Source organism: Lycium barbarum, chromosome 8 (genome assembly GCF_019175385.1).
Source record: "Lycium barbarum isolate Lr01 chromosome 8, ASM1917538v2, whole genome shotgun sequence".
Classification (NCBI taxonomy): Eukaryota; Viridiplantae; Streptophyta; class Magnoliopsida; order Solanales; family Solanaceae; genus Lycium; species Lycium barbarum.
Genome location: NC_083344.1, coordinates 133,376,202 through 133,520,380, shown reverse-complemented (window position 1 = coordinate 133,520,380; position 144,179 = coordinate 133,376,202). Strand labels below are relative to the sequence as shown.

The 144,179-nt window shown below is 39.9% G+C and overlaps 6 protein-coding genes and 1 pseudogene across 11 annotated transcripts; 3 read left to right on the top strand and 4 right to left on the bottom strand.

Moving 5' to 3' along the window:
* Positions 1-21,677: 21,677 nt before the first annotated feature.
* On the bottom strand, positions 21,678-27,863 carry LOC132605536 (eugenol synthase 1-like; annotated as a pseudogene).
* Positions 27,864-28,988: 1,125 nt separating this feature from the next.
* Positions 28,989-30,633, bottom strand: LOC132607621 (uncharacterized). Of its 2 annotated transcripts, none has more exons than XM_060321713.1 (5): positions 30,423-30,633; positions 30,271-30,342; positions 30,039-30,153; positions 29,403-29,538; positions 28,989-29,305 (listed from the first exon to the last, which is right to left on the bottom strand). In XM_060321713.1, the coding sequence occupies exons 1-4, from the start codon at positions 30,472-30,474 to the stop codon at positions 29,433-29,435; spliced, it is 345 nt and encodes a 114-aa protein (XP_060177696.1). In that variant the 5' UTR covers positions 30,475-30,633; the 3' UTR covers positions 28,989-29,305; positions 29,403-29,432. The 2 variants fall into 2 exon arrangements, with proteins under 2 accessions (XP_060177696.1, XP_060177695.1); XM_060321712.1 differs by having other exon boundaries at positions 30,039-30,154; positions 30,233-30,342; positions 30,423-30,631.
* A 668-nt stretch (positions 30,634-31,301) lies between these two features.
* Positions 31,302-32,865, top strand: LOC132607620 (uncharacterized). The gene is made up of 2 exons (XM_060321711.1): positions 31,302-31,844; positions 32,333-32,865. The coding sequence occupies exons 1-2, from the start codon at positions 31,797-31,799 to the stop codon at positions 32,729-32,731; spliced, it is 447 nt and encodes a 148-aa protein (XP_060177694.1). The 5' UTR covers positions 31,302-31,796; the 3' UTR covers positions 32,732-32,865.
* On the bottom strand, positions 32,795-34,194 carry LOC132608386 (uncharacterized protein PB18E9.04c-like). The gene is made up of 2 exons (XM_060322411.1): positions 32,925-34,194; positions 32,795-32,838 (listed from the first exon to the last, which is right to left on the bottom strand). The coding sequence occupies exons 1-2, from the start codon at positions 34,192-34,194 to the stop codon at positions 32,795-32,797; spliced, it is 1,314 nt and encodes a 437-aa protein (XP_060178394.1).
* A 53,797-nt stretch (positions 34,195-87,991) lies between these two features.
* LOC132607619 (FH protein interacting protein FIP2-like) lies at positions 87,992-103,747 on the top strand. The gene is made up of 12 exons (XM_060321710.1): positions 87,992-88,172; positions 88,253-88,961; positions 89,815-89,924; positions 90,518-90,652; positions 91,281-91,442; positions 94,384-94,467; positions 96,891-96,937; positions 97,167-97,240; positions 99,506-99,564; positions 99,762-99,821; positions 101,104-101,184; positions 103,447-103,747. The coding sequence occupies exons 2-12, from the start codon at positions 88,922-88,924 to the stop codon at positions 103,498-103,500; spliced, it is 906 nt and encodes a 301-aa protein (XP_060177693.1). The 5' UTR covers positions 87,992-88,172; positions 88,253-88,921; the 3' UTR covers positions 103,501-103,747.
* A 6,694-nt stretch (positions 103,748-110,441) lies between these two features.
* On the bottom strand, positions 110,442-126,674 carry LOC132607618 (replication factor C subunit 3). Of its 4 annotated transcripts, none has more exons than XM_060321707.1 (12): positions 126,623-126,674; positions 126,352-126,449; positions 126,166-126,276; positions 126,022-126,054; positions 125,421-125,589; positions 122,863-123,044; positions 120,997-121,133; positions 120,769-120,867; positions 116,245-116,314; positions 116,084-116,158; positions 115,171-115,216; positions 110,442-110,693 (listed from the first exon to the last, which is right to left on the bottom strand). In XM_060321707.1, the coding sequence occupies exons 2-12, from the start codon at positions 126,433-126,435 to the stop codon at positions 110,635-110,637; spliced, it is 1,065 nt and encodes a 354-aa protein (XP_060177690.1). In that variant the 5' UTR covers positions 126,436-126,449; positions 126,623-126,674; the 3' UTR covers positions 110,442-110,634. The 4 variants fall into 4 exon arrangements, with proteins under 4 accessions (XP_060177690.1, XP_060177691.1, XP_060177689.1 ...); XM_060321708.1 differs by lacking the exon at positions 126,623-126,674 and adding an exon at positions 126,541-126,600; XM_060321706.1 differs by lacking the exon at positions 126,623-126,674 and having other exon boundaries at positions 126,352-126,532.
* A 10,486-nt stretch (positions 126,675-137,160) lies between these two features.
* LOC132607617 (5-methyltetrahydropteroyltriglutamate--homocysteine methyltransferase) lies at positions 137,161-141,900 on the top strand. Of its 2 annotated transcripts, none has more exons than XM_060321703.1 (11): positions 137,161-137,316; positions 137,736-138,089; positions 138,193-138,280; positions 139,080-139,207; positions 139,288-139,679; positions 139,775-139,938; positions 140,043-140,123; positions 140,216-140,382; positions 140,456-140,561; positions 140,680-140,930; positions 141,042-141,900. In XM_060321703.1, exons 2-11 carry the CDS (start codon positions 137,740-137,742, stop codon positions 141,610-141,612), a joined length of 2,298 nt encoding a protein of 765 aa, XP_060177686.1. In that variant the 5' UTR covers positions 137,161-137,316; positions 137,736-137,739; the 3' UTR covers positions 141,613-141,900. The 2 variants fall into 2 exon arrangements, with proteins under 2 accessions (XP_060177686.1, XP_060177687.1); XM_060321704.1 differs by having other exon boundaries at positions 137,308-137,446.
* The last annotated feature ends 2,279 nt before the right edge of the window (positions 141,901-144,179 follow it).

Genomic DNA, 144,179 nt, shown 5'->3' with positions numbered 1-144,179 from the left:
AAGTTGACAAACGAGTTCTGTTGTAGATTATTATATAAGAGTGGCGAGCGGAAACCCAAAGAGGCTGATAACCGAGTATTTATAAGTAACGGCGATTACCATCGGGAATCTGTAAATTTAGGATGGAAAGTAGTCATACACAGAGATGAAAGGTGAATATTGAGAATTAAAAAGGCCAAAATAGTAATTGTGTAGTCGGAAGAGTAGTAGACCCTTTCTAATTCGGAGGGAGATGCGTTATGAGAACGTTTTGGAATCTGTCAAGACTTCAACTTGATTTAGATTATGTTGTGAAGGTCATGCGATGAGGTGGATACGATTATACCAGTATTAATGCACCGGATTTCATCAGAGTTTCAAGGTTAAGCGTGCTGGGGTGAGAGAAATACTAGGATGGGTGACCCCCTGGGAAGTGTACAAAAGTCTTATAAATTTAGACATAAGACATGAATAAGAAGCTAAAATAGACTAAGGGAAATTAGAGTGTGCGGAGTAGTTGGAAACCTTAAGAGTTCACGTAAAACGAGGCAGACTAGACCGGTGAAGAGAAAGAAAGTGCATTACAGCTTTAGAATTAGGATGAGTTTAAGTAGCGATTGGAAATACCTTGCAAGCGAGGCGTTAGAAAATGTACATATGTATGCATATAATATCCCATCTATGGCTATATCAGCCGGTATGTGTATCTCGTTAACCGGCGTTGCGGTATCTTAAAGGCATTAATCGAACAGGGTAATAAAGTGCAAGTGACAAAAGAACGCTACCAGGTAAGCTGATTTGCTTTCACTACCGGATAGGTTTGGAGAGTTCTAATGCAATGACATTTGGAAAAGAAAGAAAGTGAAAATACGGAAGGTAAGGAGATCAAAGTGTTGAGAAAGTAAAAAAAAGGTAAGAAACATGAGTGAGCGAAGCCTCCGAGAGAGACGACGGGCAAAACGTAAGACTAGTTGGGTAAATATTCAAAGATAGGCATGCGAAAGGGGTAAAGTGTGGTAGTATGGAACAAAAGAGGAATGGTGGGGTTCGAGAACCGAATTCGATAAGTGGGGCTAAAAGGATAGTGACCACGACAAGGAATGTGAAGTAAGATAAAGAATGATTAAGCCTTACAACGATGCTAAGAGATTTTCAGCCCTCGAAAGGTATATAAACGGATAAGTGTGTGGTCAAATTAACACGGTTTCCTTGGACATGGAGAAGCTTTCCAAAAAGATGACTTAAGAATAGGACGGATTTGCGCGTTTAAAGGAATATTTCACGAACTTCAGAGCCGATACCACAAATAACAAGAGAAGAAAGGTACTCGAGGAGGAAGAAACCCAAGGAAGGGTAAGGGATGAAAGTAGGGAAGGTATACTAATGGGTTGGTCGAAGGAAGAGGAGAGCATTTAGAAAGCAAAGTAACTGAAAAACTTTAACCATGGGAGTAAGAAGGATATTTTAAAGAGTTGGCAGCAGGTAACTGATTACTTGTCGAGGAAAGAACAAGGATGATGAGTCGACACAATTGATTAGAAAATTAATGGCATGAAATAAGAATTCATGGGAAGACCGAGAGATTTAATCATAGAGGAAACGAAATGAAATATCAGGAATGTGCATGGAAGACCACTCGACCGTAGCATCATAAAGATAGATAGGGGTTCGATAAATGAGGATGGAGAGAGTGTACATTGTAAGAATTTCGTGCTAAGAGCAAGAAGTAGTAGGACACTCGGAAAACTCGAATGCATAGCTGCAACACAAACACGTAGTTAAGAAGAATTATGAGTAAGTTAGCTAAATAGCCGAAAGGACAAGTAGTGGATGGAAAGGTACGAAAGTATTGACAAAATGATGATATAGACATAAATGGACGAAAAACTCAGGGTAAGAAGTTTTAGAGATGTCATAAGCAAAGTCGGGAATAGCAAAACAAGGAGTAAAGTATAATCGGAGACTTCATAAAGGACGTGATGTACCGGCTATGTTTGACCTGAAATTCCACCTGTCCGCAACAAATCGGCTGGGGACATATACGCATTCCTTACGAGGACACGAAGTAGCCTCTTTTTCCATTTATTTGGTCTAAACACCGAGGAATTTTTTTTAGACCCGTCGTGTGTATTAGCTCATACAATTTCGAGATCTGATGTGCCGGCTCTGTTTGCCTTAAAATTCCACCCGTCCGCACCAAACGGGCTGGCGACATATACGCATTGCTTGCGCGGACACGAACTAGCCTTTTTTTTCATTTATTTGGTCTAAAGACCAAGGACTTTCTTTTTCAGACCCGTCGTGTGTATGAGCTCATACATTTTCGAGATCTGATGTGCCGCTCTGTTTGACCTGAAATTACACCGGTCCGCACCAAACGGGTTGGGGACGTATGCGCATTCCTTACACGGACACGAAGTAGCCTCTTTTTCCATTTATTTGGTCTAAACACTCAGGACCTTTTTGAGACCCGTCATGTGTATGAGCTCATACATTTTCGAGATCTGATGCGCTGGCTCTGTTTGACCTGAAATTCCACCGGTCCGCACCAAACAGGCTGGGGTCATAAACGCATTGCTTGCGCTGACACGAAGAAGCCACTTTTTCCATTTATTTGGTCTAAACCTCGACGACCTTCTTTTTGAGACCCGTCGTGTGTATGAGCTCATACATTTTTGAGATCTGTTGCGCTGGCTCTATTTTACCTAAAATTCCACCGGTCTTCACCAAATAGGCTCGGAACATATACGCATTGCTTGCGCGGACACGAAGTAGCCTCTTTTTTCATTTATTTGGTCAAAACACCGAGGAACTTTTTTTTTAGACCGTTCGTGTGTATTAGCTCATACATTTTCGAGATTTGATGGGTGATGTGGCGTGATTTTACACCAAAATCGATGCTTTTTAACTATAAGTTTTACTTGTTTTTAAGCAATTCTATGTCATTTTACGTAGTTTTTGTCATGTTTCAGGTAATATGAGGTCCCTAGAGCCTAAGTGTGGAAAACAAGCAAAAAAGTTGTAAAACTGGAAATAACTGGAAGTTCTGGAAAATACCGTGAAAAAATACTCTGCGCGATCGCGCAGAGTACCCACGCGATCGCGATCGCGCCCACGCGGGAATTTCACTCCACGCGTTCGCGCTGGAATGTAACGCGACCGCGCCTACGCGCATTATTAATTCCACGCTGTCGCGCATGCTCGATACGCGATCGCGATGAAGGGAGCAGGGGAGCTGACGTCGTCCACGCGATTGCGCAGACACATGGCGCGATCGCGTTGAAGGATTTTCAGCTTTTTCGACCAGAACTCGGATCTTCCATTCCAGTTCATATAAATAGAAAACTAGGGCAAAATATTAGATATCTTTGGCAGCTCCCACAAGTTGGAGGCTAGGGTTCCTACAAAAATGTTCTCTTCTTTTTAATCCTTGTTGATGGAAATCTCTTGGTGACAATTAAGATTGAAACTATTGTTGTGCTTATTTATTCATTTGCATTGTTCTTAATCAAGTAAGTTTTTGCTATTTTAATTATTCTTGTTCTTGAATGTTTTCAATGGATTAGCTAACCTTTGAACTCGCCCATTTACTTTGTTTGAAACTCGGAAGAGGAAGAACGGAGTTGGGTTAGAATAATTAACATGAATTTGGGGCGTTAACCCTCATCTAATGGAAATTGACCTAGGAATAGGCAATACCACTTGTAGCCATATTCGGGTGTTCTTAATGCTCCTAATTGCTTGAGGGATCTTCAATTGGGTAGTCTAGTTAATCTTCGGAAGAAGTTAATTTAGAGTCATTATCCAAGGCTAAATAACATAAACTTGCTATTATTTACAATTCGTGAAATAGATTGGATCGTTACTTGAGAAGTAGTTTCCTTCCTTCTATTCTTGTTGCCATTGATCAATTTACTTGCTTTCTAGATTAGAATTTATATTTCCATATTTTATCAAAACCTTATAAAAAACCACCATTGATGCGTTCGGGCATAGCTATTGTTAGTGATAATTCCTAATCTGCTTAAATCGCCTACATATTGTTCTCTGTGGGATTCGACCCCAACCTTGTTGGGTTACTATATTTGACAACGTCCGCGTTATACCATTAATAGGTGTAATTTGAGCGTATCAAATTTTGGCGCCGTTGCCGGGGAACAATTGGTGTATTTTGGCTAATCTAGGAAATAAGCTAACTTGCTTTGATCCGAACCTGTGAATATTTGTGTAGTTGTTATCTGTTTTTTTATTTTTCTTTAAAAAAAAAAACTGATCAGATTTTGCCAAATTGCACAGTTCTGCAAAATTGTCCAGTTTTGCAAAACTGTCCAGTTTTTGATTTTGCAAAACTGTCCAGTTTTTGTAAAAAAAAAAAAAATGGCATCTTGGAATGAAAATGGGTTTGATGGTTGTAATCCATATTTTGATGACCCATGTCCATATTGCGGAGGACCCCACTTTTGGCAAGATTGTGAATATGCTCCCGAGAGAGAGATGTGTGCACCGTCTCATTCCTATGATGAGAGTGTTTGTAACATATGTGGTGGTCAAGGTGGACATTGGGGTGATTGTCCCAATTATTTTGTTTCCCCTCCCCCAAGTTGTTCTAACGAAAATGCTAGCTGTGATTTTGAGTTTGACAGGGACAACAACATGACAAATGAAGGACAAAGTGCCGGACATGAAGGCATTATGGCAATGCTCCAAACATACTTAGATCGAGAAGCTAAAATGGAGGAAGAGCGAAAGCACCTCCAACAATCCATTTTAAAAAATGGAGAAGCCATAAAAAGAATGAATGAGTCATTTGAGGATGCCAGTTTCTCAATTGTCATGGAAATGTCGACTTCTCAAAATGAAATGGTTGAAGAAGAGATTTCAAGTTTACAAGATGAACCCGAAAATTCTTGTGAGCACGACGAGAGTTGTGAAATTGAAGAAATGGTTCAACTTGAACAAAATGAGCTAAGTCATAAAGAAGAAATCTCCAATTCTCGAAAAGAGGAAATTGAGGAAATGTTGAATGGCATTATGGCAAGAAATGAAAAATATGGGAAGTAGTTCAACATGGAGATGATGAAAGTATCCAAAACATGGATTTCACCATGCTAGGATTTTTACAAGCTTTGGACGATTCTCACCATGAAGAAAAACTTGACAAAGAGGAAATTTTGAGCCAAGATTGGCTAATGAATCAAGCTCAACAACTTGAAGCCTATGGAAATCACCGTGAAGGCTTTTCACGGATGATGGAAGAATATCTAAAAATGCATGTTGAGCAAAGTCAAGAAATGGAGTCACTTGAAATTGCTATCCATAAATTGGAGGCCGAATTGAATGCAAAGATTGAGGAATGTAACACTCAATATCAAAAGGCCATGGATAGTAGTTTTAAGTTGGTTTCCAATGAAGAAGTGGTCACTATTGATTTTCAAGAGCTAATGATAAATTACCAACCAAAAAATCCAAAAATAGTGAATGATGCCAAGATTGAAGAAATGATACTAGAGTTGCATAGAAAAGTTCATGAAATGATTTCTGAAGACTCTAGTTCATTTTTTGGTGAAGATGCCAACACTCATGCAAATTTGGAATTTGAGCGCGCTGGACCACATTCTAACCATTTTTCAACATTGTGCTTGGTTGATGCTATGGAAGTTGAACTAACCGAGCCAATAGAGAATTTTGGATATGAAGAAGAAAGCGTTTTTATTTTAAAGTTTGCTATGCCAAGAAGACAAAATGGCATTCCTCACTCAAAGGCCAAAAAGTGCAAAATGAGACATCCGAGAGTTGGCCTCTTTGTTTTTCTGCCACCGCCCTATGAGCGTAATCATAATCTTGATTCAAAGTTGGGGCGCAAATTCATATGCTCCAAATGGCGAGAAAAGCGGTAAAGTTGGTATCCGTCGTACCGCGACGTTAACTTAAGCGCTTGGTGGGAGGCAACCCATCGTTTTTAAAATTTTTAATCATTTTTGAAATTTGATTTTTTAGAATTGTTTAGTTTATGATTTGTGACTAATCTGCAAAATTTCACAATTTTTGGAATTGTTTTGAATAGGTTGAGTTTTCAGAACAGCCACAAATCAGTAGCTGCTGGTTTCTGCTTATTTTCTGAATCTGGAAAAACAGGGCCGAATTTATCCCTTCGCGATCGCGCCGAGAACCCACGCGATCGCGTTAAAATAAAAAAAAAAGAAAAAAAAAGAGTAATTTACTCTGCGCGAACGCGCCACATCGCCACGCGATCGCGCAGAGGCGCGTTTTAAGTTAATAAACAGACCTGGGGGTTAAAATCCCCCATTTTCCTCCCATATTCCTCCCATTTCCCTAATTCTCTCTCAAACACAATTTTAATTTTTTTGGAAAAATTCTTCAACTTGCAACCACAAGGTATGTGATTCCTTCATTGTCTTGTTCATAGGGTTGTTTTTATCATCATTCCATGTTAGAAATTGTGAAAGAATTTTTTTTTCTTTTACTTGTTTAAGCCTGAATATATGATGAAATTATTGAATTTGTTGTTATATAAATTGTTGTTTGTTGTTGAGTGATGTGAGTTGAGAGTTGGGTGCTGATATAAGAAAAACAAATGGGGCAAAATAAATGCTTAGAATCAATGAATTGAAGCCCCAAAAATGATGCCCATAACCTGTTTGTGAAAATGCTTGGGAGAATCTGAAACGATTCAGCGCGATCGCGCCGATAATAGCCGCGAACGCGCTGAATAATGGACCAAGATTAGCGCGATCGCATACTGTTGAACCGCGATCGCGGTTAAGGAAGTCATAAAAATGACGCGATCGCGCCAGTTCCCTGCGCGATCGCGCTGACGGAATACAGCAAAATGGTGCGATCGCGACTCCTTGTCACGCGATCGCGCTGAAGAAAAAATCCCAGTTCACAAACAGAATGCTCGCACAGAGCTGTTCAAAACTTGGGTGCCCAATGTCCTTAACCCAACTCCTCATTATACATCATTGTAGGTGTTCATATGCATTGTGTTTGTTTTGTAGGTACTTAAACTCAAAAAAAAATGGCTTCATCATCCAGTGCTGCCCAAGTACCCTTGATTGAATATTATGACACCACCACCTTCCAGTCAGCAAAATGTTCGAAGCTATATGATAGACTGCTGGGAAAGAGCTTCATTGAAGAGAGGTGCTTTGTAACAGAAAATTTGGAAGAAAAAATTCCCGAGTTCTATGGAAGGTTGGTAACAAGCGGCTGGATACGCTTTGCAGATGAACCAATCAGGGCAAATCATACCCTGGTGCGGGAATTCTACGCAAATGCTGCAGAGGCAGACATTACACATAGGGCAATTGTCAAAGTCAGAGGTGTGGATGTCCTGTGCAATGCCTCAAGAATAAATGCCTATTACAATCTGCAGGATGGTGACAACAGCGAGATGGCACAGATGTACGAAAACCTGCGGCAACAATGGTTTGTGACCCACCTTCACGGTGGGGAACAACCAAAGTGGCTAAACACAATGCAGAAAAGGATTGACTCTGCAGAGTTCACTGCTGAAGCCAAAACTTGGCTTGATATTGTTACATCCAGGGTGCTGCCTTCAAAACATGATTCAGAGGTGCCACTTGAGAGGGCTAAAGTAATTTGTGCTGTGATGGAAGGATTGCCTGTTGACGTGGGGAGGCTCATTATGCAGGAAATCCGGGAGATGGTGCTTGAACGGACTAAGAGCTTATTCTTCCTATCATTGATCACTTATTTGTCCTCCACTAATGGAGTGCCCACAAGACCAGGCGACAAAGAAAAAGGGCCTGGTGGACCGATTTATCCGTTGAAAAAGAGAGGGCCTGGTAATGTACAGAAGAAAAGGAAGATTGATATAGCAACATCATCATTTGAGCAGTTCACATCTACTGCATCAGATTCTATTGGTGGGGCATCTGCCCCTCCCATGGCTATACCAATCTTGCCACCACTGCAAGAAGCCGCCAGGCCTTTCTAATATATCTCCACCCAGGTCCATGGGGTGGACAATCGGATTCAGCAGCTAGTGGCTAGTCTCCCTGCGGGCCCACATGGAGAAGGCACATCTACAGCTCCCTCTGTTCCTATTGGTCCGACATTAGCAGGTGTGGTGGAGGACATGAAGCATATCAAAGAAATGTAGGGAAAAATAGAGAGGAGGCAGAAAAAGGCAAGGGAGCATGCCAAGAAGCAAAGCAAATTCCTGAACAAAATGATGAGCATTCTGAGGAGTGTATGCGGCGCACAGCATGAAGAGGAGGAAAATGAGGACGATTTTATCCTTCCAGAGCCCAGCAGCTCCAGTTCAGAGGGTGAGCAGAGATGACCATAGCACGCAGTGCTAGGAGGTATGAAAAAAAATTATGTTGATGTACTGCAGTGAGGACACTGTAAGTTTTTTTAGTTAGGGGTAGGAACCTCCTCGACTTTTCTTTGCCAGAGTTCTTTTCCTGAGGGGGGTTTTTATTTTGTTGAAACTGGCATGTTTAGGATGTTACTTAGGTTGAATAGAGTAATTTTGTTTTATTTGGTACTACTTGGCAACTAATGGCATGTATTGTGTTTTGTTGAAATTTTTGGACCCCTCGAAATTTTGAAAAATGCATACTTAGAACAGTTATTGTCTGACATGATTGATTCTTTATATGACATTGTGATTATTGGGGTGTTGTGTGTGATGAATTACTACTTAGGAGGTCACAAGTGTAAAAATTATTGTCCTTATGCCGATGTGTGTGTGAAGTGTTAGTTTAATTCTGTTTATGCATGTATAATCTAGAACTTGCCCGGTTGGTCTTGTTTGAAATGCGAAAGTTAGTTTGGTTGTGGAATGATCTTAGGCTTTCTTTGTGTAAATAAGTCACTATGCCTAAATAAGCCTCTCCAAAAGCTGAAAATACCCCTAGTTTCCCCTTTTGAGCCTTTTTGACCTTTTTCTTGGCTAGCCAATTATGAAACCTTACCCTTTGTGAAATTAATCCATCTTCACACCCGTTCCCTTCTTGATGCTATTAATTAGATGAGGCAAAATGCCTAAGTTGGGGGTGAATTAAATGTGGAGTATATGTTCAAAACATAAGTTGGGGGTGGTGGAGTTTGCTAGTGAAGATTCGATGTGGTAGCTGCGTATATATATATACATAAAAAAAAAATCAGAAAATTGTAACGCAAAAATAATTGTAAGTTGGTTAGAAGTAAAACCACATCGAGGTCGAAAACTGAAAGAAAATAAAGGGGTGGAAAGAAAAGAGGCGAATTAAGGTGACAAGATGTTGTAGTGTTCAAGGAGGGTGAGTCACTAATATCCAAAAAGTATCTGACCCGTCCCTAAACCTACATTACAAGCCGAAACAAGTCCTAATGAGATCACAACCGAACGATCCTAGGATGAGAACATAGAAACTAAGGGCAAGCCTATGGTATTTGCATGTGTAAATATGAATTGTCTTTGTGAGTGTGAGTGTTTTTCTCTTCTCTTTCGTCTTCGTCCCATTCTTGTCGTATATATGTGTGTTGGGACATTCTTTGGTCTATGTGAGGGCATAAGGATGAAAATTGAACAAAATAAAGTGACAGCGTAAAGTAGCGTTTGTGTGCACCATAATATGTTCGATAATATGATGTCATTCATTGAAGCTTCATGGTTAGTCGTAGTGTTCTTGAGTTGTGTATGTTGCTTTAAAACAGAAATTGGGGTGGTTCTTGGAAGAAAAACATGCATGCCGGCAGTTCAAAGTCAAAATCAATGTAGACATTGTTATTCTATAATATCTAGGTGTTGCTTGAGGACAAGCAAATACTTTAAGTTGGGGGTGTTGATGTTGTTACATCCGACGTTTTTGCTTATTCGAAAATTCAAGATAAATTGACTTGTGATGAATAAGGCCACAATTGGACCTTACTTGGTATGAATGTGTAGGCTATGAATATGATGGTGTGAAATTACGAAAGGAGGCCAAGGGCAAAATTGGAATTTTGGAAATTTGCCTTATGGATTACAATATGTAGCCAACAATTTGGACTCAAAAAATGATGATAAAATGAGGCCCAATAAGGGAGCCCAACCGGCCATGTCATGAAAAATGGCCCAAGTCCATAAGTTAATTAAGTAATATTATATAATGATCCATATCCAAAGAACATTCAAGAAAAACACAAAGCAAGAACAAAGAAAAAGAAAGAGGGGAGTTCGGGTAAGAGAGGAGAAAAAGAAAGAAAAGAAAGAAACATTTTGGAGCCTAATCCTTGGTTTAAAAATCAATTTCTTGTGGGAATATTACTAAGTGCAAAGTCCTCTACAACTTGGTACAATTAGTTTGGCAAGAGGACGACTTTGTAGCAAGTGGAAAACTTGAAGAAAAGGTAAGGATTTTACCATTTTCATGCCATGAAATATATGTATATATGTTGTGGTGTGTGGAAATGAATGAAAAGTATGAAAATTTTGTGTGTTGGAAGTGCTTGTGTTTGGGCCGTGAGTATGCTTATATTACATGTCTTTGATGATTTGAATTCATGTTGTAATTTAGTTGTAGTATGGTGGAAATTGTATTAGAAATGAAAGTGGAATGAATTAATGGAAGTTGGAGAATATTGTATGTGGCCGTGTGGTATTGTATTGGTGGTGGAATATGAATTTACTCTTGTTAGTGTGTTAAGTGTGTTATGGTGAAGTGAATGGAAAGATAACAATCTTTATTGTCATGGAAAAGTGGTTATTAAGTTGTTGTAGGAAAATATGCAACTTTGTTATGGTTTATGTAAAAATGGAAATGAAAGTATCAAGAGGCAAATTATGATTAATGTTGATGAATTTGGAAGATGGAAATGTATAATGAAATTGTATGTTGAAGGTTAAGAGAATTGGATAAGTAGTGGCTTTGATGGAAAGTTTGTATGTTTTGCATATCTTATATATATCTTGTGAAAATGGTATGATATGCCTCCGACGTATGTTGTAACGACTTTGATGGGTGATGAATATCAAAATAACAAGTTTGGTTTGGAAACGTAAGATTATATTATCTGAGTACAAGAATATATATATGACATTTGGGGATTGTATGGAGTAAATCAGTTAACACGATTACTCGATGATAGCCCTCATAACCATAAGTTAAGGTGGGGCCCACATGTCAAAATTTTGTAAGGGACATATGAAAAGTGATATGAGTAGTACATGGAAAGTTGAGCAAATCTGAAGAAGGACCCTTAAGCCAAATATGGGCATAAGCCCTCCAACAGGATGATTTAAAGATACGTTTTCGGATGACCTGACTTGGAGGGGCCAAAACGCTATTATAAGTTGGGAATTTGGAAAAACACAAAGAATGAAAGTTGTAGATAATTGAAATATATTTCCAACCGTAGGTCATGGGCCCTCGCACAATATCGGAATCAAAATATATGTCCATTTTAAGAACAGGACTCTAAGCTGCCAAATGGCCCCGCGGGCCGCACTTGAGAAAGTCGGTGAAACCGACCTAGGAGGGGTATAAATACCCCCTCAACCCCGTTTTTTCAGCCAAACAAAATTCAAAGGAGTCCTAGAAATTTGTCCACACCTCCCCCAAACATTATAGTCCGATAAATCAAGAATTTAACAAGATTACATCAAACTAGCCCCCGAAAGGTGATTGTTCTTGCTTCTTCTTAAGTTTGGCGTTGGAGAAAGTTGATGTGGCTGAGTTTATTCAAGTGTAAGGTATGTTATTCATCCTATCTCTTATGTTGAATTTATTTGAAGGTCTAGCAAGCCTTAAAAGTGGAAATAATTATGGAGGAAAGGTCATAAAGTGTTGTGTTGTAGTTGTTGTGTTTATGGGGTGTTTTGTGTCACGACCCAACCCCGTAGGCCGCAACTTGTGCCCAATTTGGGCACTCTTACGTACCCTTATCCCAAATTCGCATAATAACAGAATAAGCAGCTGTAATAATTAAATGACATCGCTAAATAGCGTATAGGAGTGGATATAACGCACGATGGCCGATAAGGCCGTCACAAAATATATAAACAACCCCAACGTATGCAAAACACACAGAACATATACACAACCCACATCACATGTCTACAGACCTCTACAGAACGAAAACATAATCATAAGACGGGGCAGGGCCCCGTCGCACCCCTGAATGAACATATACATATGTAACAAAAAAGTCGGCACCAAAATATGGCTCCGGACAAAGGAGCACTTCAAGCAGCTGAGCAGATAACCTAGGCGGGCGGGTCAGCAAAACGTGCGTCTGTACCTGCGTGGCATGAAACGCAGCCCCCGAAGAACAGGGGGTCAGTACGGAAAATGTACTGAGTATGTAAAGCAGAGACTGTAATAAATAAAATTAAAGACAGAACAGAATGTACGGAGAATGAACAAGATACATAGGAAATCAAAAATTTCATATCAAAAGTCATAAGTAATGCATGCGGAAAACATATGCCAAAGCCGGCCCCGCTATGGGACTCGGTGAACAGAACATGGGCGCCCCCGTCTCCGGCGCCATAACACATCATACTTCAGAGTAGGGAATATCTCCGAAACACATCATAACATACCAAACGGCCATACCACATCACATCATCAGATATCAAAATATATGTACATGGCACATCATACTCCGGACCCATGTACGTGTCATACATGCCCCCTCACATCGAGGCACGGCGAACAATGCAATGGAATACGCTTGATAACATATCCTGGCCCGGGCTCAGTGAAGGAAGCATTGAGGCATCCACGAGTGGAGTAGTGAGAAACTAAATGCAATACAAAATATCATACGTTCCCAGAGACTCAATAAGACATATCAGATGACCAATCGAAATAGTGAAATCGGACATAATCATAATAAGTATATTTGGGATGTCATGATGGAGTACGGAGAAATAATATTTCCACGATCGTTTTCATGTTCCAAATTAGTTTATAGGACTTAAGGGATTATTTAAAATAATTTTTATTTAGTAGTTAAAACATTTCTTTGAAAGCCGCTCGAAAACAAGTCATAGATACGAAAGAGGTAAAATCGGGAATAGTGGGCCCACCTCAGTCAGTTGAGGTGGCGGATGTAAATTACGTATGCTAAACTTTATAATATCATTTACGAGGGTTTTAAGATAATCGGGTTTCATCTGCAAATGTTTTGGAGGTTTAGATCACTTTTCTAGTCGTTTGGAACCTAACCAATTCAATTTTACTGAAAGAAAAGGGGAAGATTTCGGACGTGGATTCCGAAGGGTAGAGTTGTCCCCGAGGTCCAAATTCAAGCCTAGTGTATCTAGGACATGCCAAGGAAAGAATAGGGATAGCTTCACATACCTTTCTTGCCCTTTACGCTTGTCAAAACTCCAATCCCGTTTCGTCAAATATCTGCAAATGGTCACTTTTACCAGTTACTATTCATGAGACTTAAAATTTCATCCTTGGTTTACTACTTGTCTACCGAAATTTCGGCAGCACCTCCCCTATAAATGTGACACCCCGAGAATTTAACTCGGCTCAAATATCAACAACCACAACCACAACAACATCAACAATTGGCTAGAATCACATACTAACATGAATAGTCATCTTTATGCATAAGCGATGACTTGCAACAAACTTCACATTTTTAACCCAACATGGATGTTTTCCTACTTATTTACTCATCCAGATCACCCCAACACCATTTAGAGGCATTACATATGGTTTTCCATCTTATTCGCAAAATATACAAATTTTTTTCATCGAAACCATAATTCACCCAACACTTCTAGTTTTTGACCTACTTATTCATAACACATTTCCACCTTCCAAGTTCATCAACCAAAATCCTAATTTGCACCTTAACATCTTCATTATCACAATAACATAAAATCATTCCAAAATGGCATAACCTTCTACATTTCATTTCAACACCAACCTAAACCATTTTGCCTTCATTAACATTATAAGGATCACAATAACACAACTAACTTATTAAACAAAACAACTCCATCACCATTTCCCTTACATATAAGCCACGACCAACATGCAACTTTCAACTTTATTCAACTCTCATTCAACTTTCATTTCCAGTACAAACTCACATTAACCACAACTATAATACAACTTAAAATTCAACATACCTACACTACATATATTCGGCTACTTGCACACATGCACTTCCGCCATGCAAACTTCCATATTTCTATACATTCTACTCATTTACATATACTACAACACAAACAAACCTTCATAACATAAATAGAAGGGATGAATTCTTACCTTCCTCTTCAAGCTTCTTCACTCCACCAAATTATCCAAACGACGAAACCAATGGGCGATCTTCCGAAATAATTATACCAAGTTGTAGAGGGACCTTGAATTAGTAGGAATATAACAAGAAAACAATTTTTGGAGCAAGATTTTGAGGGGTGAATTTCCTATGGCCAAACCCGAAATGGCCCCTTTGAGTGTTCTTGGTTTTCTTTTGTTTTTCTCTCTTTCTCTTGTCTTGAAAATTCTAGAAAATTAACAAGCCTTGCCCCTTTTTATTAACTAGTTGGTCACATGATTAATCACATGACCAACTTGTTAAATTTGGGCCAAACAAGGCCATGGCCGGCCACCCTTCATGGGTTGGGCTTGGCCTTCTAATAATTTTGTTTTTGGCCCAATGACTTATGGATCAAATTTTGTAATCCCCGAAACTAATTTTCAAAATTCCAATTTTGCCCTTGGCCTTCCTCAACACTTCCACATCAATATTCTTCATGAACAACGCACACATATCTTACTTCAAATCATCATGTGACCTTATTCCTTACAAATCATAACTATTTTGAATTTTCCGAACATGCGAAAGTACGGGCCATAACATTTTGAACATGTTGTGGCCGTGTGGCTGGGCTGATTTATATGTGTAAAGATGGTATCTAATGTTTTTAGTGTGTTGATGAGATTATACTCCTCGATTGGGACGAAAGGAAGTGCATATTGTTGTTTTATGTTGAAAAACATCGTGTGGGATGTTTATGGAATATATTGGTATGAATAATAGTGTTGTGATGTTGGTATTGTTGTTTTTGTTGATTGGTTGCTGAATTGTAATTTTGGTCTAGGCATATAAACAGGGGAGATGCTGCCCGTTTTTCGACAGAATATAGAATAGTTTGATTTGAAACCGAGAACAAGTGTGCAATAAAGCGTCTAACGTTAGTATAACTCCTCTTAAATGTAGACTTGCGAGCTCGGACGAATAAGCGTAGCTAATAGGAGGTCGAACAGGTATGTTAAGGCTCGTCCCTTTCTTTCAAAGGCATGATTCCTATGTTATGATTTCATAAATGTTTCCATATCTTCCTTGTTTTCAAAAGTTAAAAGGCTATGATTCCAATGCATGATTTCCTTCCTGATAACCCGTAAATGTTTTTCAAAACGTCTGTATTTTTCCAAAACGAAGGTTTATGATTTTGTAAGCTTTATGACTACAACGAGGGACATATTTTTGTAATGACAACGATGATGTCAAGATGAGAATATGTCTATGATGATTATAATGAGAACGATTTCATGTTTGAAAGTCTCTAGCTGTGGATTCAATACGAATATGAGAATATTGAGCTATTTCTTGATCCTCCATTTTATTCCTTGATAATGACACTATTTGCCAAAGACTTCAAAGTATATGAATTGACGCCTTATGAGATTTATGACCTTATTCTATGTTTCCTCTTGATGTTATTCTTCATTGATAGTTTGACCTTATAATAATTGTTCCTTCAAGGTGAGACATGACGATCGTGATTATTCCATAATGTAATCGGAGGTTACCGACCTTACGTCACTCCGATAGAGTTATAACTTTCTTTGGGCTGTCCTGCATGCTGCTTATGTTATATATATGTATATGTAAATGGGGAATATGGGAAAAAGGGAGGAGCGTTATATACGCGTAACCACCTGATCAGTTGGTATCAAAGCCGGTGGTGGGGTAAACCCAGTGGTGGGGAAAACCCAGTGGTGGGGCAAACCTCAGCAAGGACGCTGAGTTCCCAAAGGGGAGGGGGGTGAGTGTAAGGCTTGGCTTAGGCGAATCCCACATTGGTTTAGGCGAATCCCACATCGGTTAATATCATCCCGGACGCGGGATGTATGGGGTTGAATGGAGCGGAGCCGACGCCTCGGCAATATGATATATTCTATTTTCTATATACATGAAAAAGAAATGTTTTTCAAAGAAACTATTACTATGGATATATGTATATATATGTATATATGTGGATCGGGCTGCACGTTCCGCAGCACTAAGCATGCATGGTACCGCTAAAAGGGCATTCATATGTACAGGTTACTCTTTTATCTTACGATATGTTGTATATTTCCATTCTGTTATTATTCATACTTTACATCCCTTACTATGTTATTATTCATGCCTTACATACTCAGTACATTGCTCGTACTGACGTCCCTTCTTGTGGACGCTGCGTTTCATGCCGCCCAGGTGTATACAGATGAGTAGAGGATATTGTTAGAAGATGTTCCAGCTGGATTGACGAACTTCATTTCCTTCCGGAGTGTTGCCGAGTCAGAGTATCTATGTTATGGTATATTGATTTATGTTAGAGACTTTGCAGACAGAGTCACGTATATAGCATGTTAGCCTTACAAGCGGCTCTGCAAGCCGATGTATCATTATGCATTATGTTACAAATTTCATATGATTACAGATTTTACTTGAGTTGAGAAAGACGAAAGGAATGTTTTGAAAAGATTTCATTATGTAGTTCATTTTGTTATTTAAGAGCCCAGTGAGACTATGAGTATACTGAGAACCAGTGGGTTCACTCGGCTCTAAGTAAAGGGGTTGGGTGCCCATCATGCCCCATCAGGACTGGGGTGTGACACTCTATTTGCTTTAAAATTCCACCCGTCCGCACCATACGAGCTGGGGACATATACGCATTTCTTGCGCGGACACGAACTAGCCTTTTTTCATTTATTTGGTCTAAAGACCGAGGACCTTATTTTTGAGACCCGTCGTGTGTATGAGCTCATACATTTTCGAGATCTGATGTGCCGGCTCTGTTTGACCTGAAATTACACCGGTCCGCACCAAGCGGGATGGGGACGTATGCGCACTCCTTACACAGACACAAAGTAGTCTCTTTTTCCATTTATTTGGTCTAAACACTCAGGACCTTCTTTTTGAGACCCGTCGTGTGTATGAGCTCATACATTTTCGAGATCTGACGCGCCAGCTCTATTTGACCTGAAATTCAACCGGTCTGTACCAAACGGGCTGGGGTCATATACGCATTGCTTATGCGGACACGAAGTAGCCTCTTTTTTCATTTATTTGGTCTAAACACCGAGGACCTTCTTTTTGAGACCCGTCGTGTGTATGAGCTCATACATTTTCGAGATCTGATGCGCTGGTTCTGTTTGACCTGAAATTCCACCGGTCCGCACCAAACGGGCCAGGGTCATATACGCATTGCTTACACGGACACGAAGTAGCCTCTTTTTCCATTTATTTGGTCTAAAGACCGAGAACCTCCTTTTTGAGACCCGTCGTGTGTATGAGCTCATACATTTTAGAGATCTGATGTGCCTGCTCTATTTGACCTGAAATTACACCGGTCCGCACCAAACGGGCTGGGGACGTATGCGCATTCCTTACACGGACACGAAGTAGCCTCTTTTTCCATTTATTTGGTCTAAAGGCCGAGGACCTTTTTTTTTAGACCCGTCGTGTGTATGAGCTCATACATTTTCGAGATCTGATGCGCCGGCTCTATTTTACCTGAAATTACACTGGTCCGCACCAAACCGGCTGGGGACATATACGCATTCCTTACACGGACACGAAGTAGCCTATTTTTCCATTTATTTGGTCTAAAGACCGAGAACCTCCTTTTTGAGACCCGTCGTGTGTATTAGCCCATACATTTTCGCGATCTAATGCGCTGGCTCTGTTTGCCTTGAAATTCCACCGGTCCGTACCAAACGGTCTGGGGACATATATGCATTGGTTGTGCGGACACAAAGAAGCCTCTTTTTTCATTTATTTGGTCTAAAGACCGAGGGCCTTCTTTTTTAGACCCGTCGTGTGTATGAGCTCATACATTTTCGAGATCTGATGTGCCGGCTCTGTTTGACCTTAAATTCCACCGGTTCGCACCAAACGGGCTGGGGACATATACGCATTCCTTACACGGACACGAAGTAGCTTTTTTTCCATTTATTTGATCTAAACACTGAGGAATTTTTTTTTAGACTCGTCGTGTGTATTAGCTCATACATTTTCGAGATCTGATGCACCGACTCTGTTTGCTTTGAAATTCCACCCGTCCGCACCAAACGGTCTGGGGACATATACGCATTGCTTACACGGACACGAAGTAGCCTCTTTTTCTATTTATTTGGTCTAAACACCGAGGAATTTGTTTTAGAGCCGTCGTGTGTATTAGCTCATACATTTTCGAGATCTGATGCGCCGGCTCTGTTTTATCTGAAATTACACCGGTCCGCACCAAATCGCTGGGGACATATACGCATTCCTTACGAGGACACGAAGTAGCCTCTTTTTCCATTTATCTGGTCTAAACACCGAGGAATTTTTTTTAGAGTCGTCGTGTGTATTAGCTCATACATTTTCGAGATCTGATGCGCCGACTCTGTTTGCCTTGAAATTCCACCGATCCGCACCAAACGGTCTGGGGACATATACGCATTGCTTGCGCGGACACGAAGTAGCCTCTTTTTTCATTTATTTGGTCTAAAGACCGAGGACCTTCTTTTTGAGACCCGTCGTGTGTATGAGCTCATATATTTTCGAGATCGGATGTATCGGCTCTGTTGACCTAAAATTCCAACGGTCCGCACCAAACGGGCTGGGGACATATACGCATTCCCTACACGGACACGAAGTAGCCTCTTTTTCTATTTATTTGGTCTAAAGACCGAGGACCTTCTTTTTTAGACCCGTCGTGTGTATGAGCTCATACATTTTCGAGATCTGATGTGCCGGCTCTGTCTGACCTGAAATTCCACCGGTCCGCACCTAAAGATTGTGAAGACATTATTCTTAACGTGTGCATGGGAATAGGAAGTGTGGAGACTCCATTTCCGGTTGCAGAAGTTGAGTTATTACTAAGTTAGACCAACTCAAGACATGATTATGCATTTATGCTTGCTCTATGTGTAGGTTTTCAATTGGCACTATGATTTGTACAGAAAATATTTTATCTGCATAAAAGGTACATAGAAAAAGTTTCCTTTATTTCAAGTACAGATGAAATAAAAAAAAATAAAAAATTGCTGTTTCTTTGGCCCACCACTTTATTCTTTGCCTTTTTCTAATGCAAGTTACAATAATGATAAAAGAGACTGAAAACTTTAAATTGAGTAAAAAGCAAGGGTACTTATAAAGAAAAAGCAGCGTGAAGGAAATATGTCCCAGGAGGAACTATTTATGACTTGAGCACAAGTTTTTGGCAGGCGACCTTGTAGTTATATAAAGGTGGCAACCGGTTCCAACCGGAACCGGTTAAGGAACCGGCCGGTTCCGGTTTAACCGGTTTCGGTTTACCGGTTTTAAACCTCAAACCGGAACCGGTCCGGTTTGAAGTGGTTAAAATCTATTTTTTTTTGTTTTTTGTATTATATATATATATATTATAGTATTTATTTGTATATTGTAGCTATATTTTCATATGTTATACAACTTTATAATTAAAATTTAAATATTACTGACTAACAGCCTAACAGCAAGTCAGCAATACAGAATAGTGTTTTTCGTATACATATATATGTATAACTTACATATACTTATATATATGTATAACTTAATATATATATATACTAAATATATGTATAACTTAATATATATACTTATATATATGTACTATATACTCTATATACTTATATATATGTATAACTTAATATATATACTACACATACTTATATATATGTACTATATACTAAATATACTTATATATATATATATATATATATATATATATATATATATATATATATACATATCTACTATATATATTATATATACTTAATATATATGTATGTATAACTTATTCTATATACTATATATATGTCTAACTTAATATATATATACATATCTACTATATATATACTATATATACTTAATATATATACTATATATATTTATATACCTATATATACTTAATATATATACTATATATACTATATATACTTATATATGTGTATAACTTAATATATATACTATATATACTTATATATGTGTATAACTTAATATATATACTATATATACTTATATATATGTACTATATACTATATATACTTATATATATGTACTATATACTATATATACTTACTTATATACTTTAGTTTTTTTTTTTTTTTAATTTTTTACCGGTTAAACCGGTTTAACCGGTCCGGTTCCGGTTTAACCGGTTCCGGTTTCCAAAATATTGGAACCGGACCGGTAAACCATTAAACGGTTAACCGGTTCCGGTTTCGGTTCCGGTTTAACCGGTCCGGTTACCGGTTAAAACCGGTAAGGCCAAACCGGTTGCCACCTCTAGTTATATTCTTCGTACTCCTATTTAATAATTTTCTTAGTTGAGAATTTCATATAATCTTCTGGTCTTAGCTTATTAGATGGTTTCCCTTCTCGAATTGTTATGGTGGACTTTCTTTGTTTTTAATTCCACTTAAAATATTCAAGAAAATCGTTTTTGCTCAACTCTACTCTACCTGTCCTTATAGGGACAACGAACACATTGATAATAGTAACCTAACTACTTATTCGCCAATAAATAACTAATTAATGTTTATCAATAAACTAAGCTGTATAAAGAAAGCTAAGGTGTCTTCAAACCGGTAACTAGGCCCCTGCAAAATTAACGACATTTTTAATTCTATTTGATCTTTCTGCTCAGACTAAGGCCTTTACTTTATACAAAAACTCATTAGTTGAATTATAGGATTGACTAGATGAACACTAATAATAGCTTAGACCAAATCACTCTGGACATTGGGAACAAATATTTTGTTCCTAATGTCCAAATATGGACTGATTTCAAATATGGACTGGTTTAAAATAGGAAATAGTAATCGAGCTTGAATATAATTGACCATATCACAATCAAATTGCTCTTATTAATGTTAGCTCTGAGTCCGTTCTCACACTTGTGAGTTATAATGTCATACATCAAGCCCTGGAATCTAAAGGGGTCTATATATAGATCAATAAAAAGAATCACTGATAGCTGTAAGGTTTTTGGTTATTCTGCGTTTATTCCAAAAATAGGATTAGTATGCAAACAAGGGGAAAATAAATTTCAAATATTATAAGGTAATCCGACGTTACTTTTTTCTTTTTTTGGTTTCCACCCGGTGTCCGGCACCCTCATTGAGACCTGACTTAATCCGGATTCGCGCCGGAAAGTCCTAAATTGAGGGTAAAGCGCTCCCCTAACAACTGTGACTCCAAATTCAGGAATTTCACCCGAGATCTTTGGTTAAGTATGACTCTCCATAAACATGGTCTGTAAGACAAATGATTGTATTGGTAAAAAATATAATTAGGGAATAAGCAATCAACATACGTAGCTTACATTGCAGACTAAGAGGTAGCATCATTATGAGACGCTAATTAGCGAATGCAACATTGATTGGAACTGGGCATTCTGCCACCACAAAGAACAAAGAAATAGAGACATCTCAGGATTACCAAATGAAAGTACAATATTGATTAAGGATTCATAAAGGGATAAATAAGTTTTAACTGACGTTGGATGTGTTTCAGAATTTAATTTGTTCCACTGGAATGTAAATATTCTTGAGAGTTTTACCAATCTTCTTCTCCCACAAAGCAACATGCTCATTGAATGAATAGGTGTTCTTAGGGGGTTTGATGTAGAGGGTCTTGTTCATCCTTCTCGGGTAATCAACAGCTTTATTGTGTAGGTTCCAATGTCATGTTCTTCATTGAACACAGCTGCACGCAAAAGGAAAGCAGGATAAGTATAAATTTTAAACTTTTGGCAATGAACTTGTTCTGTTTTTTCAATGATGAAGACAAAAATCTGCATACCTTTAGTATTTCCATCACCAACAATGACGACTGTATCTCTCGGGGGAGCAGTGGCTCCTGGCTGGGCCAATGTTGGGAGATAATAACCAGAAAAGCAGTTTGCGGAGACATAGGTATAAGGTATTCCTTCAGCCTCAATAGCTCTCCTTATCTGGGCTTTTACAGCCAATGTAGACTTTGCTGGCTCAACAGTCAACACCATTAGTCTTATCCACTTCAGTCCCAAACTCTGAAGGCAAGAATCTCTTGAGATTTTAAGATAACAACATGAGAAAAATGCTACAAGTATATCATGCCTTCCTTATATGATATGTCAATAATTCACCATGTGCCATAAAAGTTCTTATTCAATGTTAAAAAGCTAAATCAAGGAGATAAGGACACCTGCTAACTAAAGTTAAGATTGGTCTCTTTCCTAATCCTAGGGCTTCGGCCATTTTCCAGCCAGGATTTGAACATATTTCCTAGTATTTAATGTATTAATATAGATCAAAATGTCCTGTTGGCCATGATAGACTATGTAATAAGTCTACGTAAATATTGTAAATATTTTCTTCCTTATGTATAGTAATTAGGTCCTATAATTTAGCCTAGTATTATGCTGCTAATGAGATACCTACTTTATATATAATGACTTTCATACATCAATACAGATCACAGATTGATTTCCTACATGGTATCAGACTAGGTTTCTCCTAAAAACCCTAGCATCCAAAACCCTAGCCGTCCACCTCCCTCTCTCCTAACCCTAGCCGTAGCCCCCCCCCCCCCCCTTTCTCCTCCCTCTTCTCTCTTCAATGGCTGACAACAAAAATTTGCATTCTGCTTTAACCGTCACGAATGTGAAATCTTTAATCCCAATCACTCTAGACATGAAAACCGGCCATTATCACGAATGGGCGACACTATTCAAAGTTCTAGCCCGTGTCCACTCCGTACTTGAGCACATCATACCACCAACTGACACCACTGAACTCACCGCGTACAACGCAACGAAGGCGGCTAATCTTCCGCTCTGGAAACGGCTAGATGCGGTGGTCCTTCAATGGATATACGCCACCGTATCCAATGATATTCTTACCTCTATTCTCATGGCGGATGATGTTGCGGAGAAGGCTTGGAATCGAGTTGCTCAAATTTTCCAAGACAACAAGCACTCAAGGGCAGCGTACCTTGAAACCGAGTTCACCACCACAAAAATGGCCGACTTCGGCTCAGTTATGGACTATTATAATAGGCTCAAGTCTCTCGCGGATCAGCTTGCCAACGTGGGGTCGCCGGTGTCCGACCAACGTCTAGTCTTGCGCCTCCTTGCAGGCTTACCGAAGACATATGTACACGTTGTCACCACCATCCAGCAGAAGGATGTGCTGCCCTCTTTCTCTGAAGTGTGCTCCAGACTCAAGCTCGAAGACGCCGCAGCCAAGGAACGTGCCCGCGATTCTAGTCCCGCGGCTCTGCTTGTTGATAATGATACTCCCTCCCCGCCACCTGGCGGCAACACTAATTCGACTAACCGTCGTGATAATAATCGTGGCAGGAATTCCAACAGGAACAAGGGAAAGGGGAACAACAACAACAACACCAACCGCGGGAAATCCGGCCGTGGCGGTGGCGGACAGACCAGTCACGGTCAGTGGCCGACGGGACAGCCACCGGCAGGGGGCTGCTATTGGCCAGCCTGGCCGCCCCAGCAGTGGCCACTGCCTCCCTGCCCGTATCCGACCAGACCGTGGCAGCAGTGTCCCACCACACCGCGGCCCGGCAGCGGCATTCTCGGTGCGGGTCCACGGCCTCAGCAGGCCTATTCCATGCATGGTCCGACGTATTCTGGGTACACTCCAACAGACGTGGAGGCAGTCATGCACACTCTATCCATACATAACCGGATGATAATTGGTACATGGACACCGGAGCGACTTCCCACATGACTGCCAACTCAGGTACCCTCACGTCTTATTTTAATTTGAGCAATAATTCTGGAATCATTGTTGGTAATGGTAGCCCTATTCCAATTCGTGGCTATGGTCATACGTGTCTACCCCCACCTAATCCCCAATTACGTCTCCAACATGTCTTGCATGCTCCAAAACTCATTAAAAACCTTATTTCCGTACGTAAATTCACTAAGGACAATAATGTTTCTGTTGAGTTTGATCCTCTTGGGTTTTCTGTGAAGGATTTACCGACGGGGAGCCGCCTAATGAGATGTGAGAGCACCGGGGAATTGTATCCTATGACTGCCACAAAACGGACCACTCCACCATCCACCTTCATTGCCGCATCACCTAGTTTGTGGCATTCCCGACTCGGCCATCCGGAAAATGCTATCCTTAGTTCTCTTCATAGTAATGCCTTAATTGAATGTAATAGGGCCCGAACTTCTTTTTGTACCTCTTGTACTTTGGGGAAACATGTTAAATTGTCATTTTATGATTCATTGTCATATACTACTATGCCATTTGATATCATTCATAGTGATTTATGGACATCTCCTATTTTAAGTTCTAATGGGCACCGCTATTATGTTTTCTTTCTTGATGATTATAGTAATTTTCTTTGGAGTTTTCCAATTTCTAACAAGTCCCAAGTCTATTCCCCTTTTCTATCTTTTAAGGCATTAATACGGACTCAATTCGAAAGAGACATTAAAAACATTCAATGTGACAATGGGCGGGAGTTCGCCAATGGGCATTTTCAATCTTTTTGCGCCTCCAATGGTTTAAATTTTCGATTTTCTTGCCCCCATACCTCTCCTCAAAACGGCAAAGCGGAAAGAAAAATTAAATCCATTAACAACATAGTGCACACTTTTCTTGTCCACTCCTCCATGCCCCCCTCCTTTTGGCATCATGCTCTCCAAATGGCCACATACCTCCTTAATGTCCTTCCCACCAAAGTCCTTGGGTATAAATCACCAACGCAAGTTCTCTATCAACGAACCCCCTCCTATTCTCATCTCCGAGTTTTTGGGTGTCTATGCTATCCACTTTTCCCATCTACAACTATTCATAAGTTACAAGCAAGATCCACCCCGTGTGTATTTTTGGGCTATCCGTTGAATCATAGAGGATATAAATGTTATGATTTATCCACCAACAAAATCATCATATCAAGGCATGTCATCTTTGAGGAAACTCAATTTCCCTTCTCAAAGTTGCACTCCCTAACCCAAACTTCTTATGATTTCTTGGACCATGGGATTTCTCCATACACCCTGCATTTTCTATCGCAGCCTACTCCACCCGTCGTTCCCTCGGTACAACCCGACCCCCCACTGCCCAGCAGCTCCTCCCCCCTCCTGCTCCACCCGTGACTGCTCAGCAGCCTGCCGCCCTTCCCCCCCCCCCCCCCCCCCCACTACCCAGCAGTCCACCCGCACGGCCACTGCCCAGCAGCCTCTCCCCACTGCCCCACCCGTGCCTGCCCAGCAGCCCACCCGCATGGTCACTAGAAGCCAACATGGGATTTTCAAGCCCAAACAACCATTTAACCTAAACACTACCACCATCTCGCCTATCCCACGAAATCCTATAAGTGTTTTAAATGACCACAATTGGAAAGCTGTCATGGTTGATGAATATAACGCTCTAATTAAAAATAAGACGTGGGAGTTGGTTCCACGTCCCATTGATGTGAATTTGATTCGTTCTATGTGGATTTTTCGTCATAAAAAGAAATATGATGGTTCTTTTGAGAGGCACAAAGCCCGTCTTGTCTGTGATGGCAGGTCTCAACAGATTGGAGTTGACTGCGATGAGACTTTCAGTCCGGTTGTCAAACCGGCTACTATTCGCGCTGTCTTGAGCATTGCACTCGCACACTCTTGGCCCATTCATCAGTTAGACATCAAGAATGCCTTCTTACATGGTAATCTTAATGAGACTGTTTATATGCATCAGCCTATTGGGTTTAAGGATCCAAAGCATTCCCATCATGTCTGTCTTTTGAAGAAATCGCTGTACGGACTTAAGCAAGCTCCCCGTGCATGGTTCCAACGCTTTACAGACTATGTCTCTACTATTGGCTTTTCACATAGCCGATCTAATCACTCTCTCTTTATTTATTGTCGAGGTTCTGACACTGCTTACATTATGCTATATGTTGATGATATTATTCTCACAGCTTCTTCAGATGCCCTCAGAAAATCCATCATGTCTCTGCTTAGTGCCGAATTTGCTATGAAGGATTTGGGTCCTTTAAGCTATTTTCTGGGTATTGCTGTTACCCGGACTTCACACGGCATGTTTCTCTCTCAGAAAAATTATGCAACAGATATTATAGAGCGTGCGGGCATGACTGCCTGTAAGCCGAGTCAGACACCGGTCGACACAAAAGCCAAACTTGGTGCCACAGCCGGACCTTCTTGTGATGATCCCACACAATATCGCAAGTTGGCCGGCGCGTTGCAGTACCTTATATTCACAAGACCAGATATCTCCTATGTGGTTCAGCAAGTATGCCTTCACATGCATGATCCAAAGGTTGCATATATGCATGCTCTTAAACGCATAATCCGATACATTCAAGGTACTATTGAGTTTGGTCTCCATCTATACAAATCCTCCATTGCCTCTCTGGTTTCTTATACAGATGCAGATTGGGGTGGTTGTCCGGACACTCGCCGATCCACATCCGGTTACTGTGTTTTCCTTGGCGATAATCTCCTCTCATGGTCATCGAAACGGCAACCTACTATGTCTAAGTCCAGTGCCGAGGCCGAATACCGTGGCGTCGCTAATGTCGTCTCTGAGTCCTGTTGGCTTCACAACCTTCTGTTGGAGCTCCGTTGTCCCATCCGGACATCTACATTGGTTTATTGTGATAATGTTAGTGCCATATACCTATCAGGTAACCCAGTTCAGCACCAACACACTAAACATATTGAGATGGACATACATTTCGTACGTGAGAAAGTTGCCCGTGGAGAAGTCCGTGTTCTGCACGTCCCGTCCCGTTACTAGATCGCAGACATCTTCACTAAAGGTCTTCTGCGCGTGCTCTTTGATGATTTCAGGGACAGTCTAAGCATACGACAACCTCCCGCTTCGACTGCGGGGGTGTGATAGACTATGTAATAAGTCTACGTAAATATTGTAAATATTCTCTTTCTTATGTATAGTAATTAGGTCCTATAATTTAGCCTAGTATTATGCTGCTAATGAGATACCTACTTTGTATATAATGACTTTCATACATCAATACAGATCACAGATTGATTTCCTACAGGTCACATTCACAACTATATATGATTTCGGATTCAAGAAATCTTGAGTTCTGTTTTCACATAGAATTCTAACTATTAAGTGGAACAGAAAAAAATGAACAAATGCCAACTTATGGAAGATGTTTATACTCAGTTTATAGACTAGATGCAAAAAATATGGCACATACATAAAGAGCAGAACCCACTGACTCTTAATCCTGCATTCGCCAATGAGTTTATGGGAAATGAACACTAGAAATTAAACCAACCCTAATATTGCCAGCTTCTTTGATTGGAGTAATGATCTTAACTTGATCAGCCATCCCACTGTTGATATTACCAATTGCGCTTTACAGCTTTCACCAAGCTCTCATGATCCTATAAATCACCCTGAAGGAGCAAGAATTTTGCCTCAAATTCATTCCTTTAATTGGTTTCCCTTAAAGGTAGCTAGATTGCAGTAAACTATAAAGTTAGTGGCACCATAATTCTTGAAACTCTCAACATGTTTACAATGCAAAGGTGGGTGCCCAGATTTTGCACTTGCTTCCACTATGAATTTTCCGATATAATCAGTTCCTCCAATGATCACAACTTTGCTCTCCTCAGCCATTGACACTAGCAGTAAGCAAGCTGGAGAAGTTTATTTTGGTTTGGGGCATCTAGCATGCATTGATGCAGCAATTTATCAATTTATACACTTGCTGGCCGGAGGTTCAATTTACCAATATGACCTTTTTGCACCAACTAATTCCCCCATAAATCCAAGTTTTGCTGATTATTAGGCAGCATTTCGGTTGCAAACCAGTCTTGTCCAATTTCATGTTTGGATATAATTTTGGAAGAAATGTTGACTCTCTGTGCCTGTATATATATATTTATTTATTTTAATTTAGTTTGAACCATTTATCTTGTAGCTACAATAATAAAGGTGAGCATAACACTTCTCCGCAACTCCATGCTACAAAGGAACCCTTCACATGAAGAATCCTTTGGGTCAAAAACTGTGTATTATGGAAGGTTTTAGCTACTGTCTACGGAGTATATGTATCACATTATGTTTTCAATTTAATAAAATTAGAGCTGGAGAGGGCTGCAATGAGATGGGTTCTGGAAAAATGAGACACGTTAACATCAGCAAATAAAATGAAGCAATTCAAACACAAATTTCTTTCCTTATGGTCCCCTCTTTCAGGTTCAGGCCAGTAGGAAAACTTAGCTCCTCCAGGAAGGAAACAAATGGGTGGCCAGGGGAAGGTCATTATGTATATATGGAGTTGCTAGCTGGTTTGGTAATACGTAATCAGGGTTTGCTTGAAAATAGAGGCATGCCGGATAAGCAAAGTACTTATATGATTCATGCAGATATTGTTTATCAAATTACGGATGAATGTTGACACTGACTGAGGTGAGGACAACACGAAAACGAACCTAATCGCTGCAATAGGTGATTAATAGAGTAGTAGTTATAAGAGTCGGTGACTTTAGACGCATAGTATAACAATCATTTATTATATTACTGCTAATATTAAATTTCTTTGCTGTTAAAATATGTTAAAAGACAATATGCCAATTTATACAATATTGTCGTTGTCACACTTGATTCACAAGCATCTTTACATCAAATTACACACAAGAAAGGAAAGAGTATTATTCTCGCCACCTTCCAGGCCCCATCATATCGAAATTGAATAAGTTGGGAGTAAACAATATGGACAAAAACGAAAACCAATAGAAGGACAAAAAAAAAAACCCCTTATTAATCACTCCTCAAAACCTCGCGCAGTACTCTCTGTCTTAGTTTTACAAGCTCAAGAAACACCTAAAACAACCAAGATATATACATACTTGTCCTTTCAAACTATTGTATCAAAATTTAACTATTTAGGTTACAAAACATTAAAAGAAAGTAGTATTTTCCCAACGCCAAACGATCGATGCAGAGTTGATTATCCAGTTTGGGGTTGTTTGAAGCGTGAGAGATGCTTGTAAGTAGCCTCATCTGGTGGTAGCACTGGCGGTTCATTCAAATGTGCCCATTTGCTACTTACCCACCTACAGCCATAAAATCCAACATTAATTTACACATATTCGATCGGGACTTGCTACAATTTATCAATAAGTTATATTTGTTTACTGTCAGTGTATATACCTTAAATTATACTATAATTTATTGAGTTGATTATCCAGTTTGGGGTTGTTTGAAGCGTGAGAGATGCTTGTAAGTAGCCTCATCTGGTGGTAGCACTGGCGGTTCATTCAAATGTGCCCATTTGCTACTTACCCACCTACAGCCATAAAATCCAACATTAATTTACACATATTCGATCGGGACTTGCTACAATTTATCAATAAGTTATATTTGTTTACTGTCAGTGTATATACCTTAAATTATACTATAATTTATTAAGAGACATGATTGCGCAAATACTTTTCACACCATATATATATGACCAAGTTTACTTTTGGACTGATATAAGAGGGCAGGGATGGCTATATTTTTGGGAGCGAACTCAAGGAAATATGAAGATTGAAGTGCATCTTTTACGGTTATGATACTCTGCAGAAAAAACTATATCTATAAGTTAGCCTAGTTATAGGAGACTATCTAGCCTGATTCAGAGAGCACTTGTGAGGTGAAACATATTTTTAATTTGTTGCTAATTGTTACAGCCTAGATACTACTAATTAAACTATTGACCCTACTTCTTCTCATAAACTCATTCACCAAAGTTCCAAACTTCCAAAGTGATACATCTGATATATATATATATATATACATACATACCAGCCATGTTTCTTGATTAGTTTCTCGGTGTCCTCACTGTCCATACCCAAAATCTCCCCGGAGTTTGATGTTTCGAACGATGTCTTAGCAGCATCTTCAAAGCTACTATTTTCCTGTCCCATAACAGCCACAGTATAAGCCACTAGAAATTAATATCACACCATATATACATCCTTTATAAATTAGAAAAGTAAAATTTGGCTTCGAGGGGATAGCGCAGAAGTATCTTCCTCTTTATGTTTTTTGGATCTCCAGAATGCCTCTGTCTCTTCCTTTGTTAATGACTTGTTTCTCTTATATTTCACTGCAAAGGGAAAAACGAATTATTTCGCAACTAAAAGTCACAAAACTATAAGGTATAAGAGGAAGATTAAAGTAACTTACCAACTTGGGGATCAAGAATATTAGAGTCCCAACCTGCCAGAAGGGAACCCATTTTTACTTATTTGCTTGTTTCTTTGAAGCAGTTGATGGTGGTGTACTCAGTTTCTTTGTGAATCCTACTGAAAAGAATCTGTATTATAAAGCTACTAGAAGACAAATTAATATTTTTATTATGGGCACTTGCTTGATTCCTAATGTTATCTCTAAACAAACATTGAATATATAATATGTGTGGAACTGTCTAGAGCAGCACGTAGATATGCATGCAGGGCAGGGTGACGATCGAGTTGAAATTTGGAAGATAAGTACCAATAAATGAAAAGAAAAAATATGTAATTTACAAATGGATGTCCTATAGGTCGTCACGTCATGTAAACTCTCATGCTCAAAAATTGCTACGTATGTAACAACCTTCACGTGACAGAGTGAGGAACCCAAGCTTATCTAATACTCTCTCCGTCCCAACTTAAGTGTCTTAATTTTATCTGACACGGAATTTAAGAAATAAAAGTTTTTTTTTTTAAATTTTGTGTTCATAAATAAAAAATGTGTAAAGCAGCAAAAAGTTATTTGAATCTTGTGGTCTTAAATTTACTATGTAGGATGTTTGAATTGTCAACTTACTAAATATAAATATAGAAAGAAACATTCTTTTGAACTTTCCGGCTCTTTATACCAATGTGATTGAATTCCAGGTGCATATTTCAATTACGTTGATAGAAAAAGAAGAAGTAAGACACTTAAATTGAGGCGGAGGGAATACTAGCTAGTAACTTCTGAATTTGGATTCTTTCCTACAATTCAAAGTCAGATTTTGTATTAAGGTATGGTTTTAGCATATCAGATAGGTATTCTTCTTGTAAGTATAAGAAAAGAAATTAACTAAATAATAATGGAAAGTTTACCATTTTTTCGTTTGTTCAACACCAGCTTTTTATCAGTGAATACTTCTTATCAGTGATCCCTTACTGTTGTTTCTTTTATAGTATAAATATGAATATAAATATAAATTACATACTATTTATCAACAAAAACATCATTTTATATATCTTAGTCGCACTAAGTTTAACAATGTAAATAAGACTCTATTGGAAGAAACAAAGAGAAAGGAGAATTAACAGTAATCATTAATATTTTCACAGCCATTCATTAAAGTTCGTTTCTTCTTTTTTCCTTTTTCCATGATAACTAGAAAGGTGAAGTTTGAATCTAGTAGCTCAGTTGGTTGATTACCTGAACTTTTCACCTTGTTGGTGAGGGTTCGAATCCCCACGTTGTAATCCCTCCCCCATTTCCCCTTCCCCTAAGTAATAAAAAAAAAAAAAAAAAAGGGTGAAGTTTCAGTATTAGTCTAACAGTTGCTCCATCTTTTTAATGGTTTTCTCTTTCGGGAAATTAGAAGCCACCACACTTATCCATTTGGTAAGAAAGGGTTCAAGGTGCTAAATTTTGGGTTAGAAGCATAATTGTTACTAATAGCTATCCGCGCTATTGTCTTCTATGTAAATTGCATATATTTTAATGTATAGGCTTTTGTCTTCTATGTAAGTTGCAGTACTCTTTCAAGTTGCAAAAACAGTGTTTTGTAGAATGTTTAATTACTTTTACATTTTGTCAACAAGAAAGAAATACCATTGCCCTTTAAATCACAAAGGGTATTCTTTTTGCTCTTTATTTGTTCTGTTTCTAGCTCAGGTAGCTTTTATTCAGATTTCTACCTATTCCCTTTGTGACAAAATCTGCTGAAGTAGAGCAAACAGGCAAATTTAATGGATCACTCGCATATTATTACATTTGCTTGACACACAGATTAGTATTAGATATGTATACAAGGAACTCTTTTCCTTCCACCTTGCCAAGAACAACTGTAATAGAACATTTATCTTGTTTTTTTCTTCTTCTCATTGCAGCCAACACGACAACCATGTCGCCGAGGTTTTTCAGGTTTATCTGGATCAGAATCACTTGATTCAAGGAAAAGGCCTTTGAGACATCTTCTTCTGATTGTTCTGGCAGGTGTAACACTGGATTCTGCCTTGTGTGCCTCAAATTGTCCTGTTTCCTCACCTAAATGTACAGGTTCTGAAGGCATACGTGGGATCGACATATGCACACCTGGATTTCTTTGTGTAATGGAACTGTTAAATGAAATAGAGTTGTTGATGCCCTGTGCATTGCAATTCACGTATGCAGCTACCGTTTTATCCTCCATAGCCTTTGCATCTTTTGATCTTCTTCTCTTTGAACTTCCCTCCCCATCTCTAGTTGCATCAGCACTTTCATCAGGGTTGATTTTGTATCCTCTATGAATGTGGATTCGCCCTCCTTTCGTGGATGAGTCGGAACCAAGTTGCATAGATGCTCCTCTATTATCACCTGCGAGAGTGATCACATTCACCGGTGTTTTCCCAGTTTCCTGCGTGCCATCTCCAAGTGCTACTCTATTAAGAACCTTTGAGATGTTATCTTTCATCTCTTTATGTAGAGGAGTATTTGGATCACTGGATGCTGCAGCTTTCTGACTAGAACCAGTGGCTATAGTTTTGTTCCTCGTCTGAGATGCACTTCCTCTCGTTTCTCTTCCATTACAAACCAAAATGTGATCTTCAGTAGCCTCCTCTAGCTTCACTATATCTGCTCCAGCACCATAGGCCTTACCTCTTGTCTCGTGCACCACTTCCTTGGTTTCCTGAATGTTACTAGCTGACTCTTTGAGCATCTTAGATTCACCAGTGACACTGGAAGAATGTGATTTCTCAGATGGCCCTTCTATAGTGCCGGATTTCAGCACTGATACTTCCGAAGGTTGCATTGCCTTGTCTATGAAACTTGCTTTTGCTTCATCTAACATGGTTGCTTTCTTAGTTTGAAGCTCCATTTGTTCTGCTGGTTCCTTCTTATCCAGCATGGGTGACCGTACTTGTTTGGATTTGGAAGAAGGCCCTGGGATCTCTTGCAATGATTTGGGTGGCGATGTTGGCAGACTAGCTGCCTGATTCTTTTCTTGCATTTGAGTTTTTACAACGGATGGCTTTGAAGACTCTTGGCTTGTTTTAGTTGAAAGGACCTGGGGAACCTTGCGTGTAGGGGAGGATGTTGGAGTGATAGCTGGTGATTGAGGAGCTGGGCGAGATGAAGACGGAGATTGAGACACGTGGGACTTAGTTGCTGAATCAGATGGTGAAGCTGGTGGAGATGAGATACGGGACTTATTAGTTGATTGAGGTGGTGATGTGGGTTGAGACTCGCTCCTGGATGCCCGATTCTTGGGAGAGGGAGCTGCCCCTGCAGGCCTAAATGGTGGTCTCTTCGGTGTAGAGGGGTTACTGGTAGTAGTTTGAGACGTAGACCTCGCTGGAGAATTTGTGGATGTAGAGTTCATATTCGAGGGTTGGAGAGGGGTTTGGGTTTCAGCAGTGGTAGGAGTAGCAGGAGTCAGGCTCGTGCTTGTAGTGGAGGGTTCGATAGGGCGAGGTGGAGTAAGGCTTGTGTTGGGAAGCTGATTGTTCTTCTTGGTTCCAGCTTGAGTTGGTGAAGTAGGAATTCCAGGGGTGGTGTTTTTCATGGAGTCGGTTGGCTGGTTACTAGTTGGTGTTTCAGCTGTGGACAGATTGGTCGTGCTGGTGGCCGGTGCAGCCGGGCGAGTTGCTGGAGAGGGAGCCGTGCTGGCGTTGGGTCGAGTAGATGGTTGGGTTGCTGGTGCTGCAGGTGAAGCTGGTTCATCTTGAGACCAGGGAAGGCGAAAGCGAAATGATGACCTCCGTGTTGCCATTTAACAAGAATGTTGTTTGTGTAGGAAATGGATATTTGTTACTTCGATTCTATGGTTTTGATATGAAATGACCATAGACACTAATATAAATAGGTTTCCTTTTGAAACCTTGGAACATTTCTGACATTACTTTGCTTCTTTACCCATCTCGAGGAATAAACGTTTTCTGGAAGTGTATGATGACAGTTTCTTTAGAAGATCTACCATTAAAGTATACTTCCTAGCCTTTTGGCCATTGTCCAGCTCTATGATGTTATAAACAATTTCTAACTTCATCTCCTACACGTTTTCCGCTTAATATTCTTGTCCTAGCGAAAGTTGAATTGCACAGCAATGCGACCAGCAGAACACACTTGCCTTAGCCAGCCAACCTTACAACAGGGCAAACCATATTTCTTTGTCAAAGATCATCATAAAGAGAGGTTGAAAAGAAAGGAAAAGGTAAAAAGAAAAACAAGAGACCCCTAAATTTGTTAAGTTCAACTGTATGCTATCAGGTCTAAGATACCCTCTCCAAGAAGCAAAGCACAACAGCAAAATTCATAGGAAGAGATTGTCTTTCCTGACCTAGTTGTTTAAGCAAAAAACACCACAAGAATATCACGCACGACGAACCAACGAAGGGAGAATATTCTCTCAAGTAGTACATAAATCTTTCGTCAGTAGAGACCAAACTAACCAGTGCATTTGCACTCGAAAAGCGCTTCCACATGTCGAATCCCCGCACCCGTATCCGTACCTGGATTTATATCCCCGCATCTTAAAGTTTTGATCAAGAAGGATCCGACCGCTAGATCCGGGAACCTGATCGGACATCCGCAACCGCACCGAGTTCGAGCAACTTAGAAAATACCTAATCATTTCTTACAGACACAGCAATAGAACATCCATTACAGCCAGAGATAGGAGATTAGTAGTTTTGTCGTGTCAGAGATGGTAGTCAGGACTTTTGTATCCTGTACCATCTTGGTACTTTTTTTCATTTTTTAAAAAATAAAATATTAACTCATCAAAAAAAAAAAAGTTAAGAGAATATAACAGTCACGGAATGAAGGACAGAGAAAAGGCCATGCATGTATTTTGTCAGACAAACAACACAATGCATGATGGCATCAAACAGGTGCATCTTGAACTTCCAATACAGGGTATTTTGTGACCACAACAAAGGCATTTTGCATCATTCAAGAAGCAATATCACAAACATGGATTATGTCATCGAAGAAAGCAAGAATTTTGATTCTGATAAACAAAAAATTCCATGAAGATCCAGAGGAATTTGTCTTTAATTTTTGACCATCGACTCCCGTAGTCCAATTATATACCATCAAAACTGCAGAAACATCTTCCTTTAAAAAAAAAAAAAAAAAAAAAAAAAAAAAAGCAGATTCTGCATACCTCCAATTCTCTGTTTGAATTTTTCTTTTGCTATCCATTTGCTTTTCACAACCAATAAAAAGAAGGGAAAAGAACAGAAAATTCCATTCTGATCAAAATTCGCGTATTTGATAACACTGTTGAATACTTATCTGAGAATACAAAATGTTCCAATTCTCAGCAAATCAAACATATTTGACTTTTGAAAGATGAGACTTATCCAGACTAGAATATTATATGACCACTAATCTTGCATTATGAGGTCCTTTATCTTTTCATTCTAAGTATGAGAAGAAGTATACTTAGAGCTGATGTCCAATCTGGTCAAGAATATATCTGATATATTTTCATTGGCCTAATGCATCTCTCATCTTTTGGAACATTTCATCACCCACAAATTCAAAAGAACCTGATATATTCCTCTTTCCTGTTGATTCAACCAATAGAGATCCTTCCTTTAAACAAAACGAAATTTCCTTTATGACTTTATCCATAGATTCCATTCTTACTGTACTTTTCAACCTTTTACACATTCTGGACAAATGTTAAAAATGTCTGTATGTCCTCTTATCAAAGTCATCTAGGCTAGATAAACTGTTTCGTCTTCATCGTCAGTTCTACTTGCTTCCGGATGATTAAAATTGGAATACTATTAATTGTCTACGCTTCAATTGTTTATGTCTTAAATCTGCCCTAGCAAAGCGTACACCATAGCAAAGACGATTTAAACATTAATCATGCTTCAGTTAGTTTTTAAATCTAGTCACTAGTATTAGAATGTCTAGGGTTCAGTTGCGGATGTCTTAAATCTTCTCTAGCAAAGAGTTCACCATAAAAAAAAAAGATAATTTAAACATTAATTATGCTTCAGTTAGTTTTTTATCTTGCTTTTGGCTTCACAGCCTGTCTTTTAGACTACAATGTTCCATAAAAGGCTAGACATGCTCTATGATTTCTAATATAATAAAGGAGAAATTCTGAGCCAATAAACACAGTTTCTAAGGGATAAAATAGGGGAAACTCTATCTGTAATAAAGGAGTATAATTTAAGGGGATTTCAGATAACAAGGATTCTTTGAAATCAGGACTTTTGTTGTATGTTAAAACAGATTAATTACCTTGGAGATTTGATAGCCTGGCTCCTCATAAGCAGATCTAGTGTGGGTTTTGGTTCAACTGAACCATTGCTTTGGCTCGAACTACGTATACACACGGGAAAAACTTAAAATGCATGTGTATATATATGGGGACATATACGCACTCCTTACGCGGACACGAAGTAGCCCCTTTTTTCATTTATTTGGTCTAAACACCGAGAAATGTTTTTTAGACCCGTCGTGTGTATTAGCTCATACATTTTCGAGATGTGATGCGCCGGCTCTGTTTGCTTTGAAATTCCATCGGTCCGCACCAAACGGTCTGGGACATATACACATTGCATACGCGGACACGAAGTAGCTTCTTTTTCCATTTATTTGGTCTAAACACCGAGGACCTTCGTTTTGAGACTCGTAGTGTGTATTAGCTCATACATTTTCGAGATCTGATGTGCCGGCTCTGTTTGCCTTGAAATTCCACCGGTCCGCACCAAACGGTCAGGGGACATATACGCATTGCATAAGCGGACACGAAGTAGCTTCTTTTTCCATTTATTTGGTCTAAACACCGAGGACCTTCATTTTGAGACCCGTAGTGTGTATTAGCTCATACATTTTCGAGATCTGATACGCCGGCTCTGTTTGGTTAAAATTCCACCGGTCTGCACCAAACGGGCTGGGGACATATACGCATTGCTTGCGCGGACACGAAGTAGCCTCTTTTTTCATTTATTTGGTCTAAAGACCGAGGACCTTCTTTTTTAGACCCGTCGTGTGTATGAGCTCATACATTTTAAAGATCTGATGCGCCGGCTCCATGTGCCTTGAAATTTCACCGGTCCGCACCAAACGGGTTGGGGACATATACGCATTGCTTACGCGGACACGAAGTAGCCTCTTTTTTTCATTTATTCGGTCTAAACCCTAGGACTTTGTTTTTGAGACCCGTCGTGTGTATGAGCTCATACATTTTTGAGATCTGATACGCCGGCTCTGTCTGACCTGAAATTCCACCGGTCCGCACCAAACGTGCTGGGGACATATATGCATTAATTACACGGACACAAAGTAACCTCTTTTTCCATTTATCTGGTCTAAACACCGAGGACCTCCTTTTTTAGACCCGTCGTGTGTATTAGCCCATACATTTTCGAGATCTAATGCACTGGCTCTGTTTGCCCTAAAATTTCACCCGTCCGCACCAAACGGGCTGGGGACATATACGCATTGCTTGCGTGGACATGAAGTAGCCTCTTTTTTCATTTATTTGGTCTAAAGACCGAGGACCTTCTTTTTAAGACCCGTGGTGTGTATGAGCACATACATTTTCGAGATCTGATGTGCCGACTCTGTTTGACCAAAATTCCAACTGTTCGCACCAAACGGGCTGGGGACATATACACATTCCTTACACGGACACGAAGCAGCCTCTTTTTTCATTTATTAGGTCTAAACACTGAGGAATTTTTTTTTAGACTCGTCGTGTGTATTAGCTCATACATTTTCGTGATCTGATGCACCGACTCTGTTTGCCTTGAAATTCCACCGGTCCGCACCAAACGGTCTGGGGGACATATACGCATTGCTTACGCGGACACGAAGTAGCCTCTTTTTCCATTTATTTGGTCTAAACACCGAGGACCTTCTTTTTGAGACCCGTCGTGTGTATGAGCTCATACATTTTCGAGATCTGACGCGCTGGCTCTGTTTGACCTGAAATTCAACCGGTCCACACCAAATGGACTGGGGTCATATACGCATTGCATACGCGGACACGAAGTAGCTTATTTTTCCATTTATTTGGTCTAAACCCCGAGGACCTTCTTTTTTAGACCTGTCGTGTGTATGAGCTCATACATTCTCGAGATCGGATGCGCCAGCTCTGTTTTACCTGAAATTCCACCGGTCCGCACCAAACAGGCTGGGGACATACACGCATTGCTTACGCGGACACGAAATAGCCTTTCTTCCCATTAATTTGGTCTAAACACCCTCGGCCTTCTTTTTGAAACCCGTCGTGTGTATGGCCTCATATATTTTCGAGATCGGATGTGCCGACACTGTTTGACCTAAAATTCCACCCGTCCGCACCAAACGGGCTGGGGACATATACGCATTGCTTGCGCGGACACGAACTAGCCTCTTTTTTCATTTATTTGGTCTAAAGACCGAGGACTTTCTTTTTCCGACCCGTCGTGTGTATGAGCTCATACATTTTCGAGATCTGATGTACCGGCTCTGTTTGACCTGAAATTCCATCGGTTCGCACCAAACGGGCTGGGGACATATACGCATTCCTTACACGGACACGAATTTATTTGGTTTAAACACAGAGGAATTTTTTTAGACTCGTCGTGTGTATTAGCTCATATATTTTTGAGATCTGATGCACCGCCTATGTTTACCTTTAAATTCCACCGGTCACCAAACGGTCTGCGAACATACACGCATTGCTTACGCGGACACGAAGTAGCCTGTTTTTCCATTTATTTGGTCTAAACACCGAGGACTTTTTTTTAGAGCCGTCGTGTGTATTAGCTCATACATTTTCGAGACCTGATGCGCCGGCTCTGTTTTACCTGAAATTCCACTGGTCCGCACCAAACCGGCTGGGGACATATACGCATTCCTTACGAGGACACGAAGTAGCCCCTTTTTTCATTTATCTGGTCTAAACACCGAGGAATGTTTTTTAGAGTCGTCGCGTGTATTAGCTCATACATTTTCGAGATCTGATGCGCCGACTCTATTTGCCTTGAAATTCCACCGGTTCGCACCAAACGGACTGGGGACATATACGCATTGTATATACGGACACGACGAAGCTTCTTTTTCCATTTATTTGGTCTAAACATCGAGGACATTCATTTTGAGACCCGTAGTGTGTATTAGCTCATACATTTTCGAGATCCAATGTGTTGGCTCTGTTTGCCTTAAAATTCCACCCGTACGCACTAAACGGGCTGGGGATATATACGCATTTCTTGCGCGGACACGAACAAGCCTCTTTTTTCATTTATTTGGTCTAAAGATCGAGGACCTTCTTTTTTAGACCCGTCGTATGTATGAGCTCATACATTTTTGAGATCTGATGTGCCGGCTCTGTTTGACCTGAAATTACACTGGCCCGTACCAAACGGGCTGGGGACATATACGCATTCCTTGCACAGACACGAAGTAGACTCTTTTTCCATTTATTTGGTCTAAACACTGAGGAATTTTTTTTGAGACCCGTCGTGTGTATTAGCTCATACATTTTCGAGATCTGATGCACCGGCTCTATTTGCCTTGAAATTCCACCAGTCCGCACCAAACGGTCAAGGGACATATACACATTGCATACGCGGACACGAAGTAGCTTCTTTTTCCATTTATTTGGTCTAAACACCGAGGACCTTCATTTTGAGACCCGTAGTGTGTATTAGCTCATACATTTTCGAGATCTGATACGCCGACTCTGTTTGGTTAAAATTCCACCGGTCTGCACCAAACGGGCTGGGGACATATACGCATTGCTTGCGCGGACACGAAGTATCCTCTTTTTTCATTTATTTGGTCTAAAGACCGAGGACCTTCTTTTTTAGACCCGTCGTGTGTATGAGCTCATACATTTTAGAGATCTGATGCGCCGGCTCCATGTGCCTTGAAATTTCACCGGTCCGCACCAAACGGGTTGGGGACATATACGCATTGCTTACGCGGACACGAAGTAGCCTCTTTTTTTCATTTATTCGGTCTAAACCCTATGACTTTCTTTTTGAGACCCGTCGTGTGTATGAGCTCATACATTTTTGAGATCTGATGCGCCGGCTCTGTCTGACCTGAAATTCCACCGGTCCGCACCAAACGTGCTGGGGACATATATGCATTAATTACACGGACACAAAGTAACCTCTTTTTCCATTTATCTGGTCTAAACACCGAGGAATTTTTCGCATTGATTGCGCGGACACGAAGTAGCCTTTTTTTTCATTTATTTGGTCTAAAGACCGAGGACTTTCTTTTTGAGACCCGTCGTGTGTATGAGCTCACACCTTTTCGAGATCTGCTGCGCCGGCTCCATTTGCCTTGAAATTTCACCGGTCCGCACTAAACGGGTTGTGGACATATACGCATTGCTTACGCGGACACGAAGTAGCCTCTTTTTCCATTTATTTGGTCTAAACCCCTAGGACCTTCTTTTTGAGACCCGTCGTGTGTATAAGCTCACACATTTTCGAGATCTGATGCGCCGGCTCTGTTTGCTTTGAAATTCCATCGGTCCGCACCAAACGGTCTGGGACATATACACATTGCATACGCGGACACGAAGTAGCTTCTTTTTCCATTTATTTGGTCTAAACACCGAGGACCTTCGTTTTGAGACTCGTAGTGTGTATTAGCTCATACATTTTCGAGATCTGATGTGCCGGCTCTGTTTGCCCTAAAATTCCACCCGTCCGCACCAAACGGGCTGGGGACATATACGCATTGATTGCGCGGACACGAAGTAGCCTCTTTTTTCATTTATTTGGTCTAAAGACCGAGGACCTTCTTTTTGAGACCCGTCGTGTGTATGAGCTCATACATTTTCGACATCTGATGCGCCGGCTCCATTTGCCTTGAAATTTCACCGGTCCGCACTAAACGGGTTGTGGACATATACGCATTGCTTAGCGCGGACACGAAGTAGCCTCTTTTTTCATTTATTCTGGTCTAAAGACCGAGGACATTTTTTTTAGACCCGTCGTGTGTATGAGCTCATACATTTTCGAGATCTGATGCGCCGGCTCTGTTGCCTTGAAATTCCACCGTCCGCACCAAACGGTCTGGGGACATATACGCATTGCTTAGCGCGGACACGAAGTAGCATCTTTTTTCATTTATTTGGTCTAAAGACCGAGGACATTCTTTTTGAGACCCGTCGTGTGTATGAGCTCATACTATTTTCGAGATCTAATGCACTGGCTCTGTTTGCCCTAAAATTTCACCCGTCCGCACCAAACGGGCTGGGGACATATACGCATTGCTTGCGCGGACACGAAGTAGCCTCTTTTTTCATTTATTTGGTCTAAAGACTGAGGACCTTCTGTTTGAGACCCGTCGTGTGTATGAGCACATACATTTTCGAGATCTGATGTGCCGACTCTGTTTGACCAAAATTCCAACTGTTCGCACCAAACGGGCTGGGGACATATACACATTCCTTACACGGACACGAAGCAGCCTCTTTTTTCATTTATTTGGTCTAAACACTGAGGAATTCTTTTTTAGACTCGTCGTGTGTATTAGCTCATACATTTTCGTGATCTGATGCACCGACTCTGTTTGCCTTGAAATTCCACCGGTCCGCACCAAACGGTCTGGGGACATATACGCATTGCTTACGCGGACACGAAGTAGCCTCTTTTTCCATTTATTTGGTCTAAACACCGAGGACCTTCTTTTTTAGACCCGTCGTGTGTATGAGCTCATACATTTTCGAGATCTGATGCGCCGGCTCTGTTTGACCTTGAAATTCCACCGTCCGCACCAAACGGTCTGGGGGACATATACGCATTGCTTACGCGGACACGAAAGTAGCCTCTTTTTTCCATTTATTTGGTCTAAACACCGAGGACCTTCTTTTTGAGACCCGTCGTGTGTATGAGCTCATACATTTTCGAGATCTGACTGCGCTGGCTCTGTTTGACCTGAAATTCAACCGGTCCGCACCAAACGGGCTGGGGATCATATACGCATTGCATTACGCGGACACGAAGTAGCCTTATTTTTCCATTTATTTGGTCTAAACACCGAGGACCTTCTTTTTAGACCGTCGTGTGTATGAGCTCATACATTTCGAGATCGGATGCGCCAGCTCTGTTTGACCTGAAATTCCACCCGGTCCGCACCAAACGGGCTGGGGACATATACGCATTGCTTGCGCTGACACGAAGTAGCCTCTTTTTCATTTATTTGGTCTAAAGACCGAGGACCTTCTTTTTGAGACCCGTCGTGTGTATGAGCTCATACATTTTCGAGATCTGATGTGCCGACTCTGTTTGACCTAAAATTCCACCCGTCCGCACCAAACAGGCTGGGGACATATACGCATTGCTTGCGCGGACACGAAGTAGCCTCTTTTTTCATTTATTTGGTCTAAAGACCGAGGACATTCGTTTTTAGACCCGTCGTGTGTATGAGCTCATATATTTTCGAGATCGGATGTGCCGGCTCTGTTTGACCTAAAATTCCACCCGTCTGCACCAAACGGGCTGGGGACATATACGCATTGATTGCGCGGACACGAAGTAGCCTCTTTTTTCATTTATTTGGTCTAAAGACCGAGGACTTTCTTTTTGAGACCCGTCGTGTGTATGAGCTCACACATTTTCGAGATCTGATGCGCCGGCTCCATTTGCCTTGAAATTTCACCGGTCCGCACTAAACGGGTTGGGGACATATACGCATTGCTTACGCGGACACGAAGTAGCCTCTTTTTTCATTTATTGGTCTAAACACCGAGGACTTTTTTTTAGAGCCGTCGTGTGTATGAGCTCATACATTTTCGAGATCTGATGTGCCGGCTCTGTTTGACCTGAAATTCCACCCGTCCGCACCAAACGGTCTGGGGACATATACGCATTGCTTGCGCGGACACGAAGTAGCCTCTTTTTTCATTTATTTGGTCTAAAGACCGAGGACTTTCTTTTTGAGACCCGTCGTGTGTATGAGCTCATACATTTTTGAGATCTGATGCGCCGGCTCTATTTGCCTTGAAATTCCACCAGTCCGCACTAAACGGGCTGGGGACATATACGCATTGCTTACGCGGACACGAAGTAGCCTCTTTTTCCATTTATTTGGTCTAAGACCGAGGACATTCTTTTTTAGACCCGTCGTGTGTATGAGCTCATATATTTTCGAGATCGGATGTGCCGGCTCTGTTTTCCTTAAAATTCCACCCGTCTGCACCAAACGGGCTGGGGACATATACGCATTGATTGCGCGGACACGAAGTAGCCTCTTTTTTCATTTATTTGGTCTAAAGACCGAGGACTTTCTTTTTGAGACCCGTCGTGTGTATGAGCTCACACATTTTCGAGATCTGATGCGCCGGCTCCATTTGCCTTGAAATTTCACCGGTCCGCACTAAACGGGTTGGGGACATATACGCATTGCTTACGCGGACACGAAGTAGCCTCTTTTTTCATTTATTTGGTCTAAACCCCTAGGACCTTTTTTTTAGAGCCCGTCGTGTGTATTAGCTCACTACATTTTCGAGATCTGATGCGCCGGCTCTGTTTGCCTTGAAATTCCACCCGTCCGCACCAAACGGTCTGGGGACATATACGCATTGCTTGCGCGGACACGAAGTCGCATCTTTTTTCATTTATTTGGTCTAAAGACCGAGGACATTCTTTTTTAGACCCGTCGTGTGTATGAGCTCATATATTTTCGAGATCGGATGTGCCGGCTCTGTTTGACCTAAAATTCCACCCGTCCGCACCAAACGGGCTGGGGACATATACGCATTGATTGCGCGGACACGAAGTAGCCTCTTTTTTCATTTATTTGGTCTAAAGACCGAGGACTTTCTTTTTTAGACCCGTCGTGTGTATGAGCTCATATATTTTCGAGATCGGATGTGCCGGCTCTGTTTGACCTAAAATTCCACCCGTCTGCACCAAACGGGCTGGGGACATATACGCATTGATTGCGCGGACACGAAGTAGCCTCTTTTTTCATTTATTTGGTCTAAAGACCGAGGACTTTCTTTTTGAGACCCGTCGTGTGTATGAGCTCACACATTTTCGAGATCTGATGCGCCGGCTCCATTTGCCTTGAAATTTCACCGGTCCGCACTAAACGGGTTGTGGACATATACGCATTGCTTACGAGGACACGAAGTAGCCTCTTTTTCATTTATCTGGTCTAAACACCTAGGAACTTTTTTTTTAGAGCCGTCGTGTGTATGAGCTCACACATTTTCGAGATCTGATGCGCCGGCTCTGTTTGCCTTGAAATTCCACCCGTCCGCACCAAACGGTCTGGGGACATATACGCATTGCTTGCGCGGACACGAAGTCGCATCTTTTTTCATTTATTTGGTCTAAAGACCGAGGACATTCTTTTTTAGACCCGTCGTGTGTATGAGCTCATATATTTTCGAGATCGGATGTGCCGGCTCTGTTTGACCTAAAATTCCACCCGTCTGCACCAAACGGGCTGGGGACTATATACGCATTGATTGCGCGGACACGAAGTAGCCTCTTTTTTCATTTATTTGGTCTAAAGACCGAGGACTTTCTTTTTGAGACCCGTCGTGTGTATGAGCTCACACATTTTCGAGATCTGATGCGCCGGCTCCATTTGCCTTGAAATTTCACCGGTCCGCACTAAACGGGTTGGGGACATATACGCATTGCTTACGCGGACACGAAGTAGCCTCTTTTTTCATTTATTTGGTCTAAACACCGAGGAATTTTTTTTGAGACCCGTCGTGTGCTATGAGCTCATACATTTTCGAGATCTGATGCGCCGGCTCTGTTTGCCTTGAAATTCCACCCGTCCGCACCAAACGGTCTGGGGACATATACGCATTGCTTGCGCGGACACGAAGTCGCATCTTTTTTCATTTATTTGGTCTAAAGACCGAGGCCATTCTTTTTTAGACCCGTCGTGTGTATGAGCTCATATATTTTCGAGATCGGCTGTGCCGGCTCTGTTTGACCTAAAATTCCACCAGTCCGCACCAAACGGGCTGGGGACATATACGCATTGATTGCGCGGACACGAAGTAGCCTCTTTTTTCATTTATTTGGTCTAAAGACCGAGGACTTTCTTTTTTAGACCCGTCGTGTGTATGAGCTCATATATTTTCGAGATCGGATTTGCCGGCTCTGTTTGGCCTAAAATTCCACCCGTCTGCACCAAACGGGCTGGGGACATATAGGCATTGATTGCGCGGACACGAAGTAGCCTCTTTTTTCATTTATTTGGTCTAAATACCGAGGACTTTCTTTTTGAGACCCGTCGTGTGTATGAGCTCACACATTTTCGAGATCTGATGCGCCGGCTCCATTTGCCTTGAAATTTCACCGGTCCGCACTAAACGGGTTGGGGACATATACGCATTGCTTACGCGGACACGAAGTAGCCTCTTTTTCCATTTATTTGGTCTAAACCCCTAGGACCTTCTTTTTTAGACCCGTCGTGTGTATGAGCTCACACATTTTCGAGATCTGATGCGCCGGCTCTGTTTGCCTTGAAATTCCACCCGTCCGCACCAAACGGTCTGGGGACATATACGCATTGATTGCGCGGACACGAAGTAGCCTCTTTTTTCATTTATTTGGTCTAAAGACCGAGGACATTCTTTTTGAGACCCGTCGTGTGTATGAGCTCATATATTTTCGAGATCGGATGTGCCGGCTCTGTTTGACCTAAAATTCCACCGTCCGCACCAAACGGGCTGGGGACATATACGCATTGATTGCGCGGACACGAAGTAGCCTCTTTTTTCATTTATTTGGTCTAAAGACCGAGGACTTTCTTTTTGAGACCCGTCGTGTGTATGAGCTCACACATTTTCGAGATCTGATGCGCCGGCTCCATTTGCCTTGAAATTTCACCGGTCCGCACTAAACGGGTTGGGGACATATACGCATTCCTTACGAGGACACGAAGTAGCCTCTTTTTTCATTTATCTGGTCTAAACACCGAGGAATTTTTTTTTAGACCCGTCGTGTGTATTAGCTCATACATTTTCGAGATCTGATGCGCCGGCTCTGTTTGCCTTGAAATTCCACCCGTCCGCACCAAACGGTCTGGGGACATATACGCATTGCTTGCGCGGACACGAAGTCGCATCTTTTTTCATTTATTTGGTCTAAAGACCGAGGACATTCTTTTTTAGACCCGTCGTGTGTATGAGCTCATATATTTTCGAGATCGGATGTGCCGGCTCTGTTTGACCTAAAATTCCACCCGTCTGCACCAAACGGGCTGGGGACATATACGCATTGATTGCGCGGACACGAAGTAGCCTCTTTTTTCATTTATTTGGTCTAAAGACCGAGGACTTTCTTTTTGAGACCCGTCGTGTGTATGAGCTCACACATTTTCGAGATCTGATGCGCCGGCTCCATTTGCCTTGAAATTTCACCGGTCCGCACTAAACGGGTTGTGGACATATACGCATTGCTTACGCGGACACGAAGTAGCCTCTTTTTCCATTTATTTGGTCTAAACCCCTAGGACCTTTTTTTTAGACCCGTCGTGTGTATGAGCTCACACATTTTCGAGATCTGATGCGCCGGCTCTGTTTGCCTTGAAATTCCACCCGTCCGCACCAAACGGTCTGGGGACATATACGCATTGCTTGCGCGGACACGAAGTCGCATCTTTTTTCATTTATTTGGTCTAAAGACCGAGGACATTCTTTTTTAGACCCGTCGTGTGTATGAGCTCATATATTTTCGAGATCGGATGTGCCGGCTCTGTTTGACCTAAAATTCCACCCGTCCGCACCAAACGGGCTGGGGACATATACGCATTGATTGCGCGGACACGAAGTAGCCTCTTTTTTCATTTATTTGGTCTAAAGACCGAGGACTTTCTTTTTTAGACCCGTCGTGTGTATGAGCTCATATATTTTCGAGATCGGATGTGCCGGCTCTGTTTGACCTAAAATTCCACCCGTCTGCACCAAACGGGCTGGGGACATATACGCATTGATTGCGCGGACACGAAGTAGCCTCTTTTTTCATTTATTTGGTCTAAAGACCCTAGGACCTTCTTTTTGAGACCCGTCGTGTGTATGAGCTCACACATTTTCGACATCTGATGCGCCGGCTCCATTTGCCTTGAAATTTCACCGGTCCGCACTAAACGGGTTGTGGACATATACGCATTGCTTACGCGGACACGAAGTAGCCTCTTTTTCCATTTATTTGGTCTAAACCCCTAGGAACCTTTTTTTTAGACCCGTCGTGTGTATGAGCTCACACATTTTCGAGATCTGATGCGCCGGCTCTGTTTGCCTTGAAATTCCACCCGTCCGCACCAAACGGTCTGGGGACATATACGCATTGCTTGCGCGGACACGAAGTCGCATCTTTTTTCATTTATTTGGTCTAAAGACCGAGGACATTCTTTTTTAGACCCGTCGTGTGTATGAGCTCATATATTTTCGAGATCGGATGTGCCGGCTCTGTTTGACCTAAAATTCCACCCGTCTGCACCAAACGGGCTGGGGACATATACGCATTGATTGCGCGGACACGAAGTAGCCTCTTTTTTCATTTATTTGGTCTAAAGACCGAGGACTTTCTTTTTGAGACCCGTCGTGTGTATGAGCTCACACATTTTCGAGATCTGATGCGCCGGCTCCATTTGCCTTGAAATTTCACCGGTCCGCACTAAACGGGTTGGGGACATATACGCATTCCTTACGCGGACACGAAGTAGCCTCTTTTTTCATTTATTTGGTCTAAACCCCTAGAACTTTTTTTGAGACCCGTCGTGTGTATGAGCTCACACATTTTCGAGATCTGATGCGCCGGCTCTGTTTGCCTTGAAATTCCACCCGTCCGCACCAAACGGTCTGGGGACATATACGCATTGCTTGCGCGGACACGAAGTCGCATCTTTTTTCATTTATTTGGTCTAAAGACCGAGGACATTCGTTTTTAGACCCGTCGTGTGTATGAGCTCATATATTTTCGAGATCGGATGTGCCGGCTCTGTTTGACCTAAAATTCCACCCGTCTGCACCAAACGGGCTGGGGACATATACGCATTGATTGCGCGGACACGAAGTAGCCTCTTTTTTCATTTATTTGGTCTAAAGACCGAGGACTTTCTTTTTGAGACCCGTCGTGTGTATGAGCTCACACATTTTCGAGATCTGATGCGCCGGCTCCATTTGCCTTGAAATTTCACCGGTCCGCACTAAACGGGTTGGGGACATATACGCATTCCTTACGAGGACACGAAGTAGCCTCTTTTTTCATTTATCTGGTCTAAACACCGAGGAATTTGTTTTTAGAGCCGTCGTGTCTATTAGCTCATACATTTTCGAGATCTGATGCGCCGGCTCTGTTTGCCTTGAAATTCCACCCGTCCGCACCAAACGGTCTGGGGACATATACGCATTGCTTGCGCGGACACGAAGTCGCATCTTTTTTCATTTATTTGGTCTAAAGACCGAGGACATTCTTTTTGAGACCCGTCGTGTGTATGAGCTCATATATTTTCGAGATCGGCTGTGCCGGCTCTGTTTGACCTAAAATTCCACCAGTCCGCACCAAACGGGCTGGGGACATATACGCATTGATTGCGCGGACACGAAGTAGCCTCTTTTTTCATTTATTTGGTCTAAAGACCGAGGACTTTCTTTTTGAGACCCGTCGTGTGTATGAGCTCACACATTTTCGAGATCTGATGCGCCGGCTCCATTTGCCTTGAAATTTCACCGGTCCGCACTAAACGGGTTGGGGACATATACGCATTCCTTACGAGGACACGAAGTAGCCTCTTTTTTCATTTATCTGGTCTAAACACCGAGGAATTTTTTTTAGAGCCGTCGTGTCTATTAGCTCATACATTTTCGAGATCTGATGCGCCGGCTCTGTTTGCCTTGAAATTCCACCCGTCCGCACCAAACGGTCTGGGGACATATACGCATTGCTTGCGCGGACACGAAGTCGCATCTTTTTTCATTTATTTGGTCTAAAGACCGAGGACATTCTTTTTTAGACCCGTCGTGTGTATGAGCTCATATATTTTCGAGATCGGATGTGCCGGCTCTGTTTGACCTAAAATTCCACCCGTCCGCACCAAACGGGCTGGGGACATATACGCATTGATTGCGCGGACACGAAGTAGCCTCTTTTTTCATTTATTTGGTCTAAAGACCGAGGACTTTCTTTTTGAGACCCGTCGTGTGTATGAGCTCACACATTTTCGAGATCTGATGCGCCGGCTCCATTTGCCTAGAAATTTCACCGGTCCGCACTAAACGGGTTGGGGACATATAGGCATTGATTGCGCGGACACGAAGTAGCCTCTTTTTTCATTTATTTGGTCTAAACCCCTAGGACCTTCTTTTTGAGACCCGTCGTGTGTATGAGCTCATACATTTTTGAGATCTGATGCGCCGGCTCTGTTTGCCTTGAAATTCCACCGGTCCGCACCAAACGGGCTGGGGACATATACGCATTGCTTAGCGCGGACACGAAGTAGCCTCTTTTTCATTTATTTGGTCTAAAGACCCGAGGACCTTCTTTTTGAGACCCGTCGTGTGTATGAGCTCATACATTTTCGAGATCTGATGTGCCGGCTCTGTTTGACCTAAAATTCCACCCGTCCGCACCAAACGGGCTGGGGACATATACGCATTGCTTGCGCGGACACGAAGTAGCCTCTTTTTCATTTATTTGGTCTAAACACCGAGGACCTTCTTTTTGAGACCCGTCGTGTGTATGAGCTCACTACATTTTCGAGATCTGATGCGCCGGCTCTGTTTGCCTTGAAATTCCACCCGTCCGCACCAAACGGTCTGGGGACATATACGCATTGCTTGCGCGGACACGAAGTCGCATCTTTTTTCATTTATTTGGTCTAAAGACCGAGGACATTCTTTTTAGACCCGTCGTGTGTATGAGCTCATATATTTTCGAGATCGGATGTGCCGGCTCTGTTTGACCTAAAATTCCACCCGTCCGCACCAAACGGGCTGGGGACATATACGCATTGATTGCGCGGACACGAAGTAGCCTCTTTTTTCATTTATTTGGTCTAAAGACCGAGGACTTTCTTTTTGAGACCCGTCGTGTGTATGAGCTCACACATTTTCGAGATCTGATTGCGCCGGCTCCATTTGCCTTGAAATTTCACCCGGTCCGCACTAAACGGGTTGTGGACATATACGCATTGATTACGCGGACACGAAGTAGCCTCTTTTTTCATTTATTTGGTCTAAACACCGAGGAATTTTTTTTTAGAGCCGTCGTGTCTATTAGCTCATACATTTTCGAGATCTGATGCGCCGGCTCTGTTTGCCTTGAAATTCCACCCGTCCGCACCAAACGGTCTGGGGACATATACGCATTGCTTGCGCGGACACGAAGTCGCATCTTTTTTCATTTATTTGGTCTAAAGACCGAGGCCATTCTTTTTTAGACCCGTCGTGTGTATGAGCTCATATATTTTCGAGATCGGCTGTGCCGGCTCTGTTTGACCTAAAATTCCACCAGTCCGCACCAAACGGGCTGGGGACATATACGCATTGATTGCGCGGACACGAAGTAGCCTCTTTTTTCATTTATTTGGTCTAAAGACCGAGGACTTTCTTTTTTAGACCCGTCGTGTGTATGAGCTCATATATTTTCGAGATCGGATGTGCCGGCTCTGTTTGACCTAAAATTCCACCCGTCTGCACCAAACGGGCTGGGGACATATACGCATTGATTGCGCGGACACGAAGTAGCCTCTTTTTTCATTTATTTGGTCTAAAGACCGAGGACTTTCTTTTTGAGACCCGTCGTGTGTATGAGCTCACACATTTTCGAGATCTGATGCGCCGGCTCCATTTGCCTTGAAATTTCACCGGTCCGCACTAAACGGGTTGGGGACATATACGCATTCCTTACGAGGACACGAAGTAGCCTCTTTTTTCATTTATCTGGTCTAAACACCGAGGAATTTTTTTTTAGAGCCGTCGTGTCTATTAGCTCATACATTTTCGAGATCTGATGCGCCGGCTCTGTTTGCCTTGAAATTCCACCCGTCCGCACCAAACGGTCTGGGGACATATACGCATTGCTTGCGCGGACACGAAGTCGCATCTTTTTTCATTTATTTGGTCTAAACACCGAGGACATTCTTTTTAGACCCGTCGTGTGTATGAGCTCATATATTTTCGAGATCGGATTTGCCGGCTCTGTTTGACCTAAAATTCCACCAGTCCGCACCAAACGGGCTGGGGACATATACGCATTGATTGCGCGGACACGAAGTAGCCTCTTTTTTCATTTATTTGGTCTAAAGACCGAGGACTTTCTTTTTGAGACCCGTCGTGTGTATGAGCTCACACATTTTCGAGATCTGATGCGCCGGCTCCATTTGCCTTGAAATTTCACCGGTCCGCACTAAACGGGTTGTGGACATATACGCATTGCTTACGCGGACACGAAGTAGCCTCTTTTTCCTATTTATTTGGTCTAAACCCCTAGGAACTTTTTTTTAGAGCCCGTCGTGTGCTATGAGCTCACTACATTTTCGAGATCTGATGCGCCGGCTCTGTTTGCCTTGAAATTCCACCCGTCCGCACCAAACGGTCTGGGGACATATACGCATTGCTTGCGCGGACACGAAGTCGCATCTTTTTTCATTTATTTGGTCTAAAGACCGAGGACATTCTTTTTTAGACCCGTCGTGTGTATGAGCTCATATATTTTCGAGATCGGATGTGCCGGCTCTGTTTGACCTAAAATTCCACCCGTCTGCACCAAACGGGCTGGGGACATATACGCATTGATTGCGCGGACACGAAGTAGCCTCTTTTTTCATTTATTTGGTCTAAAGACCGAGGACTTTCTTTTTGAGACCCGTCGTGTGTATGAGCTCACACATTTTCGAGATCTGATGCGCCGGCTCCATTTGCCTTGAAATTTCACCGGTCCGCACTAAACGGGTTGTGGACATATACGCATTCCTTACGAGGACACGAAGTAGCCTCTTTTTTCATTTATCTGGTCTAAACACCGAGGAATTTTTTTTTAGAGCCGTCGTGTCTATTAGCTCATACATTTTCGAGATCTGATGCGCCGGCTCTGTTTGCCTTGAAATTCCACCCGTCCGCACCAAACGGTCTGGGGACATATACGCATTGCTTGCGCGGACACGAAGTCGCATCTTTTTTCATTTATTTGGTCTAAAGACCGAGGACATTCTTTTTAGACCCGTCGTGTGTATGAGCTCATATATTTTCGAGATCGGATGTGCCGGCTCTGTTTGACCTAAAATTCCACCCGTCTGCACCAAACGGGCTGGGGACATATACGCATTGATTGCGCGGACACGAAGTAGCCTCTTTTTTCATTTATTTGGTCTAAAGACCGAGGACTTTCTTTTTGAGACCCGTCGTGTGTATGAGCTCACACATTTTCGAGATCTGATGCGCCGGCTCCATTTGCCTTGAAATTTCACCGGTCCGCACTAAACGGGTTGGGGACATATACGCATTCCTTACGAGGACACGAAGTAGCCTCTTTTTTCATTTATCTGGTCTAAACACCGAGGAATTTTTTTTAGAGCCGTCGTGTCTATTAGCTCATACATTTTCGAGATCTGATGCGCCGGCTCTGTTTGCCTTGAAATTCCACCCGTCCGCACCAAACGGTCTGGGGACATATACGCATTGCTTGCGCGGACACGAAGTCGCATCTTTTTTCATTTATTTGGTCTAAAGACCGAGGACTTTCTTTTCTAGACCCGTCGTGTGTATGAGCTCATATATTTTCGAGATCGGATGTGCCGGCTCTGTTTGACCTAAAATTCCACCCGTCTGCACCAAACGGGCTGGGGACATATACGCATTGATTGCGCGGACACGAAGTAGCCTCTTTTTTCATTTATTTGGTCTAAAGACCGAGGACTTTCTTTTTGAGACCCGTCGTGTGTATGAGCTCACACATTTTCGAGATCTGATGCGCCGGCTCCATTTGCCTTGAAATTTCACCGGTCCGCACTAAACGGGTTGGGGACATATACGCATTCCTTACGAGGACACGAAGTAGCCTCTTTTTTCATTTATTTGGTCTAAACACCGAGGAACTTTTTTTTAGAGCCGTCGTGTCTATTAGCTCATACATTTTCGAGATCTGATGCGCCGGCTCTGTTTGCCTTGAAATTCCACCCGTCCGCACCAAACGGTCTGGGGACATATACGCATTGCTTGCGCGGACACGAAGTCGCATCTTTTTTCATTTATTTGGTCTAAAGACCGAGGACATTCTTTTTGAGACCCGTCGTGTGTATGAGCTCATATATTTTCGAGATCGGATGTGCCGGCTCTGTTTGACCTAAAATTCCACCCGTCTGCACCAAACGGGCTGGGGACATATACGCATTGATTGCGCGGACACGAAGTAGCCTCTTTTTTCATTTATTTGGTCTAAAGACCGAGGACTTTCTTTTTGAGACCCGTCGTGTGTATGAGCTCACACATTTTCGAGATCTGATGCGCCGGCTCCATTTGCCTTGAAATTTCACCGGTCCGCACTAAACGGGTTGGGGACATATACGCATTCCTTACGAGGACACGAAGTAGCCTCTTTTTTCATTTATCTGGTCTAAACACCGAGGAATTTTTTTTTAGAGCCGTCGTGTCTATTAGCTCATACATTTTCGAGATCTGATGCGCCGGCTCTGTTTGCCTTGAAATTCCACCCGTCCGCACCAAACGGTCTGGGGACATATACGCATTGCTTGCGCGGACACGAAGTCGCATCTTTTTTCATTTATTTGGTCTAAAGACCGAGGACATTCTTTTTTAGACCCGTCGTGTGTATGAGCTCATATATTTTCGAGATCGGATGTGCCGGCTCTGTTTGACCTAAAATTCCACCCGTCCGCACCAAACGGGCTGGGGACATATACGCATTGATTGCGCGGACACGAAGTAGCCTCTTTTTTCATTTATTTGGTCTAAAGACCGAGGACTTTCTTTTCTAGACCCGTCGTGTGTATGAGCTCATATATTTTCGAGATCGGATGTGCCGGCTCTGTTTGACCTAAAATTCCACCCGTCCGCACCAAACGGGCTGGGGACATATACGCATTGATTGCGCGGACACGAAGTAGCCTCTTTTTTCATTTATTTGGTCTAAAGACCGAGGACTTTCTTTTTTAGACCCGTCGTGTGTATGAGCTCATATATTTTCGAGATCGGATGTGCCGGCTCTGTTTGGCCTAAAATTCCACCCGTCTGCACCAAACGGGCTGGGGACATATACGCATTGATTGCGCGGACACGAAGTAGCCTCTTTTTTCATTTATTTGGTCTAAAGACCGAGGACTTTCTTTTTGAGACCCGTCGTGTGTATGAGCTCACACATTTTCGAGATCTGATGCGCCGGCTCCATTTGCCTTGAAATTTCACCGGTCCGCACTAAACGGGTTGTGGACATATACGCATTGCTTACGCGGACACGAAGTAGCCTCTTTTTCCATTTATTTGGTCTAAACCCCTAGGAACCTTCTTTTTGAGACCCGTCGTGTGTATGAGCTCACACATTTTCGAGATCTGATGCGCCGGCTCTGTTTGCCTTGAAATTCCACCCGTCCGCACCAAACGGTCTGGGGACATATACGCATTGCTTGCGCGGACACGAAGTCGCATCTTTTTTCATTTATTTGGTCTAAAGACCGAGGACATTCTTTTTTAGACCCGTCGTGTGTATGAGCTCATATATTTTCGAGATCGGATGTGCCGGCTCTGTTTGACCTAAAATTCCACCCGTCCGCACCAAACGGGCTGGGGACATATACGCATTGATTGCGCGGACACGAAGTAGCCTCTTTTTTCATTTATTTGGTCTAAAGACCGAGGACTTTCTTTTTTAGACCCGTCGTGTGTATGAGCTCATATATTTTCGAGATCGGATTTGCCGGCTCTGTTTGACCTAAAATTCCACCCGTCTGCACCAAACGGGCTGGGGACATATACGCATTGATTGCGCGGACACGAAGTAGCCTCTTTTTTCATTTATTTGGTCTAAAGACCGAGGACTTTCTTTTTGAGACCCGTCGTGTGTATGAGCTCACACATTTTCGAGATCTGATGCGCCGGCTCCATTTGCCTTGAAATTTCACCGGTCCGCACTAAACGGGTTGGGGACATATACGCATTACTTACGAGGACACGAAGTAGCCTCTTTTTCATTTATCTGGTCTAAACACCTAGGAACTTTTTTTTAGAGCCGTCGTGTGCTATGAGCTCATATATTTTCGAGATCTGATGCGCCGGCTCTGTTTGCCTTGAAATTCCACCCGTCCGCACCAAACGGTCTGGGGACATATACGCATTGCTTGCGCGGACACGAAGTCGCATCTTTTTTCATTTATTTGGTCTAAAGACCGAGGACATTCTTTTTAGACCCGTCGTGTGTATGAGCTCATATATTTTCGAGATCGGATGTGCCGGCTCTGTTTGACCTAAAATTCCACCCGTCTGCACCAAACGGGCTGGGGACATATACGCATTGATTGCGCGGACACGAAGTAGCCTCTTTTTTCATTTATTTGGTCTAAAGACCGAGGACTTTCTTTTTGAGACCCGTCGTGTGTATGAGCTCACACATTTTCGAGATCTGATGCGCCGGCTCCATTTGCCTTGAAATTTCACCGGTCCGCACTAAACGGGTTGGGGACATATACGCATTGCTTACGCGGACACGAAGTAGCCTCTTTTTTCATTTATTTGGTCTAAAGACCGAGGACTTTCTTTTTGAGACCCGTCGTGTGTATGAGCTCATACATTTTCGAGATCTGATGCGCCGGCTCTGTTTGCCTTGAAATTCACCCGTCCGCACCAAACGGTCTGGGGACATATACGCATTGCTTGCGCTGACACGAAGTAGCATCTTTTTTCATTTATTTGGTCTAAAGACCGAGGACATTCTTTTTGAGACCCGTCGTGTGTATGAGCTCATATATTTTCGAGATCTGATGTGCCGGCTCTGTTTGACCTAAATTCCACCCGTCCGCACCAAACGGGCTGGGGACATATACGCATTGATTGCGCGGACACGAAGTAGCCTCTTTTTTCATTTATTTGGTCTAAAGACCGAGGACTTTCTTTTCTAGACCCGTCGTGTGTATGAGCTCATATATTTTCGAGATCGGATGTGCCGGCTCTGTTTGACCTAAAATTCCACCCGTCCGCACCAAACGGGCTGGGGACATATACGCATTGATTGCGCGGACACGAAGTAGCCTCTTTTTTCATTTATCTGGTCTAAACACCGAGAAATTCTTTTTTAGAGCCGTCGTGTGTATGAGCTCATACATTTTCGAGATCTGATGCGCCGGCTCTGTTTGCCTTGAAATTCCACCCGTCCGCACCAAACGGTCTGGGGACATATACGCATTGCTTGCGCGGACACGAAGTCGCATCTTTTTTCATTTATTTGGTCTAAAGACCGAGGACATTCTTTTTTAGACCCGTCGTGTGTATGAGCTCATATATTTTCGAGATCGGATGTGCCGGCTCTGTTTGACCTAAAATTCCACCCGTCTGCACCAAACGGGCTGGGGACATATACGCATTGATTGCGCGGACACGAAGTAGCCTCTTTTTTCATTTATTTGGTCTAAAGACCGAGGACTTTCTTTTTGAGACCCGTCGTGTGTATGAGCTCACACATTTTCGAGATCTGATGCGCCGGCTCCATTTGCCTTGAAATTTCACCGGTCCGCACTAAACGGGTTGGGGACATATACGCATTGCTTACGCGGACACGAAGTAGCCTCTTTTTTCATTTATTTGGTCTAAACACCGAGGACCTTCTTTTTTAGACCCGTCGTGTGTATGAGCTCATACATTTTCGAGATCTGATGCGCCGGCTCTGTTTGCCTTGAAATTCCACCCGTCCGCACCAAACGGTCTGGGGACATATACGCATTGCTTGCGCGGACACGAAGTCGCATCTTTTTTCATTTATTTGGTCTAAAGACCGAGGACATTCTTTTTGAGACCCGTCGTGTGTATGAGCTCATATATTTTCGAGATCTGATGCGCCGGCTCTGTTTGACCTGAAATTCCACCCGTCCGCACCAAACGGGCTGGGGACATATACGCATTGATTGCGCGGACACGAAGTAGCCTCTTTTTTCATTTATTTGGTCTAAAGACCGAGGACTTTCTTTTTAGACCCGTCGTGTGTATGAGCTCATACATTTTCGAGATCTGATGCGCCGGCTCTGTTTGCCTTGAAATTCCACCCGTCCGCACCAAACGGGTCTGGGGACATATACGCATTGCTTGCGCGGACACGAAGTCGCATCTTTTTTCATTTATTTGGTCTAAAGACCGAGGACATTCTTTTTGAGACCCGTCGTGTGTATGAGCTCATATATTTTCGAGATCGGCTGTGCCGGCTCTGTTTGACCTAAAATTCCACCAGTCCGCACCAAACGGGCTGGGGACATATACGCATTGATTGCGCGGACACGAAGTAGCCTCTTTTTTCATTTATTTGGTCTAAAGACCGAGGACTTTCTTTTTTAGACCCGTCGTGTGTATGAGCTCATATATTTTCGAGATCGGATTTGCCGGCTCTGTTTGACCTAAAATTCCACCCGTCTGCACCAAACGGGCTGGGGACATATACGCATTGATTGCGCGGACACGAAGTAGCCTCTTTTTTCATTTATTTGGTCTAAAGACCGAGGACTTTCTTTTTGAGACCCGTCGTGTGTATGAGCTCACACATTTTCGAGATCTGATGCGCCGGCTCCATTTGCCTTGAAATTTCACCGGTCCGCACTAAACGGGTTGGGGACATATACGCATTGCTTACGAGGACACGAAGTAGCCTCTTTTTTCATTTATCTGGTCTAAACACCGAGGAATTTTTTTTTAGAGCCGTCGTGTCTATTAGCTCATACATTTTCGAGATCTGATGCGCCGGCTCTGTTTGCCTTGAAATTCCACCCGTCCGCACCAAACGGTCTGGGGACATATACGCATTGCTTGCGCGGACACGAAGTCGCATCTTTTTTCATTTATTTGGTCTAAAGACCGAGGACATTCTTTTTAGACCCGTCGTGTGTATGAGCTCATATATTTTCGAGATCGGATGTGCCGGCTCTGTTTGACCTAAAATTCCACCCGTCTGCACCAAACGGGCTGGGGACATATACGCATTGATTGCGCGGACACGAAGTAGCCTCTTTTTTCATTTATTTGGTCTAAAGACCGAGGACTTTCTTTTTGAGACCCGTCGTGTGTATGAGCTCACACATTTTCGAGATCTGATGCGCCGGCTCCATTTGCCTTGAAATTTCACCGGTCCGCACTAAACGGGTTGGGGACATATACGCATTCTTACGAGGACACGAAGTAGCCTCTTTTTCATTTATCTGGTCTAAACACCGAGGAATTTTTTTTTAGAGCCGTCGTGTCTATTAGCTCATACATTTTCGAGATCTGATGCGCCGGCTCTGTTTGCCTTGAAATTCCACCCGTCCGCACCAAACGGTCTGGGGACATATACGCATTGCTTGCGCGGACACGAAGTCGCATCTTTTTTCATTTATTTGGTCTAAAGACCGAGGACATTCTTTTTAGACCCGTCGTGTGTATGAGCTCATATATTTTCGAGATCGGATGTGCCGGCTCTGTTTGACCTAAAATTCCACCCGTCTGCACCAAACGGGCTGGGGACATATACGCATTGATTGCGCGGACACGAAGTAGCCTCTTTTTTCATTTATTTGGTCTAAAGACCGAGGACTTTCTTTTTGAGACCCGTCGTGTGTATGAGCTCACACATTTTCGAGATCTGATGCGCCGGCTCCATTTGCCTTGAAATTTCACCGGTCCGCACTAAACGGGTTGGGGACATATACGCATTGCTTACGAGGACACGAAGTAGCCTCTTTTTCATTTATCTGGTCTAAACACCGAGGAATTTTTTTTAGAGCCGTCGTGTCTATTAGCTCATACATTTTCGAGATCTGATGCGCCGGCTCTGTTTGCCTTGAAATTCCACCCGTCCGCACCAAACGGTCTGGGGACATATACGCATTGCTTGCGCGGACACGAAGTCGCATCTTTTTTCATTTATTTGGTCTAAAGACCGAGGACATTCTTTTCTAGACCCGTCGTGTGTATGAGCTCATATATTTTCGAGATCGGCTGTGCCGGCTCTGTTTGACCTAAAATTCCACCAGTCCGCACCAAACGGGCTGGGGACATATACGCATTGATTGCGCGGACACGAAGTAGCCTCTTTTTTCATTTATTTGGTCTAAAGACCGAGGACTTTCTTTTCTAGACCCGTCGTGTGTATGAGCTCATATATTTTCGAGATCGGATGTGCCGGCTCTGTTTGACCTAAAATTCCACCCGTCTGCACCAAACGGGCTGGGGACATATACGCATTGATTGCGCGGACACGAAGTAGCCTCTTTTTTCATTTATTTGGTCTAAAGACCGAGGACTTTCTTTTTGAGACCCGTCGTGTGTATGAGCTCACACATTTTCGAGATCTGATGCGCCGGCTCCATTTGCCTTGAAATTTCACCGGTCCGCACTAAACGGGTTGGGGACATATACGCATTCCTTACGAGGACACGAAGTAGCCTCTTTTTTCATTTATCTGGTCTAAACACCTAGGAACTTTTTTTTAGAGCCGTCGTGTCTATTAGCTCATACATTTTCGAGATCTGATGCGCCGGCTCTGTTTGCCTTGAAATTCCACCCGTCCGCACCAAACGGTCTGGGGACATATACGCATTGCTTGCGCGGACACGAAGTCGCATCTTTTTTCATTTATTTGGTCTAAAGACCGAGGACATTCTTTTTGAGACCCGTCGTGTGTATGAGCTCATATATTTTCGAGATCGGATGTGCCGGCTCTGTTTGACCTAAAATTCCACCCGTCCGCACCAAACGGGCTGGGGACATATACGCATTGATTGCGCGGACACGAAGTAGCCTCTTTTTTCATTTATTTGGTCTAAAGACCGAGGACTTTCTTTTTGAGACCCGTCGTGTGTATGAGCTCATATATTTTCGAGATCGGATGTGCCGGCTCTGTTTGACCTAAATTCCACCCGTCCGCACCAAACGGGCTGGGGACATATACGCATTGCTTGCGCGGACACGAAGTAGCCTCTTTTTTCATTTATTTGGTCTAAAGACCGAGGACTTTCTTTTTGAGACCCGTCGTGTGTATGAGCTCATACATTTTCGAGATCTGATGCGCCGGCTCTGTTTGCCTTGAAATTCCACCCGCCGCACCAAACGGTCTGGGGACATATACGCATTGCTTGCGCGGACACGAAGTAGCCTCTTTTTTCATTTATTTGGTCTAAAGACCGAGGACTTTCTTTTTGAGACCCGTCGTGTGTATGAGCTCATACATTTTCGAGATCTGATGCGCCGGCTCTGTTTGCCTTGAAATTCCACCCGTCCGCACCAAACGGGCTGGGGACATATACGCATTGCTTGCGCGGACACGAAGTAGCCTCTTTTTTCATTTATTTGGTCTAAAGACCGAGGACATTCTTTTTTAGACCCGTCGTGTGTATGAGCTCATATATTTTCGAGATCGGATGTGCCGGCTCTGTTTGACCTAAAATTCCACCCGTCTGCACCAAACGGGCTGGGGACATATACGCATTGATTGCGCGGACACGAAGTAGCCTCTTTTTTCATTTATTTGGTCTAAAGACCGAGGACTTTCTTTTTGAGACCCGTCGTGTGTATGAGCTCACACATTTTCGAGATCTGATGCGCCGGCTCCATTTGCCTTGAAATTTCACCGGTCCGCACTAAACGGGTTGGGGACATATACGCATTCCTTACGAGGACACGAAGTAGCCTCTTTTTTCATTTATCTGGTCTAAACACCGAGGAATTTTTTTTAGAGCCGTCGTGTCTATTAGCTCATACATTTTCGAGATCTGATGCGCCGGCTCTGTTTGCCTTGAAATTCCACCCGTCCGCACCAAACGGTCTGGGGACATATACGCATTGCTTGCGCGGACACGAAGTCGCATCTTTTTTCATTTATTTGGTCTAAAGACCGAGGACATTCTTTTTTAGACCCGTCGTGTGTATGAGCTCATATATTTTCGAGATCGGCTGTGCCGGCTCTGTTTGACCTAAAATTCCACCCGTCCGCACCAAACGGGCTGGGGACATATACGCATTGATTGCGCGGACACGAAGTAGCCTCTTTTTTCATTTATTTGGTCTAAAGACCGAGGACTTTCTTTTCTAGACCCGTCGTGTGTATGAGCTCACACATTTTCGAGATCTGATGTCGCCGGCTCTGTTTGACCTGAAATTCCACCCGTCCGCACCAAACGGTCTGGGGACATATACGCATTGATTGCGCGGACACGAAGTAGCCTCTTTTTTCATTTATTTGGTCTAAAGACCGAGGACATTCTTTTTTAGACCCGTCGTGTGTATGAGCTCATATATTTTCGAGATCGGATGTGCCGGCTCTGTTTGACCTAAAATTCCACCCGTCTGCACCAAACGGGCTGGGGACATATACGCATTGATTGCGCGGACACGAAGTAGCCTCTTTTTTCATTTATTTGGTCTAAAGACCGAGGACTTTCTTTTTGAGACCCGTCGTGTGTATGAGCTCACACATTTTCGAGATCTGATGCGCCGGCTCCATTTGCCTTGAAATTTCACCGGTCCGCACTAAACGGGTTGTGGACATATACGCATTCCTTACGCGGACACGAAGTAGCCTCTTTTTTCCATTTATTTGGTCTAAACACCGAGGAATTTTTTTTAGAGCCGTCGTGTCTATTAGCTCATACATTTTCGAGATCTGATGCGCCGGCTCTGTTTGCCTTGAAATTCCACCCGTCCGCACCAAACGGTCTGGGGACATATACGCATTGCTTGCGCGGACACGAAGTCGCATCTTTTTTCATTTATTTGGTCTAAAGACCGAGGACATTCTTTTTGAGACCCGTCGTGTGTATGAGCTCATATATTTTCGAGATCGGATGTGCCGGCTCTGTTTGACCTAAAATTCCACCCGTCCTGCACCAAACGGGCTGGGGACATATACGCATTGATTGCGCGGACACGAAGTAGCCTCTTTTTTCATTTATTTGGTCTAAAGACCGAGGACTTTCTTTTTGAGACCCGTCGTGTGTATGAGCTCACTACATTTTCGAGATCTGATGCGCCGGCTCATTTGCCTGAAATTTCACCCGGTCCGCACTAAACGGGTTGTGGACATATACGCATTGCTTACGCGGACACGAAGTAGCCTCTTTTTTCATTTATTTGGTCTAAAGACCGAGGACTTTCTTTTTGAGACCCGTCGTGTGTATGAGCTCATACATTTTCGAGATCTGATGCGCCGGCTCTGTTTGCCTTGAAATTCCACCCGTCCGCACCAAACGGTCTGGGGACATATACGCATTGCTTGCGCGGACACGAAGTCGCATCTTTTTTCATTTATTTGGTCTAAAGACCGAGGACATTCTTTTTTAGACCCGTCGTGTGTATGAGCTCATATATTTTCGAGATCGGATGTGCCGGCTCTGTTTGACCTAAAATTCCACCCGTCTGCACCAAACGGGCTGGGGACATATACGCATTGATTGCGCGGACACGAAGTAGCCTCTTTTTTCATTTATTTGGTCTAAAGACCGAGGACTTTCTTTTTGAGACCCGTCGTGTGTATGAGCTCACACATTTTCGAGATCTGATGCGCCGGCTCCATTTGCCTTGAAATTTCACCGGTCCGCACTAAACGGGTTGTGGACATATACGCATTGCTTACGCGGACACGAAGTAGCCTCTTTTTTCATTTATCTGGTCTAAACACCGAGGAATTTTCTTTTAGAGCCGTCGTGTCTATTAGCTCATACGTTTTCGAGATCTGATGCGCCGGCTCTGTTTGCCTTGAAATTCCACCCGTCCGCACCAAACGGTCTGGGGACATATACGCATTGCTTGCGCGGACACGAAGTCGCATCTTTTTTCATTTATTTGGTCTAAAGACCGAGGACATTCTTTTTTAGACCCGTCGTGTGTATGAGCTCATATATTTTCGAGATCGGATGTGCCGGCTCTGTTTGACCTAAAATTCCACCCGTCCGCACCAAACGGGCTGGGGACATATACGCATTGATTGCGCGGACACGAAGTAGCCTCTTTTTTCATTTATTTGGTCTAAAGACCGAGGACTTTCTTTTTGAGACCCGTCGTGTGTATGAGCTCATACATTTTCGAGATCTGATGCGCCGGCTCTGTTTGCCCTGAAATTCCACCCGTCTGCACCAAACGGGCTGGGGACATATACGCATTGATTGCGCGGACACGAAGTAGCCTCTTTTTTCATTTATTTGGTCTAAAGACCGAGGACTTTCTTTTTGAGACCCGTCGTGTGTATGAGCTCACACATTTTCGAGATCTGATGCGCCGGCTCCATTTGCCTTGAAATTTCACCGGTCCGCACTAAACGGGTTGGGGACATATACGCATTACTTACGAGGACACGAAGTAGCCTCTTTTTTCATTTATCTGGTCTAAACACCGAGGAATTTTTTTTAGAGCCGTCGTGTCTATTAGCTCATACATTTTCGAGATCTGATGCGCCGGCTCTGTTTGCCTTGAAATTCCACCCGTCCGCACCAAACGGTCTGGGGACATATACGCATTGCTTGCGCGGACACGAAGTCGCATCTTTTTTCATTTATTTGGTCTAAAGACCGAGGACATTCTTTTTTAGACCCGTCGTGTGTATGAGCTCATATATTTTCGAGATCTGATGCGCCGGCTCTGTTTGCCTTGAAATTCCACCCGTCCGCACCAAACGGTCTGGGGACATATACGCATTGCTTGCGCGGACACGAAGTAGCCTCTTTTTTCATTTATTTGGTCTAAAGACCGAGGACATTCTTTTTGAGACCCGTCGTGTGTATGAGCTCATATATTTTCGAGATCTGATGTGCCGGCTCTGTTTGACCTAAAATTCCACCCGTCCGCACCAAACGGGCTGGGGACATATACGCATTGATTGCGCGGACACGAAGTAGCCTCTTTTTTCATTTATTTGGTCTAAAGACCGAGGACTTTCTTTTTTAGACCCGTCGTGTGTATGAGCTCATATATTTTCGAGATCGGATGTGCCGGCTCTGTTTGACCTAAAATTCCACCCGTCTGCACCAAACGGGCTGGGGACATATACGCATTGATTGCGCGGACACGAAGTAGCCTCTTTTTTCATTTATTTGGTCTAAAGACCGAGGACTTTCTTTTTGAGACCCGTCGTGTGTATGAGCTCACACATTTTCGAGATCTGATGCGCCGGCTCCATTTGCCTTGAAATTTCACCGGTCCGCACTAAACGGGTTGTGGACATATACGCATTGCTTACGCGGACACGAAGTAGCCTCTTTTTCCATTTATTTGGTCTAAACCCCTAGGACCTTCTTTTTGAGACCCGTCGTGTGTATGAGCTCACACATTTTCGAGATCTGATGCGCCGGCTCTGTTTGCCTTGAAATTCCACCCGTCCGCACCAAACGGTCTGGGGACATATACGCATTGCTTGCGCGGACACGAAGTCGCATCTTTTTTCATTTATTTGGTCTAAAGACCGAGGACATTCTTTTTTAGACCCGTCGTGTGTATGAGCTCATATATTTTCGAGATCGGATGTGCCGGCTCTGTTTGACCTAAAATTCCACCCGTCCGCACCAAACGGGCTGGGGACATATACGCATTGATTGCGCGGACACGAAGTAGCCTCTTTTTTCATTTATTTGGTCTAAAGACCGAGGACATTCTTTTTGAGACCCGTCGTGTGTATGAGCTCATATATTTTCGAGATCGGATGTGCCGGCTCTGTTTGACCTAAAATTCCACCCGTCCGCACCAAACGGTCTGGGGACATATACGCATTGATTGCGCGGACACGAAGTAGCCTCTTTTTTCATTTATTTGGTCTAAAGACCGAGGACTTTCTTTTTTAGACCCGTCGTGTGTATGAGCTCATATATTTTCGAGATCGGATGTGCCGGCTCTGTTTGACCTAAAATTCCACCCGTCTGCACCAAACGGGCTGGGGACATATACGCATTGATTGCGCGGACACGAAGTAGCCTCTTTTTTCATTTATTTGGTCTAAAGACCGAGGACTTTCTTTTTGAGACCCGTCGTGTGTATGAGCTCACACATTTTCGAGATCTGATGCGCCGGCTCCATTTGCCTTGAAATTTCACCGGTCCGCACTAAACGGGTTGGGGACATATACGCATTACTTACGAGGACACGAAGTAGCCTCTTTTTTCATTTATCTGGTCTAAACACCGAGGAATTTTTTTTAGAGCCGTCGTGTCTATTAGCTCATACATTTTCGAGATCTGATGCGCCGGCTCTGTTTGCCTTGAAATTCCACCCGTCCGCACCAAACGGTCTGGGGACATATACGCATTGCTTGCGCGGACACGAAGTCGCATCTTTTTTCATTTATTTGGTCTAAAGACCGAGGCCATTCTTTTTGAGACCCGTCGTGTGTATGAGCTCATATATTTTCGAGATCGGCTGTGCCGGCTCTGTTTGACCTAAAATTCCACCCGTCCGCACCAAACGGGCTGGGGACATATACGCATTGATTGCGCGGACACGAAGTAGCCTCTTTTTTCATTTATTTGGTCTAAAGACCGAGGACTTTCTTTTTTAGACCCGTCGTGTGTATGAGCTCATATATTTTCGAGATCGGATTGCCGGCTCTATTTGCCTAAAATTCCACCCGTCTGCACCAAACGGGCTGGGGACATATACGCATTGATTGCGCGGACACGAAGTAGCCTCTTTTTTCATTTATTTGGTCTAAAGACCGAGGACTTTCTTTTTGAGACCCGTCGTGTGTATGAGCTCACACATTTTCGAGATCTGATGCGCCGGCTCCATTTGCCTTGAAATTTCACCGGTCCGCACTAAACGGGTTGTGGACATATACGCATTCCTTACGAGGACACGAAGTAGCCTCTTTTTTCATTTATCTGGTCTAAACACCGAGGAATTTTTTTTTAGAGCCGTCGTGTCTATTAGCTCATACATTTTCGAGATCTGATGCGCCGGCTCTGTTTGCCTTGAAATTCACCCGTCCGCACCAAACGGTCTGGGGACATATACGCATTGCTTGCGCGGACACGAAGTCGCATCTTTTTTCATTTATTTGGTCTAAAGACCGAGGACATTCTTTTTTAGACCCGTCGTGTGTATGAGCTCATATATTTTCGAGATCGGCTGTGCCGGCTCTGTTTGACCTAAAATTCCACCCGTCCGCACCAAACGGGCTGGGGACATATACGCATTGATTGCGCGGACACGAAGTAGCCTCTTTTTTCATTTATTTGGTCTAAAGACCGAGGACTTTCTTTTCTAGACCCGTCGTGTGTATGAGCTCATATATTTTCGAGATCGGATGTGCCGGCTCTGTTTGACCTAAAATTCCACCCGTCTGCACCAAACGGGCTGGGGACATATACGCATTGATTGCGCGGACACGAAGTAGCCTCTTTTTTCATTTATTTGGTCTAAAGACCGAGGACTTTCTTTTTGAGACCCGTCGTGTGTATGAGCTCACACATTTTCGAGATCTGATGCGCCGGCTCCATTTGCCTTGAAATTTCACCGGTCCGCACTAAACGGGTTGGGGACATATACGCATTGCTTACGCGGACACGAAGTAGCCTCTTTTTTCATTTATTTGGTCTAAACACCGAGGAACTTTCTTTTTGAGAGCCGTCGTGTGCTATGAGCTCATACATTTTCGAGATCTGATGCGCCGGCTCTGTTTGCCTTGAAATTCCACCCGTCCGCACCAAACGGTCTGGGGACATATACGCATTGCTTGCGCGGACACGAAGTCGCATCTTTTTTCATTTATTTGGTCTAAAGACCGAGGACATTCTTTTTGAGACCCGTCGTGTGTATGAGCTCATATATTTTCGAGATCGGATGTGCCGGCTCTGTTTGACCTAAAATTCCACCCGTCCGCACCAAACGGGCTGGGGACATATACGCATTGATTGCGCGGACACGAAGTCGCATCTTTTTTCATTTATTTGGTTTAAAGACCGAGGACATTCCTTTTTAGACCCGTCGTGTGTATGAGCTCATATATTTTCGAGATCGGATGTGCCGGCTCTGTTTGACCTAAAATTCCACCCGTCTGCACCAAACGGGCTGGGGACATATACGCATTGATTGCGCGGACACGAAGTAGCCTCTTTTTTCATTTATTTGGTCTAAAGACCGAGGACTTTCTTTTTGAGACCCGTCGTGTGTATGAGCTCACACATTTTCGAGATCTGATGCGCCGGCTCCATTTGCCTTGAAATTTCACCGGTCCGCACTAAACGGGTTGTGGACATATACGCATTGCTTACGCGGACACGAAGTAGCCTCTTTTTTCCATTTATTTGGTCTAAACACCTAGGACCTTTTTTTTAGAGCCGTCGTGTGTATGAGCTCACTACATTTTCGAGATCTGATGCGCCGGCTCTGTTTGCCTTGAAATTCCACCCGTCCGCACCAAACGGTCTGGGGACATATACGCATTGCTTGCGCGGACACGAAGTCGCATCTTTTTTCATTTATTTGGTCTAAAGACCGAGGACATTCTTTTTTAGACCCGTCGTGTGTATGAGCTCATATATTTTCGAGATCGGATGTGCCGGCTCTGTTTGACCTAAAATTCCACCCGTCCTGCACCAAACGGGCTGGGGACATATACGCATTGATTGCGCGGACACGAAGTAGCCTCTTTTTTCATTTATTTGGTCTAAAGACCGAGGACTTTCTTTTTGAGACCCGTCGTGTGTATGAGCTCACACATTTTCGAGATCTGATGCGCCGGCTCCATTTGCCTTGAAATTTCACCGGTCCGCACTAAACGGGTTGGGGACATATACGCATTCCTTACGAGGACACGAAGTAGCCTCTTTTTTCATTTATCTGGTCTAAACACCGAGGAATTTTTTTTAGAGCCGTCGTGTCTATTAGCTCATACATTTTCGAGATCTGATGCGCCGGCTCTGTTTGCCTTGAAATTCCACCCGTCCGCACCAAACGGTCTGGGGACATATACGCATTGCTTGCGCGGACACGAAGTCGCATCTTTTTTCATTTATTTGGTCTAAAGACCGAGGACATTCTTTTTGAGACCCGTCGTGTGTATGAGCTCATATATTTTCGAGATCGGCTGTGCCGGCTCTGTTTGACCTAAAATTCCACCCGTCCGCACCAAACGGGCTGGGGACATATACGCATTGCTTGCGCGGACACGAAGTAGCCTCTTTTTTCATTTATTTGGTCTAAAGACCGAGGACATTCTTTTTGAGACCCGTCGTGTGTATGAGCTCATATATTTTCGAGATCGGCTGTGCCGGCTCTGTTTGACCTAAAATTCCACCCGTCCGCACCAAACGGGCTGGGGACATATACGCATTGATTGCGCGGACACGAAGTAGCCTCTTTTTTCATTTATTTGGTCTAAAGACCGAGGACTTTCTTTTTTAGACCCGTCGTGTGTATGAGCTCATATATTTTCGAGATCGGATGTGCCGGCTCTGTTTGACCTAAAATTCCACCCGTCTGCACCAAACGGGCTGGGGACATATACGCATTGATTGCGCGGACACGAAGTAGCCTCTTTTTTCATTTATTTGGTCTAAAGACCGAGGACTTTCTTTTTGAGACCCGTCGTGTGTATGAGCTCACACATTTTCGAGATCTGATGCGCCGGCTCTGTTTGCCTTGAAATTCCACCGTCCGCACTAAACGGGCTTGGGGACATATACGCATTGCTTACGCGGACACGAAGTAGCCTCTTTTTTCATTTATTTGGTCTAAAGACCGAGGACTTCTTTTTTGAGACCCGTCGTGTGTATGAGCTCACACATTTTCGAGATCTGATGCGCCGGCTCCATTTGCCTTGAAATTCACCGGTCCGCACCTAAACGGGTCTGGGGACATATACGCATTGCTTACGCGGACACGAAGTAGCCTCTTTTTCATTTATTTGGTCTAAACACCGAGGACATTCTTTTTTAGAGCCCGTCGTGTGTATGAGCTCATACATTTTCGAGATCTGATGCGCCGGCTCTGTTTGCCTTGAAATTCCACCCGTCCGCACCAAACGGTCTGGGGACATATACGCATTGCTTGCGCGGACACGAAGTCGCATCTTTTTTCATTTATTTGGTCTAAAGACCGAGGACATTCTTTTTGAGACCCGTCGTGTGTATGAGCTCATATATTTTCGAGATCGGATGTGCCGGCTCTGTTTGACCTAAAATTCCACCCGTCTGCACCAAACGGGCTGGGGACATATACGCATTGATTGCGCGGACACGAAGTAGCCTCTTTTTTCATTTATTTGGTCTAAAGACCGAGGACTTTCTTTTTGAGACCCGTCGTGTGTATGAGCTCACACATTTTCGAGATCTGATGCGCCGGCTCCATTTGCCTTGAAATTTCACCGGTCCGCACTAAACGGGTTGTGGACATATACGCATTGCTTACGCGGACACGAAGTAGCCTCTTTTTCCATTTATTTGGTCTAAACCCCTAGAACCTTTTTTTTAGACCCGTCGTGTGTATGAGCTCATACATTTTCGAGATCTGATGCGCCGGCTCTGTTTGCCTTGAAATTCCACCCGTCCGCACCAAACGGTCTGGGGACATATACGCATTGCTTGCGCGGACACGAAGTCGCATCTTTTTTCATTTATTTGGTCTAAAGACCGAGGACATTCTTTTTGAGACCCGTCGTGTGTATGAGCTCATATATTTTCGAGATCGGCTGTGCCGGCTCTGTTTGACCTAAAATTCCACCCGTCCGCACCAAACGGGCTGGGGACATATACGCATTGATTGCGCGGACACGAAGTAGCCTCTTTTTTCATTTATTTGGTCTAAAGACCGAGGACTTTCTTTTTAGACCCGTCGTGTGTATGAGCTCATATATTTTCGAGATCGGATGTGCCGGCTCTGTTTGACCTAAAATTCCACCCGTCTGCACCAAACGGGCTGGGGACATATACGCATTGATTGCGCGGACACGAAGTAGCCTCTTTTTTCATTTATTTGGTCTAAAGACCGAGGACTTTCTTTTTGAGACCCGTCGTGTGTATGAGCTCACACATTTTCGAGATCTGATGCGCCGGCTCCATTTGCCTTGAAATTTCACCGGTCCGCACTAAACGGGTTGGCGACATATACGCATTCCTTACGAGGACACGAAGTAGCCTCTTTTTCATTTATCTGGTCTAAACACCGAGGAACTTTTTTTTAGAGCCGTCGTGTCTATTAGCTCATACATTTTCGAGATCTGATGCGCCGGCTCTGTTTGCCTTGAAATTCCACCCGTCCGCACCAAACGGTCTGGGGACATATACGCATTGCTTGCGCGGACACGAAGTCGCATCTTTTTTCATTTATTTGGTCTAAAGACCGAGGACATTCTTTTTAGACCCGTCGTGTGTATGAGCTCATATATTTTCGAGATCGGATGTGCCGGCTCTGTTTGACCTAAAATTCCACCCGTCCTGCACCAAACGGGCTGGGGACATATACGCATTGATTGCGCGGACACGAAGTAGCCTCTTTTTTCATTTATTTGGTCTAAAGACCGAGGACTTTCTTTTTGAGACCCGTCGTGTGTATGAGCTCACACATTTTCGAGATCTGATGCGCCGGCTCCATTTGCCTTGAAATTCACCCGGTCCGCACCTAAACGGGTTGGGGACATATACGCATTGCTTACGCGGACACGAAGTAGCCTCTTTTTTCATTTATTTGGTCTAAACACCGAGGAACTTTTTTTTGAGACCCGTCGTGTGTATGAGCTCACACATTTTCGAGATCTGATGCGCCGGCTCTGTTTGCCTTGAAATTCCACCCGTCCGCACCAAACGGTCTGGGGACATATACGCATTGCTTGCGCGGACACGAAGTCGCATCTTTTTTCATTTATTTGGTCTAAAGACCGAGGACATTCTTTTTAGACCCGTCGTGTGTATGAGCTCATATATTTTCGAGATCGGATGTGCCGGCTCTGTTTGACCTAAAATTCCACCCGTCTGCACCAAACGGGCTGGGGACATATACGCATTGATTGCGCGGACACGAAGTAGCCTCTTTTTTCATTTATTTGGTCTAAAGACCGAGGACTTTCTTTTTGAGACCCGTCGTGTGTATGAGCTCACACATTTTCGAGATCTGATGCGCCGGCTCCATTTGCCTAGAAATTTCACCGGTCCGCACTAAACGGGTTGGGGACATATACGCATTCCTTACGAGGACACGAAGTAGCCTCTTTTTTCATTTATTTGGTCTAAAGACCGAGGACTTTCTTTTTTAGACCCGTCGTGTGTATGAGCTCATATATTTTCGAGATCGGATGTGCCGGCTCTGTTTGACCTAAAATTCCACCCGTCTGCACCAAACGGGCTGGGGACATATACGCATTGATTGCGCGGACACGAAGTAGCCTCTTTTTTCATTTATTTGGTCTAAAGACCGAGGACTTTCTTTTTGAGACCCGTCGTGTGTATGAGCTCACACATTTTCGAGATCTGATGCGCCGGCTCCATTTGCCTTGAAATTTCACCGGTCCGCACTAAACGGGTTGGGGACATATACGCATTGCTTACGCGGACACGAAGTAGCCTCTTTTTTCATTTATCTGGTCTAAACACCGAGGAATTTCTTTTTTAGAGCCGTCGTGTGTATGAGCTCATACATTTTCGAGATCTGATGCGCCGGCTCTGTTTGCCTTGAAATTCCACCCGTCCGCACCAAACGGTCTGGGGACATATACGCATTGCTTGCGCGGACACGAAGTAGCCTCTTTTTTCATTTATTTGGTCTAAAACCCTAGGACCTTCTTTTTGAGACCCGTCGTGTGTATGAGCTCATACTATTTTCGAGATCTGATGCTGCCGGCTCTGTTTGACCTTGAAATTCCACCCGTCCGCACCAAACGGTCTGGGGACATATACGCATTGCTTGCGCGGACACGAAGTAGCATCTTTTTCCATTTATTTGGTCTAAAGACCGAGGACCTTCTTTTTTAGACCCGTCGTGTGTATGAGCTCATATATTTTCGAGATCGGATGTGCCGGCTCTGTTTGACCTAAAATTCCACCCGTCTGCACCAAACGGGCTGGGGACATATACGCATTGATTGCGCGGACACGAAGTAGCCTCTTTTTTCATTTATTTGGTCTAAAGACCGAGGACTTTCTTTTTGAGACCCGTCGTGTGTATGAGCTCACACATTTTCGAGATCTGATGCGCCGGCTCCATTTGCCTTGAAATTTCACCGGTCCGCACTAAACGGGTTGGGGACATATACGCATTGCCTTACGCGGACACGAAGTAGCCTCTTTTTTCCATTTATCTGGTCTAAACACCGAGGAACTTTTTTTTAGAGCCCGTCGTGTGTATTAGCTCATACATTTTCGAGATCTGATGCGCCGGCTCTGTTTGCCTTGAAATTCCACCCGTCCGCACCAAACGGTCTGGGGACATATACGCATTGCTTGCGCGGACACGAAGTCGCATCTTTTTTCATTTATTTGGTCTAAAGACCGAGGACATTCTTTTTGAGACCCGTCGTGTGTATGAGCTCATATATTTTCGAGATCGGATGTGCCGGCTCTGTTTGACCTAAAATTCCACCCGTCCGCACCAAACGGGCTGGGGACATATACGCATTGATTGCGCGGACACGAAGTAGCCTCTTTTTTCATTTATTTGGTCTAAAGACCGAGGACCTTCTTTTTTAGACCAGTCGTGTGTACGAGCTCATACATTTTCGAGATCTGATGTGTCGGCTCCGTTTGGCTTGAAATTTCACCGGTTCGCACCAAACGGGCTGCGGACTTATACGCATTGCATACACGGACACGAAGTAGCCTCTTTTTCCATTTATTTGGTCTAAACACCGAGGACCTCCTTTTTTAGACCCGTCGTGTGTATTAGCTCATACATTTTCGAGATCTAATGCGCCGGCTCTGTTTGCCTTGAAATTCCACCGGTCCGCACCAAACGGTCTGGGGACATATACGCATTCCTTACACGGACACGAAGTAGCCTCTTTTCCATTTATTTGGTCTAAACACTGAGGAATTTTTTTTAGACTCATCGTGTGTATTAGCTCATACATTTTCGAGATCTGATGCACCGGCTCTGTTTGCCTTCAAATTCCACCGGTCCGCACCAAACGGTCTGGGGACCAATACGCATTGCTTACACGGACACGAATTAGCCTCTTTTTCCATTTATTTGGTCTAAACACCGAGGAATTTGTTTGAGACCCGTCGTGTGTATGAGCTCATATATTTTCGAGATCGGATGTGCGGCTCTGTTTGACCTAAAATTCCACCCGTCCGCACCAAACGGGCTGGGGACATATACGCATTGCTTGCGCGGACACGAAGTAGCCTCTTTTTTCATTTATTTGGTCTAAAGAACGAGGACTTTCTTTTTTAGACCCGCTCGTGTGTATGAGCTCATATATTTTCGAGATCGGAGTTTGCCGGCTCTGTTTTGACCTAAATTCCACCCGTCTGCACCAAACGGGCTGGGGGACATATACGCATTGATTGCGCGGACACGAAGTAGCCCCTTTTTTCATTTATTGGTCTAAAAGACCGAGGACTTTCTTTTTGAGACCCGTCGTGTGTATGAGCTCACACATTTTTCGAGATCCTGATGCGCCGGCTCCATTTGCCTTGAAATTTCACCGGTCCGCACTAAACGGGGTTGGGGACATATGCGCATTCCTTACGAGGACACGAAGTAGCCTCTTTTTTCATTTATCTTGTCTAAACACCGAGGAATTTTTTTACATCCGTCATGTGTATTATCTCATACAATTTCAAGATCTGATGCGCCGGCTCTATTTGCCTTGAAATTCCACCGGTCCGCAGCAAACGGTCTGGGGACATATACGCATTGCTTGCGTGGACACGAAGTAGCCTCTTTTTCATTTATTTGGTCTAAAGACCGAGGACCTTCTTTTTTAGAGCCGTCGTGTGTATGAGCTCATATATTTTCGAGATTGGCTTTGCCGGCACTGTTTGACCTGAAATTCCATCGGTCCGCACCAAACGGGTTGGGGACATGTACGCATTCCCTACACGGACACGAAGTAGCCTCTTTTTTCATTTATTTGGTCTAAAGATCGAGGACCTTCTTTTTTAGACCCGTCGTGTGTATGAGCTCATACATTTTCGAGATCTGATGTGCCGGCTCTATTTGATCTGAAATTCCACCGGTTTGCACCAAACGGGCTGGGGACATATACGCATTCCTTACACGGACACGACATAGCCTGTTTTTCCATTTATTTGGTCTAAACACTGAGGAATTGTTTTTGGGACTCGTCGTGTGTATTAGCTCATACATTTTCGAGATCTGATGCACCGGCTCTGTTTGTCTTAAAATTCCACCGGTCCGCACCAAACGGTCTGGGGACAAATACGCATTGCTTGCGCGGACACGAAGTAGCCTCTTTTTCTATTTATTTGGTCTAAATACTGAGAAATTTTTTTGAGACTCGTCGTGTGTATTAGCTCATACATTTTTTAGATTTGATGCACCAGCTCTGTTTGCCTTGAAATTTCTCCGGTCCGCACCAAACGGTCTACCTTCATTATTCGCCAAAAAAGTTAGAACTAAAATCAAGGATAGGTTCAATGGAAGAATTCCATATGAAAACCTTACCTATGGGGATATAATTAGTTATATTAATGTTACGGGATTAGATCTATGCACATATTTAAAACTGAAACATTTCTTGAAAAAAGATCATCAACAATCTCGAAAGGATTTAGGAAGCTTTTGTCAAGACTTTGGTTTTGAGAAAATCTCTGCTCCATCCAATAAATCGAGTAAAATTGCAAAGAAATCTACAGCTTCAAAACCTCTTTATAGGAAGAAGAAGAATGTAGATAATTCTTACAAAAAGAAAAGATTTAAAAGATCACCAAAAAGGAATTCTGGTGACACATGTTGGACATGTGGCAAAATAGGCCACAGATCTAATGAATGTCGAGTTAATAATAGGAAAAAGAAGAAGATAAATCTTCTTGAAGTCGATGATAAAATAAAAAATGAACTCTACACTATTCTAGAAGACAATGATAACACTTCATCTTCTTCTAGTGAAATTAGTGATATCGAAATTGAATCAGACTACAGTTCCAACACTTCTGAATCTGAAGATTGTAACTGTACATGAGCTATATGCACCTGTAGCCAGAATTCAATAAACGTTATTACTAAAGAATAAAAGAATTTCTTCTAGACATTGTCACTCACATCACTGATGAAGAGGCCAGAAAGAAATATCTAATTGAATTAAAAAAATATTATTATTAACCAATCTAAGGAAAAACCTTCGATTGAACCTTTTAATATGAAGAATGTTATGAATAGGTTTTCTTCCAAGGATGAGAAACCTACTATCCATGATTTACAGTATGAATTAATCTCAATAAAAAAGGAGATTAAAAGTGTTAAATCAAGGCTTAATAAAGTTAAAATGGATTATCTAACTGATCAAGTTCTATCTCAAACAAGAAAAGAAACTCTTGCAGAAGATAGTGAAGATAATCATTCCAACAATAATGATTCTATAGATCATCAAGAAAATGATGAAATTATAGAAACATCTGTTAATAACAATACAGGAAAAACTGTAGCACTAGTCAAATCACAAAACTGGCATGTTCCTATTACTCCAAATGAACCACGAGTTAATGGAAACTTGCAAAAATGAAATCAATGATCTTTTACAAAAAAAAAAAAAAGATAATAAGACCTTCTAGATCCCCTTGGAGTTGTTCAGCATTTTATGTAAATAAAAATGCCGAAAAAAAAAAGAGAATCTCCCAGATTAGTTATAAATTACAAACCTTTAAATAAAGTATTACAATGGATTACGTACCCGATACCTAATAAAAGAGATTTATTAAAAAGAACTTACAAAGCAAATATCTATAGTAAGTTTGATATGAAATCAGGATTTTGGCAAATACAAGTTGCTGAAAAAGATAAATACAAAACTGCATTCAATGTCCCTTTTGGGCAATATGAATGGAATGTTATGCCTTTTGGGTTAAAAAATGCCCCATCTGAATTTCAGAATATTATGAATAATATTTTTAATCTTTATAGCAATATGTCTATTGTCTATATAGATGATGTATTAATATTTTCTGAGGACATAGATTCTCACTTTAAACATCGAAATACTTTCTTTAAAATTATTAAGTATAATGGTTTAGTGGTAAGTGCTAAAAAGATTAAATTGTTTCAAACAACAATTAGATTCTCCAAAGAATGAATAAAGCTTAACCACCAAATAATTCTCCAACGTAAGACCAAAATCACCAGCACGTCAATTACTCCTCCAAAAAAAATGAAACCATGCTAACATATTGGAGTAAATGTTTACTACAAAACCATTTGCTTCCGTATACAAAGATAAATGAAGGTACAACTACCTAAACTCCATCTACTGTAATTTCCAATTAGAAAAATGAAGAAATCAACCATACACCCATCATATCATTTTGCCCTAATATTAGCTCATCATTACACCATGATTGATCCACTAATTTTTGTCTCCAAGCCCATAAATACTAAACACCAACAGAGGTAAAAGTCCATTAGGCTAAAGATTGAATTTCACCCAACAATGTTAATATAATAATGACAAGTGCTCTATCCAAACCAAGTAATAATAATTCTATAACAAAATACATAAGTACCTTAACTGAAGATAAATGGTACTTTCCAATTTGCAATTTGACGGTGTAAGCTCAAAATGACTCCGTTCGTTTAACCCCCAAGGAAATGCTACCACTGTCTCCTCTGTGGTTTTTTTAAAAAAAAAAATTAGTTCCTGGAAATGCCCTTTTTTATTCCCCTTCTTGAACAAGGTAATAAATCTTAAGCAACTTGACGACTCCAATTTATTGCCGTAAAGTTCTCTAGAGTTAAAACTCTCCCCTTATCAAATATAAGACCTAAAGTACTTATGATCCCAATACAAGGCCACCCTTACGTGAGGGATGGGCTGGCCCCATTTGCTTACTATTAAAATATAGGGAATTTTACATAAATGACTACACTTTCGGGGTTTAAAATTTGTCATAGCTACAGTTTCAATATTTATGTTGCGTAGCTATAGTTTCCTCGCTGTATTCAAAAAATGGCTCGTTGTGTTCGTAAAACGACCTAGCTGTATTCATGAATACAGCGAATAAAAAAAATTTAAATTTTTTTTTCATTGTATTCAAGTCATATGAATTCAACTCAGCTGTATTCATGTCAAATGTATTCAACTCAGTTGTATTCATTTATAGCTACTTTTACATTGTATTCACTTTATTGTATTTAAAAATCAGTGGTATTCAAACAACATAAATACAAAAAATATTGTATTCAACTTGTTGCATACAAAATTTTCAATATTTAAAATAAATTGTATACAAATAAAAAAATCCTTAAAAATACACCCCAAAAGACTGAATTTTGCACTAAAAATTAACGAATACACTCAAATACGAATACAGGAAAATAAAATGCACTGTGTTTTTCGGTCAGATTTGGAAAAATACTCAAATCCGGCAACAACGTCGTCATTTGCTCAGTTTCCTTCAACGGAGAAGGTTAGACGATGAAATAGGGAGAGATCCGACTGCTAAATTCTTCCATGTAAGGTACATCAGCTTCCTTGCTTGCAACAGTATGATGCTTTCCATCAACATATCTCTATATCTTGAACTTCAGCAGAAGGGCCATCGGGCAGGGGCGTAGGAGATGGAGGATATGCCAAAAGCTATGTATTATAATTAAATTTAAAATTTAGCTACAGGCCGTAATTTCTACAAACTATGGCTATTTAGGGTAAATAAGAGCATATGTTTGCTCTGTCGCGTAGTAATCCCTAAAATATAACCCAAAGCCACTTATTCCTAATTCTCAATTTGCTATATGAAATTGGCCCACTCAGTCAAATACTTTAATCACTAATTTATACCTTATACGTCTGCAAATAATATTTCTATAAATAAACTATTCACACATATTATATAAATATATTCTAAAATTTCCCGTCAATTATATAACCGTACCACCTATCCCTGCAAGTCAAGAGTATCATTTCCAAGCTATGGGAAGGGTATTTTGGGGAAAAGACCGTAAAATGCCAAAACGACCAAACAGGTCATTACAAAATTGAAGCCTCATGGTTAGTTGCAACGAGTCCTTGATTGGTTTTGTCTTTATTGGGGGGAGAGTCATTGTGATACACTTGATATGCCGGAAGTTAATTGCCACAACCACTGTAGACAGCTTTACTTTGTGATATCGATGTTATACCCCATTTTAAACGGGTTAAAGTAGGAGTACAACATATTGGAGATTCCTATTTTGCTTATTTTAAGGAGTCGCCACCTAATTGATTTTAAGGTAAATTAGGACACCTAATTATTAACTAAGGTAAAGCTAACTAAACCTCCGTTAATAGTCTGCTTAATCAGTGTGATTCTAGGTAAGGGTTCTTTATTATCCTAAAGGGAAGGGGTTAGGCATCCTTTAGAATCCGTTAACTACGGTTATCCGGCCAAACTTGGGTTAATTAATTAAGGCTAAATATAGAAATGGCTTACAAGTATTGCTGAGGTTTTAAAGGAAAATAATGTTAGTTAAGATTTACGGAAAATATAATAATTTGTACAAAAGAGGACTTTAAACGCTACTTTAAAATAAGACTTATAAATGTTGCTTAGACTTTAAATGAAAATATAGTAAATGCTATTCAAAGATGAGACTTGTAGGAAATATGATAATTTGCCCATAAATAATAGCTTTTGAGAAAAGATTTAGCAATTTTGAACTTTGGATAAATTATGTTATATGAATGTAGCAATGTAGAAAAATCTAGGCTTATAAATAGGATTCAAAATGAAGTGAGTTTTCTTTCTCCTTTTTATTATTTCTTATTAATTATGCTTAGCTAAAAATATGCATGATTGATTCAAACTTGAAGAGTTATCTATAAAATATACTTGGCTTAATATTTACTTATTAGTGACGTTTTAATTTTCTAAGATAGTAATAAACAAAACATAATTCCTTTGATTCAAAATATACTATTTTAAAAATCAGTTGTTCTGAAAGTAAATATTAAGATACTATAAATAACTTTAATGTAAAAAAAAGAAAATGAAACTTATGGTATTAATTGAGTTTCTCTCTTAAGTTTACTACCTATTATACTAAAGCTAACCCACTAAATTCGCTAAGGTTCACCTAAATTAAAAAAATAAAACAAAATAAAAAGTTAGTCACATAATACAAGTTAAATGCAACAACATAAAACAGATGTGTAAAAAAAATGTAATGAGATGGGCTTAGCCCATTTTTGGGCTGCTGTGAACAGTCTACTGTTGAGAATGGCGCAGCACATTTTTGGACTGCTGAGAACTGTTCACGCTATTGGGCCTTGGCCCAGAATTTCCGTTCCTTTTTGTTTTGCTGCGGGCTGGGCTGATGGGGATGACTCGAGAATATTATGTTGGGCTTTTGGCCCAACACCGAATGCGGAAGAGGAACGAGTCCCTCGGATTCGTATGCGAGGTTCATGCAAAAGATAAAAGGAAAAGGATTAGTATACACTCAACGAATAAGGTAAAACATGTAAAATATAAACTCAAAATAGATCAGTAGATGATACATAATATGTATATTTTAAGTATGCTTCATGTATACACAGGTATATGACTTCACTACTTCAACAGCATTAGAGTGTTTATAACATAATAAGGCACGCAATTTGCCCAGCTGTGCAGTGGGCATCGCAAGAACAACTACACAATACACCAAGGCAAATAGCATCTACACAGCAATAGCAGTTAACTTCACAAAACTACCTAACTACAACATATGCTAAGGTACAGAAATCTGCCCAGCAGTGGCAGTGAACTTCACAGAATTAACTGGAAAATATGCTAAGATAACAGAATCTGCAAAGCAGGGGCAATGGACTTCACAAACTGATCACAAAAAATGCTTAAGACACAAAATCAGTATAGCCAGGGCAGTAGCAAGGGTCTGCAGATTATGGGTAATTCCTGAATCATACAATACCACACATGAGCATACAAATAGCGAAAAGCGAGACGGGATGTTAAATCCCTTGGATAACCAGTCGCATAAAGTTAAGCAAAAATGAAACTAAATTGTATTCATGTGTGATAGAATCAGCAAGCTCAATGTTTCCAACAACCTCAATTATGCATGATAAGGCACTCAAACAAAGCCACAATTTCCAAACTTGAAACAAGGCAAGCATTTAGCACATAAGACTCCGATGTTTTAGACTCAAATAAACTGCCGAAGGAGAAAACCACACCTTCAACTACCATTGATGTATCATAAACCATGAAGAAATCAGATAAGTGCACAAATATTAATTAATCGTTTGAATTTGAGGCAGTTTTATGCTTAACTCCAGATTGACATAAGATAAGGGATATAGAATGTTTTGTTAAGAGACTAAGGCATATTATCTTAATATGAAACAACTCAATGCAATTTCTATATCAAATTAGATGAACATAAGCTTGAATAATCATACTAGAGTCTTTAAATGCTAACTCAAATTCATTTTTACATGTAAGAACTTCATGCGACTGATTTGAAACCTTTTCAGCCCCTTTAAGCATGCCTCTACTCAAATGCCTAAATCATTTAGTATACAAATGACGAATTATACCACACAACCTTATTCATGATTTCTTTAGATCAACGGAACAAAGTGTGTAAAGGCCTTATTTTCATGAACCGAATAGAAAATTGAATGTCTCGACCCAAACTCTAATACATGACATTGAAACTAAACCCAAAACTGACTTGATTATCACATTTCTCATGGAACAGAACTGAAACCAAAGATGAAAGGGAAGGAAATCTGAACTGCACATTAGGGAATAAGGGGAAACACACTCATATAAACATTGCCTATTCCCTATATAACTAAATCAGGCAGCTAACCGCACCCTAAGCTACAGACCAAGATTATTGATTCAAATCAAGCGGATGACTAGTACAAATTAAACTAGCAGCAAGTACACCATATGAGGGACACTTAGACTTGAAACAATGGGTTCATAACTGATTTATATTATCTAAAATCAATAAAAGGGAAACTATGCTAATTTATACTAACAACTATACCAAACAGCACGCAACCTTAAACAGAACCAACATCGCATGCTTATGACTGAACTATCTCCATACTAAGTGAATAAGTTATAAACATGCTAATCAGTTACCAGCATGCACTAATTACTCAATAAATACACATAAGAACTAAAGGTTGAAACTGAAAGAAGAGGTATTGGAGATCACTACACGACAACAAATAGATCTCTTTTTTACCAAGGCACATTCGTTTTCCGCAATTTACACAATTTATACATTAGCAGGCAAAATAGTGTATCAATTTATATTTCTTGATTATGCCACAAAAGAAATTGATTTCTAATACATAATGAAAAGATGAACGGGAGTTTGACGCTACTTTCACTTCTCATACAGCTTAAACAGAATACATCTTAGGAGAACAATGTGACTCAAAGCTGGAAAAAACGATCATAGCCAATTCAGACTCATTATCCCTCAAAAAAAAAGAACAAGTTTACTTTAAAACTTAAGACCCTAAACATACATGACTTCATATTTTAGACCAACACAACAGAGAAGTTTAAAGCCAAAACATCCAAACAAACTATGTAGTCAAATCGACTAACCTATATTCGTGCTAGATTTAAATAGACAGAAAGCAGAACTTAGGGGAATAACTAAAAATTACAGCCAACATAACTGGAAAAGGTAATAAGATATGAACACCATAAATGGGGAATTACCTTCTTCGGGTGCAGCGAAGTGGGTGCGAAGCTTTCGATACACACTTGAACACTATCAACTCCGAGCTTGCGATGCTCGATTCGCAGCAACACCAGGGCAAACAAAAAATTGATCTGATATTTTGACTTGATAATAAAACAAGATTAAAACTGCTAATAGAACTCGTATTTTAGGGAATTATAGGCGACTAAAAGACTTATATTTTAGAGCTTTTCGGGGTTTCAAAAACTTGTTTCAGAACTTTAATTTTCAGGGGATTTTTGCGACTCGAAAGCCCTATTTTGTAGGGGATTTTTGGGGTTCAAGAACTCATTTTTTGTAAGGGGATTCTTGCCATTCCAGAACCTGTCCTAAACGACTTAAGACAGGATTATTTATAGGGTGGATTAGGGTTTTCGTTTGAGAGGAGTGGGGACAGAGGGAAGTGGAAGAGAGAGAGGAGCGGGGGACAGAGAGAAGTGGAAGAGAGAGGTGTGGGGGACAGAAAGAAGTGGGGAGGGGGGGGGGGAAGAGGAGCGAGAGAGAGAGATGGTGGGGAAAAGGAAAGAGAAGCGGGGGTGGTGCGGCGGACGAAAAAGAATGGGAAGGGAACCCTAATGGGTTCCCTTGTTTGGAACAAGAATTGGGCCGCCGGGTCGGGTCCGAGTAGTGGGCTGGTTATTTTAAAATGTTGGGCTGGTTGTAGATGAATAGGGTGTTGGGCTGCGTATTAAAATGACTTGTGGGTTGGTTTTATGGAATTGGGTTGATGAATTAAAATATGGGCAGAGTGAAAGAAATAGTTTGGCTTCTAAATTTAAATAAAAGACCTATTTTAATTAATTATATATTAATGGGTGTCAAAATATCATTTAATATAAAAGTATGCAATTATTGGTGTTCAGATAAAAAAATAAAAATTATATGAGGGCGTAATAGCCGTGCAATAATATTTCGAAAATCCACAGTAAATAAATACTATTATTTAATTATGCGAAGATAAATGCGATGCGTGTGCGTAAGCTGGTAAAAATGCTGAAATGATAAAAATGTGAATTATAATAATACTGGTAACAAAATAACAATAATAATAATAATAATAATAATAACAGCTAGTAACTGTAATAATGAAACACCGGTATTGATAAGGAGCTAATAATTATAAAAAAAAATATGAATAATTATTTCTTAAGTTGCCAAAAATATTAGAAGCGTGAATAGATATTTTGGGGAAGACGGGACAAAATTGGGTGTCAACAATCGATACATTTGTTGATTGAGTCTGTTAGTTGACTAGCTTGAGGACAAGCAAAGACTTTAAGTTGGGGGTGTTGATGTGCCGGTAGTTTTGGCACATCTAATGCTCTTTAACTCTAAGTTTTACTTGTTTTCGAGCAAGTTTGTGTTAGTTTGATGTGTTTTATGTGTTGTGCAGGTATTGTGAAGTTAGAATGCTCGGAAAGCGAAAAAACAAGGAAAATAGGCAATTTGTTCTGATAAGCATAAGGACGGACCGTCAACATGCTCGACGGCCCGTTGAGTTGCCTCGTCGATAAGTTCCTGCGAAGTGACAAATCATCAGGTCGTCATCAGATCGTCAACTTGCACCGTCGACATGATCGACGGTCCGTCGAAGTTTTTCGACAGTGGAGTTCCTGCAGAATGAAAAAGGCATACTCAGATCGTCGATATGGTCGTCGAGCATGTCGACGACCGTCAAAGTACAAAGACGACCCGTCGAAGTGCAAGCCGAGTTGGAACAAGACTGGGATTGATTATTCTGAGTTTGACTTGTATAAATACCTATTTAGATTTTATTTTTCAGACACTTGGAGTTTTAGGCTTGTAGTAATTACTTTTGAGTTGTTATTGCTTTTGAAGGTTTCCAAACAATTACATTCATTACTTTTAAGTTTTATTCGTAAGTTCAATACAAGAATCCAATTATACAATCTTTAATCTTTTATTGTTTTCTTGTTGCGATAGTAGCTAAACACCTTTACTAAGGTTGTGAACCCAAGGATGGGTGTGTTGTGATTGGGGATCGTGAAAGATATACGCATAATGTATTGTTAGGGTTTATTTGTTCTTCGTTTTCATCATATAGTTAGTGGTTGCAAACATTAGCTAACGCCATAAACGTTAGTTTATTTGGGAGAATAGCTAGGGTTAGGTAAGAACAAATAACAAGAACTCAGGGCTTTAAACCTTGTTTAATAAATTCACTTAGGAATAAGAGGAATTTACTTGGCATAATTAACCGTTCTTCATGCATACTTTCTTATCTTTGGAAAAAGCATAGAAAGAAATAATCTTTTCTTATTGGAAAATAGTTCAGATTCACATAGAGGTTAAGTGCATCCATACAAACAGTCCATTAGAAGTATATCAAGATCGATACCCATGATCATACACTTTATCTGACAGGGACACAACCTTGGTTCTTTTTACCCATATATTTACAACTTTAAATTTCCAGTCACTTTAAATTAGTCCACAACCCAAAACAACTATAAAACCCTTTTCTGGAATACACCAGGACCGCAAGATTAGTCTAATACTTATTTAGTAAACTTCTCACACCAAATTCTCTGTGGGATTCAATCCCAACCTCGTTGGGTTACCATATTTGACAACGTCCGCGTTATACCATTAATAGGTGTAATTTGAGCGTATCAGTGATCTATAAATCAAGGGTGAATTTGATTGGTTACACTATTCATCAACAACTTCATAAGAGCTTATACTTTGTGGAAGAATGGATTCTTGTGATGATGAAAGAAGGACGACTCAAAAGCAAGTGGACGATAGCCAAAGAAGTTTTCAACGAAATAAATGGAAAAACTTAAGAAGAATTAGCACGAAATGAATTTGGACTCAAGAACTAGTTAGCAACTAATAAGATCGATTACTAGTTGTTAAATAGTTGTAAGAATCAAAGAAGTGAGACGAAGATGAGAGGAATCGAACTTGAATCACGATACGAATTTACCTTGAATGTACGTACAAGAGCTTGTAATGGACGTCCAATTCTTTCAAGTACGTCCTCCCTAAGGCAACTCATACTTAGATTTGGTAACTTCGCAACTTTCTGGAAAATTTAAGCAATGTACGTCCAAAGGGGCAGAATAAGGACGCCCCGTATTCTTAAGTACGTCCACAATGTACGCCCTTCCCAAACAAAATACGGCCAAGGAAACAATATTACAGTGTACGCCCTACACTACGAAAGAAGTACGCCCAATACTTGTATGTATGGGATACTTCTCTATCCCGTACTTCTCCCGCCTTTCCCTCAATGATCACTGGAAATTTTATGGAAAAACGCCCACAAAGAACGTGAAGTACTTCAATGTACGTCCAAAGAGGCTTCAAGTGTGAGAAGACTGGCACGAGCACTTTTACTTATCTCTTGGTCTTATGAAAGTGGAAGGGGTAATACTGATAACTCGAATTATGATTTGCAACCATGGCAATTATTATGGCTTCTATATTTATGTTGTTAATGAGGTTGAATTATGCATAGCATAATTCGAGTTATCAGTATTACCCATGAAATTCCACCAGTCCGTACAAAACGGTCTGGGGACCTATACGGATTTCTTACACGAGTACGACGTAGCTTATTTTTCAGTTATTTGGTCCAAACACTGAGGACCCTTGTTTGGAGGACCGTCGTGTGTATTATCTCATTGATTTTGCGAGATCTGATGCGCCGACTCTGTTTGCCATGAAATTCCATGGTCCCAAACGGGCTGGGGATCTGTACGGATGGTTTGCACAGGTACGATGTAGCTTATTTTTTCATTTATATGGTCCAAACACCAATGACTCTCATTTGGAGACCCGTCGTGTGTATTAGCTCATTGATTTTGCGATATCTGAGCCGCCGACTCTGTTTGCCCTAAAATTCCACTGATTTGTACCAAACGGGCTGGCGACCTATACGGATTCCTTACACGGGTACTACGTAGCTTATTTTTCTATTTATTTGGTCCAAATATCTAGGACCCTCGTTTAGAGACCCTTCGTGTGTATCTCATTGATTTTGCGAGATCTGACGTGCCGACTCTGTTTGTCCTGAAATTCCACCGGTCCGTACCAAACGGGCTGGGGACCTATACGGATTGCTTGCACGGGCACGACGTAGCTTATTTTTTCATTTATTTGGTCCAAGAACTGAGGACCTTCGTTTGGAGACTTGTCGTGTGTATTAGCTCATTGATTTTGCGACGCCGAATCTGTTTGCCCTGAAATTCCACCAGTCCATACCAAACGGGTTGAGGACCTATACAAATTGCTTACACGGGTACGACGTAGCTTATTTTTTCATTTATTTGGTCCAAACACCGAGGACCCTCGTTTGGAGACCCGTCGTGTGTATTAACTTATTGATTTTGCGAGATTTGATGCGCCGACTCTGTTTGCCCTGAAATTCCAGTGGTCCGTACAAAACGGGCTGGGGACCTATACAGATTGCTTACACGGGTACGACGTAGCTTATTTTTTCATTTATTTGGTTCAAACACCGAGAACCCTCGTTTGGAGACCCGTCATGTGTATTGACTCATTGATTTTGTGAGATTTGATACGCCGACTCTATTTGCCCTGAAATTCCATCAGTCCGTACAAAACGAGCTAGGGACCTATACAGATTGCTTACATGGGTACGACGTAGCTTATTTTTTCATTTATTCTATCCAAATACCGAGAATCCTCATTTGGAGACCCTTCGTATGTATTGGCTCATGAAATTCGCGCGACTTTTATGAAAGTGTGCAATTTTCACGCGAAAATCATAAAATTCGTGCGAGAAATGTAAAAGTTTGCTCGAAATTTTATGAAAGTTGGCAATTTTCATGCGAAAATCATAAAATTCGCATTCACGCGAATTTTTTACACCGTGGCAACCATCTCAGAAAATAAATGAACTAAAAATTTGGTTGCTAAATGGCGCCAACCCCTACCCTTGACCCTCTAACCTCCACTTCTTACCTTATCCCAGCCCTATAGTATTTTGCGAGATTATATATAGGGAAAAGGGTCAAATATACCCCTCTACTATAGTTTATTAGCTAAGTTTATCCTCTCTTAGCCAAAGTAATTAAAAATACCCCTCTGTTAGCGAAAGTTCATATTTATACCCCTCCACAGACGGAAAAGCTCAAATCAGACCAAATTACTCATTTTTCAAAATTTACCCATGACCCATCAACTTGGGTGACCCGACTCGCAAAAATCATTTCCCCACCCAAATAATATACCCTTGTACGCCTTGGTAAAATGTTGTCCCATTAGCTACTTAGAGTCTGTTTGGATGGACTTATGCCTATAAGCTGCAAAACAGCTTATAAGCTAAAAAAAAATAAGTTGGGGTAGTCTAACTTATTTTTTTCAACTTATAAGCTGCTTTAGATAAGCTAAGTCAAATGAGCCCAATTATTTTTTTAAACTTATTTTAAGCACAAAATGACTTTAAGCTGGCCAGCCATACACTCAAAAAAACTGAAAACAGCTTATAAGCAACTTATAAGCCAATCCAAACGGGCTCTTAATTTGATAATTTGTGAGCGATTGAGGGATTTATTTCCTTTAGGCTTCGAGTATCTTTTGAGTGATTGGCTTTTTCATTGGTTCTGTGGTCATGAAAAAAGAACTGATGGGACGTGCTTTTGAGTTTCAGCTGATGTAAAAAACAAGCACATGTTACTCACCAATAACCAAATTAATAAGCTTGCACTTACCTTGTTCCTTCTCACTGCAAGCTCTTGTGGCCTTGTGGTTTTCATTTTCTTTTCCCGCATTTCAGGACACTTGCAGTGAGAGTCTCTTTTTAGTTCATTTATTATGGACTGTGTTTGTCCATACACGGTCCTTATTTTGGTGCTTGTTTGTGCAGGTTTTGTTCATTTATGGTCCAGTTTTTGAGTTCATTTATTATGGTTCACTATTGAATCATTCAGCACGGGTGCAATCCTGAAGAGTAGCGATGGAAGGGAAAAATGGAAGGGAAAACTTGAAGAGAGGGAAAGAAGGGAAAGAAAATTTATGTAACCAAGCAATGGAAGTGAAAACTTCAGCCAACCCTATGGAATGAAGAGTTCTAAGGCGTACAGGGGTATTTTATTTGGGTGGGGAAATGATTTTTGCGGTTCGGGTCACCCAAGTTGATGGCTCATGGGTATATTTTGAAAAATGGGTAATTTGATCTGATTTGGGCTTTTCCGCCCCCGGGAGGCGTATAACGGAGGGTATATTTGACCCTTTTTCCTTATATATAAATGATATTGGAATAATATATACTTTTTTTTTTTGTATTAACCAACATAAAAAATATATATATTTTTTTTTCATACCAAGTAATCAAGCTGTCAATTAATCATTCTAAGAGAAGTGGGATATTGCTAAATACTACCAAAAGTGTAGGAGGTAAAGTGGAAATTACTTGAGTGCTAGTTTTGCAGGACTAGAAACTAGAAAGAATGGCTGGAGACTAACTGGAAGGAGAATCTATCGTATTGTATGCAGTGGGGAATCCATTGTCCATCCATCCATCCATCCCCAGGAAATGGCCGACAGTTCATCTTCCATGGTTCGTCTGAATATCGGTAAGCCCTTCCCTTGCTCTTTGGCATTCAATCGTAACCTAGTGATGTGACGACTTGATTTCCAATTTCGTCACTCTGGGCAACTACTACTCTTTCTTAGGTTTCCATTTCCTAACTGTCCACTGAATGAAGCACGAGGTACAATATTGTAATCTATTTCTTTTCCCTTCCTGAATTCCCATTTCCTGCTACAACCCACACAAATAAATTAAGAAACACTCTACAAGATTCTATTACATGTTAACCTTTTTCCAGTCGTCTATACACTGGTTGAATTTTGCTTAAATTAAGTTCCAACATTTAGTAGCTAATGGAGAAAATAACATTTGCGGAGAAGAATATCTCCTACCACGACATCTGAAAAAGTGTTTTTGGTGATCGATGTATCTCCATACTGAGCTCAGAGATACCTTCATCCGGAACTACATCATCAAGATTGCGTTCACATGCATATTGGAGGTGGCTTTAGTAGCTAATGGAGAAAATAACATTTGCGGAGAAGAATATCTCCTACCACGACATCTGAAAAAGTGTTTTTGGTGATCAATGTATCTCCATACTGAGCTCAGAGATACCTTCATCCGGAACTACATCATCAAGATTGCGTTCACATGCATATTGGAGGTGGCTTCCATTTAAGCTCATCCTTGAGGATATTTTCTTTTCCACATGGATTACATATTTTAGTATTAAATAAGTAATATGCTTAATATCTTCACTTATGTTACATGAATATAAAAGGACAATGCTGAAGAATTTTCACGCATGAAATGGGTTTTGCCTTGCCATTTTCTCTCACACAATCTCTTTTGGTCTGATTTCTATGAGTGATTTTGAAAATTCTTTTCTGAAGGAGGGAAGAAATTTTGCACAACACTGGATACCCTCACGCAGCGTGAGCCGGACTCGATGCTCGCTGCTATGTTTAGTGGTCGTCATACTATATGCCAGGAGTCAGAGAAGGTACATGCTATGCACACACTCACTTCTTTAATTTCTTGGGGCACATTACTGTTGACTCTCAGATGTTGAACAATAGTCAGAGCATCATTCATAGTTAAAAGAGGAGGATAGGAAGTTAGCCTTTTACTTAACTTTAGAAAATTTTGAGTATTTTCCATGACCTGAGAGAATTGGAATCTGTTCTTAACCCTTGAAATTCTGCTCTATCTCACACCGCATACAATGATGTGAAGTAGAGAGCTGCAAGAATTTCAAACGCTTAGTTGTTCCTGCCTTACACTGCAAATAGGACAAGCAAAATCTTGATTGGAAAAAGTATGACTATTGAATACAACATATAACAAACTCCTAGGAGACTTCCTATCTGGTTGCACATAAAAGCACCAGTTCACGTTCAGTTCCTTCTAGTCAGAGACTTCCTTTCGCACTTTTGTATCTAACAAACTATATTTCCAAGGTCCAACCGATGGTTTCACCTATCATACTTTTTTGGTTATGTCTCAACTTGAGTTAAACTTAACGCTGATTACTCTGTTTGCTAGCCTGGTATATGTTTTCACTACTTCATATCTCCTTTCAATGTGTTTTTGCAGGGTTACGTATTCGTTGACAGGGACGGAAAGCATTTTCGCCATATCCTTAATTGGTTGAGGGATGGTGTAATTCCACCCCTGAAAGATTCTGAATATGCTCAGCTTCTGCGCGAAGCGGAGTACTATCAGCTTCTTGTAAATCCATTATCCTCTTTAATTGTTTATCCTGCACATATGTATGTATTGTGTTCCAAATTACTCATATTACCATATGAATGGGGTCATTAAGATTTAAGGGTAGATTTTGTTTGCTTGAACCACGTGCCAGTGCAAGAGTAATGGCTTTTCTTAGTTTTTCATGCCTTGGAGATACTTTTTCTGTAACTTTTTGGCGATTCATGTAGATGATATACTTTCATTTATTTCTTTATGCTTCTTAAAGACATAGGAGACCCTCTCCAAGTGGGAACAGGACCAGATCTGTCCTAGACCATTGAGCTATTTGAGATATAGATTGAGGTTGCTTGAGATTTTCTTGGTTTATAAACCAATATATTTCCTAAGGTTGTGGTGAACCAAAGCGCTACTTTCCATGGTTTCAAAACCATTGATTTTGAAGCACCTACTCAATAGTTGTGCTTTTATATGAAAGCTATAAAGATGTCAGTTTCATTGTCTTCATTTACTGAGAAGGTATGTTGTTCTGAAATGTAGCTAATTTGAGAGTTATAAAATATTTTCTGACAGCTAAAATACTCGTTGTGTGGCATTTCGTATGTCTATGAAGTTGTTAAGAGCTCTTAGTTTACCTATTTCATTTCAGGGACTAGTAGATGGAATTAAAGCTGCCCCTGCCCTGAGTAAGAGGAAGGAGGATGAGGAGTTGGGTACTGAATTGACACGCATTGATATTATCAAATGCATACAATCTGACAGAGTCAGATTTCGGGGAATTAATCTTTCTGGTCTTGATCTTTCGAAGTTGGTAATATAATCTAGTGCTAGACTATTTCATTTCTTTTTGCTCTTATTTGCAGATATGGACACTTAATCTAGACTTCTTGCAGTACTGTCTTGTTGTCTTATTAACTCTGCTCATTTTCTCATTTAGTTTCTGTGCTTCATACAGAGCTTATGCTTCATCTATCCTTTATATGGGCATGATCTGATTCTCCTCGTTGTTTTATGTTGTTTTTCTGTGTTTAAATAAATAAGAGGAGCAACCGTTCAGTCAAAGAAGTTATTGACAAAGGACAAATTGTCCTCAAGAAAGATAAATCTTACATTAAGAAAGGGAAATGCATTTCACTCAGTTTTCCATTTTCCAAAAAGGGGAAAAATAGAATAAAGAGTTTGGAATTCATCGAGAATTTAACGAATGTCCTGTGTCCTTACTCCACAAATTATATAAAGACTACTCTATTTTAGAGACGGTCTTCTGAGAGATAATAATCCTTAAAGAGTTTAGCATTCCTTTTTGCCCAAAATGCACCAGAAAACAGCTAGCAAAGTGCATTTTCTATCTGGAAATCTCTGTTCTTCTCTTTTTTTTTTTTCCTATGAGCCGATGAGCTCATGACTGAAGCCTTAGCATAAGGCAGAGAAGAGCTAGTTGCGGGTTGATAAGGCCAAGAAACTTATCACACATATTTTCTTTTGTTTAACAATATTTTCTCCCTAATATTGCATAGTGTGGCATGACTGATCAAAAAAAGAAAAGTTCCAAAGTGTGGCACAATCTCATAGCTAATGCACTCATACAAAGAGATGTGAATAGGTACAGTACAGTAACACTAGTATGAGGCAATGAGCTAAGTTGTGCATAATGTCTTCACTAGGGATGAGTCTACCATAAAACAGGGATGAAGCAAACATCATAAATTTTGGGGGCAATTTTGCTTTTCAGGTGAAGGGGTTGAGGTACAATGCAAGGGGAGAATTTTAAGTAAAGACTCAATGTCTCTTGGCTGAATTCATTTCAAGAAGAAGAAGAGACTTCTTTATATTTCTTGATGATTTGTACATCCCATGAGAATGGGTACTTCTACAATAGTCCTTAGACTAAATAAGGAAAGACAATTACACAATCAATTACAATATTCTAAAATCAACACTCCTACAATTAAGCTAGGAAGTCTCCAATCAATCAACACTCCCCCTCAAGTTGGTGCAAAGATCAAAAGAAGTTGTTTACTTGATAAAAAGAAAAGTTGGTGCAAAGATGTCGCACAACTTGCAAACCAGTATATGAAAAATTCTTTTGTTTAGACCTTTGGTAAACACATCAGCTGTTTTTCTGATGACACATGGAACAAACTCAAGACCCCACTTGTAACTTTTTCTTTGATAAAGTGTCAATCATTTCAACATGCACTATTCAGGACTGAACTATGAGCTATATTAATTGCAACCTTGTTATCACAATAGAAGATAACTTTTTCTTTTTTCTTTTTCTGACAATCTCAATTACTCTAGTAGCTTTTGTAACCACAAAAGTTCAGACAATCTGGGTCATAGCTCTATATTCTGGCTCTGCACTTGATCTAGCAGTTACACTTTACTTCTCCAAGTGACCAGGTTTCCTCCTACAAGTGTACAGTAGAGACCTAACCCAATCCCGGTCTATAAGGACTTCTATTTGGAGGTGACTATGTTTGGAGAAAACTAGACCTTTCCCTAGGGTTGATTTCAAACACCGCAAAATGTGAAAGACAACTTGCATATGAGGATCTCGGGGATCATGCATGAACCGACTCACCAAGCCGACTTAATAGCTATGTCTGGTCTAGTGTGAGAAAGATAAACGAGTTCAAACCAACTTTTGATATCTTTTTTTTTTTTTTTTTTTTAAACTAGTAACTTTAACATTTAATATATCTCCTTATCAACTAACTCTCTGACTTCGCTTTTGAAATTTGTATTTCTGTGGGCGATTATGTTGGTTTATGACCCGTCATATCAGTTTCTTTCAAGAGGTCTAGATTATAACTCCTTTGAGAAAGAAACATTGCTCTTTTGATCTTATAACCTCAATTCCCAAGAAGTATTGCAGTTTTCCTAGATCCTTGATATGAAATTCCTGTGCCAACAACTTGTTCAATCAGATCATCTCCTCTTTGTCATCTCATGTCATTACTATGTCATCAAAATAAACTATGAGAAGAATGAGTTTACCCTTTTGATGTCTTATGAAGAGGGTGTGATCAACATTGCTTTGTTGGTAACGAAGGAGATCATTGCTTTGCAGAATCTGTCACACCAAGCTCTAGGGGATTTTTTTTTGTTTTTGTAATTGGGGGTAGGGGAATGGGAAGGGGAAATAGGGAAGGGGATGACAAGGTGCGGAATCGAATCCTCACCAAGAAAGTGAATGTTCTAGTAGCCAACCAACTGAACTATTAAGATTCCCCAACTCTAGGGGATTGCTTCAGTCTATACTAGGCTTTCTTCGGTCTGTATACCTTTCCTTGATTTTGTTCAATATCAAATCCAGGAGGAATCTGCATATACACCTCTTCTTCTAAGTCTCCATGAAGAAATGCATTCTTCATTATGAAATTGTTTTAAGTCCCAATCAAGATTGGCTGCTCAAGACCAAAAAATTCTAATGGTGTTCATTTTAGAAACAGGGACCAATCTTGCTTTGAATCTTTCAGTAGAACCATCAACGTTATGTTTCATAGTGAAGACCCATTTGCAGCCAACCAACTTCTTGTCTAGTGGTGATGTCACAAGTTCCCACCTTAATAAAATTATTACTCTAAGGAGCGAAGGTGGAAATTCCAAAAAAGGAAGCCCATTTTGGTAGCATATGATGATGACTTCTTTGTCTTACTATAGTTGGCGATGTCAGATATGTTGATATCATAATTCATGCAATTTTCTACAACTTTTTAATTAGTCAATGGTATCTGTTCTAAGTGCAGGACTTGTCATTTGTGGATTTCAGCTATGCATGTCTGAAAACGGTGTTCTTTTCACGTGCCAATCTTCAGTGTGCAAAATTCAGGGTATGACTGCTTAATTGAATGTTGCTGAATTTTCTGCTGCTTTAGTGTAATGGTCTTTGAGAATGTTGTACTGTTATAATTACAGTCATAATACCTTGGGGAGGGTGTGCTTCTAACTTTAGCAGTAAATTTCTATTATTTACACTTGTGATAATAGTCTAGAATAATATATAATTCAAGAAAGACCGTTGTAGTACTAAACTTTCTGTGGATGAGCTACTTTTTTCTTTTGATAAGTTAAATAATTTATTAACAATTGGGAAACCCCATATACAAGCCGTATACCAAAAGAAGATAACCTACATCAAAATATGGTTCTCAACAAAAGAGATCCAATCCTCTATGCAAATAGGTACCTCATAAGTACACCAAAAAGTAACTAGAGACGAAACAGTGAAACACTCCTATGCAATTTTACAAAATCTTGTTCCACCCCATCAAATGCCCTCCTATTTCTCTCTTTTTTTGGTAAAGTAATAAAATTCATTAGTAAAACATCAAGGAGATGCAAGGTTACAGATGGGAAAAGCTGACAGACTTGGCCAAAACCTGTAGAACAATCTAAAGATATCCTATCTCTACTGAACTAGAGAAAAGGAGCTGACAAAGTCTAGAAAGTTACCCACATTGTTTACAGGGGCAAAAAAATGCCAACTAAAAAGACTAACTAAACACCTAGACTTTAGAGAGCAAATAGGAGTTGAGATTCCTTCAAAGCATCTGCTGTTTCTCTTCTTCCATAGGGTCCAAAAAATTACTGCTGGGATCATTCTCCAGATTCTTTTAATGGATTTGTCAACTCTCCAGAGTATCCAGCTAGCATATTGCCCTCCTATTTCTCTCTTTCCAAATGACCCACATGATTGCTAAGGGGGCAATCCTCCATGCCCTTAGGCTTCTCTTTTCCAGTCTTATAAGCCCAACTTTGCAAAGCCTCTTTCACTGTGCGTGGCATTACCCATTGCATCCGGAGCAAATGAGAGCCACCCTCCATAACCGATTAGCTACCTTACGGTGCAAAAGAAGGTGATCAACATTTGCACCTGAACTTTTACACGTAAAGCACCAACTGACATAATTAATCCTCCTCTTTCTCAAGTTTTCCGCAGTTAAGATCGCACTCCTAGCCGCCAACCATGCAAAGAAACACACCTTTCTCGGTGCTCTAGGAATCCATATGGTGTCATGGGGGAAAGTACATTCCTCTCTCAGCAATAGCTTCTTCTAAAAAGAGCTAACCCAGAATAACCCATCTCCACTTTCCTTCCCGTTCCATACATTCGAGAAGTTGTTAGGTGTGTCAAGCCCATACAAACACTCAATCAGATTGTGAAACTCTTACATCTCCCAGTTCTGAAGGGTCCTTCTGAATCTTAAATCCCAGTGAAACAACCCCTCATGAGACCTACAGATTTGTTGGACTGTTATCTCTCTTTGGCTGGATAAATGATATGAATTAGGGAAGGCTTCCTTTAACACATTCTCCCCACACCACTTATGGCCCCAAAAACTAATCCTGCTACCATCCCCAACCTTAAAGAATATATGTCCACAGAAGTCTTCCCACCCCTTCATGATACTCCTCCACAAACCACACCCAAACGGCATTGTAATGTTACTAGTCCTCCATCCTCCTTCCATAGCTCATACTTTTCCGCTACCACCCCCTTCCAAAAAAGCATTCTCCTCCACCCCATATCTCCACATCCACTTCCCTAACATAGCTTTATTGAACACTTTGAGATCCTTTAGCTCCAAGACCTCCCCATTTATTTGGAGATGTGACAACTCTCCAATTCACGAGTTGATGTTTTCTAATACCTTCCGTAGTATCCCACTGAAAGTTACGCTGAAGTTTTCCAACTTTTCAGTCACTTTGCCAGGGGCCTGCAAGAGTGACATGAAATAAGTAGGAATGCTGGAGAGAGTGCTTTGGATCAATACTTCCTTCCCCCTTTCGACAAGTACCTCTTCTACCAACCCGCTAGCCGCTTCTCTACTCTCTCGATCACCGGATTCCACACTGCAATATCTTTGCTAGAAACACCCAATGAATGTCCCAAATAGGTAGTGGGAAGAGTACCCACCTTGCAATTCAGCATCTGCGCCATCTCCTCGATGTTACACACTTGCCCCACTGGAGTGATCTCACATTTAATGAGATTAATCTTAAGGCCTGACACAACCTGGAACCAAATAAGGATCTGTTGCAAATGATCTAGCTGGGGACTTCTGCATCACATAAAACCAAATTATTATCTGCGAATAAAAGATGTGTAACTGTAATTTCTATGACCTCTAAATGAAGCGTCAAAGCCCTTCAAAAGATTTCCACTGACCGCCCTAATACTAATTGCTTCCCATGAATTAGTTACTAAAATAATACTATTTTTTTCTTGGTCGGTCTTTAACTTTTGTCGCAGGATGTCGATGCTGAAGCTTCCATTTTTCACAATGCCACGTTGCGCGAGTAAGCTATAGCACATAATCTTTCAGTCTCCACATCTTATGTAGCTCATGCATAGTGTTTAATCATCTTAACAGTGTTTGATTTTTTGAAGATTCACCCTCTTTACATCATCTTTTTAAAAGACTTTACATGTTTGTGTGAATGAAAACTTTAAGCACATAAATGCTATTTTCAAGCTCATCTTTACGGTCAAGTTGCAACCTTAGTGATTTCATATTGCCAAGGGAAGATGTGAATTCACTGGAGCTAATCTTCGTGGAGCTGTATTAGCTGGTGCTAATCTTCAAAGTGCAAATTTACAAGGTAATGGTTACTACACAGTACAGATTTGTTCTGAAATTAAACGGGTGAGACAGATATCTTCAGGTGGAGTTCTGCACAAGTAATATTACAATTTACAACCAATAATTTGTTTTTCTTCAAGTTTGTTGTTACGTGGGGTGGGGGTGGGGGTGGGGATGGGTGGGTGGGTGTTGAGAGAATGAGAACAGCAAGAGTGACTTGTTTCTCTGCAAGAGAGTTATGATTTCTGTAGCATCAGGCACTCCTATGGAAGTGTGCTATGTTTCTGTTCTGTGGTGCATATTTGAAGATGTGCTAGAACGTCAAATGTTTAGTGTTAGACTGGTAGGTTATAATGTCTGAAGTATGTTCTGGATTCATCAACTTATCAGATAATCAACGTATCTTCCTTCTTCTGCTTGTCACATAATGAAAGCATGTTTTAGGATAAGAGCACGGGTGCTGTGAACGTGGGGTAGAGCTGTTTCCTCTGCTTCATATGGTGTAAAGTCAAAAGCGTATTCATGGTAATAGCTTTAAGAGATTTTAAGTAGATTGGAGGGCTCCATTGTTTTTGTGCTCTACCACTATGTTCTCCTACTTGTCCGTAAATCTTTTCCTTATCTACAAAAGAGAACATCCACACTACACCTCGTTCCTTTAATACCGGCATAGCTATACTATGTATTTAATACCTACCATAGCTATACTATATGTTTCAAGAAGAATACTACACCAGAGAGAAAAATACATTGAGAACAAAGTCTCCTTCTTCTTCCCCTCATTTCTCTAGATTTGGCCGCCATTCCTCTCCTCTTCTGCCAGTTTATTCAAGCTTAAAAACTCCCTCCACCGACTACGCCGGAGAATTTGGTTTCGGATCTGGTCGTTGAACACACCGGTGGTCGCTGTATTTCGAATCTGTGATCTGGTCGTTGAATATGGCGGTGGTCGCTGTATTTCGGATCTGAGATCTGGTCGTTGTGAATACGCCGGTGGTCGTTTAATTTGGTTTCAGATTTGGTCATTGAATACTCCGGCGTAAACTAGACCGGCGGCAGGTCTAGCTGACCTTGCACGCTGTATTTGTTTCTTGTATTTCTCAGATCTGGCCGACTTAATTCCGACCGGATTTGAGTGTATTATGCATTTTTGAATGTAAATATAATATATTTTTTGTATTTTCGCCTGTATTTTTGTTGTTTCAATACAACCGAATTGAACTAAGTGAATTGAATATAGTGTAAAAGTTGTGAATGAATACAGTGAATTGAATACGGCTGAATGTCCCTGTATTTTTTGAATTTTTGTTGTTTGAATACAACCGAATTGAATACCAGTGTAAAAGTAGCTACTAATGAATACAACGGAATACACCCTATGGCAAGGAATTAGTAGCTACTAGCCGTAATTAGCTAAACTACAGCTATGGCTCGTTAGAAGCGTCCAAACTATAGGTGTTTCTGGAAGTTACCCATTAATTAATGTGTCATGGAAGTCACAAAAATTTTCATGTGAGATGATGGGAGTACTTTGTGGATGCTAAGGGAGCTAACTCCCAACTATCGTTTATGTGAAACTTGCTGTAAATATTATATCTCATGGATGATTGTCCTCAATTTTAGTCAATCAACCAACTACGCCTAAATGTCCTAGACTTCAATCATTTGGAGAATTTCAATGTAGGCTTGCTGGCTAGCCAATGATTTTCTTAGATGTTTAAATTGGAAATTTGATTTCCAGGTTAGCTATAGCAGTAATATACATTCTAGTATTATGCTCTGTATCTCCTATAAGAAAAGAAAGCATGTAAAGCATTCTTTGAATTTGTTCAGTGGAATGCCAAATTGGCTCCTTCTTTTGAATTTAACAAAGCAATGCCAAGTGGCCTCATTATTTTAGATCTTGCTAGATTATAATAATTGATTAGAAATTCAGCGACTAACAGGGCGAAAACATGATTTTTCCATGCTTAGTTAACAAAGCAACAACAACAACGTACCCAGTGGAATCCCACTATGTGGGGTCTCGGCTTAGTCAACAAAGCCAAAGAAAAAAGAGTTATTTTCCTATACAATACTGCTAGACTATGTATAAATCGGCATATATTATTATCTGAAATATTTCCTGATGTGTGTGCGCTCTTTAGCAGGCTGTTCTTTTTTCCCATGTAAAGTATGATGAACGGTCTGCTTGTTGTCTAGATTTCTATTCTTGTTCTTATTATTTTTCTTCTTCTCTCCGGCATTTGTATTATTATGATAATCTTCCTTTACTTCAATACAGATGCTTGTCTAATAGGCTGTAGCTTTTGTGGGGCGGATCTTCGTTCTGCTCACCTACAGGTTAAACCTTTGAAACTGTAAATCTGTCTTTGGCTGCATCCTCTTTGGATCCTTTTTAACTTTTTGATACTTGTAGTGTGTAAAGATTCTTTGTCTAAATCCTCTCACTTGAGTTTTACAACTCTGTTTAGCATTTATATTCTGAGGCTTGTGTAAATGCGCTAAATTACTGTATATATTAATTTTCAAATTCTCAGACAGCTGATCTTACCAATGCCAACCTCGAAGGAGCTAATCTCGAAGGAGCCAATCTGAAGGTAAAAGTTATGCATGTATTACTTTTGTGTAAATTCACCCAAAGGTGTGAGTATCAGTCTGCCTAAGCCCGTATTGGACAGAAGCAGCTATTAAAAGATAAAACTATAGTCAAAAGTATTTCTCTGGTGAACAGGTGACCTTTGAGCTATTTTTATTGCTCGTAATTCAGTGGAAGTTCACTCAATCAGTCTCGATTTCTTTGCGCTTCTGCTTAAATCTTGGAAACTTTCTTTAAAAGTACTTTCCAGACTGTTAAAATATTTTTATTGGTTGTAATTAACTGGAAGTTCTTTCAAATGATCATATCATTCCATCTCTGCTATTTTTTTTTTTTTTTTGCTAAATAAGATGATCCATTTCTGCTAAAATCTTACTAACTGTTCTTTAACAGTGATTTCAAAGTACTCTGTAAATTTTTGCTTCTTGCTTGGACCACAGCCTCTTGCAGAAATGCAGGGTAAGGCAGCATACAATAGACCATTGTGGTCCGGCCCTTCCCCGGACCCCGCGCATAGCGGGAGCTTAGTGCACCGGACTGCCCTTTTACGGTAACACATGGGCCTTGTGTTCGCCTCAAAAGCATTTCCCTGATGTATTATGCTATTTATGTTGGCCTGACCTGCAGAACTTAACAATTAAATGGTGAAGGGTCTGAGGTTGCTAACCACTAGGGGCTAAAGTTGACAAGGCACGAAATGTTTAACCTGAACTGACAAGCATACCCAGACACCACCTTATAAGGCGTGCAACCCTCCTTCCCTTCTGATGTGTGATAAATGGGTCCTACATTACTTGCCTATCAGTGTCACCCGAACCCTTCTTTGTCTTCACCTGGACGGGCCCTATTTTTTCCATAAGGCACTTGGAACACCCAGTTTACTATACCACCTAAAGTATAGTGCAATAACATTTCTTCTTTCAGTCCCAAACCAAGAGTTTGTGCCAATCACCTCCAACAACTTGAGTAAATGAGTCTCCCAAGCAGTCTCGAAAGATAACTCTCACCAGTAATCAATTTTTTCTTGAACTTTGTGTTCAAGGGTCTCTCTCTCTCTCTCTTTCTCCTTTTCTCTTTGGAATCTATAAATAGAGGGGCGGGAAGGGTTGACAGATCCTTCTATATTGTCAAAAAGTACAAAAAATAATGAGATAGCCTACTCATCCAAAGAGCATATGAATTCTTATGATGAGTCAGCTACGCTTATTATTTTTCCTTCTGAATCTAGACAAGACTCAGTTTCCTTTAATGCCTCTTTATTGATTTTCCACCACTTATTCCAGGGTGCAAAGTTAACCAATGCAAATCTGAAGGGTGCAAACCTTCAAAGAGCTTATCTTCGGCATGTGAATCTTCGTGATACAGTAAGTCATATTACGACTGTCAATGAAAGTGCTTTGTTATTTCCTCTGTATATTTCATTTCATCCTCAATTATGTTGATTCTGTGAAACACAGATGTGGGAATTTTACGAGAGAATATAATTGCCTGAAACAGAACCAGGTTTTCATTCACTGAGAAGGATTTACCTTTTCCCTGACCTTTTGCTGAATGTTCTTAATCCAATTCACCGATGAATTTCCATCTGGAAGGAAAGAAAATTGATAATGTGAATCAAAGTTCTCTTGAATATTAATGAAGTTATATTAGGATCTCAGGGAATTCCAATGGAACGCTCTTAGTCTTTGAACTTCAAACTACTTATAGGAAATGCACTTGACCTCACCAACTATTGGGATGCTAGTAATCACGAATTCCTAAAGATACGTGAATGACACTCTCTCCCGTTAAACCATCTCTCCTGTAAATCTGCCTTTCAAATACCTTTTCCGACTCAAACCACTGAGTTTTTGGGTGTTCGTGTGGCTACTATCTCACGAGTTCATTTTGACTATCTTGCATGATGAAATAACCTTCCCAGCCTCTCAAGTTCTCTTGTGCTGTCTTGCATATTTCTGATTATGACTACTAAACCGTACTTTATTTTCTATGTATTATGTGTAAAGAAGCATGAGAAGTTAACGTTACCATTTTTTAATATCTAGCACCAGGTTTTGGAGTAAAATGGTATGTACATTATGCTCTTTGACTACTTTATCTTCTCTATGAAGTTTATGAGACCCCTATCAAATTATGTGCTCGGTCAAAGTCCCACAAAATTTGAAACATATTAGAGCCATAATTTTCCCCTAAGTTGTAGTGGTTGCTGATCTGCCAAGGAATATGTATCGGAATGTGTGCTATCCTGAGGCGAGCTTGTGCTCTTAGCATGTGATTTCTGAGGTCACATGCGCAAAACTTGCTTGGTAATTCCGTAAAATGTTGCTCTCGGATGATCAAATCTGATACCTATAAGCAGTGAATTTCTAGTGCTCCTATTAGTTGCGTTTATTTTTTTATTTTTGGCACATTGGGAAATACTAAAAGGTACTAAAATCATTCATAAGCTGCACTGCTTATAGCTGCCAGGAGCAAGAACTCCATTTCCTTGAGCGCATCTTCCCATATTAGCAAATGCTTCATGTCTGTGACCTTTATTTGCCGAAAAGTCTGCACACTGTTTTGCCTCCCTCCAGATATTGATAATATTTGCCTTGTTGACTTCCGGCAGGTATCTGCAATCTTCGATATTAGCCCTTGAGGATGAAAGCGTATGTCGCATTCGTTGATAAGCTTAACAGCAAGTTAACTCTTTATGTCTCATTGCCTTTGCTAATTGTAGCACTTGTTCGACTCCTAGTTCCGTAGTGAGGCTTGAGGTAGATCTCATCTTACCTGAATATCCCAAGATCCACTTCCCTTGATCATCTCTAAAAAGTCCTCCAAAAGCAGCATTTCCAATTTGGATTTTCACATTGCCATCAGTATTCGATTTGACCCATCAAAAAAGCAAAGAGGAGATTAAGCGATTAGTTTAAGTTAAGATATAGAGGTTTGTCAAGGAAATACTTCAACAGCTTTCCAAGCATAATCAGTTAATCGCTAATATGTGCGAAGATCAGTAGGTAGACATTTTTTTCCAATCAAATTTCGATTTCTTTCTTTCCATGTATGCCAAATAAATGAAAATAAAAGTGTAACACTACAGGAGATCAATAATAGTATCATCAATCCATTCAAGCATAAGCTTAGCATTTGCATCAATCTCATTTTGTGAGAGGACAACTATTCCAAATCTATTTATATTTTGGACATGTCCTAATAATATGTGAAGAGTCCTCCGCATCATCATCACGTCGTTCACATTTGGGGGGAGTGAGTTATCTTCCTGGTGAATCTGAACTCATTTGACATAGCTTGTTATGTCTTACAAGCCATATGAAGTGTTTTATTCTCCAAGGAAGGTGAAGTTTCCATATACTAGTCAATATCCTATCATTTGAGTTGTATGCGTTTATGCTTCTATCAATCCATGACTAAACTCCTTTTTAGCACTGCATGCAATGTAGAAATGTCTGATGTGACAAAATCTAAACACAGTAGTTTCCAGATCGTATATTTGCCTGGAATAGAGGGAAAGGTGTTAGTAACTTGAGTGGGTGTGATTCAGCTCTGTTGCTTAGTATTCTCTGCTCGGCATTGTAATTGATTCTAGTTGAACTAAAGTATTTCTCTGTTTCTCTCAGCATTTGGAAGGGGCGAAGCTTGATGGTGCCAATTTACTGGGTGCAATCAGGTGACACCACAGATTTGTTCTCACCCCAAACCTCTCCTAGAGTGATGTTAAAAAAAGAGAGAAGACTACAAAAGGGAATTGTATAGAAATAGTATCGAGTCTATAACATGTACTGACTGTTGTAGCTTAATTTGGTGGTATGAATCTCAATTCAACTATGTGTATGTGTGTAAACCCAATTTGTTTCAAACCAAGCAACTATCTGGCCTTGCAAAGATGTTTAGCTTTTCAAATCTGAGATGATTAAAGAACTGCCAAGAAGAATTGACATGCTCTAGCCTGTCTAGAGACGAGAATTTGTGCGCAATACCTCCTGATATGCCTGCATATTGGGGTGTTTCAAAAGAAATGATTTATGGATCATGCACTAATCACACCGATCTAGTTTAAGAATAGATGAATGTATCCAACGCAGTAACATCCTTTCAAATTTTCTATTCAGTGCAAAACTAAACAGGGAGTAGCATGTAGGAATCTATATTTCTATATATAAGATAAAGCTAGGCATAGACAAGGTAATGTGACACCTCTCTATGGCCTAGAATGCTATTTATCTTTTTTCTCTTTTTTTTTTGGGTATTTTTTCCTTCATTTCTCTACATAATCTACTAACTAATTAGATTAACAAAAACCTCACAAATTAAACTACTATTAATTAGGGAAGCAATTACTCAGAAAATTAAATATGGAAAATGGTAGTTTCCAAAACTTTTCAGTTATAGAGCTCGTTTGGCTTAGCTTATAAGTTGTTTTCAGCTTTTTTGAGTGTTTGGCTGGCCAGCTTATAAGTCATTTTGTGCTTAAAATAAGCCTAAAAAAATAAGTTGGGGTAGCCCAACTTAGAGTCTGTTTGGATCGGCTTAAAAAAAGCAGCTTATAGGCTGGAAACAGCTTATAAGCCAAAAAAAAAAAAAAATTGGTGTAGCCCAACTTTTTTTTTTTGGCTTATAAGCTGCCTTAGATAAGTTAAGCCAAACGAGCCCAATTAATTTTTTGGGCTTATTTTAAACACAAAATGGCTTTAAGCTGGCCAGCCAAACACTCCAAAAAGCTGAAAACAGCTTACAAGCAACTTATAAGCCAATCCAAACGGGCTCTTATTCTTTTTGGCTTATAAGCTGTTTTCAGCTTATAAACTGTTTTTTTAAGCTAAGCCAAACGGGTCCATAAAACTGTTCATATTCTATAACTCTTTTGTCTTTTTAATACAAAACTGAGATAACAACAAAGCAAGAGCTTATCAAGCACATTATATGGTTTCAAGAGCTTCCATAAAATTTAACTGGAACATTCAGAAGTTTGTGCTAAGAGAGATGCTAAAGCAAGTTGTAGCATGAAGACTGCCAGGATTTGTTAGTTCTTTTTCTTTGTTCTTATTTATCTTTTATTGTTCCTTCTCTCACATTTTCTTACTTTTTAGTCATCTACGGCTTATACAAATTATACTTTTTATCCATGTTTACGATGTAGTATGTCATTTTCTTTGTTGAAATGAAATGCTTTAAGTAGACTTATCAACAATCATTTAAATTAGAGTAATTCTCCTGTAACACCTTGTACCTCCTAACTAAGTAATGTTCATGCGGGAATTTAGGAAATCAGAAGGAGAGTGTTACGCTTATAACTCGCTTCAGTTCAGCGATTTCAGTTTTACGTTAGGTTTTAAGGACCGTGAATTGTTTACGGCCCGTAAATTGGACTGTAGATGGACCTCAAGAAACCCAGCTCACTGTTACCGATTTACGGTGGATTTTACGATCCGTATAAGTTTTACGAACCGTATGTTGTACCATAGAATGTTTACGGTCCGTATTTTTGGACCTTAAATATGGAGGATAATTACCAAGTTTCTGTAACCGATTTATGATCATCTTTCACGGACCGTAAATCTTTTATAAACCGTAAAAGGTACCGTAAATCAGCCCGACGACTGAACAATATATAAATGCTTTTTCAGTTTTTTCCCCATATTTTTCATTCTCTCCAAGCCTTAGAACGAATGTTTCTTCTCTCCTCATCCTACTACGTCAAGGTGAGTCTATTGCAAGCCTTTAAGTGAACTCTAACATGTATCCATGATTTCTAAATAAGAATTCATTATTCCTAACCTAGGGTTTCAAGAAAATCCATCACAAGGATTCAAGACTAAAGTTTTTGGATTTCTTCTTCAAGCCAGGACCTTTTTACAAGTTTGGATCGAATAAGGTATGTAGGGTTTTTATCTACGTGTGGGAACATCATTGTTCTTCTCACGTCACGTTCTTCCATGATTATACGAAAGTTCACCAAAAACTAGGGTTCTAGACATATTCATGATAACCCTACGTACATGTACCATGATAGTAGCTCGGTTCGTTGGCTACCTAAACTTTCATCTTGTTGGTGAGGGTTCGAATCCTTACGTTGTAATTCCCTCTCCATTTCCCCTCCCCCTATCCCCTATGTAATAAAAAAAAAATGTACCATGATACACTATGCTTGTATTAACAATTCGTTATTGTGTTCTTAATATTCCACTCTTGGTTATTGGAATCTGTCTGTAATCCATGAATACTCTGCTTTGCTTTCCATGGGTTCTAAAATGCAAGATATGAACTATTGTGCTTATTTTCATGAAAATCTACATGCTTTGCATGTTTTCATACAAGTTATACTATATACAATTATATTCATGTTATACTATACTCACGAATCATGTTTACAAGCCATGTTTATGAATCAAGTTTACAAGTTATGCTTACAAGTCACGTTATACAGACCATTGGCTCAGTTGCCACCTATATCCATGTTCATGTTTTTGGGAATAGCATAGGTTTACCGAGAAGGCTCAGATAGCTTGAAACTGCGTATGCCAATGTAGGGAAGAGTCAATCCGCCCAGATTAGGACAACACCTTCAGACAGTTGAATTGGATCCATTTTCATGTCATGCTTATGCTTGTGAGGTGTGGGGTTGCTTTGCTAGTCGGACTGGGTTCCAGACTCCACGTACCCACGTGGGATTCCATGCTGTCGGTTATACTACTGCTAACTCATAATTAAAAATAATAAATTTAATTATAAAAATAGAACTTATATCACATTTTCCTATTGTATAATTAATTTAATTTAGTGGCACGTTAATCGTGTCTTGTTGGTAAGTCTTCATAACTATAAAAGTTTCTTAGTCATAATTGAATAATTTTAAAAGAACAAACTATTTATGAGGAAGGAAGTTTTGAAGGAGAATTAGCAAATACAAAGGGACACAATATTTGATATTCACTAAAAAGGAAAAAATTTGGAGGTTTAAAATAAATAAAGGGTGTGTTTGGTACGGAGAAGAATATTTTTCGGAAAATGTTTTTCAATTTTTCCATGTTGGGTTGGTCAAAATTTTTGGAAAACATTTTTTATAGAAAAATAAGATCCTTAAAAATGAGGAAAATGACTTCCTTAGTGGAAGCAGGAAAATCAAGTTCCGCAAATGACATTCCACATTTATTGTGTCTTTCCTGCCCTCCAATACACCTCATCTTCAGTACCCCCACCCCCGTAGCCCCCATCCCCACAACCCCACCTCCTGCCCCACCTCCCATAGTACGTGTCTAGATTATATACAAGTAATTTTAGGATAATATGTTTTGCTTACTTACCAAACACAAAAAAATAAGTAAGAATACACTTATTTTCTTGAAATATATTTTTAAAATAATATTTTTCTTCATACCAAACACACCCAAAGAGAAGAATATGGGGTAATAAGATCTAATAAATGCTCTTAGTGAAAATGAAACAGTGACTACAAAGTTGCATAAATTTTAGCAAAATGTATAATAATAAATAATGTAAAAGGTATTCCCGCGGTTCTTTTTTACTTGTCTCTTGTTGACTTGGCACATCCCTTCTTATTTATTAGGAGTAAAATATACTAATTATCCTTTATTAGTTATGCTTTCATAATTTAAGTTTGATTACTAATACTCTATGTAGTTACTTAAGATAAGAGTAGTATACGAATAACTAATAAATCTTTCGTGATTTGCTAATATATACAAGTAAGTAATACATTTTAGTGTGAGGTAAAAATGAATGGAAGGAGTAATTTAATAAGGCCAACAAGAGATCAACAAAAAACAAAAAAAAAAAAAAAAAGGATATATGGTCCAATAACAAAGGGCCAAGTGGGCATGACTATGAAAGAGAGAATTAGCGCAATTTGCACGATTGCCCTTGTTCGGGGTGGTCTTTAGATTTTTCCCCTCAAATTGTTGGTCTTTAATTTTTGTCATTTGCCTAAAATATTCCGAGGTTCTGGGTTTGAACTCTGGCTTAGTAAAAGAAAAATCGCAAGGTAGAGTTTCATAGAAAAATTAGGCCTATTCAGGAAAAAGTTAGGTAGAATTCCAGCAAAGTAAGAAAAAAAATATTGTCTTGGAAAATTTCGCAAGGCAAACTTTTGCCTTAAGGTAGAATTCTCTCTTACTAGGCAGACTTTTCGCGAAGCCTTACCTTACGAATTTTTTTTTTAAACTGAACGGGGGTTGAACTCAAAACTCTAAGATATTTCGGTCACTTTTTTAAAAGAAGGACAAAAATTAAAGACCAGCAATTTGACTGTTAAAATTAAAGACCAACGCCTTTGAAGGGTCAATCCGTGCAACAAAAAAATGGGTTTGGAGGGTGTATAAAGGATGAGGCTACTGTGTGGTTTTACATGATGGGCTGGATTTAGTTGATTCAATTACGGCCCATTTGGTTTAGTAACTTGTAACAACTTTTTTTTTTGCGCGGGTTGGCCTTCATTTGGGGTGGTCTTTAATTTTTGGACTACAAATTGGTGGTCTTTCAGTTTTACCCCTCGCCTAACACCCCGAGGTTGTGGGTTCGAACCCCAGCTCAGTAAAAAAAAAAAAAAAATTGCAGGGTAGAATTTTGAAAATCTAGCCAGTGAAATTCTGCCTTCAGGCAAAATTGGCCCAAGCAAAAGTAAAAATATGTAGGGTAAAAAGCAAGCCACGTGGTACAGCATCATAGGACAAACCATAATGTGAGGACGACAAAAAGCCCATATTGGCGCTTATATATATATATACACATACTCAAAATGTTTACTCATGTTATACATTTATCCATGTCAGATATGCTCATGTTCATGTTCAGCTTACAATTTAAGTTTTAGTTCTATTATTTAATGTGTCATGCTTATTTCGTTCAGTTGCTTTACATACCAGTACAATTTGAATGTACTGACATCCCCTTTTATTTGCATGGGGGCCTATATTTCATGATGCAGATTTACAAGATGACGGATCAGCTCGTTAGTACTTTGTTCGTATCAGCTATTGGTGAGCCCCATTCTATTCGTGGTGTTATCTTTATTTATTTCATGTCGGTTATGCAGTTAAGGTATGCCGGGGGCCTTGTCCCGATAAACGGTTTAGCAGTCATACTCATGTCAAAGGTTTCATAGACTAGACTAGTTCAGTTATGTCATGTCAGATGCTCAGAGTCGTATAGTCGGTATTGGCTCAACATTTATTATATATATTCAGACTTATGATTATTTAATCTCATGTTTTACTCCCACCATCCATGGTTATATTATATTCCGCATCAGCTCATGCCCCATGTTGATTTAGCAAGCCACGTGGTTCGCTCTCACATGTAGCAAGGCACCGAGTGTCGTGTTATGCCCAGGCCATGATTCGGAGCGTGACATCTCCTTTAAGTTTTCCAGTGAATCTACAATTTTTATACTTGTGAGACGAAATAACTTTTACGACCACAATAATCAGAATTGTATATTCTGATTACGACAACTATAGTTCTAATCTTTGAAGTAAGTGATGTGACACCTCCTTAGATCAACATCTATTCCAACTACTTTTATCTTTTTTCTAGTATCCAACTACTTTTATCTTTTTTTCTAGTATCTCTTATTTTTTTTCACTCATTTTAAGACGACCTCTAATTATTAAATCTGAATTACGGTTTGCATTATAGCTCCATTATTATTGTCATAAATGAAATAAGGAACAAAGAACTTTGGTAGAGATGGAACTTGTTAAAGCTTTTATGTCCTATGTGACGATACGTTTATAGGTTTTTTAGGTTTGAATATTGTACAATATACATATGATGATATGTTTACTTGGCCAAAAAAATTGTGAAGTTTGAAGACAAGGAAGTGAATATAACCAACAATAAATTGGTCGTTTTGTTTTCTTTACGTTTTTAGTTTCTTTAGTTGTCATTTCATATTTTTTTTATAGAAGAAAAAACACACTTATTCTAAATAACTTTTTTGTTGTCTTTTTTTTTTTTTTCAAAAAGTTCAATAATTAAAAATTCAGTCAATTCAAATATAACCTCTAATTTCAATGAAAGTATTATATAAATAGATTTTATATGCATATACAACAAAAAATCATTTACTATACCACAAATAAATTTACAAAAACATTATTTCCTCAATTTTATGATATCTTTTGTAGCAGCACGAAGCGCGGACAAATTTACTAATTTTTAACGTTAAGAGACCAAAGCCCAACTCTCCAAAAGCCTAGTGCATTGCATGTATCATCTATTGTCATTTCTTGTTTTTTCTTTAAGGACTAGCAGCCAAAGAAACAGCAACAAACTGCACATTGAATTGTTCACCACCAAAGCTCATAAATTACTGGTATCACAATTTCATACATCTACTCTTTATAGTTCATCACTTTACGCGAAAGATTCACTATCCGCTCTGTTCCTTGTTCATTTTTTGTTTTTGCAAGCAGAGTCAACAGAAAAGGGACCACATTGAAGGGACTAGGGAGAGGGGAAAAAAAGAAAAACAACTCCTAGATCACCAATGTTGTTAGAGCAGCTTTTATTTTGCCAAAGCAATAATCTCGCTTATATGTACCATAGCACGCCCACTTTTCCTTGTAGCCACTGCGATCACCAATTACAAAAGATAGAAGCAGTAGAAAATACTTCTGATAGAGAATAAGGTGGATCAAATTGGGATATGATTCTGGTAAAATGTAAATTAATGTCTAAGCACGATTGTACACCCAACTAAATTAAAGCACGACAGGACATTGGCACAATGGACAACAAAAAATTTTTCCTACTGCCGAACAGTTCCATAGTACTTCAGATCTTCTATATTAACCAAATGTTGAAATAAGGAAACTCTTGTAGATGCTCATGAATTTGGCCACAAATGCTGCAAAACAAATCAAAGATGAAGGTACCAAATGAGCTCGAAACATGTAGATATATATTAGACATGAACACCATAACCTGAGGTTAACCAAATCACATCTTTTTAAGTAACAGTCCTAGTCCAAATATCAATAGAACTATTCAACTTTAGCAACAAAATCTGTGATTACTGAGTAGGCTTGCTCTGTAGCTCAATCATTATGACACCGTTACAGCATGAACATCTATGATGCTTCTCCAATTAAGTATATGTGTCTCTGCCAAACAGCAGATTATACAGTCAATACACCTGCAGAGACATGCTAAAGAATGGAGTTAAGCATGGCTCTTAATTGGGTTCCTTATGGGTATAAAGCAAAATCAATTTTTAACCTATATTGAGCCCCTTCCCCTTCAGTGACCAACTTTGAGTTAAATCCAAACTAAAAAATGCTCCATGACCCATTTAATACGCAGAACTTTGAGATAAATTCCTCAAGTTTTTCTGCTCCAAGTTACAAATGCCAGACTAAAGTAGGAAGACTAATTAGGAAAACAAAAATCTAATGTCCTGAATCGCTCAAAAACTTATTTCCTACCTCAAGTAATTGAAGTAATATTCTTCCTTAGCTTCAGTCTTCCTGTTCAAGATGTCCATCGAAACTCTTCCACACTATCATGCACTCCAGTCACACATACACCCACCTAATACATTAAAGAAAGGAACTATGCGTATATGCTAACCCTTTGTTGATGTGCTCGCGATGATGCTTGACCGGGGATTAGTCACACAGTTCACCAAAATATGCTCTCCAATTGTATAAACAAAATTGTCAAGTCGATCCCACAAGCAGATAAAATTTCTTCCCCTACCTTTTTCCCAGCTTCTGGTATTGTCTGTTGGTGATAAATCCCATATCTGTATCTTGTTTTATTGACAAGGGGGCAAGGCAAAACAATATCTTGGGAACATAATATTTGAAAAGGAAGCACAACATGCAGAAAGGCGGTTATTGGCCGGAACATCGAAATACTGAAATGGTGATTCTAACCGTAACAAGTGGTGAATAAATCAAGTACTCAACTTTTTGTCTTTTTCACAGCAAAGGAACAGATTGGTACATAGAAAATCCATGTGCAATGAAAAGACAGCTTAGTTGATTTACTTTACATCCTGAGCAATGGTTACTTGTCCTTGACAGTATTTTTTTTTTTTTTTATCAAGTAAAAAGTTTCATTGATATAAACAAGGACATCTTGGCCGTATACAAGTGGCATACCAAAAAGAGGAAAAGCCTACAACAAATGGTTCTCTACAAAAGACACCCAATCCTCTATACAAACAGGAACTACATGGGTGTACCAAAAGAAAATAAGGAATCGGAGACTACTCCTCAATTGAGCAAAGCTCATCTCCACCCCTTTAAAACCTCTCCTATTTCTCTCTTTCCAAATAACCCACATTAAAGCAAGAGGAGTAACATTCGAAGCCTTGTGTCTTCCTCTCCAAACACCACTCTTCCAGCTGAGCATCAATTCCTTCACGGATCTTGGCATTACCCAAGAGACACCAAACCGACTAAAGATATCCTCCCATAACCTCGTGGCTAATTTGCAATGTAACAGAATATGATCCACGTCCTTACCCGTCTCCTTATAAAAAAAAACACCAGCTTATGCAGATAACCATTCGTTTCCAGAGATTCTCCACCATCAAAATGACTCCTCTAGTAGCTAACCACGTGAAGAAGCACACCTTCCTTGGTGCCTTAGGTGTCCAGACGGAAGCATATGGAAAACTATCCTCTGCTCTAACCAGAAGCTTCTCGTAGAAGGACTTAACTAAGAATACTTTGTTATTCCCCAACTCCCAACTCAAAGCATCGGCTCTGTCGACTGGCTCACATTGCTTATGAAGTATATCTAGCAATCTCTGAAGCTCGGTCACCTCCCAATCCTGAAAATTCCTCCTAAACCTCAAATTCCAAGAAGTCCCGTCCCGTGTGTCCTTGACAGTAGATTATCAGGAAGTTTGCATCTCATAAAAGAAACCTGGAAGTAATTTGAATCCCATAGAAGTGCTTATGGCTCTAAACTCAACTCAGGTTGTCCATTTACGCATCCATTGTCTTAAGTCAATGAAATTCTATTTCAGGGGTCTGGTGTATATCAACCCTTTTCTTAAAATTGATATCTGGTGCCAAACATTCATCTGCGGAATGCACCTAGATCACCTAACATTCAACCCCAAATAGGACACCAGTCTTATTTAGTACGTCCCAGAATATTCCTTGAGACTGCTTTCCTCATGTATATCTTCCACAACGCTTTCCTCAGCAACGTCTGTTTTTTAAAATCTTTCCATAGCATCAACGCTATATATCAACCCCAAAATGATAAATTGGTCACATTCTAGACATTATTTGTACCTAAAAAATGCTATTTACTCTTTGCCTCTGGTAACAGTATTACTCTTCCTTATTAAAAACAGTATTACTTCTTTTTTTAATTTCTTATTTTCAAAAGGCATTACTGCCAGTTATAATGGCTGTAAGTTTGCAGAGGACACTTTCCAAGCTTTTCCAACAAATCTTTTTCGTAGGTTAGTAAAAAAATTCATTCATCAGAACAGCACCAAGGTGGTGTTGGGTGATTACAGCAGGAACATTACAAAAACCTCGGTCCCTCTTTACTCTAGCCTGTGAGGTAACTGGGGAATTCCAATAGACTATCTACATCATACACTTTCTGAGCTTGAGCACTGTTTAACTTGCAAGATAGTTTGATTTAAGTAAAGTTGAAAAGTAGAGAGAAAATGGGAAAAGCAAAAGTTCCTAACAATGTCCCTTTCCCTTATTTGGCAAGCAAAACAGAAAGGGAAAGGTAAAAAAACTAAAACACCACTTCTAGATGTGACAAGCTTCTCTCCGAGTATGAAATCTATATATAAAGAGTTCTACCCACATCAAATAATATAGATAAATATCTTTTTTATTCGGTGGAGTCGGGACTAGTTTGTGCACACCTCGACTAGTTTCACGGGGTATATGCTACCAATCCACCAACACAGGTACCGGGTAACTCTATCCACCAAAGGCTTGGACAGATGGAAGAAATCACATAGTGTTTTTGCTTCCAGTGGATTTGAACCTAAGACCTCATGGTTCTTAACTCGCTTCATTGATTAATAGGTCACACCTTTGGGTGCCCATACCGATACAATATTAGTATCATACCATACAGATACAATATTTTCACCATCACGTTCCTCGACCTACAATTTTTTATATTCCTCATGCACTAAAATCAAGTGATTTTTTTATGATAAACTGAAAATTATCATTCTTCCTTCTTTTTTTTTTTTTTTTTTGGATACCCAGGGTGTTTGAGCCAGCTTGCGCGCACCTCAACTAATTCAACTAATTCCACGCGATACCTGCTACCTTCCACTAGAGTAGGTACCAAGTAACTGTATTTACCAAGACTTGGAAAGATGAGTTTTTTTCTTCCGGTGGAATTTGAACTGAGACCTCATGGTTCTCTATTCACTTCATTGACCACTTAGCCCACACCCTTGGGTGCAGATCCTAATTTAACATTCAGATTTATCATTCTTACCACTAACTTCAAGATTAAAAAAAAACTGACAGATAATTATGTATGGAGAGAGAAGGGTAGGGTATACACCTGTTTCTTATAATAATTTCTCGCCCTATCCATACACATGGCTGGTTCTGGAATTGTAATCCTCACCTTCCCCTTATCCGTGGTTCCAAAATTACCATCTTGATATGAGTACGATACATGCAAATATATTCAGGTTGAATGAGAAGCCATCCCATCTCCAAGCAAGGATAAATCTCATTTTCCTTTCGGTTTCGTACTTCATCAAAGGTTCCCTTCGGTCTCCTTAAACCAGCCAACGCATATGCTAGAAGCTGCTTTGGCATCCCAAGCAAAGGTAACAATAAAATATCCCAACTGCTTCTTTACGTGTGATGTTCGCACAGACCTTAGCTCAGATCAGCTAACTATCCGAATGTAAATATAGAATCCCTTAAATACTAGCATCCTACCAGCATTTGATTCTTTCATCAGTTAGAATTAACCCCTTCAGACGGACTAGTCATGCGCAAGTCCTATCTACAAATCAGTTATGTGGCAGAAGATTTTACAAAGAAATATTCCAAAGCTCTTAAAGGAATAGAACACCACCAGTATTCAAAAATTAAGTTCGCTTAAAAAAATTAATAGAAAAAGCATAGAAGAAATCACAGATGCATGAACAATAGATCCACCATTGTAGCTTATGAGTTACTTACAGCAACTTATATTTCAAACAATGCATGAGAGCATAAACAATTGAGAGATGGAGTAAAGGTAACATATAAATTCATTATCAGAGAAACTGGAGCTCAATCACCACTCCAAAGCAGCCCGTCTAAGCCGTTTTCAGATGATGCTCAAAGTAAATTTTTAATTGGAAGGTTATACAGTACCTTCAAGATGAAATATAGCCTTCTGTCCAAGGCGCATCCTATGCTCCTGAAAGAAATGGAAAGATTTTCTTGAGGAAGTTTTTAACCTTTTTCTTTATAGATCAGCAAATATTAATCCATGCACGAGAAAAATTCCAGAAGAATCTATACAGCAGAAGTGCACATAAACTGATGACTGATTTAACAATGAATATGCAGCATTCCTTTAACCCCCCCACCCCCCACCCCCCACCCCACACACACAAGGAGACACCACTGACATGGTAGTTATTACTCTCCCTGTCCCAATTTATATGATACTCCTTTCTTTTTAGTCAGTCCCAAAAAATGACCCTTAATGAGATGATTTATAGCCATATATGGCTTGTTTTAGACCACAAATTTCGAAAGTCATTCTTTTTCTCTTAAACCCCATGCACAATAAAACACCTTCACATAAATTGGAGGGAGTCTTTTTTAGAGAAACGATTAACCCTCTCCCAAGTTCTAAAATGCTCAGATTACCTGGATATTAAGATGTTTTCTTCTGCATATCATAATAGTGTTGTTGGTCTTTTATTGGTAAAATCTAACTCAAATCAAACCACAAACCCCAATACCTTCATGCATGTATAACCAAATATAGGGGTTCATGCATGGACTTGAATCCTAACTTACAAGTGTGAGAGTACACTTACCAATGCTTGGTTATAGTACTAGATGAATGATTTGATCATCCCACCCAAAACCATAAGGCAACGGTTGGAATGATTTGATCATCCCACCCAAAACCATAAGGCAATGGTTGGAATGATTTGATCATCCCACCCAAAACCATAAGGAATTGGTTGGAGTAGTCAGACCTTTAGAAATTCCTTTGATTCCTTAACCCTCATATATCCAATGTGATACATTATGTAACTCAATAACTTACATAATGAGCAGCCCAGTGGCAAACCTCATGCTTCAACTCTGAATCCAATTTCTTTAATAGTTCGAAAAGCAGCCTCTGCAGTTGAAAGCAGAATCATTCAAACATAAAGTTGTGTAAAACCTTACAGAGTGGAAGGTCAAGCACCGGGAAGAAGATCTTACCTTCAAAATAATTTCAGGTGGAATACAATTAGTTAGTAGCTCATATAACTTTCCTCTAACCTCAAACAACCTGTAAGAAAGAACATTTGCAGTTCAGATAAAGAGGCAAATAAACATTGTATTATTGTGCTGTCATGAGCACAAAAAGGAGACACGTCTTGTTCAGACCACCCATGGGAAGTTACCCACCTCCCTCCTTCCTAACTTTTTATGAAAGATGATGATTTCTTACCATGATTAATAGTCGAATGTCTCAAATGATGTGAAAAACGACGAAAGCTAATAAACGCCTAAGGTTTTCCACTCTTCAACTTACACTGAGGGTAGAATATCGTTCTCATGATTCTAATGCGTGAATATTTGGCTCTTGCTTTCAACTGAAGGTATCTGCTTGGTCTTCATATAAACGAGCATGCAGCTCTGCGTTTGACATTTTCTGGGAAGTAGCTGAGGAAATTTTGTGATGCAACACTATGCATTATTGGTTGCATTTGGAATGAACAAAATAGGAAATGCTTTAAGGGAGTAACAACCATTGTTCATAGACTAATATAGAGCTGCGTAAGTGCCTTAATTTTTTGTTGTATTCAAGGAAATGAAAACTTCTGTAAATCGGTTGTAGCAAAATATTGTTCTTTTTGCTTCTTTTTCTTATTTTCTTTTGTTTGAGTAAGCTAGATTTTTAAAAAGTCCCTTGTCCAACTTTAGAAGTTTGGAAACAAATTCCTTATTGATTGGAGACTGACTTGCTGCAGCTGAATTGTCTGCAATTCACATTACTGATTTATTAATCAAATAGGACATTCAGATCCTCATTTACTTTAACAGAAGAAAGCAGTCAACAAATTCCATGACAAGGATAAATTTCAATATCCCCCTTCTGACTTCTTATAACTTCTTTTCTACTTATACGCAAAGCAGTGTTGTCAAAGGAGTGTCGCCAGGACTTAAGCCCAAGCGCAAATACAGCATGTGCTTTATTGAAGAAAGGCAAAAATGTAGCAAGAAAACATAAATTAGCATGTGTAATGTAAGAAAATAACTATAAGTGTATATGGAATAAAGTAAAAAGAACTACAGTAAATTAAATAAATGAAGTAAAGTCCCTATCAATCAAGTTCGTAAACCTTTTTAAATTAGATGCAAAGATGCGAATTTAACATTCTAAATCATAGAAGTGACTAGTTTTCTACAACTAATTGCTAATTTCTAATTTCTAGTCGCTAACTTATTCATTTATTACATTGCTTGCTTTTTCTATTAGTCACTTCCCTCTTCAAGATAAAGCCTGACGCTAATGGCATGCACGCCTTACCACCTTGGTGCATGCACTAAAGCTGCCTAAACGAGGCAAAGCTTCGTTCTTGCTACGGATTTGATTGGTGAAATTAATCAACTAAAAAAAACGTAAATCCATCAGGCAACTTGCTTTTCAGCAACATGAACAGGAAACAAACTGAAGCGGTGACACATGACCCTTCCCACAAACGTTCTCACCATATTGCATTTTTTTAGGCCATTATAACTCACTAAATGATCCAAGAAGAAGTTATTCAGATTCAGTAGAACACGACTATCGATGCAAGCCCCATCCTAGCCCTCCCTACCAACATTAACCACTCAGCACACCAACATCTTCTACGCGGTTACCTTTGCGATCAACCAAGATTTGTAAACTCATTGTAAAATTTCAGTTGAGATCTCCTTATGCTCAACAACCCATCCTGAGCAAGCCTGTGTACAGCCATCTTTTTTACCCTCGTTAAAATCCTCAATAATCACTATGCTGCTCTGCATGGCCTAAATTGCAGCATAAAGAAAATTCTCAAAGTTACATTTATAACTCAAACTGATGTCTGTTCATGGATGTTCTCGCCGATAGAGCATCTACAAACAACAGAAGAAGAAACCACGGGAGGGGCATATTGTATGATGAGACTCTAAATTAACTTCCCTCCAAATAGTAGCATGAATTACAAAGATCACAGACAAACTTCATAGGGTCAATGGAGAGGCAATTACACAAATATACATATCCTAGATTCAAGTATCTATAACCTCAAGTAGAAGCAAAAGTCACAACCAAGCATAATCATCTAGTGAGGTTCTTCAATTGATTTTGTTAATTTGTTTTAAATTATTTTTATGACTTGTGGTAATTTTCCATGCCCTGCTCTTTTTGGGGTTTCCCCCCTGAAAGCGATATCCATTTATTCCTTGCTATATCTCGGTAGGGGAGGGGCAACTGCGTTGGCTGTTAGCAAGTTGGCTGTTTCTTGGAGAAAGTTTGGGCAGCATGCATTGCTGGTTGCAAGTTAAAATATGACTAACAAATTTTGGCTGTCGCGTTGCTTGACTGATCTTTTTCCATAGCTTACGACTTTCTATTATCTTGGCTAAGGTACTACAAATATTTGATAAGTTAACTTGGTAACGAGCTATTTACTTACATAATTGGAATTCAAATCAACAACAAACAACAACAACATACCCAGTGAATCCCACAACGTGGGATCTGGGGAGGGTAGAGTGTACGCAAACCTTACCCCTACCTTAGGTAGGGAGGCTGTTTCCGGAAGACCCTCGGCTCAAGAAAAAGCATAGGAAAGGTCAGATACGGGCAAACAATTCAAAGCAATTATGAAAATGAAAATAATGAAAGTAAATAAGTCATGATAAAACAACAGATACTCGCAAAAATCAAGAGACAAGAAACTATAGAGCAATACAACTACTCGTAAGAAAGGATAAATGCGACTACCTACTAGCTTTCTACCCTAATATGAGTCCTCCATACCCTCCTATCTAAGGTCATGTCCTCGGTAAGCAGGAAATGCGCCATGTCCTGTCTAATCACCTCTTCCCAATACTTCTTCGGCCTACCTCTACCTCTTCTGAAACCGTCGCTAGCCAGCCTCTTGCACCTCCGCACTAGGGCATTTGCATCTCTCAGCATCACATGCCCAAACCATCTCAGTCTCGCTTCCTGTATCTTGTCTTCCACCGAGGCTACTCCAACCTTGTCTCGAATGACTTCATTCCTAATCCTGTCGCTCCTAGTGTGCCCACACATCCATCGCAGCATTCTCATTTCCGCCACTTTCATCTTCTGAATATGAGATTTCTTGACTGGCCAACACTCCGCCCCATACAACATAGTTGGTCCAACCACCACTTTGTAGAACTTGCCTTTAAGTTTTGGTGGCACCTTCTTGTCACACAACACTCCGGAGGCAAGCCTCTATTCCATCCACCCAACCAATACGGTGTGTGACGTCATCATCAATCTCCCCATCTCCTTGTATAATAGACTTTGCTACTTGAAACTATCTTTCTTCTGTATGACCTGGGTGCCAAGCTTCACTTCCACGTCAACCTCATGCACTATATCACTGAACTTGCACTCTAAGTACTCTGGAATTCAAATCATCATACAAAATTTGTTGTTTGGTACTAAAATTAAAGGTCTATATCACCATTATCATGCGAAGTTTTATAGGTATATCTCTCTCTTTATAACATACTCCTCTCTCAGCACTCAAAAGCTTAGTGTCCTCTCAACTTTACAGTTCCCTTTTCTCAAAGTTGAATCTCCATTTGTCTTGCATCTCGTGTCGACCTCTAGTTCCAGAACTAGACAAGCAAAGCACAGTTTATAGATTCATTCAGCAAGTTAGGGGAACACAAGGGGATGGGACTTTTTGGGATTTGAGATTCAGGAGGAATTTCCAGGATTGGGAGGTGGATGAGTTTCAAAGATTGCTAGACGTACTTCATAAGCAATGCGAGCCAGTTGGTAGACCCGATGCTTTGTGCTGGGAGGTGGGGAGCAACAAATTGTTTTCTGTCAAGTCTTTCTACGAAAAGATGTTGGTTAGGCCGAAAGACAGTTTTCCTTTTGATTCGGTGTGGATTCCTAGGGTGCCGAGGAAGGTGTGGTTCTTCACTTGGTTAGCTGTTAGAGGAGTGATTTTGACGGCAAAGAATCTTAGGAAATGAAAGGTTGTCTGCATCAGTTGGTGTTTTCCTTGTAAGGAAACGGGTGAGGACGTAGATCACATTTTGTTGCATTGCAATCTAGCAACAAGTTTATGGTGGGATATCTTTAGTTGGTTCGACGTTTCATGGGTGATGCCGAGATCCATGAAGAAGTTGATGTTCAGTTGGAAGACTGGAGCTAGGAGAAGAAGGCAAAAGGCTTGGAATGTTACCCCTCTTGTTTTAATGTGGGTCATTTGGGGAGAGAGCTTTTAAAGGGGTGGAGATGAGCTTTGCTCAATTGAGGAGTAGCCTTCGTTCCCTTATTTTCTTTTGGTGCACCCATGTAGTTCCTAGTTGTATAGAGGATTGGGCATCTTTTGGAGAGAACCATATTTTGTAGGTTTCCCCTCTTTTGGGTATATATCTTGTATATGGCCATCTCGGCCTTATTATTATTAATGAAATACTTTACTTGATAAAGTAAAAAATAGATTCATTCACTAAATGTTAATTACCCCTACTCATATTGAATGTCAGTTGTACCTTTTAGGGCTCTGCTCTTTCATTATGTCTGATGCAATTTCTGAAACATATTGCTCCCAGTCCATTGGAGGTATAGCTTGGTTGTTTGTAAAGGGATACCTTGCACAAATAATACACCACGTGCATAAGGAAACTTTTTTGCAAATAATATACGATAAGTTCGAAATTTGAAGCTTAAGCTAGCAAGAAACCAAAATAAATCAGTATCCAGCAGTTAAGGAGCTCAACTGTTGAACACGACAAGTCTCAAATGTCAAAACTGCCCTCCTCAGATTCCTATTTGACTTTTCCGCAATGCGGGCTGCAAATCCTTGCGCCAACTGAAGTCCTTCCTTTTTGGCAATGAATTCCAAAACATTGACAATCTGTCAAACAAAAGAGATTTTCAAGAAACAGTCAGGAACACACAAATAACCAAAGGACAACATGTCAACAATTTTTTGCTACACGACTGACTAGGCCGTATATATATTTTGATTCAGAAAAATTCTAATGGCTTACAAGAATCAAAAACGACCTGATGGTCCCACACCAAAGTCAATGACGCATTGGGACAAGTAGAGACAGAGGTCCTGAAGCCCTGGAGCTTTGGTCTAGTGGTAAGAGTGCAGCACGTGATGTGTGGATTAGACAAGTAACTGGTTTGAACCCTGCCGCGGAAAAAAACTCGTATTTGAGTGGAGAAGGGTAGAGGAGCGGGTCAATTATCCACTGAGCTTCGAACCGTGCCCACTGCCCTTCTGGGAATTCTCAATTATCGAGAAAAAAGTCACAGGAAAACCGACAACATGCTTCTATGGTTCTTCAGTTGAGGTGTTCTAAAGTTAAAATTTGATCTTATACACGTTTCCTGGACACTAGAGCACGCCAGTGGAACAACTCAAATAAGCATATTCGTAATTAATCGAAAAGAAACTAAAATAGGATGAATAAATACTTAAGTAAATGTTCTAATATTTTATCCAAGTACAACAAAAGAAGTCTAATTGTAAGGAAAAATAAACAAACTCGAGTGACTATTCAACAAATAAATACAGTTACATCCTCGTAATGTGAAATGTGTTCAAATGTTCAGTGTTGAAGTGTGTGACCATCTTATTTAAAAGCTTAAGCTGTTAGAAAGAGCACATTTTAGTTTATTTATTATATCTAAAACACGCCTCTCATGTGCAGGTTTGATTTTTTTCATTAGCCAAGCAAGCACATGGATATTCTTTTTAATAAATGGGTGGCGGTAAGACTCGAACCCAGAACCCTGCCTGCGCTGATACCATGTTGAAGTTTGTGTCATCTCATGTAAAAGCTTAAGCAGTTAAAAAGAGCACAATTTCATTTACTTTTTTCCAAAATAATTTTTCACTTTATTTCAAAGTTGGTGTTTGGTTATAAAATTTCCAAATCCTACTTGGAGTTGGACTCCAAATTTGGAAAAGTTCTCCAAACAACCAAACCAGTTTTCCGACTCCATCTTCATAAATTCCAAATGAAGGTGCTCTACTCTCTCCGTTGCAAAAAGTATAACCAAACACAATTCCAACTACATAAATTCCAAATAAAATGAAATATATTTGAAATCTATGATCAAACGCTTACTTAGTTGTTCTAGTTACTCTATTCAATAGATGAGCCTCCATCTTACCCAAAAAAAAAGGCACAAATTGGTTTGTAAGACTAGAGACTGCTCAAACTACGCTTAAGGTTGAACTAACATTCTTTCCTCAAAAAGTGCCTTTTTCTATGGTAAACGCCTAAACGGATAGCCAATGCAGTTGAAATGGCATTTACAATCCACCATGTCAAAACAAATACAACAGTGAACTTTAGCACCCATTTTGGTGAGTCAATGTATGTCATTACAGGAAAAATTCTCACGTGAAATAAACCCTGGAGGAAAGACCAGACAAACACACTAGTCTAATGCAAGCCTGAGCCCAGAAGAAGCAGGCAATTGTTATACACTTCCACTCCTGATCTTATAGTATGAATGCCGGAAAAAAAAAGGAAAGAAGACAATGTTGTAATATTAACCATGGGACAACCAGAAAGATGGTGACTGAAAATATACTAACAGTGGGACAACTGAATTTCACTGACCTCTTCCTCCATTGGTGCATTTATTCGCACATTAAGGCATCGTGAGCGGACTGCTTCAGTAACCTTTGAAGAACTGTTGGAGCACAGAATCAGACGACATGATGCACTGTACTTCTCCATTGTTCTTCGAAGAGAATGTTGTGCTTCCCTTGAGAGCTTGTCAACTTCATTTAGCACTAAAACTAAAATTACCAACAAGATATCAGCTAGGTAGCTTTTACAGCTTCTAAAGAACAGATTACAAATAATAGAAGATATCTACACAATGCTGTTGGCAATAGTTGAAATTCTGTATGTTACCAGTCTCAAAAAAAAAAATAGTTGAAATTCTGAAATAATATCTCAAAGTTGATAAAGCATTTCAGTATCTTTTTTCAATTACCCAGCTTACCAAAACAATCTTTAGAGAAATCGCTATAGAATATCAATCTTCTTGTCCTATTCACCTTTGACATGATATATAATATGAAATGCTTCTTTTTGATAAACAATGCACAACAGATCATATGTATTTCCGTTATCAAAAGACAGATGACAGATTTTGTTGTTTCTCATTTTCTACTATCTAATAAGAGGGAGTTAGCAGGCAGCAGGTCGACATGCCTGCTTAGGATTTGGAGGGCAATTTGGTCATTTCAGTTAAAAAGAAATAACATGGTTGGGTGAAAAAGAATCTTACTGTAGCTGCTGTGTAAAGATTTAATTGGTTTTGACTAAATTGTCCTTTTACTTACCTCATCACTCAACAACTACAACATACCCAGTGTAATCCCACAAAGTTTACTTATCCTATCTCATCACTCATCAGCCATAACTGTCTTTTCCTGCTACGTGGCATGCACCAAATTCACATATGTTTAGTATCTTTAATTTCAGTACATTGTGCACTTCATTTCAAAACGCACGCGCTTTCCTTCTTTCTTTTTTCTTCAATGAGTCAACCTGAATCTCCATGGACTTTGTTGCTAATTTGTGTTTTTCGCTTTTAATAACACTGGATGCTGAAAGTATACCTCAAGACCCCGAAAGCTTTTTGTATGGGAAGTTGATTGAGTTTCGTCAGCGTATTTTGACGTAATGTTCAATATAGTTGTTAAGAGTTTAGATTTTACTATTTCAAAGATGATTACAACAAAAGATCACAGCACACACTATTTGTGTGAAGCTTTTCTTTATCATTAGAATAGTCAACTTTAAATGTCCATAGATAGAGTTCAGGGGAAATAATTCTCTGGAATAAAATTTAAGAAACGAAATAGTGGCCACAAAGGTGGGCAATGGAGAGACTAAAACAGCTAGTGACAATAATGGTCCCTCATTGTTGCATACAGAGGCGAATCTAGGATTTTTAGAATATGGGTTAACCACAAAAAAAAAAAAAAAAAAAAAAAAAAAAGGAAAAAAGTGTATTTAGTGGGAATTGATCCATGGTCCTCTTGGTAAACAACTCAACCTTCAACCAAGTGCACCATTTAGCCTTCTTGTAGTATGTGTTCCAACATGTAATATTATACCAATTTTAGAAAATATATACATAAAATACCTAGTTTTACGGAGAGACCATGTGTTCACGTGCCCAAATTTACTTACTAAATTCGCCCCTGGTTGCATAAACACATATAGTTTCTGAAGCTGGCTACAGTACAACCAAGCATAGTTAAACTGCCATGGTGCAAAAGAAAACGGTGACGCAACCATAATCGGAACTATGAAAACTACTTCTTACATTTTTTATCAGTGCTTGAAACTAAGAAAACTAAGAGAGAGAATCAAGAAATTGAGATTTAGTTCATCAAGTAGCAAGGAAGCACTATCTGACAATATAAAATTGGGCTCCAAGGAACAGTGCATTCAAGAAAGAAGCAATCTGCTCAGATAGAGGCAAAAAGATGCAATTATTTAGCAATAAAACACCCCAAGATCTAAGTGTCACTTAACATAAGAAACGACAATAAAACTTTAAACCATCATAGGCAGAGGTAGAGTATAGCATCTTCTTTCAACATACTCTTAAAATGAATTGAAGTTGGACAATCATTCTATCACCAAATACAACAAAAGTCCAAAGTTAGCATTAACATCACCCCATCTGGTGGTCGACAATAGAGGGTTTTCAATGCTGTATAAGAAAGCTTGAGTTCGGTAAAGAGATTATATCCAGTTAGTTTATCTTCCCAATGAGAAATTTGGGCTTCAGAGGAATTGGCTTTATTACTAATCAAGAAATTCTTCTATAATTTTTTTCCTCACTAGACCGGATAAGAAAATTTACATATGTAAAACCTTTTCCTGTTACTCTTCCCTTTCTTGTGTTGGCTTTCGTCTAAAGCTGCAGCAGACATTATGCTGCCTGCCATTTTTCTTTGCATCCTTGACATGGAAAAACTTTTTGACCCTACTCCATATAAAACCATGTGAACACAAATGTAAACAAAACGAGAAGGTGTTCAAACTTCTCCATGAATTAAAGCCTAGTAAAAGTTGCATCCATCTTTTAATCAGTCAAAGTTGTCTGATTTTGTTTAATAAGTAGAAACTAGACAAAGTTGTTGAGTCACCTTTAAACCCCTTTTTCCCTTTCGTGTCAATTGGTCTATTCTTTGCCATTTCTTTGATTATCTCTTGAACAACGTATCTGTCCTGAAATCCGGCATCACTTGGATTTAATTCCACGTGGTGAGTGCTTGACAATGTTGTGAGCTCCACATCAATTGTCCGCGTACCAGCCTGAGGAGAAAAGCCATAAAGAGTGATCAAGTACACAACAGTTACTAAAAAAAAAAGTTACTTCACAAGTCGGATTGGGAGGACAATGGGTATTACTTCACAAGTCGGATTGGGAGGACAATGGGTTTAATATTTCTTCTTTAGTTTGTGTTATGGTTATGCTATCATTTCTGCAGTGGTTATAATGCATCAAATTGTACTTCCTGGAAGTTATTTTGTGAATTGTAAGCATCTTCCGTTGTTTTTATGTATCTTTACTTTTAAGAACGCAATAAGATTTTCCAGGCAATTGAAGTACCAATATTCTTTTTTTAATAATATTGTGCTGTCAACACACCCTTGCCCGGGGGAAAACGAATCAACTGATCTTTATATTTAGGTACTCCTACACAACTAACAAGAATGCAGCTATAAAGAAAATTCAAAGCTTACATCAACTTTCCAAATCTTGTTCTCAACCTTAACCTGCATAAGTTATCAAACCAAAAAAAGAAGAAAGGATTACTTTACAGAATGGACTAGGTATGGAATTTCATATTTTTAGAGAAGAAAAGAAAGAAAGAAAGAAAGGGATACCTTATCAGCACTGGGACCAAAAATCTGCCTAAGAAGTGCCATAATCAGAGTTTTCTTTCCTGAGCCGGAAGGGCCGTAAAAGAGCAGATGAGGACAATCTCCTTCTGCCACCTAATATGTAGTAATCAGAAATGGATGAGGGTACTGAGCGAGCATGAATAAAGGAGCGAGCGAGAGATAGTATACCAGTTTTTGAAGATTTTGAGCAACATCGTGGTGTACAGTAACTTTGTCTAGCGTTTTAGGACGGTACTTGTCAACCCACAACATCTCCAAACAGCGTCCTGAAAGCAGATAATAAATCTTTATTCTTGTGCAACATGGAAAGGTTTCATTTTACAATCAACAAAAAAACAGGAGAAATGTTGTAAATACTCAGTTTCTGGGGCCTAAGGCCAAAAGAAAAGAAACATCATGTTGTGATTCTGAAACAAAAAAGGGAAGAAATTTGACCTACCAATTTTCCTTCAGTGAATTAGTAAGAGGCAATTGCAGCAGAATGAGTATCATTTCCGCGCCAAATACTGCAGTAACTTGGGTGTTTTGGGCTACTAGGGTTGGGCCTTTTCAATAAGCCCACCCACCTATTAAGCATGCACATTATTATGGCTCAAGTGCGCGCGCACAGCCATTTTTCAAGTTTTTGCACCGATTTCCTTCAAATGCACTAGTCTGTAATTTTTTGCCAAATCGCTTAAGTTTTGCGAACATTTTTATCTTTCAAATTAAGTTTTTGTATCGCTCGACATAAGTTCGGTAGGAATTAAAATTATGTGGCATAAATTGTGTGTACTTTCATATTGCTTAAGTGTTGAAAGTTTTGGCGTGTCCGGCATAACATGTAAAAGTATCCAAACTCTAACACAATGTGCTTGAGTTTTAAATCTTTCAACTCCATCACACCATGATAGATTTTTTTTCGTGTTTTAGCCAGAAGTATTTTTTGTTCTAATTTTATGTCGCATAAAGATTGATGACTATTAACATTTCACCAACGACTAAAATTTGATGACTAATCCAATAATGGACATTCCACCTATTTGTAAAGAATATGTCAAATAGATATGCTTTTCAAAAATTAGCAAAGAATTCAGTAACATCAACACAACGTGCTGGAATTTCACTTTTGCTTTTGTGATTCTCAGAACTAGATGTTGTTGCAGTCTTATATGATTAAATTTACTAATCTTTTGCAATCGAAATAACAATCCAAATTATCTTAGTTTTTAATGTTCTCGTCTTTCTAATTAATACATCTGCGAAATATATGTGAAGAAAACGCAAAAGAAATGGTAATTACATATATCCAAGATATCAAAATTCTAAACAACCAAAAAGACTTTACGAGCCCGTTTGGATTAGCTGGAAAAAAAGTGACTTTTAAGCATAAGTGTTTAAAGTACTTTTTAAGTGTTGAAAGTTATTTTATAAATAAGTAGTTAGGGAAAATGCAGAAAAACACCCTCAAACTTGTCTCGAAATATCAGTTAAACACTTATACTTTGCGGGGGTCCTATGACCCCCTAGAATATTTTAAACTGGAATATCTACACCCTTAAAATGACATACCCAGATCTTCATAGTGCAGTGTGTTTCTGATGTGCCGTGAAATTACGGGATATTCGATGCTAATTTCTTATGTTTTTGTAACTCTTCAAGCACTTTTGGTGTTCCTTTTCGTGTGTTTTTGTCATTTTGTAGGAAAAGATATTCAGAAAGCATAACGGAGCAAAATAGGCCAAGGACACACTTTGCACAACATGCGAGCCGCATGTCATGTCTGCGGATCCACAATTCCACCGCATAGCATGACAGGCCATTGAAGAATAGAGAATGAAAGGTTGCGCAATTTGCGAGATCAACATGCGACTCGCGTGTTGAACTGGACAGTTTTGCAAAAACGGGACAGATTTGCAAAACTGAAACTTTGGGGTTCACTCTGTCATATTTTGACTTGGGAAAGTTGAGGAGCTACAGAAGAGAGACTTGGAGCATATCATTTTCATCTTTGGCCATTTTCATCAAGCTTGGAGAGCTAGGTTTTTACATTCACACTTGGAGATTGAAGATTTGAAGATCTTGATAAGAAATTTCTTAATCCTTTACTCATTTTTTCTTTTCCTTGCTATGTATTGATTATCTAAGTGTGTAGCTTTCTATTCCATTACTTGAATCTTGTTTATGAAAATATTCTTGATTAAAGTTTGGTTTGAAACTCTTGTTTTGCTTATGTATTGAAAGATTTTATTCCTAACGAAGTGGGTTATTGTTTCTTTAATTAATCTCATTCTTGAATGTTTCCAAAGGGATTAGCTAACCCTAGGACTCACCCATTTAATTTGATTTGAGCTCGAGAGAGGAAAGTCAATTTGGGAAAGATTAGTTAACAAGGATTTGAGGCATAACTCTCATCTAATGACTTGAGCTCGAGAGAGGAAAGTCACTTGAGATTATATTGATTGTGCCTAATATCACACTTTAAGGCTTGAGAAAGCTTAAAGTGAAACTCATTGATTTGGTTGAGAAACTTTTAATCAGATTTTAGAAATCATTATCTATTAACATAACCTTGTTCTTAGTTGTAATATCGTAAAATACGTTGGATCGTTACTTGAGTGTAATCTCCTATTATCCATGCTTGTGGCCATTGATCATTTTTACTTGCTTTCTGGGTTAGTTTACATTTCCGCATTAGTTATAATTCTCTCAGAAACCAAAACATTATCTATCGTTTGGCTTAGTTTAGTTGGTGAATGTTCCTTACTTTCTTAATCGCCTAGTATATTGTCCCCTGTGGGATCGACCCCGACTCATAATTGGGTAAATTATATTGCATACAACCGTGTACATTTTCTCTTTGAGGAGTGGATTTGGATGTTATCAGTTTCACACGCCTATTTTATTTTGTTTTTCACTTTTTTTAATACTCCCTCCCTTTCTTTCTTTCCCCATTCTTTCTTCTTCCACCATCTCCTTCAAACCCTACCAAACGATTAAATCAACATAGCCTCATCTTATTATTTTTTCTAACAACACTAAAAAGAACAATTACAAACTAATCTCTTAAAAGTTCAACTAAATAGCAAGTCCATCTATCATCTTTTTTCTCAGCTGGCATGGTTGGGGGAGATAACCCGTCTGAAGATCCTTCATACAAATCATAAATTTGCACACACTAATGATATCTATAACATCTGAGATGTCAATTCATCTTGATTTTTTCTTTCAATCCATAATTTGATTTTAGTGATAACTGGGTAGCACAAATTGGATTAAATTTTGATGATGAATGAAATTTAAGAGCAAACTATCCACTTAGTTATTCTTTATATTATATTATTATAATATATAAGATCTTAAGAAATGATGAGTAAGGTGCTCGAAATTGTTACGTCCCGTATTTTTATACATTGGGACAACCCGGATTAACTATGATAATTTAAGGCCAAGATTATTTCGGGATTTGAAGTCAGGACTTTTGACCATTTGATTTTATTTTGAGACATAAGTTATATATGAAATTGCTGGTATTGAACACTTAAGGAAAATTGGGACCACAATTCATAAAATTGGAATTAAAAATGTTGTACAAAACTCCCTTGTGGTCGTGTAAATGAGAAGGGTCCCACACATTGTGTGGCCAATTTTAATTGGTCCAACACATTGTGTGGGCCACAGACTTGCTTAGATATTTGAGGGACTTAATAAGATGACCAAGTAGTCTTCTTTACTCATTCTACACACTTCAACACTTAGAAAAATATCAACTTGAGAGCCCCATTCTTTCCCCACTGTTTTCGGCTGAACCAAGGGAAAAATCAATCCCACTTCTAGCTTCTCAAAAATTAATTCCTTGGTATAAACCCACTATATTGAAGTCCCTCAGTAGCGTGGAAGAGTTGTTTGGGTCATCCAACCATTAGTAGTGCCCATTTGCAAACCCTAACTATTGAAAGAAGTGAAGAACAAAGGTAAGATTTCATCTTGTTTATGTATTGTGAATCTTGTATGCCTATTGTAGTATGCTAAAATGGATAGAAATCATGAAATATGGAATGTTGAAGTGGGGTTGTGTGTTTGGTATGTGGGCCGTGTGGGGTGTATGTGTGTGTTGTGTGATTGAGTTGATAAATTGGTTCTTTGTAGCTTGTTAATTGTTGTAGAGTGGAGAAGAGAATACAAATCGTCAATATATGTATACATGGATGTAATGTAGCCGTGTGTAGCCCCAAATGTTTGGCAAAGAATGAATTTATATCGCTTAGCGTCGTAATGGTTATTGCGATGACTTGTAGGTTGGAAATGAGAGTTAAATGTCCCGAATTGATATAGTAGGCGTCGCGGACTGATTTGGAAAACTTGGTGCACTTAATGCAATCCTTATATATAAGAATCATTAACATATGTATATGTGTAGTGGGGACGAATGTGAGTCTTATAATGTGTCGAAGATCGCTTTACTATCGTTTGGTATTTTAGTTATCGTCGATACGAATTCTAGTTTAGAAATGAGCTTTAAATGACTTAAGTTTGATGTTGAGAATTTGTGGGCTGTTTTGAGGCTAGTTGTGCGTTTGACGTAAGTTGTACATTTTATGAAAATCATATCGTTCTATTGTGGATTGTGATACAAAACATGACTTGAAAATGAGGAAAGTGAAAAAAAAGGGGTTGCTCGGCTAAGGGGACTGTTTTCGGCCAACATAGAGAAAAATTCTTGGCTTGTTGGAAGAATTATGTGAATTGTTTAGAATGTTCTTGAATGTCGTTAGTATGGATTTGGGTTGATAATCGAATGTATGAACGATATTGTGACTTGAATGTAAGCCATAGAATTGAATAATTGGAAAGTTGTCGAATGGCGTAAAAGAGAGCTACTATTATTATTTTGCCTTTCGAATTGGTTATCAATGCTACTAGGTTGGTTATTGTGGTTGTTGTTGTTGATTTTGAGCGAGATAAATTCTCGGGATGGCCTATTTACAGGGGAGGTGCTGCCGAATTTTTTGTAGAATTTAATGATTAGTTTGGAATGAATGGCTTAAGTGCCCTTAGCTAATGTTTGGTATTCGTTGGCGTAATTGTAGACCTTGGGGAGCCCGAGGCGTAGATTTGGATTAGCTTTAGATTGGCTATCTTGAAAGTGCGTTCGAGGTATGTAAGGCAACTTCCTTTCTTTTTGACATGTCTTAGTTTTCATAGGCTAAATTAGAGCCTTAAGGAAAATTCCAAATCCGAAATCCGAGCATGTTATGATCCGTATATGTTCTTTGGCACTCTTATGTATGATTTGATGAAATATGAACCTTTATGTATTCGAAAAATCACTTTTCGAACTTTTCGCAAAAAGGTTTCACTTTAAAGAACTTCGAAATTTCCGAATGCCATAACTTTCACATAAATGCTCGGATTGCTCCAATATATTTTTATAAAAGTTTGCATTACGCATAACGAGTATGTTTTCCATAAGCGGGCTCGACTTGGGTAAATTCTCATCCGTGGGTCCCGCGACTTCCCTTTATGAAATTCGGGAGATTTTGAAAGAATTTGTTAAGACTATTATTTCGATTTTCAAATATGATCGTTGTGCTTATGTTTGAATTTATGATATTGATTTTATGCATATGACTACTCACGACTCTATTCGTGCATTTTGTTATTCCCTTCGCCGAGTCCCGGGTCGGTTCTGTTATCGTGCGCATTTTGATATACTCCGGAGTTATGCTGTGTTTATGGTTCACCGAGCTACTCGCAAAAGAGGGTCGGGTTCCACCTATATTTGGTGTTATGCTGTGTATGGCGTTATGTTGTGATGTGATATGATATGTGACAGGGATACGGAGATTTGAGACTTTCTGGTGTTATGCTGTGTTATGGCGCCATCCATGGGTGGGCGACCATATTCTTCTGTACCCGATGCATGACTTACATGTTTTTGAAAGTAAACAAATTTTGATATGTTGGATTTGCACTTATGTTTGATACTTCCATTTCGTTTATATCAGAGATTTGCTTTCTGTACATTCTGCTTTGCATACTCAGTTAATATTTCGTAATGACCCCCTTTCTTCGGGGGCTGCGTTTCATGCCCGCAGGTACCGACGTACAGTTTGGTGATCCTCCAGTTTAGGACATCCTCTTCTGCCGTTTGGAGTGCTCTTTTCATTTCAGAGCATACACTTTTGGTATATATATATTTTGTTCGCTATGCATGTATATATTTGTTCCGGGGTACGGCGGGGCCCTGTCCCGCCATATGATTCGTTTGGTCTGTATAGAGGTCTGTAGACGTATTTGTGGGTGTGTGTGCCTGCTTCAGTGCAGTTGTGTTTATATGATCTCTTTCGTTATGGCAGCCTTGTTGGCGTGCGTTTTGTATATGTTTTGGGTCGTTGCGCCATTTGATAGCCTTGTCGGCTTTTGACATATTTGATAGCCTTGCCGGCTTTTTGATATATGTATATGTATATGTTTGCGCTGAAATGTGTCTAATAAAGTTCGATATAGTTTGAGACGGCATATAGCAGTTATAGCCATATATGCTGTTTGTATGAGATTCGATGTGGGTAGGTATGTCAGGGTGCCCAAGTAGGGCACTAGTCACGGCCTACGGGGTTGGGTCGTGACAGAAATTGTCCGGCAAGTTGAAGAAATTGAGAGGGTTCCTTTTTTCTTTTTGTATATGTTGTGTGTTTTTTGGGGGGATATTTTGAAGGTGCTGGAATGAGAAAGAATATTGCCGGTGCAAAGAATGAAAAAAAGGAGAAGAGAAAGTTGTTGGAGGGACGACCAACTATGTGTTTGCCATGATTGAGGTACGAAGGTGAAACAAAGGGGAAGGGGTTAAAGAGAGGAAATATTAACTAAATTAAATTAATTAATATAGTGTTCAATTAAGAATTGACATTTGTACACATCAGTCAATTTTGACTATTTTATTTGCCTCACACACGCCTATAAGAGAGTGAGCACACTTGTTGTGCCACATCATCACTTGAGGATATATATATTCCAGTTTAAAATAGTCTAGAGGGGTCACAGGACCCCCGCAAAGTATAAGTGTGTCACTGGTACTTCGAGACAAGTTTGAGGGGTTTTTTTTTATGCCTTTTAAGCATTTATGTGTTTGGATAAAAGTGCTCAAGCTGGAAAAAAATTGTTGATGTATTTGGTGTACAAGTGTTGTTAAGCATTTTTTTTTTAGTAGTGAAGGTAATATTGAAATTAGAAGAAAATATATGGAATAAAAGAGTTATATGGTCAAACCAAAATGGCTTTTAAGCCAAAAAGAAAAAAGTTGGGATTCCCCAACTTCTTATTTTTGGCTTATTTTAACTTATTTTAAGCACTTTTCTATTTTGCCAAACACCCAAAAAAGTTAAAAATGACTTATAAGCTAGTTTGACAAGCTTATAAGCCAATCCAAACAGGCTCTAAGTCAGCATACAATTGAGACTAAATTTTTCTTTACTTCAACACAAAATACCCAAAGTGAATTTTTTATCTGTACACCAAAAATATCTGACTTTGGTGGATGGTGGCAACCACAACTTCAGCACAATGTGATTCCTTAAAGTCCATATAAAAATTGGGTGAAAATCATTCCCTTCAACTTTGCTTTAAAAATCAAATTCCCTCTTCAACTTTGAACAATAGACATTCTCCCCCCTTTATTCAATGCAATGACTATTTCACCCTTGATTTTTTTAATCCTCTATTTATGTAATACATTTTTATATTATATATAATATTTATATTTTTAATCTAGATATTTATAGATTCTTATTTAAGTTCATTAACATTATAAGTAGAATAATACTTTTATGAATTTGTGATAAAATCTAATGCTATTTTTTAATTGTTATTTCAATATTATATGCAGTAAGTATGTATATATGTATGTACATGCATGTGTGTATATTTAAGTTTCACTTCTCTCTTATTATCTATTGTTTATATAAATAAACAAGTGGTTGTCATTAATGGAATATTTCTTAAATTATAATAAAATTCATTTACAGTATAAATAAACCATTCTTAAAAATTTGCCTCTATTTTTAATTGTTTTTGCATTACATGCATAGAAATATATTTATAAAGTTATTATGAACTGTTAATTTTCACTTGTATAAATAAATATTAAAGTTTTGATTATTTCTAATAAAATTAATTTTTTGTTTATTCTGTTAATTTATTTTATTAAAGAACATCATTAACTTATATAATCAATTAGTATTTCTCACTTTTTTCTTAGCCTAGCAGATAAAATTTATTTTTTATTAAAAAATTTGTTACATGAATTAAAAAATGAAAAATGTCATGATTTAAAAGAAGTAAAAAAAAAAAAAGACAAAAGTTGATAATGTAAGGGTAAAATAAGCATTTAACAAAGTCAATTAAAATAAAGGGAAAAGAATATTTATTGTTCAAAATTGAGGGAGAGTTTAATTTTTAAAACATAATTTTGGGGGTGATTGTAAATGATTTTCACCCTATAAAAATTTATATGTTTAGACCCACCTCCGCAAGGGAGTGGGGACAATTCACCTACTCAGCCAACAAACTTTTTGTTGAAATTTCTTTGACTGCTTCAAATTATTTAGAATATAATATTGAAAGGGTAATTTGGGCAATCCAATTTTGATTTGCTGCCCTTTAATCTGTAAGTTGCCAACCGTAATGATGAGAAAGTGGCCCATGACGAATGCCCACAACGGAACCACCTTTTAAATATAAAATTCAATACTTATATTGCGCTTATATAATTATGGGTTTATAATTATATATATTATTTATATTTCATCTAAAAAACTATTAAATTAAGTAAAACCCAATGAAATTATATTACATCAGCCTCGCGAATACTACTACCAAATACCAACCTTTGCATATTGCCTTTCCAATTTCTTCACCAACTATAGCCACCAACTTCTTAACCCCACCCAACTTGCAGCTTTTTTGGATAATATTCATATTCATACTCATCCGCCCAAAAACAATGGAGTTTAGAGGAATACGAAGGTTAAAATTCAGATTATTTTAGTTTTTGATATGAATTGGCACTTGTTTAATGTTTTTAGAATAAATTTATATATTCAAAAATTATATAAGCACTACACATTTTAAAAAATTGTTGCAATGAAAATATTTTAAAAGAGTTGAAAATTCGTATTAAAGAATGTTAAACTTTCTAATGAATAATTTGAGTAACGTAAAATAGGACGGATGGAGTATCTAAGATAAAACAAATTAAAAATTATTATTCTAAAACTCACACAAGAGATCACTTTGTCGCGATTTCTACTTTGTTTAACTTAATTTTGTTATTGGGAATAGCCCGCTAGTAGTAATTGGACAAATGTCGGTTCATTAATGATAATGAAATGGAATGAAACCAAAGTAGATCCAGCTGACAAAGTGGAAAAAGTAGATCCCTTTTCTAAAATCAGAAATCTGGAAAAAGGAATTATACCCAATTCTAAAACAAACTTTTAATCTAGTATTATCAATTAAGACTAACAAAATAGATTTTCTATATTAAATATTACTAGTATAAAATAGTCTAAACCAAAATAGACCTCGTATTGAAAAAGGAGGAGGTTTATAGCATTATGTGTCAACTATTTACATTAGATATAATCGTGTATATATAATTAACTAAAAATGAGAAGAAAAAAGAAAGAAAGAAGGAAAACTGAAGCATCACAATAATCATAAATTAGTAGTGAGATCTAGAGCATTGTTTGAATGGACTTATGCCTATAAGCTGCAAATTACTTATAAGCTAAAAAAAAAATAAGTTGGGGTAGTCTAACTTATTTTTTTGACTTATAGGCTGTTTTCAGCTTATAAGCTGCTTTAGATAAGCTAAGTCAAATGAGCCCAATTATTTTTTTGAGCTTATTTTAAGCACAAAATGACTTTAAGCTGGTTAGCCAAACACTCAAAAAAGTTGAAAATAGCTTATAAGCAACTTATAAGCCAATCCAAACGGGCTCCTACTAATGTTTTGTAACCCGAAAGCTACAGAGAGAGAGAGAGAGAGAGAGGGAGAGCAGCATTAAATGAAGTAATCCAATAACTTCCTCAGTTTTCAGTTCCTATTCTGATTTCTAGCCACACATCGACAACCAACTCCAGTTACAGAAACATTAATTTTAGTTTTGCCCCCTCAAAAGGTGAAAATGTTCTTTTTTGCTAAAAAGGTCAAAATTCAAGTAGATAACAAATTGAGCTATTAAGATTCCTCAAACTTACTAGTAGTGTCTATACCAAACCAAGAAATGCAAGATATGTGTCTTTTATATAGATATTTACCACTAGAATCATGATTAATTGACGTATAATTTCACTTTAATTTTTAATGTTAACTTGATTGATTTAGTGTGTGTATATATACACACACTTGGTACAGATAAGTATTTATAGATCGGTAGAAAAAGTATTCTTATTTCATGTGTTATTCTAGCATCCTCCATTATAAACAATCCTGAGGGTTTGCTGCTATAATTCCCATGTCTAAATTGTTAATGAAATTATTATTATTTTGGTTAAACCAACAAAAGAAAATAGTGAAGTTATTATTAAAATTAAATTTGGCATTAAGAAATGAAAAGTTAGATTATATGCATTTTTTTTTTGCCTATAAATCCAATTATTATTTAAATGTCAAATGTTGTTATAAGTAAAGTTAGATTATATGCATTTTTTTTCCTATAAAGCCAATTATTATTTAAATATCAAATGAATTATACGTGAAAAAGTTTCAAAATCAACGATGCTATTATATAGATCTCTAGTTTGACTGTATTGACAAATTAGTCGTATATAAGAAAATTAAATTAAAAAAAGAAAACATAAAAGTTTCTCTACTTTCATGATTTTCTACAATTCTTGGGGGTTGGTAAAAAGTCACCATTTTTCAGTAGCCAAAAACATTACTCCTACTTCATTTCCAAAAATTCAAGGCATAGTTGTTACGTCAGAAAATAGTGGTAGTATTACTATTAATTTTTTTAAATTTCCAGATCTACCACTTTGAGACTCTATATAACACCATTCGTTTGGGCTGTATAAACTCGCGTCAGCCCTTTTGCCTCTGCATTTCTGTGTCAAATAAGCAAATTGTTCTGTCTTCTTCTCTTCCTATAGGTACGCTCTGTCGTTGGTGTCTTCCCTCTGTCTTGTACTATTTCTACTCCTCTTTGCCCACCTTCTAAATTCTTTCAAACTTCACTTCTTTCTTTTTGTTTTTCCATATTGGTTTCATCCAGATCTATTGGTAAGTAGGCAATTGTAGATCAAGGTCTATGTGTAATAAGCCAGCATTCTTTTTATGCTCGATGCAAATTAGATCTGCTTCTTTCAAGTTATAGATCTGATTGAAGAGTTTTCATTGAGGATGAACTTTTCATCGTCGGTCTATGATTCCACTCACTGTTTAGCATTTACCAAAGTTATCTCAATGCACCTGTGCATATTTAATTAAAACAACAGACCACTTGCATCTTTATTTATGCGTCTATTTATAATTTGAATTCTTGTCTGACTGATTGAATTTGGTGAATCAGAAAAATGGCATCTCACATTGTTGGATATCCTCGTATGGGCCCAAAGAGAGAGCTGAAATTTGCTCTGGAATCTTTCTGGGATGGAAAGAGCAGCGCCGAGGACTTGAAGAAGGTGTCTGCTGATCTCAGGTCATCCATTTGGAAACAGATGGCTGATGCTGGCATTAAGTACATCCCCAGCAACACATTCTCTTACTATGATCAGGTGCTTGACACAACTGCAATGCTTGGCGCCGTCCCATCTAGATACAACTGGACCGGTGGTGAGATCGGATTCGATACTTACTTCTCCATGGCCAGAGGAAATGCCTCTGTCCCTGCTATGGAGATGACCAAGTGGTTCGATACCAACTAGTGAGTGACACCAAAATCCCTTCAACGCTTACTTTTTAATTTGGCAACACCTACTTTTTAATTTGAATGCATACTCATAGACTGTTATCACTATTTGATCCAGCCACTTCATTGTCCCTGAGTTGGGACCTCATGTTAACTTCTCTTATGCTTCTCACAAGGCAGTGGAGGAGTACAAAGAGGCTAAGGCGGTATGTGACTTTTTGTTAATCTTTAGTTTTTGTTTCACAGAGACATTTTTTTATCTTGGCCATTTGAAAAGGAGCATTATTATTGAGCTGTAGCATAGTGGGCTTCACTTTTAGTGGTAACCATCTAAAAAAGATGCAAAAACCTTGTGGTTTGTGATCCAGATTGGGTGGGGTGGTCGGTGGAGAGAGGGAGGATATATATGTACATATTATTTTCTGTTCCGAAAAGGGCCAAATATACCCTTTTACTATCGGAAAAGGGCCAAATATACCCCTCGTTATACTTTGGGTCTAAATATAATCCCGCCGTTATACTTTCGGTTCAAATATACCCCTCCTCCGTTAAGTTTTCCAAGGTGGACATCCAATCCTACGTGACACCTCATTTGATGAGGTGGATGCCACGTCAGCTTGCCCTACGTGACAAAATGGTTAGGGGTGCTGAGGTGGCATGCCACGTGACGTCCAACTCATCAAATGTCAATGCCATATAGGATTGGATGTCCACCTTGGACAAACTTAATGGATGAGGGGTGTATTTGAACCGAAAGTATAACGGCAGGGGTATATTTGAACCCAAAATATAACGAAGGGTATAGTTGACCCTTTTCCGATAGTACAAGGGTATATTTGGCCTTTTTCCGTTTTCTGTTTTCTCCTTTCACTTTTTTTAGATGCATGCTTTGGTTCGTTCATTGTCCCCTATGTGTTTCTCAAACTACATGTTCTCTTGTTAAATCCACTGTCATATTTAGATTAGATTGATGGCTGATTGATCTTGACTTTTCTCTTCGTGCAGCTTGGAGTAAATACTGTCCCAGTACTTGTTGGTCCAGTCTCATACTTGTTGCTATCTAAACCTGCCAAGGGTGTTGAGAAATCTTTCCCCCTTCTATCACTTCTCGACAAAATCCTTCCAATCTACAAGTAAGAAATATACTCTTTCCTTTGTCTCAGTCATCTATTTTTGTAGACATTCCCATTTTAACACAAAAAGATCATTGCAGGGAAGTTATTTCTGAGTTGAAGGCTGCTGGTGCTTCATGGATTCAGTTTGATGAGCCTACCCTTGTGTTGGATCTTGAGGCTCACCAATTGGAAGCATTCACCAAGGCTTATGCTGAGCTGGAATCAACTCTATCTGGCCTTGATGTTCTCGTTGAGTCTTACTTTGCTGATGTTCCTGCTGGTGCATTCAAAACCCTCACTGCTTTGAAGGGAGTAACTGCCTTTGGTTTTGACTTGGTTCGTGGAACTCAGACCCTTGATTTGATCAAGGGTGGCTTCCCCTCAGGCAAGTACTTGTTTGCAGGAGTGGTTGATGGGAGGAACATCTGGGCTAATAATCTTGCTGCATCTCTTGACCTCTTGCAATCACTTGAGGGCATTGTAGGAAAAGGTAATGTATTTCCTACCTCATCACTTGATAGTTGGTAGTGATTTCGTTGGTGATTTATCGCAGAAGCTGATTTATTTTTTAATTCAATTATGCAGACAAGCTTGTTGTCTCTACATCCTGCTCCCTACTCCATACCGCTGTTGATCTGATCAACGAGACAAAACTAGACGATGAAATCAAATCATGGCTGGCATTTGCTGCCCAAAAGGTTGTTGAAATTAATGCTTTGGCCAAGGCATTGTCTGGTGCCAAGGATGAGGTATAGTTCGTTCTTAACTAAATGGTCTTCCAAAAATGACCTCGGAAAATGTTTGACAAAGGCTTTCTGTATATCATGGGTAAATTTGTTCGGTGTACTTTCAGGCATTTTTCTCTGCTAATGCTGCTGCTCAAGCTTCCAGAAAGTCCTCCCCAAGAGTGACAAATGAAGCTGTTCAAAAGGCTGTAAGTGTTAAAACCAAAGGACCACTTTCTAATTAATGATAATGACTTGTATCATATTTTACTTACTCCCTTTTGCTCTTCTGATATCTCAGTCTGCTGCTCTTCAAGGATCTGACCACCGCCGTGCTACAAATGTTAGTTCTAGACTTGATGCCCAACAAAGGAAACTTAACCTCCCAATTCTCCCAACAACCACCATTGGGTCCTTCCCTCAGACAGTGGAGCTCAGAAGAGTTCGTCGGGAGTACAAGGCCAAGAAGTGAGTCTTGTACTAGCTCTTCTCGTTGTTAATGTTGTCGGACCTGTCTTCTTATAATATAATGTATTTCCAGGATCTCTGAGGAGGAGTACGTTAAAGCCATCAAGGAGGAAATCAAGAAGGTTGTTGACCTTCAGGAAGAGCTCGACATTGATGTCTTGGTTCACGGAGAGCCTGAGGTAAGACAAAGCACATGCTTACTAGGCATTGCTGTTTTTTTCTTAATTCATGCATACTTGGCGTCTTCGATGTTACTGTGGTGTATCTTTAGTAACTTTGGATGTTCAATGCATGCAGAGGAACGATATGGTTGAGTACTTTGGGGAGCAACTTTCTGGTTTCGCCTTCACTGCTAATGGATGGGTTCAATCTTACGGATCTCGATGTGTGAAGCCACCAATCATCTACGGTGATGTCAGCCGCCCAAACCCAATGACTGTTTTCTGGTCCAGCACAGCCCAGAGCATGACCAAGCGCCCAATGAAGGGAATGCTTACAGGACCGGTTACCATTCTCAACTGGTCTTTTGTCAGAAATGATCAGCCAAGGTAATTATTAAACCCATCCATTATTTTGATCTTTATAACCCCCCCCCCCCCCAAAAAAAAAAAAACATTGTTTTACGAGTCGATGTTGATGTGTGTCATCATGGTCTCCAGATTTGAAACCTGCTACCAGATTGCTTTGGCCATTAAGGATGAGGTGGAGGATTTGGAGAAGGCAGGCATCAATGTCATCCAAATTGATGAAGCTGCATTGAGAGAGGGGTTGCCTCTTAGGAAGGCTGAGCATGCTTTCTACTTGAACTGGGCCGTTCACTCCTTCAGAATCACCAATGTTGGTGTCCAGGACACTACACAGATCCACACTCACATGTGCTACTCCAACTTCAATGACATTATCCACTCCATCATTGACATGGATGCTGATGTGATCACAATTGAGAACTCACGTTCGGATGAGAAGCTTCTCTCAGTTTTCAGGGAGGGAGTGAAGTACGGTGCTGGAATTGGCCCTGGTGTCTATGACATCCACTCTCCCAGAATACCATCAACCGAAGAGATTGCTGACAGAGTTAACAAGATGCTTGCTGTTCTTGACACCAACATCTTGTGGGTTAACCCTGATTGTGGTCTCAAGACCCGTAAGTACCCCGAGGTGAAGCCAGCACTTCAGAACATGGTTTCTGCAGCCAAGGCCATCCGCACCCAGCTTGCCAGCGCCAAGTGAGCCACTTGAAGAAAGAAACCTCGCATTTTGGTATCCATTATTCATGGTGTTTTTTAACTTGAAAAGGAAATTCTCTATTGATTTTTAATAATTGTGCTTGCGATGATATTATTCTATAGGATAGTAGTACTGCCCCCCGGGGTATTTTATTCTTCTTTTATCTGTTTCTTGCTTTTGAAGCACTCTTTTTAGAAGAAATCATATCGGCTCTATTTTGTTGATGTTATTTTCAAGTCTGTCCCAATGGCAGCAGGGGAGGATTCATGAATGAAAAGCAAAGAATTGCCATCCTCTGTTCATATTTCAAGTTGTTCTTTTTAAAAATAGATGAAATAATTGCAATACGGTTAAAGATGATTCAAACAACCAAACGACAAATGGCAAAAGGGCTATTTGGGATTCAAGCATGGGTTGCTTCAATTATTCTTACTATGAAATTATAGGGGAATAGAATCAACTGAAGGATTTAAACTAATGAAAACTTCCGCAGAAAACCTACTCCATTAGCAGTGTCTATTATTAGAGAGAAAATACGAAGAAGAATTTTTACCTCAAAGGAGATCAAACGCTGTCCTAGTCTTTTCAATCTAAATATTAAGACTTCCTAAATAGTTTCAATAAGAAAAAAATTAATAACCAAAATTTTCGTTTTCTTGTAAGTACTAAATAATAAGAAAAAAATTAAAATAATAATTAGTCCAAAGAGAAATCTATTTTAAAGGTTAAAAACTCGATCAACATTTTGCATTGGGACTTGCTTTATGATACTAGTATAGATAAATAATTAGATAATGCCTATTAGCCAATTGATCAACCCAAAAACATTTTCAAATATTATTTCCGGCCCGGATCTCGTCATATAGCATCTTCTTCAATCAAAATAATTTTTACCCCTCAAATCGGTGGTCTTTAATTTTTGTCCCTACTTCTTATTTAATGAAAATTTGTGGGCCAAAATACCTTTATTCACTGGTTTATGAAACGCGAGATTCGGGTTCGAACCAAAAAATAAAAATAAAAAATTTGCAAGGCAGAATTTTGTAGCAAATTTTGCCTATTCAGGCAAAAGTTATGCCTTAAGGCCTAATTTCTATAGAATCCTACAGAACTATGCCGGACAAGGGGTAAAGGTATGCCTGAGCATAACTTCTATATAGAAACTATGTCTTAAGACATAACTGCGGATAATTTCAGAGACCTCCCCTTAGGTTTGCCTTCATAACACTCACATCCCTTGCGGTTTGAGGTATTACGTTCACCTCCCTTATTTGATATATTTGTAACCAAACTTATTTAAATGATAAATTGTCTATAATATGCCGAAACTACCCTTGTCTCCACCTTTAAGTTTTTAAATAAATATGAACCTCCTTCCGACGTTTCTCAAAATTGAATTAAGAAGATTTCAAGCAACTCATATTTCATATTAATTAATTGCGAAGCAGACAAATAATTATTGTATATAACAACATTTTTTCGTCCTTTTAACTTTTGCGAATAAAAAGAATGATTATAAGGTGCCGTTTGGACATGATTTGAAATCATGAGATGAAACCATGATTTGAAATCATGTTTGGACATGCAATTTGGATTTTTTAAGTCGTACTTTTTCTTATAGACATGAAAACCCCACAAGTTATGAAAACTATCAAAACATTCTCAATTCTTATATAATCTTACCAAATGAGCAAGTCATAGTTCATAACAAAATTAATACGCTACTAGAAGACCTTTCTAAAAAATACATCATCAATTGATCAAACTTTAGTTCAATAAAAAAGAAAATTTAACATGAATAGTAATGTAACTATAACTCGGTAGAAGTTAGAACATAAATAAAGGTAGGTAGAAGTTAATGAGGTTGATAAATGGTTGGTGGGAGTAATTGTTAAAATTATCTACCAACTTATGGGTCCTTTTTTTTTTTTTTTTTTTTAACAAAATATAAACTTATGGGTCAAGTTTTACATTTAAATTTTTTGAAACCGTGGTTTGAAATCCCAAATCATGCTTTTTTGGATGATTTGGGATTTCATCTTATGACATGAAATCATAAGATGAAATCGCATGTCTAAACACTGATTTCATCTCATGACATGAAACCATAGTTTGAAATCGCATGTTCAAACGCCTACTAAGTGTCCTGACATTAATTTTATAAGCCTAATTTTTTTCCAACATGAAATTTTAAAAATATAAATTGTGATATTCTCGCATTGGTTTGTAATTACTCTTTAACTCCAGCTCGGAACTTTAAGAGTTTAGTTATCGTTCAGTAGACGAAAAATGAAAAATCCAAGTTTATTTTTCATGAAAATTTGAATATATACAAAGATCCCTAGTATAAAATGTAAATAATTAACCATAACGAGAGAGAGAGTGAGTGGAGTTCTATTAGATTTACTATAACTCCATTCGATTTAATTAAGAAACACATTTAATTTCTTTTTGAGAAATTAAAATTCACTTATTACTTTAAAGGTAAAATTTTATACCAGTTGTTTGCAATCTACCAAGGTAGCATCAGATAAACATGCCAAGGAATTTGATATTCGTTTTAATATGAA

Coding starts and splice junctions, on each gene's coding strand:
- LOC132607621 (XM_060321712.1), bottom strand. CDS start 30,474: ATGGGTTCCCTTCTGGCAGGTTGGGACTCTAATATTCTTGATCCCCAA. Junction 30,155..30,232: donor TATCCCCTCGAAGCCAAATT/TTACTTTTCTAA, acceptor GCTGTTATGGGA/CAGGAAAATAGTAGCTTTGA. Junction 29,539..30,038: donor CTAATCAAGAAACATGGCTG/GTATGTATGTAT, acceptor TTATGGCTGTAG/GTGGGTAAGTAGCAAATGGG.
- LOC132607620 (XM_060321711.1), top strand. CDS start 31,797: ATGGTTTTCTCTTTCGGGAAATTAGAAGCCACCACACTTATCCATTTG. Junction 31,845..32,332: donor CCACCACACTTATCCATTTG/GTAAGAAAGGGT, acceptor TTCTCATTGCAG/CCAACACGACAACCATGTCG.
- LOC132608386 (XM_060322411.1), bottom strand. CDS start 34,194: ATGGCAACACGGAGGTCATCATTTCGCTTTCGCCTTCCCTGGTCTCAA. Junction 32,839..32,924: donor TCAGAAAGCTGCAGCATCCA/GTGATCCAAATA, acceptor GATGGCACGCAG/GAAACTGGGAAAACACCGGT.
- LOC132607619 (XM_060321710.1), top strand. CDS start 88,922: ATGGCCGACAGTTCATCTTCCATGGTTCGTCTGAATATCG. Junction 89,925..90,517: donor TATGCCAGGAGTCAGAGAAG/GTACATGCTATG, acceptor GTGTTTTTGCAG/GGTTACGTATTCGTTGACAG. Junction 101,185..103,446: donor ATGTGAATCTTCGTGATACA/GTAAGTCATATT, acceptor TGTTTCTCTCAG/CATTTGGAAGGGGCGAAGCT.
- LOC132607618 (XM_060321707.1), bottom strand. CDS start 126,435: ATGTTGTGGGTTGACAAGTACCGTCCTAAAACGCTAGACAAAGTTACT. Junction 126,277..126,351: donor CTCAAAATCTTCAAAAACTG/GTATACTATCTC, acceptor ACTACATATTAG/GTGGCAGAAGGAGATTGTCC. Junction 121,134..122,862: donor ATGCACCAATGGAGGAAGAG/GTCAGTGAAATT, acceptor TTTGTTTGACAG/ATTGTCAATGTTTTGGAATT.
- LOC132607617 (XM_060321703.1), top strand. CDS start 137,740: ATGGCATCTCACATTGTTGGATATCCTCGTATGGGCCCAAAGAGAGAG. Junction 139,939..140,042: donor TGTCTGGTGCCAAGGATGAG/GTATAGTTCGTT, acceptor GTGTACTTTCAG/GCATTTTTCTCTGCTAATGC. Junction 140,383..140,455: donor CGGGAGTACAAGGCCAAGAA/GTGAGTCTTGTA, acceptor ATGTATTTCCAG/GATCTCTGAGGAGGAGTACG.